At 48.0% G+C, this 144,179-nt stretch overlaps 2 protein-coding genes across 4 annotated transcripts; one reads left to right on the top strand and one right to left on the bottom strand.

Moving 5' to 3' along the window:
- Positions 1-35,975: 35,975 nt before the first annotated feature.
- Positions 35,976-136,752, bottom strand: THOC3 (THO complex subunit 3). Of its 3 annotated transcripts, none has more exons than XM_045900913.2 (6): positions 136,425-136,752; positions 135,498-135,654; positions 133,852-134,056; positions 130,016-130,177; positions 129,796-129,896; positions 35,976-36,128 (listed from the first exon to the last, which is right to left on the bottom strand). In XM_045900913.2, exons 1-6 carry the CDS (start codon positions 136,689-136,691, stop codon positions 36,055-36,057), a joined length of 966 nt encoding a protein of 321 aa, XP_045756869.1. In that variant the 5' UTR covers positions 136,692-136,752; the 3' UTR covers positions 35,976-36,054. The 3 variants fall into 3 exon arrangements, with proteins under 3 accessions (XP_045756869.1, XP_045756861.1, XP_064452619.1); XM_045900905.2 differs by lacking the exon at positions 35,976-36,128 and adding an exon at positions 116,585-117,190; XM_064596549.1 differs by lacking the exon at positions 35,976-36,128 and adding an exon at positions 120,840-120,871.
- Positions 59,714-61,254, top strand: CPLX2 (complexin 2). Its single transcript, XM_045900926.1, has 3 exons — positions 59,714-59,744; positions 59,880-60,055; positions 61,057-61,254. The coding sequence occupies exons 1-3, from the start codon at positions 59,714-59,716 to the stop codon at positions 61,252-61,254; spliced, it is 405 nt and encodes a 134-aa protein (XP_045756882.1).
- Positions 136,753-144,179: the final 7,427 nt, after the last annotated feature.

Raw genomic sequence — 144,179 nt, 5'->3', positions numbered from 1 at the left:
ATGTCTACCATGAGGAGCCAAGGGAGGATCAGGCAACGTGGGCCCCTGGGCCTGGCTCTTCGGAGCCATCACTGTCCTCATCTGGGGCCAGTAGTCAGTCATAGTCAAGACAGGAGCCCCTCAGACTTCCAGCGAGGGGCTCCTGGATCCTCTAATGAGCTGAGGGAGGGAGAAAGCTGGATAAGGCTCTTCCTTGGCCCCAGAGCTGAAAAGGCTCTCTGGGTTGAGGAAGTCTCATTAGGATTACTAACTCAAGGGCTGCAGCCCCAGCAGTCTGCAGGGCTGGCAGGAAGCAAGCACATGAAAGGAACTACGGTGATCTGGAACATGCATGCCTGTCGAAGGGGGCAGCTCTGCTAGCTCCAGACAATTGTTGCTACACAGACTCATGGCCTCAGTGTTGATCGATACCCTGATTTTTTTAAGTAAATCCTCACATCCAGATTTTTTGTGAGACTCCTCCATTTTAAGTATTGTTAACTACCAGAAAAACAGTTTAAATATTGTGCTGAGCAAACAATACAAACCACCAGTTTGTGACCACTGAACTAATTTCTCTTCATCCACTACAACCCAGCTAAGAAGTCACTTCCTCCGGGAAGCCTTCTGTGACTTGCCCCTCCGTCGGCCTTGCCACCCTTTCTTTGGATTCCCACAGACCCTCTATTTCCTCCCATCACAGCACTGACATGCTGCATTATAAAAACTCAGCTGTTCCCATCTGCTGCTCTTTAACGGTGCTTCCTAGAGGGTGAGGGTGACCACCACACCTTCCACTGATGCCCTGCCGAGTGCCTGACACATTTGAGCCACTGCGGCATCGATGGAAGGGGAGCTGAAGGGACTGCCGTGGTCAAGATGGACACGAATTAATCCAGGAAACTCTGTGACTTAATACAGCAAGGACGTGTGTCTCCCTCACATGACGTCCGCTGTGGAGCCAAGCAGTTCTCCAGGTAGCTTCCTTCTAAGCGGTGACTCGGAGACCCAGGCTGGCTGCACTGTTAGGTGGCAGGGGAGGAGAGTGAGCGGAGACCCCCACCCACGCCAATACCTCAGCCTGCAAGGGGCATTTGTCGGCTCCCTTCAGGGCACCTTGGCCAGAACTGGTCCCGTGAGCTGTGTCATTACAAGGGGCTGGGAACATGGGTGGAGCCCATGGGTTGACTGAGTCCATGTCTCCGCAGCACAGACCCTGGGCTGCAGCTGGCCGTGCGCAGGAGCCCCGGGTCCAACAGGTAGGCTCAGCTGCTGGCGGGCAGAGGCACCCAGGGCCCGTCGCGCACGGGAAGCCACAGGGCTCTTCACCCTCTTCACCGTCAGCGCGTGGAAGCGCCTTTTAATTTGTCCGTTTAACACAAGACATCTGGAAAAATGGGAAGAGAGGGAGGAGAGAATTTCATTCACTTTGAGCTTTCCACCTCTCCTTATTTTTCCAATCAGTAAACATTAGGAAATGAAAATCAAGTTGATGGAAAATGGAGGTCAAAGGCCAATGAGCAAACCATTTAGAGTGAAATCGCCACCTGGCCCCTTAGCATCTCATGTGAGGTCCGTGATGACCTGGGAGTGCCTGCAGCTGTTCACAGGGCCTCTCTCCTCTGTGATCAAATGCCAGTGCACTCAGGGATCCTGACCCCTGCCATCAGCCTTGCCCAGAGCCTCGGCCAATGGCCGGGGGGATGGAGGGACTCCGGGGCATTTGCCAGGCCTTCATCACGCGGGGCGCGATACAATAGCAGATGTTGCCTTGGAATGGAATCACAGACTCTTAGAGATGCTCTAGAAACAGGGCCAGCTTGGGAGCCAGGAAGACCTGGATTCAAATTTCAACTCTTCCCTGCTAACTCAAATTCCTAGCAAGACCCTGCACTTCTCTGAGCCCCAGTTTCATCATCTTTAAAAAAGGCACAGTGATAACACCTTCCTCCCAGACTAACTGTACAGGGTCTAAGAGATTACGTATGTAAAGGTCCTGCTGCACAGAACCTCAGTTGATGCCCTTTCCCTTCCTTTTCCCCATTGGGCTGGAGGGACTAAGTCTAACCTCCCACCAAGAGCACCCCCAACTTCAGTCAGCCAGTTTCCATTTGCATGCTTCTGGTGACAAGAAGCTCACCACCGCATGCTCACCCCCCAAGTGTCCCACTCCACTTCCAGACCACTCCCATGGTGCTTGCGGTGAGAGGATCTGATGTCCCTAGGGTTTGAGGGAAAGCTGCCTGGCCCAATTCTTCCCTTTGGCTGACCAATCACTGCCTTGGCCCCCAGGAGTTGTCTGGGGAACTGTGTGTGGTAAGAATGAAGGAGGTGAGGCATTCAGGGTAGGGGAATATGTATCCATTTCTGGTTCCCAGAGAGAAGACAGAGAAATCCATCACAAGAGAGACAGGATCACAACTGGAGACATTTATCCTGGAGAATAGAAACCTCTGAGAGACTGTCACAAGACAATGATGGAGGTCCAGCCTGATTAAATGAGGGGAGCACCAGAGGGGCACATAAGATCCCTTCTGTTCCTTCATTCATTCTGCAAGCATTCAGTTTGTCTACATACCAGGCCCCATGCTGAGCACTGGGGACAGAGGGACTAATGAGCCATAGGCCCTCATCTTGCTGGAGTGGTCAGGCATGTAATAATAATAATATGAAAACCATATGGGGATTGCTGAGATAAAAGGAAGTGTGGGATGAGGACCATGGGAGATCAGAGGAGGGGTACCTGGCCCACCCGGGGATGGGGTGTTCAGGAAAGGATGAGGAGGCAGACAAAATGGGGAGAAAGGGAGGCCTGGCCAAGGGGCAACATGGGCAAAGGCCCAGAGGTGAGAAATAGCCTGGCATGTGGAAAGACCTACTCACTGTCCCATTACTTAAGGTAGGAAGTGATGACAAGAGGGCCGGAGCAGGCAGCAGAGGGCCTTGATGACACCGTGGAGCTGAGACCCGGTCCGAGGCTAGGAGGGAGCCATGGCAGGGTGGAGGTTTTGCAGGAAACTGTTCATAGTCTACATTCATAAAAGTGCTCATATCATACATCTACAGCTCAATGAATTTTCACAAAGTGAACATGCCCATGTCACGAGCCCCAGAGCTAGAAACAAACTTAGCAGCTTCCCTGAAAGCCCCTTGTGCTCCTTTTTCATTACCGCCCCCTAGGAAAGGACCCACCATTCTGACTTCTAACCTCATTGATTAGTTGGCTTATTTTTGACTGTCACATAAATGAAATCATGCATTCTTTAGTATTTGACTTCCTTCACTCATTATGTTTGCGATTCTTTCATAATGTTGCATTATGTTGGGGCACTCTCATGTTATTCGTTCTCATTGCTAAATTATATTCCCAATATAATTATATTGGGAATTACATATAGTATATTATAATGTTAATACACAATATATTTGACTATACCAAAATGTATTCATCCATTCTAGTGGTGATGGACATTTGAATTGTGTCCAGCTTTGGACTCATGAAAAATGCTATTATTAAGATTCTTGTACGTGCCACTGGATGAACATAAATACAGATTTCTGGTGGGTTTATGCAAAGGAGTAGAAACAGTGCCTTATAGGGGATGTGGGTTCATCTTTAGGAGATACTGTCAAATGTTTTGTTTCCAAAATGGGAGTCCTGATTTACACTCTCTCTGGTACTGTATGAAAGTTCTAGTATTTCCACGGCCTCACCAATATTTGACATTTTCTGTCCTTTCCATTTTAGCCATTCTGGTGACTACATAGTGGTTACAGTTATAATTTGCATCTCCCTGATGACTAGTGAAGTTGACCACATTTTCAAATGCTTACTGGCCATTTGGACATCCTCTTTCCTGAAGTGCTTGTTCATGTCCCTGGAATTTGAGGAACAAGGTCTACATTTCATTTTAGAAAGTCATCTCAGGCAGCCAAGTAGGGTGACTGGGAGTATAGAAGCAGATTCTCCGGAACCTCTGGCTAACACCCATGGCATCTCACTTAGGCACAGAGCTTCAGCTACTCCCTCTTTAAATTCTTACAGCCTCCTTGAGAGGTCAGAATTGTTATCAACATCTCAAAGATGAGTGAGGGAAATGACTTGCCCAAGGTCTCATAGTTGGAGCTAAGTGTAGAGCTCCAGCATGGAACTAGGTTCATTTCCTCATCAATCTCGGGCAGGAGCAGGAAGCCTGGGAAGGAATAGAAAAGAAAGGAACAGAAAGAAAAGTAGAGGGGTGCCTGCGTGGCTCAGTCAGTTAAGCGTCTGACTTGATTTTCGCTCGGGTCACCATCTCAGGGTCGTGAGACTAGCCCCACATCAGGCTCCACACTCAGTGCAGAGTCTGCTCGAGGTTCTCTCTCCCCCTTCCTCTCCCTCTACCCCTCCCCCTGCTCACACACTCTCTCTCTCAAATAAAATAAATCTTAAAAAAAAAAAAGAAAGAAAGGTAAAGAAACAGTTCTAAGAACATCTATCTCACTATTTTATACAAGAGGAAAATTTCCCTCCTTTTCCTCCCTTCCCTCCCCTCTCCCTGCATCTCACCAAAAGCCCCAGCCGAGGTGAGCAGCCACCAGAAGCCTAGTGACTGACCCCCAACCCCATTATCGTATTGGATGTCCGGTGACGTGAAGGGAGGAATTGGGCCAACCTGAGTTGCCTGGCCTTGCCACCACTCACTCTGTGGCCCAGAACCAGTCACTTTACCTCCCTGGGCCTCAGACTCTTCATCTGCCTCAACAGCCCCCTCCTTAGAGCTTTATGGAGAGAAGCCCATGAGCCAGCATGGCACCTGGCACAAAGCAGCCCCTGGTTCGGCGGGCACGTGCTCCTTCCTTCCCTGGCCACTTCCAGGACTGGTGTGGCTCCATGTCCTGCCTCCAGCCCGGTCCTTCGGCTGTCTCCTCCCTGAGTCGCAGGGGCAGCATCCTCTTGTCTCACGCAGCTACAGGGCAGGCCCCTCGCGGCTTCCTCCCCGCCGGACAGCAGGTGCGTGGCAGGGGCAGGAAGAGCGCCCCTCCCCTAGGACCTCCCCGCAGCTGCCTGCACGCTGGCTGCCAGCCGGGCAATTAGCCCCAGAAGGGCCTTTCTCTTCTCAAGGGCTCTCATCTCAGAGCCCAGACACCTTTATTTTGGGAGCCTTGCCTGGTAAAGTGCTTCATCAAGGCTACCGCCAAGCAACAGCCCCACCCCCATCGCACACACCCCACGCACGGCCATCCTGTCTGCTCTTCCATGCACGAGCCCACGCAGCCTTTGGGGAGCCTTCCAGGCACCCTGGTAGGCGCTAGGAGACCCACCAGGTCCCTGTCCTCTTGGCGATCCCCCCGCAGGGGGAGAGATGGATGTGAAACCAGCAGATGGATACAATAGATCGGATCACTTCTGGATGGTGCTCTGGGCCATGGATGGTGAAGGCCAGAGCTGTGAGGGAGAGAGGGGCAGCTGGGGGACCACCCAGGCCCAGAACAGAGTGGAGCAACTCACAGGCCTGCTACCTGCAGGGCTTGGTCCTTCTCTGGTTTGGGGTCCAAAGGCAGCTCCTGGAGGGAAGGGTCACAGCATCGCCACCACTGGTGGGGAGGTCCCAGGAGGCCGCACGAGAAGGTTCTAGGTGCCACTGACCCCCAGCTATCTTGTTCCCCCTTTCCCTCACAGTGGAGCCCTACCAGCTCCTTCAGGTGGAGTAGCTCACAACTGGCTCGGCTCTCCCGGCCCCTGTGGCAGTGGGAGGGGGTCACAGGGACTCTTCCTTAACTCAGCAGCGACTCTCCATCCATCCCATAGGGTTTTTCTCTCCAACCCTCCTGGGTTCTGGGCCAACCAAGTCCTTTCCAGATGGTTCCCTTACAACACACCAGGAGTAAGGTCATATGCACCCCAGTCAAGGCTAGCAGGCCCTCCCAGATCTCCACACCCAGAACACTCTCTCCGATTCTCCTTCTCAGGCCTGCCCCGTCCCTCTGTCTTTCACTTCCTCACTGACTCATTCTCCTTTTCTCTGGGTGTCTCTCTCTGTCTCTGGGTCTCAGCTCAACTTTCCTCTCTCTGGCTCCCTGTCACTCTGATTCACATCCCAAATGTACTTCTTATCTGGACATTAATTTACTTCAAATACTTATTTTAAAAAAATGCATTGAACCCCCTACTGGGTACCAGGCATGGGGCAAGGAGCTTGGGTCTAATCAAAGATGAGTAAAGCACAGACCTCCCTGAAAGGGAGATGAGTCATGCACTGACATAAGTGAAATGGGGAGGCTGAAAGTGACCGACGCTATAAAAGAGACCTCGACCGCGGCTGAAGAGCATCAAGGAGGGGCGTTCCTGGGGGCTTCATGGAGGAGGTGACATTTCAGTCAGACCTTGAAACATGGTCATGTAATGGAACGTGGGCTGACTGTGAGGAGGAAGGTCCTCTCCTGTGGACCAGTTCTTCAGTGCCCAATCCGCTCAAAGCTAAATCCTACTCTCTAGCATCCTTCTTGTTTAATCTCCAAAGTATCCTTAATAAAACATGGGCTTTGGTGTCTGACAGACCTGGGCTGCGTCCCACTGACTCAACTCTCTGAGCTTTCATGTCACCATCTGTAAACAGACTTCTAGGGCTGTTGTGAAAATCAAATAAGACAAAGGATGTGAAAATGCTTTCCTACTGTTAATGAGACTCTTTACTGTTAATGAGAGCTCTTTCAACTGCAAGTGACAGAAACCTAACACAAAAATGACTTAAAATAAAAAGAAAATTCTGATGTTGCTGGCATCGGGCACACCTGGATCCAGGGGTTCCAATGATGGCCTCAAGACTCCCTACGTCTCTCGACTCTGCTCTCCTTGACATTGGCATTGCTCTCCGGCACGATCTCCCCCTCAGGAGGGCAACACAGCAACTACCCTTCCACAAGCTGGGCAAGTCCAGGGGAAATAGGATGCCCCAAACCCAAGGGTTCCAGCAAAGTTCTGGGGTTGAATTTCAGTGGAAGGATCCCTAATCCATCCCTATAGCCAGGCCTGGGTCACACACCCACCCCTGGAGCTGGTAATAACATGACCCTCCCACCCAATCCATAAGGACCATGAGTAGGAAAGGGGTAGGTGCTCCCGGAGAGGTGCTGTTCCACTGTTACAAGAAGAAGGAATGGGTGCTGGGTGTCAATCCCCTTGGGTAGTGAAGACAGGAACACAGAGGAAAAGAAGGTTCACTCTTTTTTTACCTTTCAGGTCCAAAAACATCTCCAACTTCTCGTCCAAAAAAGTCTCTATTCCCCCAAGGCTATGTTGGGTACCCCCTTCTGTGCTCCTGCAGTAGCTTACACTTCCCTTATCATCATCTATCATCATCCTCATCACCTTTAATAGCATCTTCTGTTTACCTGTCTGTCTCCTTCACAACAAAGTATTGGGAGGGCAAACACAGTGCCTGTCTTGTGTGTTGCTGTGCTCCCAATGTCGACAAATGCCAGACACTTAGGAAATGGTGGATGGATGGGTGGATGAGTGGTTGAATGGATGGATGATGGATGGATGATTAGATAGATGGCTAAACGGATGGATGGATGAATGAGTGGATAGATGGATGGATGAATAGATAATGGATGGATGGGTGGATGGATGGACGGATTGGGAGAAAACTGGTGAGATCAGTTTGAGACAAGCTAAGCCTAGGCTGTCTGTGAACACACAAACAGAGCTAAGCCGTTGACAAGTGGACCTGGAGTTCAGGAGCGAGGTCTGGGCTGGAAACAGAGGTTTGGGAGCTATTAGTATAGAGACTGTAATGGAGGGCAGGGGAGTGGATCAAGATCACCGGGGAGGGGGCAAAGTTGTGTACCCAAGGTCACACATCATGAAAGTGACCCTTGAACCCAGGGCTGAGCAGTGTCCAAGTCTGATCTCATTCCTTCATTCCAAGGCAAGCTGGCCACTACCTGAGTTGGGAGTACACGGTTAATGTCTCTCCCTTCTCCCCACCCTCTCCCTCCTCAAACCACTCAGCCAGAAGGGAGCAGCTGCCTGGGACGACAGAGAGACAGATTATGTAAACTGTGATTGCCACCCACAGGAGGAGGAGGAGAGTGAATAGGTATTGAAATGCGCTTTCAATAATGCATGTCCTCCCCCGCAGAGGCCTGGGGCTTGGTTGCAGGGAGAAGAGCCTTAAAGGGACCGAGCCTCCCATCCCTAGTGGCAACATCCACAGGCCCCTGGCCACACAGGTCTTTTGTCCACAATTGGAGAGCTCCAAGGACATTCACCACAGGGGTCTCCAACCTCTCTCCATCAAGGACATCTTTTTTTTCCCTTCCTGGCCCCAGTGGATTTGAGTTTTTAAAGATTCTGTTTCCCAAACACACTGCATTTAAGTCATGATTAATTCATTTTCCCCATTTTTTATTAATCAAGGACACTTAACTGCCAGTCAGAGCTTTGATCAGCAAGAGGTAAGCCATGAGGTAATACCACTCCAACCCAAAGCTAAGAAATACGACAACACCGTTAGCCAGGCCCATCTTGCTCCTGGAAAACGCCCTCTCTCCCTATCACCCACCCACTACTGTCTTTGGAAGACCCCAGGTTGGGGAAGAGGGATCCTGCCCAGCACTCTCATTTCACAGAGAAGAAAACTGAGCCCCAGAAAGGTGAATGGACTTGCCTGGAGTCACAGGATCAGTGGGATCTGAAGGCTGAGATCTGACCCCTCCGGTTTCAACTGACTTAAAACTTGACAATGTGATAAGTCATCCAAGGGATCTGAAAGTCCAGAGCAGGGCAGGGAAAAAGTCATCGTGGCCAGTGTACCTTCCCTGCACCCCTACTATGAGCCAGACGCAGTAGACATGTTCTCCCACTTTGTTGTCACACAAGGGCCATGGACTGTCATTCCCACAGAGCATATGAGGAAACTGAGCCTCAGAGAGGCTTTGTGGTTTACATAATCCACTGGGCCAAAAAGTGGAGGATCCGGATTCCAGTGGGTTCTCATAGACTGACTGTTTCCCTGCCCTGGTCTGGCTGGAATGAAGGGGAGGTGGCCATTTAGACCAGATTCGAAGTTCTGCTCACCTCTTACCAGCTGTGCGAATTTGGCTAATGATCTCACCTCCCAGAGCCTCCAGTCCCTCAGCTGGGGAATGGGGATAGCCCCTTGTTACTTGAGTGGCTGTCGAGTGTAAGAAGAGATGATGGGGTTGAAGCCCCCAGCCCAGAGCATGGCGATGGCATCCTCTCCCTCCCTTTGCCCCCTTCCTCGTTAAAAAGCTGACAGAAGCCAGGGTAAGAGATTTGATTGCTTATGTCTTTGGGGATGTCCTGGGCTGGGGATTAGGAAAACATTGCCCTGTTCTCCCTCTGTTATTAATTAAAGGGACTGTCCTCTTCTGGTCTGGTAATTCTAAGACAAGAGCCAAGAGTGGGATGAGTCTCTCTCTCTCCGCCAGGAAAGCGCTCTTGGTCATCACCATCTGCTTCCACATCTGTTTTTGTTGGCATTGGGACCAGGATACCTTGAAAATTCTCACCACCCTCCTGGAAACCCCACTGATTTCCTCAAGGCAGCCTATGAAGGTGGAGTAGAAATCTCAGCTCCCAGTAGCTAGAGACGGTAACCACCTGGACTTGCCACAAGGTGGAGGTTGAATAACTAACTGACTCTGGGCCCCTGGACACGATGCATGATGTATCAGAGGTCTGTGAGGCACCTCCCTGTGCCAGGCGCCGGGGACTCAGAATGCATGGGCCCTGGCTCTGCCCTCAAGAGCTCCCAGCAACGATGGGTAGAAATGGACGCAAAGACAGCCTAGGACCACTGGGCAAGGTGGAGGCTGTGACGGAGGGATGTGCAGGGTGCTGCGGGGCCGCAGGGGCGGGTGGGACTGATTGAGTGGGGAGAGAAGCATGAGGTAGCTTCAGAGTTGAACCTGGTGAGAAAAGATCATTTCTGACAGTGGGACAGATGGAAAGACGGGCCCTTGTGATAGCGTTTTCACGAAGGTGAATGGATTGAATTTGGTGGCTGATCGGATGTGTGGATGCAAGACAGGAAGGACTCTCCCAGGATGGCACCATGCTTTTTGCGCCCTGCTGGCCCCTCTACTCTGCGTGCGTGGGAAGAGAGAAGGCACTGGTGTGCAACCCCAGCCAGGTTCCAGGGAAGCTTGGAGAGGAAGGGCTTCCTATTAGCTCTCTCTCTCAAAACTGAAAAGGAACTTTGCCTCTTGTACGCTCCTACCGGTCAACATATTCTCAGTTGAAAGTGAAAGAAACTCCACTCAAAGTGTCCAGAGCAAAAGGGGCAATTTATTGGCCTACGTGATGAGCGTGACTCAAGCATGACTGGTTTCCACCACAGCTCAAGGGATGAGAGCAGATCTCAGTTTCTCTCCGTGTCCTAGCTTTGCTTTCCCGTGTTGGTTTCACGTTCAGGCAAGTTCTCTTCTCACGGCTGGCCCCGAGGTGTCAGACTTAGATCCCACTCGCTTAGCAACCCGCCACGAAAGGAGGCCTCCCCACAGCTCCCGCACAAGTTCTCATTGGCCTCTCTTGGGTCACATGCCCGTCCCTGAGCCAATCACTGTAGCCAGAGGGATGGACTGCACTGATTGGTAAAAACCCTGGTCACGTGCCCTCTGTTGGGGGCCCCGGGCTGGGGGTTCAGTACCACCTAAACCCCATGGAAGGAGGCAGGGGGAGGAGCAGTTCTCCTAAAGGAAATTGGGTGCCATTGTTAAAAGAAAGGAAAATGGATGCTTGGAATGCAAACCCACGAGCTATCCTCTCAACTTCCTTTCCACGGTAGCCTGGGGCTGTCCAGAGTGGCTGCCATTCCTTCCAGCGTTAGGCATCCCTGTCATGGTCTTAAACCCAGGACTGCTCAATGCACCTCTAAGGTCCAGAAGATGAATGAGCTGGGAGAAGCACTTGACCTTTTGCACATTAAAAATAACAACCGACTGAACCAATTCATTTCTGCACTCATTCGCCTCCTCTGTGTCCTGGCCAGCTCTGGCTGCTGTGGGTGATAGAAAGACCCAGGCTCTGACCCAAGGGGTTCACAGTCAGTAGAATCTATTTTCGGTATAATTCTCTGATAATTTAGTAGAGTCAGACTTACTCTCCAAAAAAAAAAGAAAAAAAATACATTTCACTGCACTTTTTTTCTGGCACTCAGACGCTTTTATTTGCTTTTAGATTAACTGCCTCACATGAAAATCACAAATTGAAAAGGCCTTTAAAATTCCCCTTTTACCTCTGAGTCAATTTTGTCTTCACTAATAAAAATTCCTAATTGTTATTGCAGTTATTGAACATCCTCAATGAGGCAGCCTCTGGTATTTTCATGGTTTATTCTTTGGAAATCTGGATCCGAGTCCTGAGAAGGTATGGCAGTCCCTTCACCAACCAAGAGGGTGAGGGTCTGGAACCTTTCCTGTTAGCACAGGGAGCTGCAAAATTGCAAGTCCTGACAAAGGAAGACTCAGGGCATATGATCTCTATTGATGACTAGCTACCTGGGGAAGAAATGCATATTGATCCTGAGGGCCAAGGTTGGAGTGATTGGGAACAGATGTGCAGCTCAAGGTGAAAAAGAAATATCCAAGGACCAGAGCTATTATAAATGAATAAGCTGCCACATTAGGTGGTGAGCTCCTTGTCCCTGCAGATGTGTAAGCAGGCGCTCCTGGGTGGGAGGTTGGGCCAAATGATTTCAGCCTCTTCTATCCAAGAGATACCTGAACTATGCGTTGTAGTTTTGGCTCAGTCGCTATCTTGCTGTGTGAACAAGTCATTATCTTGCTTGGGTAAGCCCTGTCCCTCTCTGAGCCTCAGTGACTTAGATAACCCCAGAGCTCCCACCTTTTCTAAATGCCTCTCCTCAGGCATTCATGCCCGCCTCTGCATACTCAGACGATTTCTGTCCCGTGCGCATTTCGAGGCTCCCATGCCTGAGTATAGCAGCCCAGCAAACCCTGAGGTGTGAGGCACCTTCTGTTCCTAGAGACACTGTGATTCACAGCCATGGGGATGCCTCCCCCATCTGACAGGTGGAGACAGTGAGTTCTAGGGAAAGAAACCAGCCACGAAGACAAGATGCACCCACACGCACCTGATGGGGCCTCTCAAACTGCATCATCTCCCAGCCCTGGGATTGGCCCTTGGTTCACAGATGATCTTGGGAACTGCCTCGCCTCACTGGGTCAGGCGAAGTGCAGCAAAGGCAGATGGAGATACCAACATCAAGGAGGTGGAAAGTTTGCTTCCCACAGGTCTTTTCAGGAGTGGCCTTAAGACTTCTCTCATTTGATTTCTACAACAGCCCTGCAAGGGAAGCATTACCATCCCCAGCTTGTCAGAGATCTGAAGCTCAGAGAGGCGGGTGATGGCCTGAGGCCAGCCAGCAAACAAACAGCGGAGAGGGCATTGGACCAGGCCCATCTGCCCACACCATGGTCCCTTCCCACGACGCTCAGAAGCCTACCTTCTGCAAAGAGGCATCAACTCCTTCCAGGAAGGTGCCCTATTTCCAGGACAGTTGGCCAGAGCCAAAACAGACCCTCAAGTCCCTCTGTCAGTGTTTGCCAAAGGACAAAGAGGATGAGGTGGGCCTAGAGCTCCACCTGCCCTCTGAACCCTGCTGGGGCTTTTGGAGAGACCACGGGCACCACCAGGTTTCATCTGGGTGGGGATAATGCCTTCGGGCCATACACAGGCTGACAAAGCATCTCCCACCATCTGTCGCCCCCGAGACATGAACAACAGAGGTCCAATTCTACAGTTGAAGAAACGAGAGGCCACATCTTGTGCCCAAAGGTACACTGTCAGAAGGTCACAGAGCCAGGGATGAGGCCCAGACCCTTAACATCCTGAGGGGGACTGCCCAGAACTCCCAGAGACTTAGCCCAGGGCCTGTAGCCACAGACTGCACAGATGTAAGGTTTAGCCAGTGATGTGCTTATCAGCGCTGGACCCCACCAGCTACCAGCTCCCCCATCCCAGAGCTGTCCTGAAGCCTGATTTCTGCACCGTCAAAGCTGCTATGCCAATCCCATGTCACTGCCTGGTGGTCCCTATGACCTCCCTTCTGCCACACACACACACATACACACACACACCGCACACGCACACGCACACGCACACAGCTGCATCCTGCACTGTGCTCTCTGGGGTTCCGAATGCAGAAACACACGGTTCCTGGTTATCCAGAAGAGAGGCAACTTGGGCAGAGGAGGCCAGAAAAGAAGGACAATGAGGCAGAGCCGGCCTGGAGATGCCTCCATGAACCAGGCCCCTCCTTACTTAGGGGGCGGGTGGAGGCCCACAGCCGAGCAGGAGAGAGATGTCTGCACCTACCTTCTGTGGCTTAATTTTCACAACTCAAGAGAGAGAGGTGATTAGCCCCATTCTTCAACTGAAAACACTGATGCTCAGAGACATTAAGCAACTTTTCCCAGGTTCCAAAGCCAGGGAGTGGCACAGCGCATATATAAACCACTAAGTAGGTCGTGCTGCCTCCAGGAGGTGCGTGAGGCCCCCACCCAGGATGGCCAAGCCAGCAGCCTTCCTCTGGGACGGGAAGGGTCAGCCATGAAGCAACCCCTGCCCGCCACCACCTCCACCACCCAGCCACCTTAGGTACCGTCCCCCTAGCCGCAGGTGATATGGCACAACCAGGGAGTCAGGGCGGCTCCGGTGGTCTCTTGGGGGGACCCATGCACACAGCTCCACGGGCAGGCAAGGAACAAGTAAAACCCAGTCTCTGGAGTCCTCATTCCCCAGAGCTTTCCTGGAAGCAGCAGGAAGCTATTTTTAAAAAGCAGCATCTGTGGGCAGTAAGCTGGAAGATGAGTCCCCAGCCCCATCCTCACCCCTGCAGACCCAGGGTGGGCTTCACCCTGCTCACCTGTCAGCCAAGAGGCCAAGCAGCTACTCTGCCCAGCCCCAGCCTGGGAGAGAGGCCAGGGAGACAGGTCAGCTGCCAGAGCAGAGATCTAGGTCTGCTTCACATCCTCCCCCCGACGGCGGCAGCTCCGATGCCCAAAGGGAATGCGTGTGCTTGTGCTCACATGCCTGCAAGCACCCGTGAACTGTGGATCCACACGAGTACTGAGAAGTCTGGTCTTGTGTATCTGCGGGCATGTGTGTACTCAGGAGCCTGAGGGTCTCCTATCCCGGGCAGGTGCGACATGTAGGCACGTGTGTGTCTCTGTGTCTCGGAAAGTCCGTATGTTGATGTGAATCTGTGTGTATGTATGTGTGTGTGTGTGTGTGTGTCTGTACATATCGAGTTTACGTGTGTCTATCAGTCTCTAAGAAACCCGGGAAATAAAGGAATAGAACTTTAGAAGTAGCAGGAGCACCAGCTCTCTCTAGAGGACAGTCTCTTCTCCCCAATCCTCGAGTCACAGAGGAGAAATCAAAGCTCAGAGAAGGGAACGGACTTCCCCAAGGTCAGGCAGCGGCAGAGGGAACTGGAAGCTAGTGTGCGTCTTGGCTGTTAGAGTCCCCGTCTACCCAGTCACCCCACACCAGCTCCGCTTCCAAGGTCAGCAGCTACGGCCCCCCTGCACGCCGCAAGGAAGGCCAACTGGACCCATCATCTCTGGTGGGCTTTGAATTGGCTGCTGAGAAGGAGGAAGTATCCAGACATAAGTACATCTGTTCTGGGCTCTGAGCAGAACATTCACTAGTTCGACAAACCTTTGCTGTGGGGAAGAGCAGGAGCCGGGCCTACTAGTTGCAGAGTCCCAGAGCCGTGGAGATCTCAAGAGAGGCCAGACATGGTCCCTGCCCCCAGGGAACCCACAGTCTGGCAGGAGGTCAGTCAGGTAAACCAAAAATTGTGACATGGGTTAAAGGTGCACAACGGAGGCATGAACAGAATCCTGAAGGGCACCCGCTTCTGCCCAGAGGGTCGAACAAAGCTAGTGAGAAGGTGACATTTGAATTGAGATTTAAGAGACAAGTATGTCAGACATCGAAGAGAAAGGGAATTCCAAGCTGGGGGCATGGCTCAATCGTAAGGCATCTTATCCACTTCCTGATACTTTGTTCTAGAGAAATTCAGCTCCTCCCTGGTCTTCCCGTAACACTCTGCTTAGTCTGCCTTTTGTACCTGTTGTCTGTGCTCCTGTTCTTGCCACCGTCTGAAATTTACTCATTCCTTCAGCAAATGTGTCCTGGAGGCCGAAATGGTACCCGGCCCCAAAAGTAGTTCAGGAGGTCCAGATGGCAATCAGGCACAGCCTCTATCTGAGGGCAGGGGAGGGTAGTGGGTAATAGGCAGCCACCCACGGCTCCCGATGTTCTGTGGGCCCGGCCCTGTGCTCTGTGCAGTGAGGGATGACAAGACTGTGGGGAAGAGGAGGGAGCTCTTCAGCGCCTTGCTGGGCAGGCACAGGTCCTCACGATACGGAAAGGTAGGTCCTGATGGCCCCATTTCCAGAAAAGAAAGTTGAGGCTCAGACAGATGAACTAACTTATTCCGAGTTGAGCCAGGTGTGTAGGACTCCAGAGTCTGGGTTCTTACTGCTGGGCCTGGCTGCCGACCTGCACGATCAGAAACATGGACTTTGGAAACTGCCATTTTTGCTGTTCTTTTGCCCGTAGCTGTGTATTTACTGGGATCCCAAGCTTTCGGTTATGCTCCTTCTGGAACTGTCAGCTAAGCTGGGGGGCCCTAGGCAGCAGAAAGGCTCAAAGAAAGCAGGTCCAACCTCCCCTCTCTGAAGAGCCAGGGTGGACCCAGCAGGTTTGAGTCTGAGTGTGGGGGGATTATGGGGACATGGCTGGACCCCTCAGTCTTCCACACCTCCCAGGTAAGCCTCTCTGCCCAGAACTCCTCACCGCTCAGAAGAACAGAAGGAAGTGTGTACTGAGAGGATCCAACGAGGTCACACACAGGAAACCTTTAGCACTCCTTAACGTTAGCTACAAGAAAAAAATGACTAGGCTACATTGCACGTCAGCTGTAACATTTTAGAGGTTTTTGAAATCTCACTTACGATTGAATCTTCACAATCCACCCCGTGATTAGAATTGCCACATCCAGTTTACAGATGAGAAGCATTGCCTACTACAGATGTGGAGATGAGTAAAACGGTCCTAGCTCTCAAAGAGTCAGAGTCAAGAAATATGAACACGCAGTCAGCCTCTAGGGCATTCCAGTCTGCGCTAAAAGGAAGCATGGACGGGAAGGTGGGACTCCTTTTCCGACAGAATCAGGGAAGGCTTCCTGGAGGAGGGGACATCTAAGCTGAGACCTGAGAATGAGTCAAAGTTAGGCAGGCAAATGGACAGAGGAAGGAATGGAAAGCAACAGAACAAAGCTTTGAGCCCAAAGCCCAAATCGCATTCAGTGGGTTCTTAGAAGCCTTGGTTTAACACATGCATTAGATCGGTGTGGTCGGGAAAGGTTTGGCAACAAGGGTTTGGGGTGGGGGTGGGAGGGCTGGAGAGGGAAGAGCTGAACCCACATCCAAAGTCAGTTGGCCCCCAGACTGGAGGGCCTCTGTCGACCCCTGCCTGCCATAGTCAGCTCCTGCTTTGGAAACCCCACCCAGACCTCAGGCGGGGCTCTTGTCTGCCTTCTGCTGCCCAGTCCAGTTCCCCTGCCTCCCGTCTCCTTTCCTGGTAGGCTGTGGACCCAACTAAACTGGAAGCCCCGGCTTCTGCAGGGCGCTTGGCTCCAGCCCCCGGCATGGCTGGCCAACACGCCTCCTTGGAGCACCATTTCGGCACCAGATTTCACTGAGGGGTAAATCCTAAAACATTTTTCAGGTAGCATCCTGCCATGTAACTGGGCGGGAGGGGGTCGCTGGATTGGGAGTCAGGAAGACCCGCCTCTGCGTGTCAGCTCTGCCATTTACACAGCTTGGCAAGTCACTATGCTCCTCTGGGCCTCAGTGTCCACACAAATAGATAATCAGGTGGTGACACCAACTACACAGAATTGTTGTGAAGGCTCAGATGAGACGAAGCATGTGACAATGCTTGTAAACTGTTCAGAGGTGTGTGTGTACACGTAGGTGGTTATTGTTGCTATGGTTGTGGGCACGAACAGCAATAGATGTTCATTCACTCAACGAGGGTTTGTCAAGGGCCCACGTGCCAGGCTCTGTGCTCAGAGCTGGGAATCTAACAATGAATGGAGTAGATGCGGGGTCCGCCCTCAAGAACTCCACAGTCTGGGACAGAAGCAAACACAGACAAGTTCACTATAAGATGACTCGAGGGGGAAGCCCAGGGAGTGGGCAGAGCCAGGGAAGTCACCTAGGCCAGCCTGGGAAGCCAGGGAAGTTTAGTAGAAGTGGTATCCCAGTGGAGTAAGCCAGGGCAGGGCCAGGGAAGAGAGCTCTGGGTAGAGCAAAAGCATGGACAAGCCTGGGAGGCGGGATCGAGGGGTCAATTTGAGAGAGGAAGCTGAAAATTAAACAGGGCCCATCAACTTGAAGATTAGATAAATATTAACTGTATTGTGTCCATTTTTTAAAAAGATTGCAAATAATTTGCTGATTTTTTTAGAAAGTAAAAACCACAAAACCATGACACATAAGTTTAGATCAGATGACAGTTATCAGAGGCTGGAGCAGCTCAAAACAAGAATTCAGGTCACAAAATGTTGGGAAATAGTCCAATCAACACAAAAGACAGAAATTGTGAACAAAACAAATCCTCGGTTTTTTAAGGTAATTTATGGCAGCACAAATCTGTGTCATGCTTCCCTGGTGAATGCCACCAAACATTTAAGGAAGAAATAACACAAACTCTGTACAAAATCTTCCCCAAAACAGGAAGGAACCTTCCCAAGTCATTTTACAAGGCCAGCATTAGCTTGATCCCCAAACCAGAAAAGGCATCACAAGACCAATATGCCTCATGAAAACACAGAAATTTTCACAAAATATTAGCAAATTAAATCTAAATAAACATCTTCACCTTATTCCCAGATGCTCAAGTCTGTGATATCCCCATTGTCAAAATCAAAGGTTCTGTTAGAATCAAATCATTTATTGTAGGTGAGTCAGAAAAAAAAAAAAAAGAAAAAAAAAGCCTGTCAGTGGTTTCTGAACTGACCTTAGGTAAAAAGAAAAAGGTAAAGTAGTGGTTCACGCCACCGAAAGCGCATGCGCCACTGGGTCCAGGTTCTTCATAACATCATCAGGAAGCTAGTTCTCTCCCCCTCTCTCAGCCCTGCCCTCCTCTGGGTCGTCCCATTCTCAGGCTGGCTCTCCCCACGGGGTGGCAAGATGTTGCCATTAACACCACTTGTTTGTCCAACTGCTCCAAGTCACCTGGAAAGGCAGGACCTCTCTCCTGGGAGCACCGCAAAGGTCCTACGTTTCTCTCTGATTGGTTTGGTTTAGGTCACGTGGCCTCCCTAAACTAGAGGAGGGCGGTGATCTGCCCCCCCACCCCTCCGCCCCTGGGAAGCAGAGTGACAGTAGTTCCCCAAACAATAGAATGAGGGGCTGTTACCAAGAGACAGGAAAGAGAAAATGGAAGGTAAAGATAATGAGAGGTCTAGATGATCCACCAAATGGGTAGTCCTTTCCCTTTCTACTCTCCTTTGAGAAAGTTCAAAGTCATCTCAGGAGGCCTAGGCGCCTTATGGCATTGAGTTCAATCTTTTCTCTCATTTAATTTGATCTTTGCTATGGCCCTTCTAGAAGAGTATTATCATTCCCATTTTACAGATGAAAAAACTGAGGCTTAGAGAGGTAAAGCCCTGTGCCCAGGGTCCCAGAGATAAAAAGGGGCAGATTCCAGATCTGAGCCCAGGTCAGCCTGACTCCAAAGCGCATTCTCTGCACGTCACCCTCCTGTCCCATTGGTCCCTCTGCTCCCCCAGTATTTGGGACATATGAGCCTTTTCCCAGTCCTGGGGGGAGTTTGAGTGGTACAGCCTTGTTGGCTGCACTGCTCTTTCCTGCTCAGGGTAGCTCCTCTGTTTCTTAGAATCCAGAGCCCACTTGTGAATGTTTGTGTTCTGGGTTCTGGTCCCCTAACTGAATGGGGGCAGGAGGAGAGGCATGGATGGAGCCCAGAACTGGGGTACAGCTAGACTGGGTTACACGTGGGTTTTGTCCCAGCATCCTCCTTTCTCCATACAACTCCCCGTCCACAGCCCGAAAGACAGACCATGGGGGCAGAAAAAGGAAGGAATCAGAAGCAGTCATTCCCATGTGTACCGCCCTCTACAGTTTCCAAAGCCATCACCTCAGCTGATCCCCACCCCGCAAGGCGGACTGAGCAGGCGCCACTGTCATGCCCATTTTGCAGATAAGGAACATGAGGAATGAAGGAGATCACGCAAGTGGTGGAGCCATGGCTAGTGTTCGGATCTGCCAAAGTCCACCTCCCAGGGTGTTTTCAATTCTCAGAAGCCCTCTCCTGGGGAAGCCAGCCCTAAGCTTGGGTGTCCGAAAGGAGTCCGGGAGGAGTCACGTTCATTGAGCACTGACCATGGCCAAGGCACCGGGGTCGGTGCTTTCTCGGTTGGGTCTCGTGTCCTCCCCACTCCAACCCTGCAGGGCAGATAGCCTTGATCTGAGACTGAGAGGAGCCATGATCTGCTCAAGGTCACGCAGCTAGGAAGGGGAATTCAGCCCCCAAGCCGTGCTTTCCTCTGACCTTCACTTGGCTTTTAGGAGAAAGACCTCTCTCCACAGCCCCACAGCGCCTGGCCCTGGGCTCCCGCATCAGGCAGGGGCTAACTGGAAGCCCGAGCGCTGAAAACTTCCTGCTGGTGCTGAGGGGCCCCGCCCTCCCCTTCTCCACCTGGAGCTAGGGCCATCTGTTCCCTTTTGTTGGGATGCAGGGGAAGATGAAACTAAATTTAAATACTAATAATACTTAACATTTGTCTGGAAAGTGTTTTGCACACTAATTGCTGATTAATCCTCCCCAGGCCCCAGAGAGATCCTGTCTTTGTGTCCCCATTCTGCAGACAGACGGATGGGACCTGGATGGGGAGGCTGGAGAGTGGATTTGGGGCTTCCTGGGCAAGAGTCTGGTCCATCTCCATCTCTACTCAGCAGGATAGGGGCGGGTGAATAAAATGCATCCAATTCATTGCTGCTCCACAGCTAACAATAAAGCCAGAAGCTGGATCTGATTTGTGGCTTGGCTGTCTACCAGCCACTTAATAGTGCTCAGCCTTATGTCTGTGAGCCTTGGTTTCCTGATCTGTAAAATGGGAATGATGTTCCCTTTTGTTCTGGTCAGTCATTCACCAGTGCATACTGCACACCCACCTTGTGCCTGCCGCTGGGCCAAGCCTTGGGAGCCCACGTTGAATATGACAGTCAAGATTCCTGCTCCCTCATGGCCCACAGTCTAGTTGGGGAGACAGATCAGACAAGATAATTGTCGCTGGTGATCGTGAGGTTGTTGGCAAACAATTTGTAAACAAAATATTAAAATATTTTTTTAAGATTTTATTTATTTATTTGAGAGAGAGAGAGAGCAAGAGAGGGGAGAGGGTCAGAGGGAGAAGCAGACTGCCCGCTGAGCAGGAAGCCCTATGCGGGGCTCGATCCTGGGACTCCGGGATCATGACCTGAGCCAAAGGCAGTCAGTCGCTCAACCCACTGAGTCACCCCAGCGCCCTAAACATATTTTTTTAAACCACAATACCCCTGAAAAATACTTCTGGGTAATAGAGTGACTCTTAACTTTCTCACAATGTTCATCTAGAAATCAGAGATATGTTCCCAAAGTGGAGGGAATGGCTGCAGCCCACAGAATCCCAGGCCCAGGAATTTTGTTGGGGAGGGGGCAGCCTCCCACTCCCACTCCCACGCAGAAGTGAGCTATTTCTCGCTCCTTTCACATCCCCCTCTTGTCAGTCGCCTGGCCTCTCCTGTGCGGTCGGAGGCTGGGGCCGCATGGTTTTCCAGCCGTGCACCGTGAAGCCCTGAGATGCCACAACAAGCCCCCAGGACCACCTCAGGGGTGAGAGGGGCCCCAATCAGGGGTCTCCAGGCCCAGCACCCTTACCCCAGCCAGCACAGCTTCGTTCCAACCTTCTTAGATTCCATTTCTTTAAAAGGTGGAAAACTAGCTGTCTTGGTGGAGGTGACCTGAGGTTAGAAGGCCAAGACTCAAATCCGCCTCTCTTGCTTAATAGCGAGTGGTCCTGAGCGGGCTGGGCGCCTAGCCTGTAATGTGGGGCTGCCGTCTGACCAGAGGAAGTGAGTCCACACGGGGACAAACCCAGTGCCACTCTTGACTGGCTGGGGGCCCCAGGGCATTTTTTAATCTGAATCTTCTCCCGGGTATTCAACAAAATAGAGCTGGGTTGCAATGTCCAACTTCACCACCAGGTGGACCCTGCCGAGGAAGACCGTAAGATCTGCAAAACACACTCAGCACCTTCCTTTATAAAGCCTACAGCTTCAAAAATTCTGTGCCTTCCATTCATTTTAAAATAGGAGATGCCTCCCTTTTAAGTTTAAGAGCTTAATGTCTAGCTTTCCACAGAGGGTGAAAAATCAGCACAATTCATCTCAAGGCAAAGTCTAGAAAGCCCACACAAGCCATGCTGTCCCAATGCCAAGGTGTGCAGTTATTCTGAGTCATGCAGCAGGTCTAAGAGGATCTCGCCTCTTCTGCATTATTTGGTGCCAGAGAAGAGGATACACATGGCCAGAAAGGAAGGAGACAGCCTTGCAATGATGTCAAGGAGATATCCCCTGCTTCCATCTATGGTTTGACAAGACGTCGTTCTGCAGCAAGCTCAGCTCAAAGAACCAACCTCCCGTGCGCTGGGCACACAGGTGTCATCTCCGGCCATTACAACAGTCTGACAGAGGAACCCTGGGCCCGGGAAAGTGGGTAACTCACCAGCCTCCCGCACAGCAGATGGTGGAGCTAGGATTTGAGCTGAGAACTCTCTTAACTACAAAGTCTGTGCCAGAAATGTTTTAAGGTAGAGGCAAGGAAAGCATCAAATTTCATTACATGAATGATTCTGGAAGCAGAGATCTCGAGGGGGACGGTGAGGCTCAGTGGCTGCTGGAGGCCCCTGTCCCCATATGTCCCCTCTGGCAGCTTCTCACCTTACACCCCAGCCCCCCCTCCCCGCACAGCCACACACATTCCCCCCAAACTGCAAACTTGTACCTGGATACAAACATTCAGATGCACAGCCAGGACTCATGGCTGCACAGGTGTGCGCTATGTGAAACTCCCAGCAGGTGCACACGTAGGCTTACCCACGTGCCTAAGTGGGTACACACACCGTGACGCACAGAGGCCCCCCCAGGGAGCAGTTACACGTAGGGCACCTGCACGCTCCCAATGCAGCAGGAGCATACAAGCGGAGCCTACTGTGGTCCTGCTCCGTGCTCCAGGCTCCTCAGGCCCGGGCTCCCGCTGCTGACAAAAATCCCACTTCTGATCCCTAGATTCCAGGGCCCCCCCAGCCTCCTCCACCCTGCAGGCTCTGGAGGATCAAGGTCCCACCCCGTAGGGACACATGGGCACCTCCACGCAGAGGTGTCCTGTGAAGTGGCTCTCAGACACGTGGGGGCACCTTGGTGCCCCCACGGGGGGGGAGGAGGGGGGGGGCGGGCTCCCTTCTTTGCCTCAAACCAGAATGGAACAGTGACTAGAAACACAGCCTGGGTGGGACTCCTGCCCGGCTGTGAGTGAGCGCGAACTAGTCCCTCTTCTCTCTGAGCCTCAATTTTCTCATCAGCAAAACGGGGGTATGATGCCTACCTTGCAAGGTTTTAGTGAGACCTGAGATAAAGTATGTAGAACATCTTGTAAGAGCTGAATGAATGTTATGTATCTTCCCTTAACCTTGCCCTTCCAGTGCTCACGGCTCAGTGCAGCAGACAGACAGACCGATACCATTCAATCAGCCACGAGCATTCCTCCCCAGGTCCCTCCCCTCCAGGAACTCTGAGAATCATGGAGAAGACAGAAGTAGGGACAGATAATGATTGTCCAGCAGACTGCACTGTGAAAGAGGGGGGCATGGACACTGTGGGAGCCCAGGGAAGGAAGGGGCAGGGCGGGCTGCTCGGGCAGGGGGGCTGGAGCTGGCCTTGAAGGATGGGGCCACAAGGCCAGATTTCCATCAAGAACAGTGGTCTTGTCGTGCCCTTTGTAATCGCTTCCTCAACCACTCCCAATGTTGACGCTCACTGAACACCCACTATGTGCCAGACACTTCACATACACGTCCTTGTCTGATGAATCACTGCTCCCAACAACACAGCCAAGAAGTTAGTACTAGCTCATCTTACAGGAAAGGAAGCTCAGAGAAGGGGCGTGACCTACTCAAGGTCACAGAGATCAGAGTCAAGCCAGATTCCAAACTCCATGCTCTTCCCCCATGTTCCCCTCTCTCGGCCGCGGCAACATAGGGCCCCCCACGACCTGACTGTGCTTCCTCCCCCAGTTCACCGAAAGCCACACTGTATCCCCCCAACGGACAGCTCTTCAGACGCTTAGTGCCTGGGGAAGGGGGCCTGGGGTCAGTGTTCTCCAGCTCCCCAGCCCTCCTCCTCTGGCCCTGCCTGGCCTCAGGGGCCCTGCTTGCCCCCCTACAACTGCAAGATGGCTCTCTGGCGGCCACAGGCTTGCGTCTCCGGGTGCGGAAGCAGCCCTTCCAGAGCCCGAGCATCTGCTGGCCCTGCCCTTCTTAAACTCGCACTATGCATCCACCCCGTGACAACCATTTCATGGAGGGACCGAGAAAGTAAGACCAGAGGCCCCCGAGAGAAGGGCCAGAGGCTCTGAGGAAGCAGTGAGTCTGAAGGCCTAAAGATCCTTCTCACTGCACCCAAGGAATCAGGAGTCATGGCTCCAAGCAGCTAGTAGCCCCCGGGCTGAGCTAGGATTTAGGCAGGCTTTCCAGAGAACGGGTTGCCGAGAGAGAGGTGAGTCACCCAGCCTCGTGGGGTCCGCCGGCCAGGGGCGGGGAGGGTCAGCCAGCCAGGCAGACCTCATCAGCCACCCAGAGTCCAGCGGGCAGCCTGAGTCAGCCACGCAGGGTCAGTTGGTCAGACTACAGCAAGCTGGCCCTGCTCACACCCTCCTCCAGGTCTCTCTCTCCCCCCACCCCCATCTCTGCCTCCCTGGGAGCCTTGGGGGAACACACCCAGCTCAGAGGCATCACTGTGATGGCCTGAGCTTCCTCAACACAGAAGCAGCCAGAAAGCCCCAAGATGTAAACCGTGAAAGAGCAGCCCCTGGGAGAACACATAGCGTTTTCCCTCTCTCTCTCTTTAAAGCTCTCTCTCACGCACACACACATACACAAACACATGTGTGCTTATTGCGTAATGTCGCACGTAGGCACATACTCGGACTCGTGCACACCCACACATGCACACACCCATCACATACACACGTGCGTGTGTTGTATGCACGTACTCAGGGTGGTGCATGTCCACACGTGCACACAGGCAGATACATACACACACATACGCACACGCTTACTGCCTCCTTCCTGCTCACATTTTGTAATGAAGGCACTCAGGTTTTCCCCTGGGTGGGGGGAGATGGCTCCTGAGCAACGGATCACCCCAATCCCTGCCTAATCTGTCACCTAAAGGGCTGAGGAAGGCTTCAGGGGACAGAAGGTGATTCCTCACCAGCAAGGGGATAACGAGGGAGTAGGTGGCTGGCTCTTTGGGGCCCAGGGTCACGCTCTATGTGAGCTAAGCAGTGACCCTTCAAAATCAGGCATATTGCTCCTCTCGTGTGGGCCTGGCAGACCAGCGATGAGGAGGGCTTTCTGGAAGCAGAGCTGTGGGGATCCCCGCAGCCTCGGAGAGCTCTTCTACCTCTGAGGCCTCCCCTCACCATTCCCGGCACAGGAGTCCCTGTTCTACTGTGTCTCTTCTACTCTGAGGCCTTCCCTGTGTGGCACAGATTTGAGGGCAGAAGACCTGTGTGGCTACCCTAGAAATGACCCTCACCAGCCTCCTGAGCTCAGGCACACTCAGCATCTCTCTTGACCTTGGTTTCCTCGTCTACGGGACAAGGTTAATGAGTCTTGTTAAAAGGAGGTGCGGGGTTATATGCAAAGCTGTCTGGGGAGCAGTTTGCAGGTTTCTCACGAAGTCACCGGCCAGGTAAAGAAAAAGAACAGCCCAGGCATAGCAAATGCAAAGGCCCTGATGCAGGAATGAACTTGTCATCCCCAGAAGAACAGAACGAAACCCCTCAGAGCTGAAAGAACATGAACGAATTAAAAAGAAGGGGGAAGTAGAAAAGTACCTTTGCAGAGGGAAAAAGGAACCAGATTATGTAGGACATTTAAAGACGACCGAGTGGGATGTCTGTCAACCACAGGGGCTGGGAAGATAAGCCTCTGTTTGGGGGCTGGATTGTTCTTTAGGAAAGCACGTTTCAATCTGGAGCCCCTAGGAGAGAAGGAAGAAACAGAACCCCAGGGACACATGGTGGGCTTCCAGCCACTACTCTGCCCAGAGCATCCCCTGACAAGGATCAGCTCTTAGAGAGGGATGCCCTGGCAGACCCGAACAGCACCTCCAGGGTATGTCTGCATACCCAGCTCCCCTGACAGTGCATGTCTGCAGTTCCACAGCCAGCAGCCCACTCTCCTGTAGGTTTGCTCACTTGATCCTCACAACCATCCTGTGTGAGAGTCCACGGCGGACCCCTTTTCCAGAACACAGAGCTTAAGCTCCAAGATGTTAAGAGGCCAAACACTTCTTGACGTCGCTACTGTCTGGTCCACACCATCACCTCTCATGGGGGAGCAGCTACAGCCTTCTAGCCCATTCCCTGCTTTCAGCCCTCTCCCCTAATCTGTCCTCCACACAGCAGCCGGAGGGGTCTTCTTAAAAGGCAATCGAACTTGCTCCTCAGCTGCTTACAGAGATCTACTATTCTCACACTAAAATCCAGAGTCCACTCTAGGAACCTCAAGGCCCTGGGTGACCTGGCCCCTGCTAGCCTCTCCCAGCTCATTTCCCCAACTCTCCCCCTGCTTCCCTGGCTCCAGCCATGTAGGCCTTCTCTCTACTGCTCCAACGCACCAAGCTCATTCCTGCCCCAGGGCCTTTGCACCTGCCTCTCCCGCTCCTCAGCAGATTATACCATCATGCAAACCCTACCTCCCTGTGGGGGCTGCTCCCTCTGGAGTAATCCCTCCCCTCACCTTGTATTATTTTCTTCAGCATATTTACTGACATCTGAAATTATTTTGTCTTCTGTTTGCTTAAGTATAGTCTGTAGCCCATTCTAGACTGTAAGCCTCCTAAGGGCAGGGATCTCATTAACACTGGTCCCTAGGGCCCAGCACACGGCCTGGCACAGAGTAAGAGCCCAGGGGTATTTGTGGAATGAAAGGATGGGTGATGTGCCCAAGGTCACATGACTGTTAGATAGCAGAGGCACGATTTCCACCCAGGCCTTCGGCCTCCTAGAGCTGGAGACCTCAGGACTCCAGTCCTGCAAGGGAACCCAGGGTAGTCCTGGTATCAGGAGAAGGGAATCACTTGTGAGCTCATCCTCAGCCGTTGGACTGGTGGGATGGCCTGTCTCCTCACCCACCCCTCCCTCTCTTAAAATCAGGGGGCCAGACCTGAGACAATCACTCCTGCCACGTGGCCCTCATGGCTCTTTCCTTCCCTCATCCTGAGGCTCGCCTTGTAGCCGTTTGCTACTGACCATGCACACGCACACACACACACACACACACACCTGGACTGGTGTCTGGCCAGTCCTCCTTGGGGGTAGGCACAGGGCCACTGGAGTCCCAACCCGCGACTCCTCAGGACAGCACGACACACCAGTTGGCCATGCCTGTTGGTTCCTAGGAGCTCAAGGGCACACACGCGTGGTCAGTGGGCCTGCAGCAGGGTTAAGACCCCGAGGGCAGGATGAGGAAGCTGGAGACACAGGCCCCAGGCCTCTCCACCTGCCTCTAGCTGTGTGACCTTGGGCACCGCACTCCCCCTCTAAGGCTCGGTTCCCTCATCTGCAAAAGGAAAGCAGGGTGGACTTAATGATCTCTGAGGACTCTTCCAGCTCTGAAGAGAAAGAAAAAGACTTTTTCGATGCTAGGCATTTATTAAACACCTGCTATATATCACCATCATGTTTTATTCTCACACAAACTGACGGCTACACTCGGGGACGCAGGGGGCCAGAGGCCTGCCCTCACGGCCCGTGGGTGGCGCAGCTGGGACTTTGGGCCCACATTCCCCTTCACCAGCTGCTCTAAGAGCCTTCGGGGCCTCGGGTCCCCCTCAGTGCCTGTAAGCTGGGCCTTCTGCCTTCTCCTGGTTCGCTTCTGAGCTGAATCCCCCCAGGGCTGCCGGGGGTCCTCAGAGCAGCAAGACTAGCTCCACCCTGCAGGCCTAGCTGAGCTCAGAGCCCCCAAAGTTCAGGGGTCTCTGGGTGCAGTTAGACCCCACCTGGGTGACCTTGGGCAAGTCGGTCAACCTCTCTGAGCCTCGTCTTCATCATATATAACACACGAAGCCTACTTCTTATCTTTGGGTGACACTCAGATGACTCAGTGAGGTGCTGGCACCAACAAGACAAAAGGGACGCTCTGGACTGGACCCTGAGCACGTGAACAGACAGATGTGGGGCTGAGGCGGGGGGCTTGGGGTGCCAGCGAAGGAGCCAGGCTCAGCCCAGGCAATGTGAGGTCACTGCAGGAAGTTTCTGAGCAGGGGAGTGATATGATGTGGGGAGTATTTTAGGAAGATTCTTCTGGCAATGCAGTACAGGTTGGCTGGGAGGAGTGTGGGGTGGAGGAGTGCGGGGCGGGGGAGCGCGGGGCGGGGGAGCGCGCGGCGGGGGGGGGGGGGGGGGCGGGGGAGTGTGGGCAGCATTTGTGCCCGGAAAACACTTGCAGATGAGGCCCCCTCTCCCAGCCCCCCAGCATCTGAGGCACTCTGAGAAGTGGCAGCTGCGTCGGGAGGTCCGTCTCACCCCACGCACATCGCATCCACGACCCCAGGGCCATCAGCACGCTCCAGAGCAGCACAAGCTTGCTTCCTCCCCCGAGCTGCAGAGCACCTTTGCCGCTAGAAAGTGCTCGCTTGCATGTCCCATTTTGTCACACCCATCCAGCTCAGCGTGGCAGCGAGAACAGGAAGCTGGGACTTGAACCAGGTCTGCAGGGACGCCAAGTCCAGTACCCCTCCACTCGGAGTCAGAGATACTCCAGGAGGAAACAGGCTGTCCCAGGAACCCTGTCTGAGCCTCAGACGGGCACCCTCTCCCCCACCTCAGTCCAGGGCAGGATCAGAGAGAGGCTCAGCCTTGCTCCGCCTGAGCCCTCTACCCCGAGAGGCGCCTGAGAGGCAGCTGCAGAACTTCCCAGACACAGACAGGGCCCGGTACCTGGTACCAGTCACAGAGGAGTCAAGCCCAGCTTCACCAGGCCCCACGAGACAGCAAAGGGAAGAGAAGGCCACAGGCAACCACCCTGGAGGAGAGGATGCCCCCCGGGCCCACCTGGTCCCTGCTCCCTGTGGTTGCCCTGCGAGGCTCACTGGCAGAGGGCTTTCTGGCCATGGGTACAGGCAGCATCACCCTAGTCCCCACCTGGCGGTTGCCTCGCAGGGTTGATCATCACTTCCCCTTCCTTCAACAAATCCTCTTCCATACTTGCTTTTTGCCAGGCCCTGGGCATTCAGACGTGGCCCTGTCCTCAAACAGCCCACAGGCTGGTGGTGGCGGCCGGGAGCGTGCAGGGCAGTAAGTGCTGCGTGGGATACAAGCAAACACAGCCAGATGCAGGAGACGGAGGGGGTGGGGGTGCTCAGCCAGGTACAGCGGCAGGCAGGGACGAGACAATAACAGCTGAACAGATTGTCACCAATGGGGCCAACATACCTGCTGGGGTCAGGACATGCATGAACCAAGTGGCGCTGAACTGAGTCTTGCAGGGGATGTAAGAGTTAGCCAGGTGACAAGAGGAAGTCAAGGTGCTCTAGGCCAAGGGAGGGGCAGGCACACAGGCACAGAGGCAGGAAATAAGGAGCTACTTCCGGAAAATTGCAGGTAGTTCAGTATGCCTGAAGGAGAGGGCTGGAAGGCGGCTTGGAGGCGGTAACAGAGATCCTTGTCCACTGTGTTGAGGAGGTAGGGTTTGTGAGTGCTTTGTGTGCCCTTGGGTGACCTTGCGCAGGTTCCTAAACCTCCTGGTGCCTCAGTTTCCTCCTCTGTAAAGGGGGGATGTCATCCACCAAGAAGTGGAAGGGCTGGGATCTGAACCCTGGCCATCAGCCCGAGTCTGCATTCTAAAGCACCTCCTTGTCTTCCTACTCAGAGAGCAAGTCTCCTGATTGTCCTCTTTGTGCCACAGTGGGTGTTATAGCAAGCAGGACACGGCAGTAAACAGGGGAGATGAGGTTCTTCTCCTCATGGAGATTTTCTTCTAGTCGGAGAGACAAGCAATAAACACATAAGCAAATATATTTAAACAAATAAGATAATTTCAGACAGTGCAAGTGTTATGAAGGCCATTAAACAGAGTAATGAGATAGGCGGTGACATCCTCATTTAAATAGAATTTGGATAAAAGAGGGACAATCTCTTCAAGGAGGGGACATTCAAGCCCACAAGTAAACACCAAGAAGGAACCAGCCAAGTAAGGATGTGGGGGTCGTGGGGGAGGAGTGTTCTAGATGGAGGCAACAGCAAGTGCAAAAGTCCTGAGGCAGGAAGAAGGTTGGCAGCTTGAGAAAAAAGACCAAGAGTCCTTGTGGCTGGAGTGGAGCAAGGAAGGGGAGAAAGGAGGGCAAAGGAAAAAGAGGGTTCAGCTCATGTGGAGCCTTGGAGACCCAGGAAATGACTTTGGATTTCATTCTAAGTGTGGTGGTTTTATTCTAAGCTAATAGAGGGTTTTGAACAGAGGTGTGACATGATCTACTTTGCATTTTTTCAGGATTCCTCTGCATACTGCAGGGAGACTGTGTTGGTGTGTGTTTTAACGCCAACTTGTATTGCCGTGCAGCTGTAATGATGCACACATTTCAACATTTAGTCAGCTGGCTGGTTTGGGTAGTGCTGGCCCGTCCATTGTCACCAGCCACCTCCTGTTGGGTGTTTGTGGCTCAAAATGATGCTTAGTCATCTAACAGGCCATTCACCCTTGAACGAGAAGAGAAGAGGACTTACTGATTCCATAGGAATGCATGATGGTGGGTTTCAAAGTACTGGATCTCAGTCCGTATCTTCTTAGGGCTGTTCCCAGAAAGACCTAGAATCTTCCTCATGCCAAGAAACATCTATGCCTCACTTCATACACACAACCTCATGCATGCAGCCAAACTCCATACTAGATATTGGAGGTGCAAAGACAAGTAAGACTTGACCTTGAGGGGCTCCCAGCCTGATGGGGATGATAACTCACAAGCAGAGGCTCTGCCCCAGCATGGGAGTGCCTCGCTGGGTGGGGGCAACGCCCCGGCATGGGTAGCCCTGTGCAGAGGTGAGGGAGACTCCCGGAGGAGGGGTCCTCTGACCTGAGTCCTGATTGGGGTCCAATAGGAGAGGCAGGTTTTGGCCCCGCACTCAGCTGAGTTCCTGTCTTGGTGTTACCTTTCCTGCTATGTGAGTTCAAGCAGGTCCCTCAAGCCCTCCAAGACTCCAGCTCCTCCCAGGGGCTCCCATCTGGCAGGGCTCTGGCCATCAGGTGACATGAGATGTGTAAAGCATCAGATACAGTGCCCTGCACCTAGTGGGTGCTCAGGAAACATGAGTCCCCTCCTGCAAATGAATGGAGTTGTCCCTTTGCGGGCAACAAACACGTGACTGAACATGTTCATCTATTTCAGCTTCGGGTACTGTCCATTTGCCACTGACTGGGGGGCCCCTTGGGGGATGCGCAGTCCATGTAGCAGGCTCAACCACTGCATCAAGGTATGTCAGTGCTAAGATGCCTCATGAAGGAGGGCCATGCACTGATGCTGATTAAGATACTCAAGTTTACAAATGACTTTTTTTTTTTTAGCGAATTAGAGTGGATCCAAAGATTTCTCTATAATAATGTCACATTCCGATCGACCTAACATTGGCCAGACTGGGACTCAAGGGGCAAGAAGAAGGCAAGAGGTCTCCCAGGCTGCTATCACTTGGGGAGGCTTGAGGAGGGGTTACATTTGGGCTGGGCCTGAAAGGAAAAGGTGGCTTTGGATGGAGGGAAAGAGTGAGTCTGGCAGGAGGATGAGTGGGCGGCAGACAGAGGCAGGAAACCCACAGCAGGCACAGGGAGCATCCAGAGGTTCTTTTTGGCTGGAACTTTCTGGATATTAGTGGACTGGCCAGAGCAGCCATTGGAAAGGTAGGCTGGGCCATGCTGTAGAGGACCTTGTCCAACAAGGTAAGGACTTCAGGCTCTGGCAACATGCCAGCATTTCCCAAAGTGCATTCTTCAGAACACCCCTTTCCTTGATTGAAAGGTTCCCTGATCAGATAAGTTCTAGGAACGCCACACGCTGTGTCACCTCTCTGAGAATCATCATCCACAATAGCACATCAAAGGCCCTGAAAATTCCTGAAGAGAAAAATCCGTTTGACCTCATTTAGCCCAGCAATCCCCACTCACCTGACCAAGGGCCCCCTATTCACAGAGCCCCCGTTCTAGCTACAGAATCCACTTCGAACAAGGCCAGCAAAGAAAGGGGTGAGCTGCCCACTGTTCTGAGCAGGGTCAGAGCCACGTGGTCAGAGCTGAGCTCACAAAGGATCTATGAGTCAGCCCCATACAAGGCACGTGAATGGAGATGGGGCCCAGGGCACCAGGTGGAGGCTGGGCCGTGGTGCAGGGGGAGCTGGGAAGGCCTGAGGAACCCACAGGCAGCAGGGGGGAGGCAGGAGATGGCTCGGGGCAAGCAGTCTGAACTCGGACCTGCACATCCACGCTGACCAGGGCTTTGGACTTGAGGAACCAGGGAGATGGCAGAGCCCACCTGTGACAGCTCTGGTGGGAGATGAGTAAGTCGGCTCCAGGGCATCTTGTATGAAAGAAGCCTGGGAGCAGGTGGCCGTACCACTCTAGAGCCACGAGCCTGTTTTCCGGTCTCCCTGGAGCTGCCCTCCAGTCAGGGAGCCTGAAAGAGGTCCTATATCCTCTCTTCCCTGACTGAGCGCTGAATCAATCCCTGTGGTTTGAGCTGGGGAGCCCCTCCATGAAACACTCCAACGCCATTCACTCCTTCAGTAAACATTTGTCAGGTCCGCGCCGGGCAGGCCCACACTTGACCCTGCACCAAGAGATGACTCTGCCCTCTCTGACCAGCAGCTGTGCCAAGTTACTGGGCAGGCAAATAAGGGCCATCACGAAGCCCGCACAAAGTCCTGAGGAGGCAGGAACCGACTCTGCTGAGAGGAAGAAACGTGTGTCTGGGGTTGGGAATGATTATAAGAGGGAGGAAGAGCGTCCTAGGCAGAGGCCACAGCAGCTCAAAGATGCAGAAGAGGGCTCTGAGAAGAGGACCATGTGGCTGGGATGAGATCTCATCACCAGAAGTCACTTCATGGACTAGGCCTCAGCTTTCCCACCTGTGAAATGGGTATAATAACCCCCACTGCAGCCTCCTCTGCAAGTTCCACAGAGGAAGGGCTGTGGATACTCCCCCTTCCACTTGCCAGACCCTGCCAGGCCCTGGGCCAGCCATGGGGACCACCGGGATGAATAAGCCTGGAGACCAAGCGGGGCTCCTTCGTGCCACTGACATAGGACATCTAGTTTTTGCCCTCTAGTGCTTGGAAGGTGGTTATTGTTGGAATCCAAGTCAGGGCTGTCCTCAGCTCCCAGGGGCCGGGCTCCAGATGTGCTCGTCTGGCAGCCGTCCTCTGGTCCTGGCGGGAGTCTGAGGATCGTGGGCCGCTCAAGAAGAGGCAGATGTATTTTGACAAGGCTGCCACAGCTTCTGCAGCATCCTGAGTCAAAATAAGCCGTTCTCTTGGGCAGCCCCTGGGACGGGCTATTTCTGCACCACGTTCCTTTTTTCCACATGGGGGGCTGAGCCGCAATGATTCCAGCTAAAAACAGAAGCTGCCTCATCTGGAGCCCACAACATTCCCCTCAACGACAGATACATCAGCACACAACCTGTCGCGAACTCAGGAAGCCTTTCTTGGGGACTCAAACTCAGATAATTTCCCCTGAGGGCGTAGGCAGTCCAACCCAAGGAACACTCCCATAACCCTCCCATCCCAGAGGATTACAAATCATAAAAATACGTCCTTACGTGTGTACAAAACTTTACCAGTAACGAAGTATTTCCTTGTCCATATAGGAACTTGAGGAGGTGGCTGCTATTGTTCCCATTTTTTTTTTAGGATTTATTTATTTAATTAATTAATTTATTTATTTTTATTTTTTTAAGATTTTATTTATTTTTTAGAGAGCGAGAGAGAAACAGCATGAGAGGGGAGAGGGTCAGAGGGAGAAGCAGGCTCCCCGCTGAGCTGGGAGCCCGATGTGGGACTCGATCCCAGGACCCTGGGATCATGACCTGAGCCGAAGGCAGACGCTTAACCATCTGAGCCACCCAGGCGCCTTATTTATTTATTTGACAGAGAGAAAGCATGAGCAGGGGGAGTGGGAGAGGGAGAAGCAGGCCTCCCCACCAAGGAGGGAGTCTGATGTGGGACTCGATCCCAGGACTCTGGGATCATGACCTGAGCCGAAGGCAGACGCTTAATCATCTGAGCCACCCAGGTGCCCTGTTCCAATTTTTAAAATGAGCAAACTGAGGCTCAGAGACGTGATCTGACCCTGGAGGAGATGGAGGAGAGAAGATTTGAGTCCAAGGCTGTCAGAATCTCTAGGTGAAAAGAAAGAGCCTGCAAGAGAGGACCTGAGGTGAATGTGGCTGCGAGCAGAATTTCTAAATTTGAGCAGATCAAGATCAAAGGGCAGGAAGGCTCACTGCCCAAGTCCCTGCTCCCTGTACCAGACACCACACAAAGTCCCTTTGACACATAGCATCTCATTCTAATCTTCCAAACAGCCCTGGCAAGAGGACTCATTATCCCTGTTTTCTAGATGGGGAAACTGAGGATCAGAGAGATGAAGGCCTTGTTTCCTTGGTGCTGGGGGAGCTGAGGCCAAGGAGAGCTCAGGTGGGAGGGGAAGTGAGGCTGGCCCCATAGAGGGGTGGGGTGGGGTTGGGGAGCAGGCCAGGTGTCTGCCGGCATTTTCCAGAGCATGGAAGCCTCGGTACCTCAGCTGCTTTCAACAGCAAGTCAAACACGGACACACGTAGATCTCTTTCCCAGTCCTTTTCCAGCGCTTCAGGGGCTGGTGCCAGGTGGCCCTTCCCCCTTCTCTAATAGTAGCCCCCTCCCTTTCAACGACCAGAGGGCTAGCCTTGGACTCAGGGCGGGAACCAGGACCCCAGAGCACTGAGCTGCACATCACCACGCGTTTCCTTTTCACCACGTTTATGTGCATTATCACCCTCCATTCTAGCAAGTGACACTGGTTTTCTGGTATGAAGTGGCAGGATGAGGTTTCCTTTTTAAGTAAACGCAATGAAGGGTTTTATTTTTGCAAGTGAGTGAAATTAGAGGGCAATGTTAAGTAAATAGCAGAGGTGGTGTGTAGATGTGGCGAAAACCGCAGAGGAGCGACTTCTGTGCGCGAGGCAGAAGTGCGGGCTCCTACCCTCTGGCCCAGGCCTGGCGCTGGCCCCGCACTGCAGCCCCACCACGGTGAAACCTGGTGCCCACGCCCCTGCTCCTGTCTCCTGCTGGGCAGGCTGCGCCCCACTGCCAGCCCGGGGCCACCACAGGCTTGCTGACAAATGTCTGTCCACTGCCCCCTGAGATATGCTGGGGCAAAGGGGAATTGTCCCTCGAAGGTAAAACCATGAGTACAGAGACTTGCCAAAAGAGGCAAGAGCACAAAGTGAGCAACTGCCTCCCCCAGCCCCTTCTCTCACTGAGATCCAAGTTCAATCCTTGAGAAGACCCAAATGATAAGGCGGAAGTTCTGGAACCACCCAGCCAGAACTCAGATCCAGCTGCCTTGCACGTGCTGAGTGACCCTGAGCAAATGGCTGCCCTGCCCTACCCAGTCTCCTCCTCTGCAGAAGGGGATCATCAAGGGGCCCTCATCCTCGGGTAGTCGAGAGGATGAGCCAAGTTCATGCAGATGAAGCATGGCAGCAGCCTCCACCACATACACAGGACCTGTTACTCTTTGTCAGGCACTGGCTAGGCAGTTGCCAGGTGCTATGTCACGGCTGGCCTCAGTACCGCAGTGGGCTCAGAGAGGTACAGTGCCTTGCCGCAGGTCACACAGCCAGGAAGTGCTAAGCCAGGGTAGGAGCCCGGACCCTCCAGCTTCATGCCTGGTGCCCTTTGTCCAACACCCCTGAGCTCTCCTTTCCCCCCACCCCTGCTCCCTCACTCTGAGGGTTACCCTCTCTCCTGAATGCTTGTCCCTCCTTTGACCCTCGCAACAAAGACTCTCCTCCTTTCAGCAGGGCACAGCCAGGCCTCCACCAGCTGGGTCAACCTTTTGGCTCCCCTTCAGCCTTTATGCTATTCTTACTGGCCGTCCTCCATTAAAGTCACTGGAAAAACAAGTTCTCTTTTGATTGCATGAGGCAGCCCTCCTTTTGAAGCAAAAGAAGCCACATAACTTCTCTGAGCCTTAGTTTGCCCGTAAGTGTAATGGGGTCATAACAGTACATTCGCATACAGTTGAGATCAAGATTCACTAAGGTAATGCATGTAAAGCCCTCAGGGCCGTGCCTGGCAGATGGTAAGTGCTCCTAATTAGTATTATTCCTTGTATCATTGTTGTTTGTATTATTACTACTATCAAGGGATGATTGTCGGAGACTCTGCTTTAGTCTTCAAAGAACTCACTGCCTAGTCGGCAAAACCATCTGTCCGTATTTCCACAAAGATAAGGAAGCATCCAAGATCACAGGGACCCTACAATACAGCAGAGCACAAGCGAATTCTGCAGTGTCAGAATGATACAACACTGCAGTCAAACAGGTGTACAATGATGCAGGGCCGCAGTGGGAGTGAGAAAAGCTGCACACTTCATTTATTCAGCAAACATTTACCAGGTGCCCACCACGGTCCAGGCACTATGCCAGGCTTCAACGCTGCAACACTGGGCAAACAGACGTCATCTTTGCCCCTGTGGGACTCCCATCCAGTGGAAGAGACAAACCTGGAACAAATCATTATTGAAGTTCAGTTGAGCTAAGATGAAAAGTACCTTGTGCCATAAAAATGTCTACCAGGAAACAGAGCTTAGTCTGAGGGTGTAGCCAGGGAAGGCTTCTGAGGAAGGGGGGATTAAAGGGGATGAGAGTAGAAGCAGGGGGAGCAGTCTGATGTGACCTGGAGAGGAGACATTATAAGAGGTACTTGAGGAGTGGGGAGTGGTAAAACCAACCTCCTACCATACAGCAGAGTGATCCAGCTGCAGTCTAGAGTCAAAATGCCTGGGGTCTAATCCTTGCTCTGTCATGTACTAGCTGTGACACCTTAACCAATAAAAGTCTCTCTGAACCTCAGTTCCCTCATCTGCCTAATGGGCACCGTATCAACTACCTTGTTGGATTAAATGTAATAACATAGATGGAGTAATTAGCACGATGCCAGCCAACCCAATCTTAGGATTGATAGAGGTGATAGAAAAAGGCAATCAAAATGCCTTAAGGGCAAAAAAAGGGTTGTATTAGTTAGTGTAACTAAAAAAGTCAAGGGCAGATTCTGGATTTCAGGAAGAGCTTGATCCAGGAGTCATGCAATATCCTCAGGGCTCAGTCTCTCTCTCTCTCTATCAGTTCTGTTTCAATCTGGATTGGCTTCCCCCTTACACAGGCTCCTTTCACCCCATGACCTTGCAGCTCCAAGCTCACACTTTCTTAGCTCAGTAACTCCAACAGAAGAAGAATTTTTCTAACATTTCCAGAACAATTTCCATGACTGAGTCTTACAGGACCATGTCAAGCCATATGTCCATACCTTCATCCTAGGCTTGGATTATGCACCAGTTCCAAGAGCTTGAATGAAAGAGGATTGGAGGACTCCATCCAAACCACATGGCCAGAGAATAAGGGAAGGGTAGATCACCAAAGGAATATTAAGCTGCTGTACAGAAGAGAGGCTATAGGGCAACCTAAGACAACCTATGTCCACCACAGCAAGTACACAGAGACACAGGGTGCCATGCGCAGCAGTCGGTGACACACTGAGATTGCTGAATGACCACTTAGGGTCTCCTCACCCTACACCCAACCGAGGAGTGAGTCCCATCTCCCATTCTGACTTTCTAGTCCCAGAAGAGCAGAGAGGTGAGTGCAGACCCCAGGACCAGACAGCCTGGATGCAAATCCTCAATGGCACCTTCTAGCTGTGTGATCTTGACAAGGTTCCTTGTCCTCTCTCTGCCTCTTTCCTCATCTGTGAAATGGGCATAATACTAATTCTTCACCTCATAAGGTTGTTGGGCAGCTTAAACAAGGTAGGATATAGAGAGCACATAGCACAAAGTAGCTCGATGAAGGGAGCTCCTGTTATTATCATCATTCCACAGGTTCTGGACATCAAGGGTCACGTTGATTCACCCCACCCCACAGGTAAAGCCCCTTCCCATTCCTTCCAGAAGATCTACCAAAAGCCAGGGAAAGGCCACATTTGACTTCTCCCTTCCACTTGGTGAAATGAAATGTAAATATGAAAGTCTCGTTCTTGAAATCTAAGTAAATGAATCCTGCAATCTGGGGGAGCTCCAGGAGGAGGCATCAGAGACCCCTGGACAACCCAGGCCACATCATCCCTGGGACTGGCCTCCCCCAGGTTACAGGCTCTGTGCAGGTCTGCTCCAGAAGCTGGCTTCTTCCCCTGCCCTTACCAAGGAGTCCAGCAGCGACCCCTCTCTGTCACCTGCCTGACCCTGCAGGCATCCCAGTGTATGGACCCGGACCTCCCCCCAAAACATCTAGGAGGCAGAACGGATTAGGGAAGGAAAAAAAGGAAAGGAGAACGAGAGAAGGATGAAAAGAGGAAACATTTTCATTAGGCACCCGCGTGTGTTCCACACTCAGCCAGGAACCTGTGTACAAGTCCTCATCTAATCTCCATCACGGAAGTGAGCCACTATCCCCCCCGCGCTTCCGGTGAGGAAACTGAGGCTCAGAGAGGTGAAGTGACCTCCCTAAGGTCACCCAGCTAGTGAACGAAAGCGCCCGCCCGCCCAGGTCTTCAGATGCACGTTGCCGCCAGGCTCCGCACTGAGCCAAGCGGGGAATCTCACAGCCCTGCAGCCGGAGTCCAAAGAGAAAGCAGGTTTCCAAGGAGAAGGAGGAGAGGTGTTGGGAACATGCAGTTATTTACAGGGTGCCGTGTGGGCTGCTGCGGGAGGAGGGAGCCACGTCCTGAGGTGAGCAGGGAGTGGGAGATGCTGGGTCCTCAGTTTCCTCATCTACAGAACCAAAGAGATGGTAACAGCAGCCTACGGGGAGATGGGGCCCAGGAAAGGAGATAGCGCATGCGCAGGGCCCGTGACGCCTGAAACACAATAGGCTCTCAGGGCTGGGGGGAGGGTGGCTGTGGTCACCCTCAGGTGGATCAGGGCGGGACCCCTGGGGTGGTGGGCCCCGGTTTCCCTAGAATTGAGGAAGGGACCTGCTTGGATCTTTGACAGAGGCTCTTAGCTCTCTAAAAATGGCAATTTGTTAAAGAAATTGTTGGGGCGCCTGGGTGGCTCAGTCGGTTAAGTGCCCGACTCTTGATCTCAGCTCTGGTCATGATCTCAGGATGGTGAGTTCAGGCCCCATGTTGGGCTCCAGCGTGGAGCCTACTCAAAGAAAAAAAAGAAAGAGAAAGAGGAAAGGAGAGGAAAGGAAAGACGAGGAAAGGAAAGAAAAAATTGTCTAGGCAAATGAGGTCAGAGGAAGAGGACTTGGGACTGGAGACAGGAGAATTCAACCAGAGACTCGCTGCAGGTTGCACCTGCTCCTTAAAACCTCCTGATGGAAGGCCCCATTCCAGTTCGATAACATCCAGGCCCCTCCCCCTGTCTGACAAGGACCCACAGGACCTGGACAGCCCACCTCTCTGTTCTCGGGTACTACCACTACGACTCTCCCCCTCATTCCCCACACTCCCCCTTCCTGGGCTCCATTCTGTCCCAGGAACGGGCCAAGTTCTCACCCAGCTTGGGGGAACCTCCTTGAGGCCAAACCTTCTGCCCCAGATCTTCACACAGGCCTCTTCCACTCTTTCATATCAAGCTCAAATGTCATCTCCAGGAAGCTTTCCCAGACACCCTGCTCCATCTTTCTTTCTCACATCACCCAGTTTTATTTCTTCAGAGCACTCACCACTCTCTGAATTATCTATTTATTTGTTCATTGCCTGTCCACTCCCACCAGAAACACCATGCAAGGCAGGACCTCCTCCGCCTGGTTCACTCTGTCTTCCAGCACGGAGACATGCCCAGCCCAGAGCAGGTGCTCAGGGAACAGTGTTAAATGAGTGTATAGACGCTGATCTGTCCAAGGCATGGATGTGATGGTTAATTCTAGCTGCCATTTCCTGCAAGCCTCATGTGCCAGGGCCTGTGTCTGCACTGTCTAAGCCCTGCAGGGTGCCTGCCACAGAAGTACAATATCCTTTTGCAGATGAGTGAAACGTAGGCCTGGAGAGGGAGGCTGGCTTGCCCAAAGTCACACGGTGAAAACCCAGCCAAGTCAGTGCAGGAGCTCCTTGCATTCTGCTATGCCCCGGGAGAGAAGCTCTGAAGAGCAGTATGCCATAGGAGGTGCGGGAACTCAGCAGGCCCCCAGAGTGCTCCGAGCTGATGACTGGGAGCTGTCTGCCTGTGATGGAGATGGCCGGGGCACGCCCACACCTGTCCTAACTCTCTCCCTGAGCACAAGCAGCTCCGCACGCCCCAGCCCCTTGCAATCGGCTGGCCCAAGGCTCTAGCTCTGGCCAGTGAATGGTGAGCAGAAGTGTCAAGACCAGTGAGAATCCTGGCTGGAAACATGGAACGTTCCATGTGGGCCATTTGAGCAGAGCTTCATGAAGGGGTGGGCAGAGCAGACAGATTTCACAAGGGATAGAACAGTTCCCCAGGGCCAGGCTTAGTGCAGAGCCATTACCACCTCTAAGCCTGAAGGACAAGGAGGGAGTGGTTGCCAAGCCTGCAGAGGGGACCTGTGTAGGAAGGACCGCTGCCAGGAGCAGTGGCCTTCAGCCGAGGGACACTCTGATCTTGTTGTCCTCCTGCCTCCAAACCCTGCCAGGACCTCCTGTTGATAGAAGCCAACCAGAGGACAAAGGGAACCTGTTGACTGGTCCACACAGGCCAGCCTCCGGGGCACAGATATGGTAGGGGGAGTGGATCTGGAGGAGCAAACAGAAGCAAGCCTGCAAGATCACCTCCCAGCTGGGCTGCAGGGAACTCTGTGACACTCCAGCTATCCCTTCCTACCACAGTGACCATAGAATCTCCATGTTGAGATGGTGGCATCCCAAGATAGCACATAACCTCCTCCCTCCAACCTCACAACAAGCTAAGGAGAGGCTATTGCAAAGAGAGAGGAATCTTTTGGGAAATGTTTAAAAACTGATGACTTAGAATCAGAAAGCCTACCTGGAGCCATGGGGCCTTGAAAGGATGCATTCCAAAGACACCCCAAAAGTCATCTTGAGATGGACCATAGGGCCCAGGATCAGAGGTCTTTCAAATCCATCAGATGGAAAGCAGGTCAGATAAAGGACCGGTGAGATGTTTGATGATCGTAGCTCTGGGAGAGAGCTCTGAGATGAAAAAAAGATATCCGGAACATCTGAGAGCCTCAGCCTCAGCCATGACTGAGGAGGACCTCAGAGCAATTCCTGCTCCCAAACTGTCTTTTGGAAGTAGGAGCGCCAAAGCACTGCTCTGGCAGTCAAATGTTCCAACTCCAATTGACAAACAAGATGCAGACAAATTGCCAGGAACGGATGGCACCCGCCCAAGAACACTGATGCCACTCAAGGGTGAAATTGCAGAGCTGTTGGCAAAAAAAAAAAAAAAAAAAAAAAAAAAAGTGTGCATTTTTGAGGGGCTAGGGATACATCAACTGGGATCTGTGGATATGAAATTTGAACCTGGGCAAAGCTTTGAGTAGGGACCCACAGTGTGAGCCCCTTCTCTCCCTTAAATCAGCACGACGTGGGACTGTTCTGTGCAAATGAGGAGGCGGCTTCGAGACAGAGAACTGGGACCAGGGTGATCAGCTCCTTCTTGGAACATGAGAATGTTAAATGAAGGGTCCTTCCGGAGTCAGGTCCTGCTTGATCAGAAGTTTTCTGCAGGAAGGGACACACAGTCCCAAGTTACAGATTCCAGCAGGTTTCTCCTAGGTGGCAGAGACAGAAACCTCATTCAAAACAACTCAAATAGAAAGGCAAGCTTGATTGATCACACAACGGAAAAGTACAGGAGAAGATGAGGCTTAAAGCCACATCAGGAACTGGGCACTCACACACTGTCATCAGAAATTTGTCTCCTCTCCTCCCCTTGGCTCTGTTCTTCTCTGTGTTGGCATCACCTTCTGGCATGCTGTCCCTGGGTGATGGCAACACAGCCCAGCTGCTCAGGCCCACATTCTGCCAGCTCTGCAAATCCTATAGAGATAGAAAGTGTCTTTCCCACTGGTTCTAGCTAAAGTCCCAGGGCTGGCTCTCATTGGCTTAGATGTATCACTTGCCATCCCTGAGTCAAGCACTGTGGCCACAGCTAATACCGTTCTAATTGGCTGCTATGGGTCTAATGCTCACCCTTGGAAGTGGGGCATGGAGTTAGCTCCACCCAGACCATAAAGCCTAAGAGTAGGGAAGGACAGGGACTCCAAAGAGATAGCAAACAGGCCAAAAATGTATGTCAACACAGCAAATGACACCAAAAACATCCCAGTGACAAAATGCCACAGTGATGAGGCGAAAGCACAGAAGGAAATCATGGGGCTATGTGTATGGATTAAGAATGCAAAAAAAAGGAGTGGGGGACAAGTACAAGATTTAAACAAGGATGCCAGAATTACTATTGTGGTCTCTAGCCCAATAAGGAGACTAAGTCTGCCCCTGAGAGGGGGACCTCAAGACTCATGGGCCAGGACAAGCCATTTCAACTGCCAGCAGGTAGGGCCATGCCATGTACAGATTTCACCTCTGGCAAGATTGGCGGAGCGTTCATAATGGAGAAGGCTTTGGGTTTGATGTTGGTGACTCGGGGATGAGCAAGACATGATCTTTGCCCTCAAACAGTTTACGATCCAGTGCAAGGAGACAACCACGGATGTGTAAATTGATAGAGGAATAAAATGAACATCAGAGGTGCTGAGTGCTCTGTAGCAATGAGCACTATGTAGGAGAGCAGTGGTGGTAAACAGGTTGCCAAGGAGGCGGAAGTCAGATCAAGGGAAGCCCTCATGGGTCTGGACTTGATGCCGTAGGCAATAGTGAGTCATCGAAAGCTTTTGAGCATGGGAGTGACACAAGCAGGATTAAGCTTCATCATCTTAATGGAGCCAGATAAAGCCCAGAAGAGAGTCACAGAGATGATCAAAGGGCTGGCAACAGGCCTGTGGAGGAGACAGACAAGGAGCCTTGATCAAAGTCAGGCAAAGGAGCATACAGCTTTCCAATGCTGGACCAAGGCAGGGATGGAGCCGCACCATAAAGTCAAAGAGAACGTGGCTCTTGTTCAACTCCCATCAGGAAAGGTGAGTGTCGTACACATTTAAAAAATGTCATTTATATAACTATACCCCAAGAGGGGGTGTAGGCTGCAAACAGGCAATAAATGACTATCAAAGAGGTTCTGATAGAGTCCAGAGTTGCTGGTAGAGTCATAAAGAAAGGCTGAGGGGTACCAGGGGTGTCTGGGGATGTTACTTATTCATTCATTAAATGGTCACTTCCTGAGGGCCTGTTTTGAGCCTGGCCCTCCTCAAGGCTCCAGGCCCAGAGACAGGAAGCAGGCATCCCCTTGTCTAATTATGTCATAGGCCTACCACTCTCTGAAATGACCCGGACCCCATGTGGGTTCCTCAATCAGCCTCTGCTTCCCCTGCCAGACAAGAGATGGAAATTTGTATATTTTTTTCACTGTTGTTTCCCCAGCACCTAGAGGGGTCTCTGGCATGTAGTAGGTGCTCACTACGTATTTGCTGAGTGAATGCATCCCTCATCCTCAAGGAGTCTCCATCCTCAAAGAGTCCATAATCTAGGGAGGAAGTCAGACAAGGAAACCAACCTTAAGTGCCAAATTGAGTTTCATTGGTGCTACAAGGTAAAGGTCCACGTGGGAGCACACAGGAAGCCTCTGTTTCAATCCTGTGTCCCAGGAGGGATTTCTTTATGCATTGGCTGAGCCATGATAGTCAACATAGAGGCTTGCCAAGTGAACACAGCAGACAAGGCCATTCCTCTAGGAGCAAACAGCATGCGCAAATGCTCAGAAACACCAGGTGACAGCATGTCCAGGAGCAACATGGAACACAGGTGGCTGGAGACAGAGGTCAGGGTCGGATCATGGAGGACTCTAAAAGCCAATCTATTTAAGCATCTACTTAAAAGCCAATTTAAAGGATTTGAACTTTCTCCTGAAAGCAACAGGAAGACATCAAAGGATTTTTGCATCAAAAGTAATTAAGATCCTTTTGGTTGCTTTAACAAGAACAAAGGGGAAGGGGTAGTTATTGGCTCATAAAAATGACCAGACCTAGGAGAGCTGCAGGCACAGCTTGATCCAAGGTGTAAACGATGCCACCAGGCTAATAAGGTTCCCCGCTCTCTTTTCTGGACTCTGCTGGCTCTAAGCTGGTCCCCATTCTGAGGCTCCATGCGGTGGCTCCTGAGAACCTCAGTTCACATCACAGTGGACCTCAAAGGAGAGTCCATTTCCCTTAGCTCAAGCAAAGTTCCAGAATCGAGTGTCTCTGGCCGGGACTGATCTGACTTTGGCCCTGTGCCTATTGCCGAACTGATGTGCTGATTGGCTCAGTCCAGGTCATGTGATCAGCCCCTAGGTTCAAATGAAATACACACCTTGGCTCTTCCAAAGCTGGTGCCACATGAGGGAGGAGTGGGTGCTAGGTGGCAAAATAAGCTGTGACCATCACGTGTTTTAAGCATGGGAATGATATAGTCAGACCCAGGTTTTAGACAGCTATGATTCTCCTTCAGATCTGGAATTCCAATTAGAAAGTCAGTCTGAAGGCAGGAGCAGTGGTTACACAGCTGGTGTTAAGAGCTAGACTGCACCAAACTGAGCAGAGTGAGCAAAGGGCTGCCACAGAAGGAGACTTCTTATACAAATCCACAGGGCATAATCTAGGGGCCCTGAGCTACAGCCTCAGTCCATTAAGGACCAGTCTGTGGCAAGGTCCCCATACAGGTGTCCTAGCAGGGTCACCCAAACTCTGGGACCAGTTGCCCGGAAGCTACACACCCAGGCTCAGCTCCCAGAAACCCATTTAATCTCCCTCTGGAAATGTGGCCAGCTGCAGAGACACCACGCTCAAATGCTGATGCCATTACTTCTGGGCTGTGTTACCTCGAACAAAGTGTTTAACCTCTCTGAGTCTGAATATCCCTATATGAATACGAAGTGGAGGTGATGACATTTAAGGTAATGGAGGCGCTGGTGTGGGGATTAAATCAGATAAAGATTATGGATCACCTACTTCGGTGAGAGGCGTGGTGAATGAAAATGTCTTCCTTTTCAGCCCTTTCCACTTTTCCCTGGCTTCATCTGCCCAAGACGTCTCCAACCCTTTGTTTGTTTGTCAAATAAAAAGGTGGTTTGGTTTTATTTTGTTTTCCTGCCAGAAAGAAACAACTGGAGGTTGAGTGGCACAGAGCGGCTGTTTTTAGATTTGTAGGTGGAAAATTCCTCCCGTTCTTAAGCCTGAAGCCTAAGCACCCTCTGGACTTCCCTCAGGCGGTTCCCATTTGGGAACACCATATCCCGGTCCCTGGTGTGCCGCACAGGAGGGGAAGAAGCCCAGAGAAGGGGTGAAGAGGTAGAAGAAACAGCTCCCCTATTTCCCTCTAAGCTTCAAATTCTATTCTTCCTCATTCCAACTTAAACAAACTCAAGGAAATCGTGAAGCAGAGTTCTCTGACCAAGATCAGGAAAGGGAGGTCTTGTCTAATGGTCCCATTGCCCCAAACGCCAGATGAAACTCCCACATTACTAGGGTGCTGGAGAGAAAGAGAATCAATGATACCTGAGGCTCGGCAGCTGTTTCCTAATCGGTGTCTTTATGTGAGCCTCACAATCGCCCTGGGAGGATGGGATCATCCCCCCACTTTCACTGAGGAGGAAACTGAGTCTCAAAGAAAAGTCACACCGTCTGGCTTGGGGGGTGGGGGCAGGACAGAGGGCTGCTGAGCTTGAACCCCATCTCTAGGTGGCTGGAGCCTGAGATGACGTGGCCCCCCCAGGAGGCAGCCACCCTGTCCTTTCCCTGCTTTGGGCTTCCAGTCCCATCTGGCTTGCAAGCTGTGTGTATTTCATTCTGCTCCCCAGAGCTGCCTCTTCACTTAGACAGCACTTAGCATGTTGTATTATTGTCAACTGTTTGCGGCCATGTCTCCCCCGCCTGCTTCTGAGTGCTTCACATCGGAGGCTCCAATCTGAAAGGATCTTGAGTGCGTGAACCGGTCCACGCGCTATCACTCTACGGAGTATATGCATCTCTCACTGTGGACTAACGAGGGGAAGAGAAACTCTGAAACTTCCTATACATCTTTGTCTGCCTAGGAAAGTGCCTGGCGTGGCGTGGGCTCTCCACACATGTTTGATGAATGAATGAATGAGTGAAAAATACCTGCCACACAGGGCTGTCGTGCAGCTGAGAGGGCTGACGTCCGTAATATCCCTACAACAATGCTTGGCATGCCGCACATGTTTTAAGAAGTGTGGAGCTATATGCTGAGTTGTGACTAAGAAGGAATTCTTACCTTGGAGTTAGGAGTTTCCTTAACCAGCTGCGTGGTATTAAAAAAAGACCCCTCCCTTTTCTGGGCCTCTGTTTCCCCACTTGTAAACTGGGAACGCTGCGTTAGATGACCAGAAAGTTACATTTCATTGCTGATTTCTTATGCATGTTTCATCTCCTCCCTTCACCCCACTTCCCTCCAAACACACACACACACACACGCCCATCAATCTCCAAAATAGCATTCTGCTATTCCTCGGCGGGCGTTCTCTCGCTCTTTCATTTCCTTGACCAGAAGCTCCAGGAGCTTATTAACCTCTGTTGTCTTGTCCACGTTCCTCAAATATTCCCTCAGATTCATTTTATCAAAGAGCAAGATCTGTTCTGTGGGCCAGGGTGTGCTGGTCCTAAATGGAAAGCAGAAGTCATTTCCAACTCATTCGCCCCAAAAATGCAGGGGTTCTACCAGCTGCCTTTGCACCAAGACAGAAAGAACATTTATCTTCACAAATGTAGGCGACACCGTGGAGGCAGTCCTGCAAGGGACAGGGGAAAAAGCCTTCCATTCCAAAAGGAGTGATGAGGCTGAAAAGGAAAAGTTCCTCCTAGAACAGGAACAAAATCGCACTCCAGGGTCACTTCCAACTCCCTAATCCTAGGTGTTAAGATTCATGGAATTTAAGATCCTAGAGTTGTGAGTGAATGTGTGTAATTAGTTGAATCTAAGCTTCTGTGAATCCTAAAATATTCTATGATTTCATGATTCAGTACTTTTTTTCTATAAGAACACGGCCCAGAATCACATGAGTGTCAGATTTCAGTGGCCCAAGGCAAGGGTTTTTCAACTAGTGGGTGTATCCAAACCACCTGGGGGCTTGATACCGATGCAAATTCCTGGGATCCCATCTCAGAGATTTTGGTTTGGTCCACATGGGAAGAGGCCCCAAAATCTTTTTTAACAAGTCTCCCACCCTGGAGGTTCTGAGGAAGAGTGGGCCACTCTTGGACATACAACGTTTAGAGAGCCTGTCATTCTAGATTCTGTGATTCTAAATGTTATCCTAAAAAGGTCTTTGCTTATGATTCTAGTATTCTGGAACTCTGTTATTCTGTTTCCATGTGCCTAAGGAGAGGATTCTAAGATGTAAAAACTGTCTTTCTGAGCATGAGCTTCACATGGGGGAGGGAAAGGGGACCAAGTGTGACGAGGATGGAGGGACATTCTGGAAAGGGGACCTCTTCAGGACACGGGGCAAACTCTGATGCTCCACCCATTGTGTCTGAGCAAGTCCAGGGCTAGGACTCAGATGAGGAGGCTTGGTGGGATGCAGTGTCTGGCTCTGGGCTGACATGAGCATCTAGGGTCACCAGAAGAATTCCTGATGGAAAGGGTGGTCCAACCACATCCTGGAGAGTCAGAAGGGCTTACATTGGAGAAGGGGAGGCAGAAGCCCCAGCAGAGAGCTCGAAAAAGAACCAGGCAAGGGAGGAAGGATTTATCACCAAAACATCCTCCCTATGCCGGATGGTAGGGGAACTACAGACTGGCGTGGCAGACATGAAAATGTAAGGTTTCAGGAAAGCTCAAGATGAGAGGGAGCTAACAGTGTGGGGATATCCCAGGGTACACTGCGTGGGCTGCAAGAGGACTGCTTTGACATGCTAATGAGTGCCTGGATCTGGGAGGGTGGGGATGGGATGAAGGGTAGCAGAGGACCTCTGAGGAGCTGGTAGGAGGATGCTGGGCTGGGGAGGGGCTCTGAGTTGGGGGCAGGGCTCTGGGATAGAGAGGGGCTCCTCAGGGGATTCCCACACACACTCTCTGTGCCACACCAATGAGTCAGGGTTCAGATGCGGAGCCTGGAACCCTCTTTCTGGGAAACAAAAGTGGATAACGGAGAATCCAAAGGTTTATACAGCTTCCCGGGGGGGCAGAAGCTAGTAGGTTGGGCTGCCAAGGGCCGCCGTGGTGGGGGGAAAAAATAGAAAAGGAGGAATCAGTCACACTCAGTGACACATTTATGCCTGCACAGTGGTGATGACACACTCCTGGCTGCACATACACATCCTTTCTGTCCCACAATGACAGTGACACGTGTGCCAGTCCGCTGTGACACACTTACACCTTCACCCTTGCCACCGATGATGGCCCCGTGTCAAACTGATGGTAGCACCCTATCCCCTGTGTCATCTCTCGTTGACAGTGACACTTAGACATACACCATTACACAGAAATGGTGACATGTCCAGAGCCTTTGCAGCTGCCACAGTCAGTGGCACCCTCTGTGCTTGTACCCTGCACAACCTGCCCAGCTGCAGGTGGTAACTTTGCCTTACACCCAACCCATCGCACAATGCCATTAACATATTCCACTGTAACAACAGCCCACTTGCCTTTACACCTGGTGGTGCACTCACAGCGGAGACCCTCCCCAACAGGAGGGAGACACCACCACACGCTGTGAATCACAAGGCGACAGACCTACACCTGTCTGGCTAGCACCTGTGTCCCTCCACGTGGATGCTGCCCACTGCCCACCGGCATGGCCCCACACTGGCCGGCACACACACATATGCACCACTGCACACCAATGGGTTTACCTTCACACTGCCATTCCATGTTGAAGGAGACAGACCAGGCCCTTGGCCTCACATCCTGACCATGGCACCCTAGCCATTATCAGTGACAAGGAGGGAGGCGCTCATCAGATGAGCAAGGTGGCCTGGAGCCCTTCCCTGTGCACCACCCCCACAGTTCTGTTTCTGCATCTGGCACACGGGCAACCCCCTCAAACCAAGACCAACTCTGCCCCTCCAGGCTCAAGTTAGAATGGCAGGTTGTGGAGTCAGCATCTGGAGCATTCAGATGCCTCCCTGCACCCACCAGCTCAACTCCCAGCTGAGGCCAGCCCGGCCAGCAGGCTCTTCTTCACATCCCGCATTGCATCCAGAGTGCCCTCTGGACTGAGACAACTGCAGTAAAGAAATGGGCTGACCTTTGGACAAACGCCATTCTCACTGATCACCGCATTTATGGGCTCTGACAGTTGTCATTCTTCACACACTGTTCCTCAATCCGCACACAAAGTACTGACATTAGCTCTCTTGATTGCTTTCCTAGTGAACATTCAAGGCATGTATGTATAATTTTAAAAATCTGTTCAAATCTGGCCCCCTGCCCCAGACCACAGGGCTTATAAATAGAAGTGGAGATTCAGTATGAGCCAGGGTAAGACACCTTTAGCAGAGCCACATCCATATTTTACCAGGCGACTCTTAGAAGCTGTCTACAGAGCAGGCTCAGCAAGGACCTGAGGCTGGCTGGGGGAGGGGGGACTCACAGCGGGCTGGATTAGAGATGCAGGAGATAAAGGAGATGCTGACAACCCACATGACATGAGGACCCCAATCTGGGTGTGAATTCAAGACAGGTTTGGGTTTTTTTGTTTTTGGGGGGGTTTTTTTGGTGAGAAACTGGAGAACAGGGAAGATGATAAATGTCAATGTAAAAAAAAAATCTGCAGAGCAAAAGTTACATTTCCATAGGCTGTGGGATGTGTCAGAAGAGAAACAGCCCAGGGGGGTGAAAGGACCCTGGAGCTCAGCGTCAAGCAGGCCTGGGCTGGAATTCTGGCTATGCCAAATACTCACTGTATCTCCCAGGGGATCGACTTCCCTGTCTTGGAAATAGAGATTTGTATGAACTAAAGGAGAGAATGTAATTTATGCAAAGCACCAAACTAAGCACCTGAGACATAATGGGGGCCTGATGGTTGCTATGATTAGTAGGATTATAATCATTAGGAAATGGCTAAAATATTTAGTGACTTTTCTACATGGACAGTATTTAGGAACTATGTCTAGGCTGGCAAGAGTGAACAGGGAACAAGTACTCAGCTCTCCATCATCTTTCTTCAATGGAAAGCATCAGTGGCTACAGTGCCCTGATTTACCCCCAATCATTCAACAGGATGAAGCCAACAAGGCTTGACTGAGCTGTCCTTTTATCCACCAGTAAGATTTTCTGCAGCTAGACATATTTCATGTCAGCTCATACAATTTTTTATAGACTCACAGAAGCTTGAGTTCAAAGGGGGCATTAGTTGTCACCTGCCACCCAACTGTCATTTTCCAGGGAATGGGGAACTCACTACCTAATATGAGGCAGTCCATGCTATGGCTGGACAGCTCCAATTGACAGAAGATTCTTTCTCGTAGAGCTTCTGACTGCCTCTCTTTACCTTTCCGCCTTTGCCCTAATTCTGTCTTCAGGACTGGTAAAAACAATAGTACTCCTCTTTCCCTGCAGTGGTCATTCATTCATACAACAAGCATTTCCTTAGCACCAACTCTGCCAGGCACCATGCTAAGTATTGGAATGACAAACTGAGCAAGACTTGCCCTTTAGCATCTTCTCCTCCAGGTGAAACATCTTCAAATCCTTCAACTCTCCCTCATTTGATCTGATTTCCAGACCCCCACCACCAAACCATCCTTTCTCTCCTAAACATACACAAGTTTATTAAGTCCATCTTAAAGTACAGTGTCCAGAAATGAGCTCAGTTTTTTTCTGAAGGAGAGTTGGATTTTTAGCCCAGCTGGGTTGATGTCTACGTTAAAGATAAAGCCCATTGTGGAAAAACCCCAATTGTAACTAGAGTGCTGCCAGCCAGGTCCCATTCACTGAGCTTCTGTTCTAGAAGAACAGGGAGAAAGGAGGGAGAAGGAGAGAGAGGAGGAGGACTATGAGTCTTGAAATGGCATGATGTCAGATCTCCCTGCCCAGAACTCCCCTCAGGCATTAGTGGCAAGTCTAAGTCACTCTAATCAAACAGCCTCCCCTCTGCCCCTCCTCCATTAGTGTCTGCCTCAGGAAAGGAAAGAAAAATTAAAAATAAGCATGCTGATGGACCAACACAGTGTTAAACAGAACTCAGCCATAAATGAAGGGTCTTCCTTATACCAAACCCCATAGCCTGTAAGGGGAGAACAGAGATGAGCCGCAGAAGAGGACTCTACAGGCAAGGAGGGTGGTTCTACCAAAGGCCTCTGACCTGTGGAGGTCCCTCGCTTTAAGGTTTCTGCTGTGAATTTGTGCAAAGGAACAGTCCCCTCCTTTTGGAACAAAATCATACCTCCTTCCTCCCCCAAATCCTGTACCTCTGCAGCTCTTGCTGCCCCCTCCTTGGAAGGAAGCCATCCCCTTACAGAGGCAGAAGTCATCTCCACTCTGACATAACCCTGATTGATGCATAAACTCCTGCAAATCTTTCAAAGGCCTGATGCAAGGCCCCTCCTCTCCTAAGCCATTTTCTTACACATTGGTCTGGATTAAAGGAAGCATTTTAGAGCCAAAAGATGGCAGGCAGGATGGAGAGGCTCATTAGGAGCCAGTAATAAAATGAGAAATGAGTGTGAGAGGAGGAGGAAAGTCCTGGGGGATGGGGGCAGATGTTGCCCTGCCTTTTGGAGGTCCCTTTTCTTCCCTGGGCATACAAGAGAAAGAAATAGGCTTCTAGAATAAAGTTTGCCAAAGGATTCCTTATTCTTCACAGGATATCAGCTCTACAAGGCATTGGCAAGTGAATTTTACACTGAATTTTGCAGCAGTTTTCTTCCTCAGGGTCCACATGAAGGATTCCTTACCCCCTGTTGGGACCTTACCCACATGATCCATCAGTGTTTCTTGAGTAATCCTGTGCCAGGACATGATGCTGAGGGGCTGTAAAGATGATCTGATGGTGGTCTGTCCTATAGGAGCTCACAGGCAAGAGACAAGCAAATAAAGGAACCAGAGCCTCTGAAACGGGTGTGTCTAGGGGTGGCAGAAATCCCGAGAAGAGTGTGACCAATTCTTCCTGGAGGAAGCAGAAGGGCTTTCCTGAACGGGTGATCTTTGAGTTTTGCTTTAAAGAGCCCTCCATCCTCCCCTCAGTGCAGTGAGGCAACAAGCTTGTGGTCTTAAGAGCTCTGGCCAGAACAGGTGGCTGCAGGGGGGGATTGGCGGGAGGGGGGGTGGAGGCGGAGGGGGGATGTCTTGTGGGGAGGGGACAGCGAAAGATGGAGGAGGAAGGGGACTGGAGAGAGAAAAGAGAGGGGATTAGGAGGAAGAATGGGAAAGGGAGAGGAAGGGGGAGGAGGAAGAGAGAGGAGAGAGGGAGGAGATGGGGGGAGAGGAAAAGAAGAGGGAGAGGCACAGGGGGAGAGAGAGAGAGAGAGAGGGAGAGAGAGAGAGAGAGAGGGAGGGAGAGGGAGAGAGGGAGGGAGAGAGAGAGAGAGAGAGATTTGAATTTCCCATCTGGAAGGGGAGCGGTAGCACGTCAGGGCCTGGCTGAGGGGCGTGATTGGAGGGCGCCTCCGGCAGCCGCCCGCGGCAGCAGCCACGGCCCCAGCTCGCCTGGTGGAGTTGCACGAGGCGGCGGCGGAAGCTGGAATAGCAGAAGGAACCGCCTCGCTGAGTACGCCCGGAGCCCTGCAGTGGCTCAGACGGTTTCGTGGACCGCCAGGTCGGTGCTGACCACGGGCCGGGAGGGCGGAGTCGGGCTGTGGACAACAGGGTCCCGGCTCTCGCTGTGAGGCTGCAGGGCAGCCTGGGAGGCTGGGGAGTACGGCTTTCGAGGGGACAGCTCCCCAAGACTGGCCGGGAGCCGGAAAGGGCGGCTGCGCGGCAGCAGCTGGGACTTTCCTGGGCGCGCTCGCCGTGGTGCTGAAAGGACAGCTCCCCGCGAGGGTGAAAACGAGCGGGCGGAGGGAAGGGAGTGAAGCCGGAGCAAACTGGGAAGGGGGAGTGGGACCCCCTGACCCGGAGACCTCCGGGCAGAAGCCCGAAACAAGCCGGCTCCCAGGGAGCCAGGACCGCCTCGAGGGCGGCGGGAGACTCAAGTCTGAACCTAGAGAACAACTTCGAGCTCACGGGGTTGGGGATGAGGGGGGACGTCGATCTAAGCTACTTCAGGCTGTGGTTAACCTGGAACCCTCCAGAGCCCTCTTCGCGCGGGAGGAGGGAGCCGCCCCCGAAGGGTTTCCGGCTCCCGGAGTGAGTCAGAGGGCGCCGGGAGGGGGGAGGACCGGCCGAAGGTGGAGGGGAGGAAAGCCTAAAACGTCTATTGGAGGTGAGGGTCCAAGGGGACTATTTGTCCTCGGAGGAGGAGCAGCCAAGGTTTGGTCAGCGCACGTTCTCTGCCTAGGGTCATTAGTTACCATCCCATCTAAGGCCCTCGCGGGCCCCACTCTGCCCCCTCCCCCATCAAAGTTTGATACCTGGCTCTGTCTTGGGGTTGGAGCTTTGTGTGTTGGGGGAGGGGCGCTCTCAGTGGCCAACCGGGAGCTCCGGGGCAGAGCTGCTGGCTGTGCTGGTCTCCGAAGGGAACTGGGAGAGGGTCCCCAGGATTCTTATCCTCTACTGCGGGGGAACCGCGAAGCCCCCGCCACTTTCGCTTTTCGGAGGGAGCCGGTTCCCTACCCCCTCCCATCTTCCACTGCCCCTTCCCCTCCCCCAGTGCTTCTCCTTTCCAGGGGCATAGAGTGGGGGTGGGGCGGGGGATAAAGGGACATCCCCTGTCTCTGCCACCGCCATTAGCCTTAGGGTCCCCTGTGAAAAGCAGATGAGTGTTGGATTGAGTTGCGGTGAATATAGCCTGGACTTGAGCCATAAGAACAGAAAAACAGCCACAAGGACAAACACTGCAGGTGCCCGAATCTGCTTGTCGGATGGCGGGGCCCAGTCCCGAAACCGCTTGGGGCTCAGAAGGCCAAGCCTGAAGAGATACCTCCGCTGCCTTCGGGAGGAAGCCGGGAGGGGAAAGCTGAAGATGTGTCCTAGGTCCTGGATGCTCTAAAGGCACGGAAACGTGCTGCAGCAGCACCCCTCCCTCTCCCCCTTTTTGTCTCCCCTCCCCCAGCCCAGCATCACAACCACCACCACCACCACCACCACCCCACAACCACCACCACCACCACCACCCTTCCCGCGCAGGGATAAACCAAGGTTTCCCGCAGAACCGCTGAGGAGCGCCTCCTGGCGGTCGGTCCAAAATTCTCAACTGCATGCAACCTGCCCGACCTCAGCACTCCTACAGGCATATGGCAAAATATCTACACACACGCCTGCACACACGCTCACGCAGACTCACACGACGCCTAAGTTCAGAGTTAGACACGCAGGATCATACTCTGAATGCGTATACTCACATACTTGCTGATACACATTAAATTCAACCCAACAAATATGTCATGAGGCTCTACCATGAACCAGGAGATGTTACAGGCTCTGGGATAAGGGAAATGAACAAGATATAGGCCCTTCCCTGAAAGGAGCTCAGAGTGATCAGGAAGGGAAAGACACATAGCTGGACAGAGCACCTGAGCTGGAGGCAGGCAAGGGTGCCCTAGAAAGTACCATGGGTCTCAGAAGAGGAAGACACCACCACATCTCACCCAGGAGATCCGGGATATTTCATAGAGGGAGTGATGTTTGAGAGGGAGCTTTGAAAATTAATATTGCTGCTGCTGCTGCTGACAGTGATGATGACGACAGCTAATATGTACTGAGCACCTACTACGTGCCAAACACTAGGCTGAGCACTTTATTTGTATTATCTCATTTAATGCTCACCTCATGCCTTGGACATAGGTATTATTGTCTCCATTTTACAGATGAGAAAAGATTAAACCACTTGGTCAAGGTCACTTGGTAAGTAGTGAAGCTAGGATCTGAACTGGCAGAGAGGAGGTGAAGAGGCTCTCAGCCTGTAAAAACAGCATGAACAAATGCCCAGTGGTTTTCGAATAGAATATGTGTTGGGGGATAGCTGAAGCAGAGCCACATGCGAGGGATGGGGAAGGAATGGCAAGGCAGGCAGGTGCTAGACTGTGCAGGACGTGAAGGTCAGCACAAGGACTGTGGTCAGTTTAACAAGGCCATGGGGAGCCATTTCAGGGTGTGTGTGATGAGCAGATCTGCCCGTTAGGAAGATTAATTGGACAGCCACGTGGAGGATGGATGAGAGCTGAGGGAGGGACAGAGGTAGAGGTTATGCACAAATCCAGAACCTCGAGGCCCTGAACCAGGACATTAGCAGCCATAGGAGAAGAGGGTGTGGATGCAGGATGCACCATGAAGCTATAGCCTCCGGACTTCTCTCTCAGCACCCCATCTCAGTTTTAACTCACCAATTCCTTGTGTGGTCTTTTGTCCAATGTCTATCTTCCCAGCTAATTGAATGCTGTGAGAGCAAATGTGACTCCCTTGTTCCCTGCCACAGCCCAGCATCCAGAACAGTACCTGGCAGAGTAGATGCTCAAAGAATATTGGTAGTGTGAGTGAGTGAGTGAGTGAGTGAGTGAGTGAATAAAGAAATCACTGACTCCAGAGTTTTCAGCTGAGGCGATTGGAACAAGGCACACTAGAAGAAAAGACGGTTGGGTGAGGGAAACAAGGGTAAGATTGATCGTTGGGCAGATTGAATCTGAGATTATCCATGTGACAATATCCAGCAGAGTTAAATGTGCAAGTTGGGGTGGGGGTGTCTGTGAATAAAAAAGGGCATAAATCAATAGGGTTAGGTGATATTCCCAAGCGAGGCAGTGGGGGAAGGAGGGACAGCAGGAGGGGCAAGAGGGAGAGAGATTGCTTGGGGAACATCTACATTTTAAAGGAAAGAAGTCAGCAAAGGAGAGACAGAAGATTTGTCTGAGAAGGAATCTGAAGACCACAGGAGTACTCTCTCACAGGATTCAGGAAATCCAGGAAGAGGGATGAAAAATAGAGGCATGGGAAGAGAATAGGGCCATCATCAACATCTGAGGCTACAGAAGGATGGGAGAGCTGTAGAGCTGTGAAAACACTCCAGTGTCTGGCATCTGGGAGGCCTCTGGTGACTCTGATGAGGGCAATTTTGGTGGCAGTGCAGAGGCAGCAGATCTCTGCCTCACAGAGCCGCAGGGCTGACCCAGCGGTGAAGGAGTGGAGACACCAACTGGAGACCCCTTCATCACCAAGGTAGAGGGCAGAGATGAAGGGAAAGGTGGTTCAGAGCAGGAGCTAGAGAAGAAAGGGGATAAAGAGACCTATAGAGAAGAGACTGAGGATGTGAGGAAGAGGGAGCATGAAAGGCTCTAGGAGGAGGTGTAAGGAGAGAAGATCTGCAGCACAGGCAGATAGATTAACTTCAGGAGGAAGGAGGGGGACCTTGTCTTCAGACGCTAGGAAGGAAAGTTGCAGGAGCTCATACCAGCTGGCATCAATCATTTTGATAATGATAATAGTCACCATTTACTGAGCCCCCCCATGTGCCAAATACATTGCATACAGTATTTCTAACCTTTCAAAGTGGTATTGTAATCCTCACTGTACAAGGGAGAGAGGTTAAGTCAATTACTCACCATCACAGAGCTAAAAAGTAGCAGATTCAGGATCAGAGTTAGGTATGCCTGACTCAGAGCCCACAAGCCTTCCAATGCACCACATGAACTGGGAGGAAAGTCACCTGTTGAAGGAGATAGGGTAGGATGACACTGGGCCTTGAGAAATTGGTTAGGGAAGCCTCAACGGGATGAACAAGAAATTACTGGGGAGCTGAGAGAGCCACACTGGGAGTGGGCAGTAAGACTCTGGGGTGAACCCAAGAAGCTGCTAAAAAATCCCAGCAGGCTTCAACAAGGGGGGCACCTACAGTGACAAGGATATAAGTATCCAGAAGACTCAGCCCTCAACTGAGTAGATGTACTTTGCAGATTGGGGGGTGGGGAGGGGTACTAATCAGTGTTTGCTGAATGAATGCTTAGAAGCAGAAGAGTCCAGAGAAGGAGATGGTGTGGTGATAGAGAGATGGCATGTTGATTTTGAATGGTGCCATGGGATACCCAGAGGGAGGTGCTCAAGAGGAAGGCAAGCGTATTTCTTGACTCATTTATTGCCTATTTCCCTACACATACACACACACACACACACACTCACACCACACACACTCACACCACACACACTCCAGAATATAATCTGCATGAGGGCAGGATTTTGTCTGTCTTGTTCACTGTTATACCCCAGTGCCTAACACATTGCCTGGTACATAGTAGGTGCTCAATTGAAACTTGTTGGGTAAATGAATATAGGGGTCTGAGAGCCCACAGAAGATGTCTAGGTATCATTAAAGCCCAAGAAAGGATGAGTTCCCCAGGGAAACATTAGAGAGGAAAAAGAGGCACAGGCTAAAGTCAGAGTCCTAGGGAACACACTTACTGAAGAAAGGAAAGGAACAAGAGGAGGCAGCAAAACTGGGGGGGGGAGGGAGCAGTAGGAGAGGAGAGAGTACGGTAGGAGATGGGGGAGAGGAAAGAACTGAGTCACAGAACCAAGACAGGAGAAGGATTTGAGGATACAAGGGGGTGGCCAGCAGTTCAAATGGTGCAGAACTGCTCCAACAGAACCGCTGGGAAGAGGACCCAGAAGATCATCTGGTCCAGGAGAGAGACTTGCCAGAGCAGCAAGTTAGGGATGATGCTGGACCTAAAGCCCAGGTGCCCTGTGGACCAATTTGAGACATCTCAAATTAGAGTCCTGCATCCTCCAGCACCACCTGGCAATTCCTTGAGCTGCATAGAAACACAGAGGAGGAACCCAATAGTTCCTGAAATCATTTGACCATTAAATTGTTCATTTCCTGTTCTTAGAAATGTAGTTCTCTTCGCAATGTGTTGAGTCAAGTGAAAACATCTTAATTGACTGAGCTGAGCTGCCTTCAAACTCAGAATTCTGGGTCAGGGTGGGTTCTCTTGCATTTCCTGGAAATCCTGCTCCTTTTTTGCATGTCCTTACAAATACGCAGTCAGCAATGGCCAACATTAACTAGCAGCTGCTACACACCAGGCACTGGACCAGTACCTCCTCTTCTTCGAGCATCAGTACAAGGGTAGGCTTAATACTCCTCTCACTGGCAAGGAGCACACTGCTTTCCCAGGGGCCACAGGCAGGGAGTATTGGAGCCTGGACTTCTAACCAGGTGTGTCTGATGCTAAAGCCCCTGGCGATGTTTTTCTGCTCCATTATGATTTGCCCTCCTCCAAACAACCTGTCAGGTGGTATGATCACATAGAAGTCCTCAAATAAACTCTTGGGCCCCATTTGATAGAAAGATCTCAGTCTGCTGATATGTTTTCTCATTTTGAAAGAAATGAGGAAAATCCATCATCAACCAAAAGCCAGTGACCTTGAACTCAACCTGGTTGTGATATCCAGCCTGCTTCTCTGCCGCCATTTCCCTTTTTCCTCCTAGCAAATCATAAAAACCCCAAGGCTGCGTGGGCTGACGGGCCCAGTGGGGGGGCGGGGGGAGGCCTGGCCCCAGGTGACTACATCACACTTTCGATAGCTCATGCATGTTCCCATCCACACCCAAAAGGGGATTTGTAAAGGATTTGTCTATGAGAAAAACCAGTGAAACTGAATGGTGAAAGCAGAAAGGAAATCTAAGAGTTATATCAGGGTTCAAATTCTCAGGGATGTGGGGGGAACAAGGTAGAAGGAGGTCAACAGTGGATGGAAGCTCCAAGCTCTCTACCCCTCCCCACTAACACTGGAATACTTCCACTTCTACGTATTTTGCATATTGAGATTCCCATTAAGATTTTATTTGGAGAGGGCGCCTGGGTGGCTCAGTTGGTTAAGCGACTGCCTTCGGCTCAGGTCATGATCCTGGAGTCCCGGGATCGAGTCCCACATCGGGCTCCCTGCTCAGCAGGGAGTCTGCTTCTCCCTCTGACCCTCTTCCCTCTCACGCTCCCTGTCTCTCATTCTCTCTCTCGCAAATAAATAAAATCTTAAAAAAAAAAAAAAAAAAAACAGATTTGATTTGGAGAAAACCTTCTGAGGCAAAAAAAAAAAAAAAAAAAAAAAAAACAATAAAAAAATATAATAAAAACTGAAGGTAATTGAGAGAGAAGGGGAGGACTAACATAAGCTGAGTGCTTACAAGGCCCATGCTTGGTGCTTTAAAGGCCCTAAGCCCCAAGAAGATTATCATGTCTCCAAACCCCCCCTCCATGTGTAATTCGAAATAAAAACCAATATGAAGCTATAAAACACAAAAACTTACATGTTTGTTGCAATAAAAATAACTTATTTCTACATTGGTCTAATTTCAGAAGTCTGGATATGTTCATCCAAGCTGACTGTTTTTTTTTTTAATGGGCCTCTGATTGGCTGGGCCCCTAAGTGTGCTCATCCCATCTCGGGGTTGACCGAGTGGGGCCCAGGCTGAAATTGTGCCCAGTGTCCACAGTAGCCTTGGGAAAAGAGGCACTGCCACTCTTTCATATAGTCGAGGAAACTGGGGCTCAAGGGGGTTCAGTAATGGGCCGAATGTCACATGGCAAATAAGGAATGAGGGAGGCATGAGAACCCAGTTCTGTCTGCCTGACTCCAAATTCCAGGTTCTTTCTAGCATGCCTGAGTTCTTTCTAGCACCCTTGGCTTCAACCAAATTAAAGCAATATGGTCAAGATGAAGGTTTTACAATCGGAATCTGGAGATATATGACCACACATATGTGCCTGGCCTACAACAAGCCCTGAGGAAATGACCCCTTTCCACCTCCTCTCCATGGGCGCCCGGGTATTGGGTCTTGACTTTAGCTGACGGGGCCTGGGGCCTGAACCAGGGCGAGGCTGCCATCTATCTGTGCAGAAGCCTCTCGCGTCTGATCCCCGACTCCATTTTGCAGGTTGACACATCTCTCTGAGCCAGGCCTTGCCAGGAGCCCTGCATGCAAACTCGGCTGCGGGCTAGGGCACGCTAACTGGAGCTGGCATCATGGACTTCGTCATGAAGCAGGCCCTTGGAGGTGAGGCCCGAGCCCAGCACCCCTCACTCCCCAACCTGGGTCCCAACCCAGGTGGGAGGGGTCCGCAGAGCACCAGGCCCCTGTATCCCTAGCCCTGACCCCCCTGACCCCCCCTCCCCAACCCATCCACTGTAGGGGCCACCAAGGATATGGGGAAGATGCTGGGGGGAGAGGAGGAGAAGGACCCAGACGCGCAGAAGAAGGAGGAGGAGCGACAGGAGGCTCTGCGGCAGCAGGAGGAGGAGCGTAAGGCCAAGCATGCGCGCATGGAGGCTGAGCGCGAGAAGGTCCGGCAGCAGATCCGAGACAAGGTCAGCACCTCCCAACTGCCCAGAGAGTAGAAGGCACCGAGGTCAAGCCGGTACCCCCCAAAACCCGGCCTCGGGCTCCCCTGAATCCCTCCTCTCGCTTTAGACCTAGCTCTCTCTGAGCACCACTCTCCTCATAGGGTACAGCGAGTGTCACTGGAACAGCTCCCTCAAAAGAGCGTTATGGGAATTAAATAAGATAATGCACATGAGAAGTGCTCCCTAAGGTTTGCTGCTATGGTCCACAATCTTGTACCTGAGACAGTGGAGACCACATGTTTGCAATCCAGAATTTGGGACTTTTAGGCAAGTACCGTAGTGCCCTGAGCACCTGTTATGGTTACAGGTCACTCTCAATGGATCTGAAGCTGCCACCCTAGGCCAAACAGTTCAGTACATGTCTAGTCTCACCACTGCAAAAAATCAAGGCTATTAAGTAGCCTCCCATTAACTCAAATCAAGTTTTGTCATCCAAACATAGGGGAGGACTTTCAGATGTCAAATCTTGGGGGATTTCAGAAGAGCAGAGAAGTTATTACGGGCAGGTATTAATTTTAAAAGAAACCCCATGGGGCGCCTGGGTGGCTCAGTTGGTTAAGCGACTGCCTTCGGCTCAGGTCGTGATCCCGGAGTCCCGGGATCGAGTCCCGCATCGGGCTCCCTGCTCGGCGGGGGGTCTGCTTCTCCCTCTGACCCTCTTCCCTCTCGTGCTCTGTCTCTCATTCTCTCTCTCTCAAATAAATAAATAAAATATTTAAAATAAATAAATAAATAAATAAATAAATAAATAAATAAAAGAAACCCCATGCACAGACTCTTATGGAGCACCTGTTAAGGACAGGCACAATCCCATAAGGAAGGCATCCTTATCCCTATTTTATAGATGAGAGGACTGAGGCTTGGGGAGTTTCCATGAGTGCCCCAGCTGAGCCTGCATGACCTTGAGACCCACCCAGCTCTCTCCTTGCCCCATTCGTGCTCATTTCTGCTCTCCTCCTCCCCAGTACGGGCTGAAGAAGAAGGAAGAGAAGGAGGCAGAGGAGAAGGCAGCCCTGGAGCAGCCGTGCGAGGGGAGCCTGACCCGGCCCAAGAAGGCCATCCCTGCAGGCTGCGGGGACGAGGAGGAGGAAGAGGAGGAGAGCATCCTGGACACGGTGCTCAAATACCTCCCGGGGCCACTGCAGGACATGTTCAAGAAGTAACCGGCCCTCCTGCCCTGTTCCCACTCCACTTGTTCCTTTTATTTTATTTTATTTTATTTTATTTTATTTTATTTTATTTTATTTTATTTTATTTTATTTTTTGGTTCTTTTCCTTTTATTCAGTTAAGTCTCAGTTCTGAAGGGGAAAACCTCAGTTGACCTCTACCCCCCTTCCCCTGGCCAGGGACTCCTCCCTCTCAGCACTCCCTCACACCCCCTTCTTCCCAGGGTATCCAGCCCCCACCTCACTTCAAGTTGCTTGAAAAAGGGAAGGCAGCTTCCCCCCAGAAGGGGGCATTGAACCCAGTGCCAGAGGCACTGAGGGCCCCCTCCAGAAGCCTAAGTTCTATGCTAGTGTGGTAACCCCCATACATTCCTTCATGCACCCCACTGCCAGGAGGACCATTGTCCCCAGCCAGCCAAAGTAATGACACATTCCAGCCCTGCCCAGCATGTCGACCTTTGGCCCCTGACCCACAGTGGGCCTCCAGGTCAGGGCAGGGGCATTGAGGGGCCTGGCTCTGAGGAAGGGAGTCAGGGTAAGCCTGCCCTGTGAGGGCCCCGCCTGAGAGGCCCCCGCTGTATTCTGGTCAGGCCTAGGTCTGGGCAGGAGGCTGGGGCTCTTCTTCTTCCCTCGCCCTGAGATGGCAGCCAGCCCAGGAGCACTCCTCTCCCAACCCCCACCTGAAGAGGCATAGGCCCTGCCAAGCCAGTCCCTCCGAATGGATCCACTTTGGACTTTAATCTGGGGAGAGGCCCCAGGGTAGAGCAGCCCCTTATTTCCCCCTCCTCCACTTGGGTCCTGGGGCCCCACTGCCAGGCTGGGCCCAGTTTGCCCAGCCAAGGGGCTCCCCAGGCCTCCCCAGAAAACACTTGGAGCCATTGGGCAGTGATGGCCTGTGCATGGGACCACCATTGGTACAGCCAAGCTGCCCCCATTCTATCCACCCCTCTTTCCTACCCCATCATGTCCATGTGCTTCCAGGACCCCATGGTCCCCAGGAGGACCCTTCCTGGCCAAAGCCCCAAGGCTTTGGGAAGAAGCCAGTTCCCACTTGACAGAAGGCATCTGTCCATTCATCTCATTGGCCAAGAACAAACTCTCCTCTGGGATGTGTGAAAATGACATTTGCTCCCCCCCCAACCCCAAACTGTCAAGGCCTCCTGCTCAGTCAGTTGTGTAGAACTGGGGGGCCATGGAGCAAATGAGAGAGGAAAGTGTGTGTCCATGCACACAAGAGTGTGTGGCAAGGACTGCATCAGCAACTGTGTGTCCGAAGACTGTACCTATAGGTGTGTCGTTGGAGTGTAAGTATGTCTTGAGATTGTGTGTGTATGTTAATCACACCCCTGTGTTAGGTAGAGATCAGGTATGGTAGGCAGCCTTGTGTATGTGTGCTTGTTTGAGGGGGTGCGTATGAATTGAGGTTGTGTCATATCTGTTTTCTAGCCATCTTGTACGTGTGGTAGAGTTGGCACATGCAGCTTGTGTTTTCAAAATGGCATGTGTGTCTGGAGAGAAGGCTGTGTTAGATGTGGTGGAAGTGTGTATGTGAGAGAGTGTCAGAGGTGCTGAGACTGTTGTGTGCATGTGCGTGGCTCTGAATAGGCAGCTGTGTGCAGGATGTGTGCTTGGGGAGAACAAACATGGGTGAGATGCCCCCGTCGGCCCCAAAACCATTGGTCCCGGGTGGCCACATCCAACAGGAGACCTTGGCCTTGGCCTAGAGTCCTCCCGCCCTTGGGGGGTTCCTGCCTGAGGTCCTCAGAAGCCCACTGTGACTGACCCTGGCAGTGCCCCGAGAAGCCATGTTGGGCCCCCACCAGGGCCTACCCCAAAAGCAGGGCCCAGGGAGGGGCGACTTGCCTGCCCCCGAAGCTCCTGCCCCATTGACCCCAGTTTGCATTCTGCAGGTTTTCCATTTTAGTGGATTTATGCTTTTATTTCAGAGAGAGACATGTGTCTTCTCTGCCCGTTTCCAATAGTTAAAGCCATATCAGTTAGACTGCAATACTTTAAAGACGAGACAAAACAATCCATATGTTTAGGGAACCAGAAAAATCCCCTGGTCTGTCCCTTCTCTAGGGAGCAGGGCTTCAGCAGCTCCAGCTCCCTGGATTTGCCCTTCTCCCCCGCCCCCGCCCCCTCCCCTATGCCCCTGTGTCCTGCCCCCCACCCAGGGGGCCTGTGTCTGTGATGGGGAGCCACCTCGCACCCCTATTGTCTGCTTGTCTGTGTCTCTTTTCCTGGGCAGGATGGTCATTCTCTAAAGCCCTGGGGTCCTGGGATAGAGACAGGCAGGGCCCAGTCCAGGGGCCCCAGGCCTCCCCAGACCCTGTGTGTGAGCCCCACCCAGACACAGATGTGGATCCCAAGTGTTCAAAAAGGTCTCCCCCTTGACAGGGGCCCACAGATCTCAAAGGTAGTGCCCGGGCACAGAGAGTGCCAGATGGTCAGGAGAGACCAAGGCTCAGGAAGCTTCAGATGAGCAGAGGAACCCAGCCATGCAAGATATCCCGGGGCCCTCAGAGGATGTCCCTGGTGGTCTCCACAGCCCCTCTGCACCCCCAGAGCAGGCTCAGGGTTTTCCCCATATGAGAGTACCCTCCAGGCTGGCTGGATTAGTCTGGTGCATGGCCTAGACTCCTCCAGACTCTTCAGGCCTACTCCTGAGAAGCAGGACTAGAGGTATTCCTGGAGGTGGGAGCAAGGGAGAATTTCAGCATGGGGCATACCGGCCTCCCACCGCTGCCAGGTGATCACTGTCAGGTCCAGGGGGACATGATGACTGTCATTCCTGATACAGACCTGACTGTGGAAAGCAGCTAACCTGTGACCCAGGGAAGATGCTGTGTGCAACACACTCGTGTGGAGGGAGAGGGGCAACAAAATATGTGTGCGGTGTGCTCTAGCAGGGAAGGGATGTTCACATGAGGTACCTGGGGTGGGAGGTGTGTGTGGCCCACTGGATGGGAGGGGGATGGGTGTGCCACACATAAATGGGGCAGTGTGCGTGTGATACACTTAGGAGGCTGGGACGGGGAAGGAGCAGTCCCAGAATTCAGCACACACTTACAACGTATCAGGGAGACACTCTCCAGCTAGGGAAATAAGAAGGAGCAATCATTTGTACATGGTGAGAACAATGAGATGCAAGAGAGTGGGCACCACCTGATGTGGGCATGCGTGGTTGCCAGGGAAGGCCACGGCCAGACTTGCATGCCTGGGAGCTCACCAGCAGAGAAGAGGGAGAAGGCTTCTCTGGATCACCCATGCTGGGTGCTGGCAGTGAGCCAGGACTTGCACACATGGACAGCCTCAGCTCCTGGAAGGTGTCCTTACTGGCAAAACTGTGTGGGGTCTCCTCCAAAGGCAAGCAGGAAGTCAAGAGACCCTCTTAAGTAGGGGTTTGTGTGTATGTGAGAGAGAGAGACAGAGGGAGAGAGATTGGGAGGGAAGTAGCAGGGAGAGAGAGAACAGATATATTTTAGCAGCCCAGGCTCCTCTCAGGTGGGACAGCTGGTGGGCAAAGAAGCTGCCCTATAGGATCTGGCTAGAGTAGAATGGGCAGAACCCCAGCCATGAGAGCCCCCAGCACCTGGCTGGCAGAGCTGCTCCATCCTAGGGTCCTGCAGACCCTTGACTGGACGACAGGCAGCTAGGGATCAGATGGCTCAGGTGACATATGTCTCCCAGGCCTGAGGACATGCCTCCCCCCACATATCCCCTATTCCCCTCCCTGCTCTTGCTGCCCCCCTTCTTCCCTGGGGAGAGATTGGGAGGTGCTTGTGCTGGCCCTGGGGTGGGGGTCCTAGTGAGACCCAGGTGAGGACGACCATCCTGCTCTCGCGGGGGAATCCCTTTCCCACAACTGTGCTGTGTCCTTGTTGCTCTGCTTTCTTTAAATGTGTCAGTGCCTGGGGGGAAGAGAGGGGCACCCCCTCATGCCCCCTGAACCTGACCAAAAGCCATGGCTGTCGCTCCCCCCTTTGTATGACGCAGATGCTAAGATGTATCAAACCAACCATGACAACAAAGAAAAGACCTTGTACAGCCAACTCTTGGTCTGTCTGTCCTCTTCTGTCTGTTGGCATCACCAGGGTGACATGGGGTACCAGCTGAGGTGAGAGGGAGCTGAGCTGCAATGCTCAAGAGGCCCCAGAAAGTCTTCCATTTTACCCTCACTGCTGGCCGGGACACTAGAAATGACCCCAGAAATCAACTGAGGCCGGAGTCAGGGCTGGCCCCAGAGATTCAGGGCCACTCCCCTCCTGCCCTTCGAAGTCAGCTGTGCAAGAAACCCCTGGAGCTGGTGTCCCAGCCTGGTTGCAGTACCCCACACCCCTGGCCATCCTTCTCCAAAAGCTCCTCGGGATGTGGCATACCAACAGGGAGCCAACTCCCATGGGTGGGCCAAGGTCTGCCACTGGCCATCCCACCAACACTGAGGGAGTTCCTAATGTCTGCCAAGCCATGTGTGGGACAGGATGCCACTCAGCATTGCTCCTGGACACAGATACTTCCCAGGCCTTGTTGAGTCAAGACAAAACCAGAACCCCCCTTTCACCCTTGGCTGCCTCCACCATTGTCCTGCCTCAAGCTGGGCCTCATTTTTTCTCTACTTGACTAGGCAACTCCCATTCCTCACACACTGGTCTCCCAACTTCCACATCTTCCCTCTCTCCATCCTCTCTCCACTCCACCCAGAAGACTCATCAAAACACAAACTTAACCATGTCACTCCCTTGCCCAACACCCTTCAATGGTCTGTAGGAAAGCACTTGCCTATAGGATAACATCAAAATCATCAAAATGTATGATATGACCCCAACCTGCCAGGTCAGACCCACACCCAACTCTGAGCCAAGCCCCCCCACCCTCACACGTACCATGCTGTGTCGTGTTTATAGATTCTTCCCCTCTGCCTGAAATGAATTGTACCCTCCCCCTCCCTGGTATACTTCTTGAACTTCTCAAGATCCAGCTAAGATGTCACCTCCTGTGTGAAGCCCACCCTGACACAGCCCCCACCCCCCTGCCCATAGCAGAGTTTGTTGCTGTGCTCACAACATGGAGCATCACAGCCGCGTGCTCAGACAGCACTGGGTTTGCTGGTGGGTTCTATCACCCAGCAGAGTGATCTTGAACAAGCCACTTAACCCCTCTGAGTGTTTGCTCGCAAGTAAAATGGAATAATAATTGTTCTGACCTCCACAGTTGTGAGGAGTAAATGGGGTCACGCACTCACACTCTTAGCACTGCGTGCCAAGCATTCAATGAATGTAAATTCTACTGTAATTTATGTCGCTGCAATGTCTCCCTCTAACTTGGGACCTCTATAGGTGCCGTGCTGGCTGGTGCCCCAACACCTCCCAGCACCCACTGCAGAGTCTAGCCTGCAGTGGGTCCTCAGGAACCCCAATGCTGACTCAGGGTCCAAGTGATCAATCTCTCTCTTCTACTTGGTGGCCAGAGTCACTTTTCCTTTAGCTCTCTGCACCTACTGGATAGTAGGGGAAGAGGAGGCAGAACCTGACCCCTCTCTCTCCTATTCCCTAACATCACCCATCCTGCCTTTCTCCCAGATCTGCCCATCACTCTGGGCTAGTGCACTAAGGGTAGTCTCCTAGACTCTTAGAGTGAGGGGAGTTCAGTGTGCAATGGGAGGCTGCATTAGTTATCCACTGCTGCATAACAAATTACCACAAACTTGGTGGCTTAAAGCAACACATGTTTATTATTTCACAGTTTCTCATGGGAGGCCATGCACAGCTGAGCTGGCCCCTCTGCATCAGGGTCTCTCGCCAAGCTGCAGTCAAGGTGCAGGCCAGGGTTGGGGTCTCAACTGACAGTAAGGACCACTTCCAAGGTCATGGGATTGTTGCCAAGATTTAGTTCCTGTTGAATTGAGGGTCTCAGCCCCTGGCTGTCTATTGGCCAGAGGCTGTCCTTTGTTTCTCACCATGTGGGACCCTCCATTAGGGCAGCCCACAACACGGCAGCTTTCTTCATCAAAGTGTGCAAGCCACGAAGGCAACAGAGAGCTCCAGCTGGTAAGACGGAAGCCTTAATGTTATGTAACCTGATTGCGGAAGTGACATCCCATCACTTTTGCCATATTCTATTGGTTAGAAGTCATAGGCCCGCCCATGCCTACAGGGAGAGGGTTACACATGGATGTGAACAGCAGGGCAGGGATCACTGGGGGACATCTTAGGGTCTGCTCCCACAGAGGCTGAGGCAACTCCCCCCTTCCCTACAAAGAAGCAGGAGTTGAGCAGAGGAGCCAGAACAAAACCTCATCTACCACAGTGTCCCAAGTGGTGGAGGAAGTGTGTCGGAGCAGAATTAGGGCCAACAGTGGGCTCCCCTCAGGCTTCTGCAAGACAGAGGCTATTCCCAGAGCCAGGAGTTGGGCTCGTGGGCCTTCCAAGGCTGGAGATTGGAGAGAAATGGAACATGAGGGATTTGGGCTTCCCTGGAAGTCCATGTGTGTTCTTTCAGCAGGCCAGGAACTGTCTTCCCAAGACCCAGGTCCCTCCCTAGTAAATAATCCAGTCCCAGACACTCAGATGCTTCTCCTCTGTCTGCCTTGCCCCTCCTTTCCACTCAGTGGCACCCCTCCCCCCAGGGCCCTGTGCCCTAGTCGGGAAATGCCAGCATCTTCTCACTTTCAATCCTGAAGGTCTTCTCCTCAGAGTCCTAACCCTCTCTTAAATAACACTTACTGAGCTCCCACCACTTGCTAGGCACTGTACTAGGCACCAAGAACACCAATCACACAGCCCCTTCCACCAGGAATCTACCTGCTAATGGAAGAAACAGGCAGATACATAGTCCAGTTAGCTGCCATAACATGTGCAGTGATACAGGCAAATCGGGGTGCTTGGGGAATGCTCCCTGGAGGAGGCAACATTTAAAATGAGTCTTAAATGAGAAATCAACCTGGTGGGAAAGGAGGGTACTCTAGGCAGAGGGGCTGGCACGAGCAAAGGCATGGAGGAGACAAAAGTAGTCCAACATGGTTGGTGGGTGTCAGGGAGGGAGAAGCAGGGGACGTCTGCAGGAGCTTATTACATTCTTGGTGAAAAGTTGAAAGCCTGAGAACATCAACCAGGGTGCCAGGAGATAGAGCTTGGGCTCTCCCTGCAGGCCATGGGGGAGCCACTGAAGGGTCTTAAGCAGAGGTGTGATTTGATCAGATGTGCAGATTGAGGAAGATCATTAGGGCCATGAGAAGGAGGAACTGGGCTCCAGGAAGGAGCTGGTACAATGTCAAGGTTGGAGATGGTGAGGCCTGGCCTTAGGCAATGGCAAAGGGCCTGGGAAAAGCAAACTGGGGGCTACACAGGATGACAATTTGGCAGGACTTGAGGATTGGATGTGTGAGGCATGGAGGAGGAAGGGGTCGAGGTCAAAGCCTGTGTCTCCATCTTGGGAGGCTCCATTCTCCAAGATCTAGAAAGCTGGTGGAGACCAGTTTGGGGGAAGATAACGAGTTTGCTTTGGAGCTTCTGGATTTGAGGTACCTGGGGACAGTCTAGCGGCTAGTCTGTGTCCACGCCAGAGAAAGACAGGAAAAGCATAAACTGTACTTTGCACGGGCTGGCCCCCAAATGGAGCAATGTCTTGACCATTTACTTCCTTTACCACAAGGATCAAAGCAGAAAAGTCAAGAATCCATCCTGCTACGCAACCCAGGAGTCCCTCTTGTGCCATCTTTGGTAGAGGGCACTCTCTGCCTGCATTCCCCCACAGTGTGGGAGAGCTCATTACAGTCGGACATGGGCCTTCTTTCTCCTAAACCAAAAGTTGCCAGGAGGCAGGGGTTAATGAAGCTTCCTCTAGCATCCCTTTAATTGACTGCAAAACTCTGCTTCCAGACCACTCCCTTAGCACTTGTAATTAATTGGGACTTCTTGCCTTATCTAAGAGATGTTTCGATACCCCTCACCACCCCCAGACAATGTTTTCTCAGCTGGGATTCTCCAGCTGGAGCCATCTCTGCAAAACAGGCACTGACCTGGGTTTGAATGCAGGTTCCAGCCCTTCATCTCTGCGTGAGCTGGAGCAAGCACTTCTCTGCCCCAGGCACAGGGCTAGCACAAGGTAAGGCTCAGTGGGTAGGGCCAGAGCTGCTGGTGCTACCATCTCCTTGGACTCCAAGTGCTGGCATCCACCCCATCCTGGGTGGGGCAGGCCCACTGGTCTCATCAACTCCCTGCTGTTCTTACAGTGACAGACAATGACCAGGACCCTGTCTACACGAAGGTTAAAGGTAGCCCATCTTAAAATACATAAGGGGGGAAGGAAGAAAGGGGAAGAAGAGCAAGGAAGCCTCCACTTACTAAGCCCCGTGCCATGCCATAACAGGGTTGTTGCTCTACAAGTATCACATCTGCTCATCCTGACAGGAATCTGTGAGGTCAGGATTATGCCCATTTTACATAAGACAACACTGGGGCTCAGAAGTAGAGGCATATAATGGACATGAGTATAGGCTTTGGTTTTCAGATGAATCTGGCTTGGAATCTTGATTCTTTCTGTCTGGTCTTGGACGTATGACTCTCTGGACCTTGGTTTCCTTATCTATTTAAAACAAATGAGTATATACTGTATGTTATCTATACTGGAATAAAAATAAAAATAAAATAAAAGATTATAATAATACCTAACCCCCCCCCCCCATCATCACCAGAAGCATTAAGGGAACTAAGTAAAATAATGTCTGTAGATCTCCTAGCACAGTGCCTGGCACATAACAGGTACTTAAACAATGATAGCCATTGCTACAAAATGCTACTATTACTATGGCAAGACTGATGAAGACAAATAAGAAGAGGAGAATAGGAAAGGAGAGAGAAGGACTGAAAAGGATAAGGAGAAGAATTAATTTCAATAAAAATCCTCAAGTCATCCAGGGTGACTGGGTGGCTCAGTCCATTGAGCGTCCAACTCTTGATTTCAGCTCAGGTCATGATCTCAGGGTCATAAGATCCAGTCCCCTGTTGGGCTCCATGCTCAGTGGGGAGTCCACTTGAGATTCGAGAGAATCTCCCTCTCCCTCTGCCCCACCCCTGCTCTCTCTCTCTCTAAAATAAGTCTTTTTAAAAAAGTCTTCAAGTCATTCAAATAGTAAACTGGTAACCTGGATTTAAAAACAAATCTCATGTCTTTTCACATAATACATACAAAACAAGCTGAGAGGCAGGGGTCGCAAGTGAGAAGCTGGGACAGGAGGGAGCAACTGTCTCTTCTAAGAAGCTCTCATCATCTCAAAAGAGACTTAGCAATGTGTATTAGTTATCTGTTGCTGCATAACAAATTATCCCAAAACTCAGTGGCTCGGAACAATAAACATTTATTTTTCTCTCCCAGTTTCTGAGAGTCAAAAATTCTGAGTGACTTCACTGGGTAGTTCTGGATTGGGGTCTCTCATGAAGTTGCAATTAAGATGTCAGCCAGGGCTGTGGTCTCATCTGAAGGCTTAACTGAGGCTGGAAGATCCACCCCCAAGATGGCTCAGTCACATTGCTGGCAAACTGGTACCAGCTGTTTGGCAGAAGTCTCCCTCCCCAAAGGGCTTCTTAAGGGTCCTCACAATACAGTAGCTAGTCTTCTCCCAGGGTGAGTAATCCAAGAGAACAAAGTGGAAGATGCAATGTCTTTTATGACCTAGCCCTAAAAGTCACATCACTTTTGCAGTAATCTGTTGGTCATACAGACCAGCTCTGATTCAATGTGGGAGGATACTACACAGGGCATGAACAGCAGGAGGGAAGATCATTGGGGGCTGGGGACCATCTTGGAGGCTGCCTGCCTCACAGTGCATACCTCAGCTCACCTTCAGCCCCTAGTCAGCAAATACTCCTTCATTCATCCATCCACTCGGCAAACATGTCCTCATTCCTTTCTGCCTTCACCAAACTCTTCCCAGGGGACTCCCCACAGCCAAACACTGGGCTAGGTGCTGCCTTGTAAACCTGAAATCTGATATCGTCATGGGAACTCAGAGTCCAGACACATACACCAATACACAACAGAGCATTATGGGAAAACATTGGGGTTTTTCCCAAACAGACCTGGCTACAAGCCTGACTTGTTATGTTGAAGCCATTTGATCTTGAGCACATTATTTTACCCCTCAGGGCCTCCATACAAAGGGATAATAATACTTGCACTTCCCAGCTTTGCAACAAATGCATTAAAGCACCCGGCACATAGCAAATTCTCAATAAATGATGACTAATACTATTACATTAATATTGCTGCCCTAATAAATGGAGATTGTGCTTCCAAACTGGACAGCAGCCCCATCTAGGTTTCCTGTGCCCCCCAAGAGAAGGCTGGGCTCTTGGACCCCAAGGCTGGCCCCCAGCTCCTGCCTGCCAAGTCCTCTCAAAGGCCTGGCTGAGTCTTGCTGTGGCTCTGACAGCCAGAGGGCTCCCTGGATGCCAGCCCTAATCAGCAGCTCCAGCCGAGACCTCAAATTGATTTGCCATCGTTTAGCTGGGAAGCTAGAGCTCTTCTTGACTCGTGGCCAAAATCCATTTGAGAGCAAAGTAATCACCTCCATGGCGGGTGTCCGGAGAATGTGATAGAGATCTAGGACAAAAAGTCTCCATCCTACCACCCAGAACCACTGTGTGTGTCCTCACGAGGCAGCATGCCTCCTGCATCCCATGCTTCACGTGGTCTAATACAAGGAGTGCCTCTCAAACTTTGCAGCAAGTAGGACAATCTAGAGATTTTTTAGGAATACCGGTGCCTGGCTTGGGCCCCCAGACATTCTGACTCAATTGGTAAGGGCTGTACCCTGGGCATCAGGATTCTTACAAGCTCTCCAAGGTGGTTTGAATGGGAAGCAAGGTTGGCGAACTGGTAATCCAATCCACACACCATCGGCCTCACCTGCATGCACATATCTCTGCATCAGTCAGACCATTGTTGTTGTTGTTGTTTTTTAAGATTTTATTTATTTATTTGAGAGAGAGAGAATGAGAGACAGAGACCACGAGAGGGAAGAGGGCAGAGGGAGAAGCAGACCCCCTGCTGAGCAGGGAGCCCGATGCGGGACTCGATCCCGGGACTCCAGGATCATGACCTGAGCCGAAGGCAGTCGCTTAACCAACTGAGCCACCCAGGCGCCCCAGACCATTGTTTATTGAGCACCTACGATGTGCCAGGCACTGTTCTAGGAACTAAAGATAACACAGAGGACAAAGCAGTTGTCCTCATGGAATTGACATTCTAGTCAAAGGAAGCAGACAAGAAACAAAAGAATATGTGAAATACATAATATGTTAGACGAGAATAATTGAGAAGTCATATGCAGCCAGTCCCTCATACACCAGCTGACAGCATCTGCCCTGTCTACTGCTGACCAGCTTCTGATCCCCAGCCTCGACCCAGACTGAGTCTTCACCACAGCCACCTCACACAACCACCCCAACTGTGGCCACACGCTAAGCCCGACACAAGCAGAGTGAGGCTTGACCCTGGTGAGAGACAAGCCCTAAATCTCGATAGTCCCTGGCCATTTGCTCAGGCCCCCAATTCTCCCATGAAGCCAACACTTCATGTGCTCTCACCCACCTCCCTGGCTCTGCCTCAGATCCCAAACTTGGCTTTACTCTGTGCAACTTCCCCTACAGAAAAACCACCGGGTTTTTAAGGATCTTTACTACTAGTATCGAGACGCACAAGAAAACAGATGGGCTAAACAAATGGGAAAGGCCTCTGAGTGGTAAGGACCCTTGGAGGGCATTCCACTTCACCCCCTCATTCCCCAGTCAGGCCCGGAGAGGTCAGTAAGTAACTCGCCTCAAAGTCACACAGCAGCACGTTAGCAGTGGAACAGAATCGGGACCCAGGTCTCTCCTTAACCCAGCACTCTCTCCGCTACCCCATCCTGCCTCCTTCGGAGAACATAGGGAGCATCACCCATCTGGGAAAATAGCCCCCAGAATTTCCTCTAGGAACCCACTCTTCCTCTGTTCTCTACCCATGATGTGGGTGAAACCGATCCCCTGGCCCCACGACTGGTTGGGGGCTAGACACAAAGCAAGGCAAGATGGGGCAGGGAGGCCTGCTGAGATGTGGCAGGTGCTCTGGTTCACTTAACCTGGGGACCGGGGCTGGCAGTGGCTGTTGCCATGTTGCCTTCTCATGTGGGCTGAGGATGAAGTCAAGCCAGGATGGAGAGGAGATTTAAGAGGTGGAGGGAAATGGAGCTGACCCTCAACCCAGCCGTACCTGGAGGCATTCTCACCTGTGACATTTTAGTCTCATGGGTCAGTAAATCACCTGGTGCTCAAAGCCAGTTTTGTTGGGTTTCTGTCACTTGCAGGCCTGACCGTTACAGATAGGAATCCCTTTCTGGCTCTCCCCGAAACTCTCTTACCTGCATCAAATCATCCTCCTCTCTGACCCCGACTGTACTTTTGCCCTTGGTCCTCCTCCATTCTTAGAGTCTCACAGAGGGGTGCCGCTCCCCACATGGCACTGGCTTCTCCAGCTTCTTCCTTATTGTGCTGGGCAGGACAGTGGCCATCCAAAGGTGTCCATGTCCTAATCCCTGGAACCTATGAATGTGTTGTTACCTTACACAGCAATGGGGAATTAAGACTGCAGATGAAATTAAGGTTGCTAATCAGCTGACCTTAAAATAGGGAAATTATTCTGGATTTTCCAGGTGGGCTCAATGTAATCACCAGGGTCCTTAAAAGTGCAAGAGGGAGGCAGAAGAGAGAACCAGAATGATGGCAGCATGAGAAGGACTCAGCCCAACACTGCTGGCTTCAAAGATGGAGAAAGTGCCCAAAGCCAAAGAAAGTAATAAGGCCCCGGGAACTGGAAAAGGCAAGGAACAGATTTTCCTCTAGAGCCTCCAGAAGGAATGCAGACCTGACCACACTTTGATGATAGCCCAGTGAGACAGCCCCATCAGATTCTGATCTTTAGAAGTATAGGAAACTAAATTTGCACTGTTACTGAGTTTGTAGCAATTTGTTACAGCACAGATAGGAAATTAATACACACATCAAAAGACCCTGATGTAGGCATTTGAGAGACTGGCTGACATTTCATTTCTTCTGCAGCCCTGCTTAAGCATTTACCATATTCCTGACTGGCCTGGATGCCAGAAAGAGCAAAACCAACAAGACACCCATCCCTGGCCCTCCAGGCTCCCACAGCTAGCTGAGGGCAGGAAACAGATCTGCAGTCAACTCTGATGGAGAGTGCTAAGCACTATGATGCAGAAGCATGTGGGATGCTATAAGAGCCCACGGTAGAGATACCTAGACCTGCTGAAGGCAGGAAATGGGCACGTGTTCAGAAAGCATCTCCTTGAGGAATCAAAAGCTGAGCTTACAACCAAAAGTGGGGAGAGGCATTCCTGGGAGAGGGAACAGCATGAGCAAAGGCTCAGAGAGGGAGGAAACATGACACATTGTGGGAACTGGAGCATGCAAAGGGTTGGAGGGGGTGTGGAAGCAGAGGCTGCAGTAGGGGCCAGGCCACATGGAGCCCAGAATGCCAACACAAGGAACACAGACTTCATCCACAGGTGCTGGGGAGCTACTGAGAATTTTAAGCTGAAAGAGATATGAACAGGCAGTATGGAGGGTCAACCAAGGGCTCAGAGACCAACGAGGAGACTCCAGGAAAGAAGGAAAGCTGTGTGAGCCAGAGCAAAGCCATGAGAAGGGAATGGAAGGAAACAATGGAAAGCTAGCAAAGGTTTGGCTTGCCTGTGGCAAGTTAGGGGAGGAATGCGGTTGGGAATGACTCTGTGCTCTGCTCTGCACCAGTGGACAGACAGTGGAGCCCTTCTCCAAGATGGGAAGCCACAGAGGCAGAACAGGACAGGGAGATGAGAAGAGGTGGAGTCCGTGGAGCCTGGGAGCCCCCCTGGGAGATGTCCAGGAGGCAGCTGCTCAGCAGGGAGTCTGGAGTCAGAGGTAGGGTTTGGGTCATCCCTGCTGACCTTCAAGGCCCTACAAGCTGATGGCCCAAGGGGCTGGTGGAAAAGGAGAAGAGAAGTCTGGGGGAAACTTTACAGATTTCTCTCTACACGAGAAAAGGGAAAATATGGGAGATGGGTGTACAGTATGGGAATAGCAGTATGCATCCTCAAGACTACAAGTAGAACTAGCGGGATTCTCAGAAACAGGACAGGGGGTGAGGGTCCCATAGACACCATAGCCCCAGCCCAGCCACCATAGTAGCCAAGAAGCCCCCAGGGTGGGGGTGCACATTTGAGGGGCCCTAGAGACCAGCGCTGGGGTCAATCCAGCTCCCTGCCTGCATCCAAGGATGCCCATGACGCTATCCTTGCTGCCAAGGAGGGGCTTGCACAATGGTGACAGGTTTAGGCCCTGGAGAACCCCCAACTTCAGCCCTCCCCTCATACGATGAAAGGAAGGGGTCCCCTGGTCCAGAAGAGGCAGAACCAACCCCAGCCCACCCCCCACAACTCCCACGGTTGTTTTCTTCCCTCACCCGCCAAACTCACCATCCTAGGGACTGCCTAATAACTGGCTGCCAAGTCCCCTAGGGACAGACTAATGAAGCTGCCTCCCTGCCTCCCGCCTCCTCTGAGGCCTTGGCTCTGAGCCCCACCCCTCTCCACCTACTCCCGCCCCTCCTGTCCTTCTCTGAAACCTCCCATCCTCCCCACTGAAGCACTCAGGCCTAAGGGTCTCCATCTGGGCCCCAAATTGCCTGGCTTTAAGTGAGAAAGGGAGCTCTGGGCTCTGGGAGAGGCCACAAGGGAACTGTCTAGGGCAGGAGACTCTGGGGCCAGAAAGAGAAGCCCCTTCCTGTGCCTCATTTTTGAGCATCCTCAGAACATCTGCTGCATGGCTCAGCCCACCCGCCATGTTTCTGAGGGTGTCAGGCTGCAACTGGGTCTCTGGCCCCCAGCAACAAAGGAGCCCCAGCTCAGAAGAACCAGGGCTTGGAGGCCAAATGGGTATCACCCCCTCCTAGTATGTGACCTTGGGAGAAGTTTCCTAACTTCTTGGAGCCTTGGTTCCTTCGTCTGTAAAATGGGGACAATGATTACTACCATATCACGCAGGGAAGATGAAAGGAGATCATATATGCAAAGCACTTGACCCAGGGCCTGGGCCACAGAATGTTTGCAATAAATTATATGCCAGAATGTTTCAAATTGCCCTCCTTGGCAAGGTGAGGTGTCCAACCAGGATGTGGTGGTTGCCCTGGAAACAGAGGCTTCTCTGTACAAAGGGTCAGTGGCTGTTGTGGGGACTGGACTCCCTTCTCTGGGTTCCTCTGGGCTGGTTCTGTCCCTCCAGGAGCTGGTTGCTACTAATTTGTAAAACTCTTTCCCTCCTCTTGTTTAACCACTGAGAATCCCTGGAGGGCCCTGTCAGGCGGAGTTGATGGCTGCCCCATGAATCATGGAGGCTCAGATGCTTCCATCGCAACTCCTTACCCCAAACAGCAATGAGGACAGGGTAAGGAGGCCATAGCACGCTGCCCACCCCACCCAAGGAGATGACCATGAGCAAACGAGTTCACTGGCATAGCTCCTCCACCATCAGAAACTCTCCTACTGTCACGCGTGCTGATGCCTAGGGCCAGATGCCTTTCCCTAAAAGGCTCCAGAAAGGCTTTCCTGACCCTCGGCTCAGGTGCCCCAGGCTTCCCTTAGCCCCAGGTCATAAGAGACAAAGGGACGGGTCTGTCTCCATACCCCAGGCTGTGGGGATCCTCTCAGACTCTGTGAGGAACACCCACGGAGTTTGCCAGTCAGCCATCTCCCCTTTTTCTGGGTGCAACCCCTATATCACTTTGGGGGACCATCCTTCCTCCACTCTAGGCCCCTGTAGCTCTGGCTCCCCTGGCTGCAGTTGTGGCCATGTGAGACGCCTGATCTGCGAGAAGACCACATTCCCCTAGCCACTCAATTGTGCATGGATGGTCATGTGACCCAGGTGTGACCAAGGGGAGGGCCACATCCTCCTAGCCACTTGATTGGTTCAGAGATGGTCACATAACACAGGTGAGATTGGTGAGAAGACCACATTCTCCTAACCATCGATTGGCTTGGTGATGGCCTTGTGACCCAAGCTTGACCAGTGAGAACCCTCCCGAGACTTTAGCTGGAACCACTGGGAAAGAGACTCCCTTTCTCCTTTGCAATGGCTCTCCTGGCCCAGTGAGGGTGTGGAGCTGCCGGCGGCTATCTTGCCACCTCACTGGGAAAACCCACCTGGGAGGGGAGCTCACAGAGGAAAGCAGAGCTGAGCGAATGTACCCGTTTGTGCCCCTGAGTACCAAGCAATTTTTTTTCCTTCAGATGGCAACGCTGCCCCACATGCCACAGCAACCCAGCTTATCAGCCCTGAGCTGCAACACAAATGGGTCTTGAGAGGGCTAGCACTCACATCCTGAGTGAGCATTAACCACCGGGCTCAGAGTCAGACAGAACTGGGTATGGCGCTCTGCAGTCTGACATGCTTGATTTTGGGCAGGCCACATCTTCTGTGTGAGATTCCATTACATCCTCCTTGAAACGGAGTTCACACTTGAAGGCAAGCTGGGGGACTCCATGCCATTTCCTGTGTTAGAATGTATTACTCTCACTTTCTATCTTGGGAACTCCTACTTATTAGCCTTCAACGCCCCACTCACCATCTCCTCCAAGCAGTCTTATTCCTTCCACTATGCCTCTGCAGAGAAAATACATATTGGGTGTTTACTATATGCCAGGCATGGCATATAATCCTAAAAGACAGGAACTAAAATACACTTTTTTGCATATGAGGTATCAGAAACCCAAAAAGTTTAATCTACCCAACAACCAAGATCATACCCTCCACTCTGGTCTTATAATTATCCATTTGCTTCATTTTGATCTCCTGCTGCCACCAATAAGACTCTGGACTCCTGGACCTTGTTCATCCCTGCATCCCTATTCACTCACCTGAGAGCTTTTAAGCCAGACCAAAGCATCCATGCACATGCTGACCACCAAACCCACAAGTACTACCTCCTACTCATCTCACCCCAACCTGCTTGCCCCTCATCTTAGGCCTTGACATTTGCTGAGTGTCTGCAGAATAGATAAGGAAGACTGAAGTCTAATGCCTCCAGCGGCCCACTAGGTATGCAAGTAAGAAAGCTGGTATAGGGAGACTTCAGTTAATGGGGAACCTGTCCCCTCTGGAGCACCAACATCTCTCTGAAGATTTGGAAATATCTGCTAGGCACATCGTTAAGTGATCAAAACAAAGGCAGAACCTATTATAAATGAAAGAGAGTTGAAGGTATATCTATTCATATTTGTTTGCATCTGCATTTTTAAAAAATGGAAGGGGACAGAAGAATCTAATGCATGGCTTTATTTGTGGTGAGGGGCTGAGAACAGAGTGGATGATGACAGGTGTGGGAGTCGGACTTTTTTTTTTTTAAGATTTATTTATTTATTTGAGAGAGAGAATGAGAGACAGAGAACACATGAGGGGGGAGGGTCAGAGGGAGAAGCAGACTCCCCGCCGAGCAGGGAGCCCGATGTGGGACTCGATCCCGGGACTCCAGGATCATGACCTGAGCCGAAGGCAGTCGCTTAACCAACTGAGCCACCCAGGCGCCCCCGGACTTTTTGTTCTATACTGTCTTGTATTGTTTTGATTTTTTAACCCTAAGAATGTATTGTTATCTATTTAAAACAGATAAAAAATGTAAATCACAAAAGGGGAAAGTCCCACTCATCTCCAGCTGACTATTGCTATGCAAAGGTGCAGGTCCTAGGTTGTGGGAATTTGCAGTTATTCAGAAGAAACCAGAATATAGGAGTCTAATGTGAAACAGCCCCATTTTTAATGTTGGCAATTACCATATTTCATCATCACTCAGCACATTTTTTTCATATGTTAACATCATTAAAGTTTTGGGGTTCATCTTACAATCATTGGCATGTCAGAGTTTGCGAACATTTTTCCCTTAATGGTACATAAAATGGAGGCATACTTTGCAATAAGTCTCATAGTAGAACTGATGAGACAATACAGTAATGGTAATATAAATAAATGTTTTAAAACATTTGTCAGCCAAAGAAAACATAGTTGAGGGTCTGATAGGTTCGGGGGTTGCTGGACCTGGCCCCCCTCAGCCATCTAGCTCCCTGCTACCATGTCCCATGGCACACACTGTGGCCGGGTCCTCAGCCACCCCGGGTCCTCACTGGGAAGAGGCTGTCAGACCCTACCACCAGGACCCAGGCCTGGGGCTGGCAAAAGTAAATGCTAACAAATGTGTATTGAGTGGATGCAAGACTGGCAGAGAGAGGGATCTAGAAGACAAACTGGAGTTGGAAGTTGCCTCTCAATCCACCTGGACTCAATCTCAGTCCCTGGACCCAGCAGGTGCTCCTCAAAATCATGGCTAGGGGGCCATGCAGCATTTCCAGGCAGCTACATGTAGAAATGTGAGACATATTCTTGAACTTGGCACATGCCCCCATATAGGCAAGATCAGTCTGATGCCCTTACATCCTCTAGATGGAATAAAAGAAGTCTTCCAAGGTGGAGAGGGTATGGATATCTCTTTTTTTCCCAGCATCTGCTGCTTTTTATTTTGCTCACAGCATCTCAGTTTTCCTTTGAGACACCTCCTATCCCCAACTTTCCATCAAGAGGGGCTGACTTCATCCTCCCAGTTCTCAAGATGGCCATATGACCCAGGCCTGGCCAGTAAGTGTCAGCCCTGGAATTTATCCTAACTAGTCATCATTGCAGGGGTTTGGCCCCCTCTTTCTGCCAGTGTTCCTGAGCTCGCAGGATGCGGGCCTGGAGCTGTTGGGCTCCATCTTTAGCTCCACAAGGGCAGACTGCCTGAGAATGAAGCCAACACAGAGTAATTCAGGACTTAGAGATGGAAAGATAGATGTGTGTGTGTGTGTGTGTGTGTAAAGAGAGACTGAGACCCATCCTGATGAAATCCTTTGAGCCCCTGCATCCATCCATTCCTGAAGTCAATTGCATGTTGCCAGTTATGTGAACATGTAAATTCCTTTCATTACTTGAATTATTTTGAGTTGAAGTTTTATCACTTATAAATATCCTCAAATAACTACCTATAAAGTATGCAAGAGCTACCATTTATGGAGTCCTTATCAATTAGCCAGGCAGTAGCTAGGACTTTTTTATCCCTGTCTTACAGACAAGTGAACTCACAGGTTTTGGGGTAGATATTATGATAGGAATAAAGACCCTATCACGCCCACAGCAGAAAGTACAGATATCAGCCAGCCAGCCCTCAGCCATCAGTACCTTCAGGGACTACCTCAGCAGCAGGCCTCACTCGAGGTGACACCCTGTTCACAGGGCTTCCAGGGCCTTCTGCCCCAACCCAGAACAGCTCTAAAAGATCACACCCACCTTCAGGACTCACTGCAGGGTGGAAGCTGAGGCTTCAATTGGCAGGATGTGGCAACCTGACTTCTCTCTCTCTGCTCAATCCTGTTTCTGTCTCTTCTCCTCCACAGGTGTTGATCCTAAGAATAATTCTTAATAAATATCCCACACGCTGAATTCTGTCACAGAGTCTGCTCTCTGAGAACCCAACCTGTTACGTACAGTTGGTACCAAAAGTGGGTCAGGAAAGCAGATACCAGGATGGGAGTTTGGAGCTGAATCACCTGGTGCCCAGCTGGTTGAGTGATGAACTAATATGGAAGAATGGAGACAGGGAATCCATTAACTGGTATGATGTACTTAAGAAATATGAAGGAATCAATAACTATAAGGACAACCGAATTGGGTAGCTATTGCTAAACCTTACTGAACCAGAAAAAGATAACAAAGAGCTGAGTGTGGTTAATCAGCAACTGAAAGCTAAATGTGAAAGCCCTTCTGCTGGTATTTAGAGAGGTTGTCATCTCTGGAAGGGCAGAAAACATGAAAACTTGTCCCAGGCTCACCTCCAGCCAAGACATGTCTGCTATGCCAAGGGGGCTAGCACTGTCTCCTCACCTGAGGACTACACAGGCCTCCCCCTGCCAAGACATGTCCATGCTCAGGAACTGTCCCCACTTCTCCTGATGCCATCGGGCCAATAACTAGGCTGAAGTCACAACATAAACTAGCTGTGGGCATGTTGGGCCCAATGTAGACAGATGGGGGTGATACCCCCAAGGGGCTGCAGCACCTAGTCAACACGGGACTGGATTGGGACAAAGGGTGAGTGATCAACAGGGCCAGAGCATAAAGCCGGATAAAGGGAGTGTTTATCAGTATGGGAGCACCCACTCACGACACAGAATTTAATACCCCCCCAAGTACTCCAGGAGACAGTGCAAATTCACTTCTGCAATGACCCTCAGAAGCGTGGAGAAAGAAGTGGCCCACATGGAGTGAAAAGTGCCCCCGCAAATGTTGGAAGAAGGGACTGAAAGGCTTGGAGAAGCGGGCCCAGCAGAGGAGATGTCCTATACTATGTAAGGCCAGAACCCCTCCAGAGGCCTATGTTGCACACAGGGCCCAGAGGACATACCACTTACAGGGCTGTCAGGAGCGTACTGGTGAATGGTCCCAGCATCACTTGGGGGTTCAAGGATGGCTCTTCTCTCTAGGATGGGGCTGGCGGTAGGAGATGCCATTGCAAACCAGCTCACTCATAGCAGTGGGGATGATAGGGCCCTGAAAACATGGGAGCCACCTGAAGGCAGGAAGATGCAGTTTCGTGATGAGCGGTCAGGTGGAGGGACAGTCAGGAGAGCCCGACCTGCAGAGGGTCATGGAGTTACTAGAACATGGCATCCCTAGGAGCAACACAGATGGGCAGTCAACCAGGGTGCTGAAAAACAGGTTGTGGCATGCTCCTGGCTCTGGAAGAGACAGAGTGCCCAGTCATAAGACACCAAGTGATCATGTGCCCAGAACTGCCCATCATGAGTTGGGTCTGGCAGACCCACGAAGTCAGAAAGTGGGTACATCCTGAACTGAACATGAGCAGGACTTAAGCTCACCAGCAAGCTGTAGAGCAGAGAGAAAGACCCGTGTCATCCACCACTGTTGTACTGACCCCCTCAGCTCACACAAATGGCCCCACCAGGGATCCTGTACCACCAGCTGCAGAGGGAGACAAAACCTTAAACTGGTTTGGGTTATTATGTGGCAGATGACTACCTTGGACCCTTCCACCCTGGAAAGACCAGGAATAGAGACATGTTCCAGACAGATTGTGCTTCCTTGCCCACAGCTTTCAACTCAAGGGCATACAAAGAGTTGGATCCACAAGCACTTGATCCCATATAACATCACGTCACACCAAACAACCCATCTTAAGGCAATAACCCAGGAGGTGGGGGAGTGGGCTGGCTGCCATCGCGCACCCCATTACCCAAAAGCTGCTGGCTGGCTGGAGCAGTGTAACAGCCTACTTAGACACAGCTGAAAAGCCACCTCAGAAACAATATGTCATGAGGTTTGCCTATCATCCTCCAAGATGCAGTATCACTTTAAATCAAATAACCTTATATGGCACCGTGTCCCCAGTAGGTGGGATACATGGGCCTAAGAAACAAGGGGAGGAAGCTGATGTGGTCCAGCTTACCATCACTCCCACTGACCCACGTAGGAATTCGTGCTCTCCATCCCTCAACTCTGGGTTCTGTGCGTGCCTTGTTCCCAAAGGGAGGGTACTTTTGCCAGTGGACAAAGGGAAAGTCCCTTAAACTCTAGGCTACAGCTGCCTCCTCGGCACTTGGGGATCCTTGTGTCAGGGAACCAGCGAACAAGAGGAGTTGCCATCTTGGTCAGAGCAATTAACCCTGGTCATCAGGAGGAAGTCACACTTGGGGACAGGGAAGAGTACGGTGACACACAGGTGATTCCCTTGGGTGCCTCCTGGTGTTCCCCTGCTCATTTTGGTGATAAATTGACAAGTGCAGAAACCGGGCCTGAAATGGGCACAGTGACCAGAGTCTCTCAGTCCCCACAGAAAGTGATAGGGCTCTCTTATGGCTAATAGAGGAGGAAGCTGAAGAATGTTGGTCGTAGCCCTGATACCACAAAACCTTCAGCAGGAAGGGTGAGGGGTGCTATGGTTCATTCACTAGCCTTCTTTTTCAAGTTCCCCCCAAGAGGAGCCTCTCCCAGAAGCAGCCCAAGGAGTAGCCCGTGGTGGGCTCTGTGAGGCACCCCTCAGGTCCCTCTGCAGAATAAAGAACTTATTCCCCCCACTGCTGGGTGTGCTGCTGGCAGATGGTTGCCAGCCCCTCACACTCCATTCCCAGAGTGGCCTACATACAATGACGGATCAACACAGGGTGCAAAGGTCCAGCCCTTTTGCCTCGACTCAAAACAGCCCTGAAGCGCCATCCCATCCTCAGAACTCCGTGCAGGGCCAGCTGAGCTTCCATGAAGACAGCATTGTAGGTCGGCTTCCTCCTCTGCCCAATCCTGTATCTGTCCCCTCCGTTCCAAAGATATTGATCTTACGATCATTCCCTAATAAACTCCCTACATGTAGTATCGCAGAGACCAGCCCAAGATCATACATTGCCCTTGAGTGGCAAAGGCAAGCTGAAAACCCACTGCTGTCTTCATCCAAAGCCCAGCCATGCTCTTTCCTCTAGAGCTTCTCTGGCCCCTTTACCGAGAGGTCCCAAAAGTCAGCACCCAGAACGGGAGACACAGAGCAAGCCTCCTGATGGAATTCCCAGCACTAGTCCAATTACCTAAGCTGTTCCAGAGTGACTGGTGGCATTGCCGAGTCCCCACTCCCAGGATGGGGGAGGGCAGATGTGCAGCCTCAGTTTCCCCAACTCTGAAATGGGACCAATAAAGGTGCACCTGTGCCAGGACAACAGTGGTGGATGACAGGGGTTTTTCGACCTGCCATGCAGCTTCAAAGTGTGCACTGTTTGCAAGGCTCCTGGCGCGCAGACACCTCTCCGTGAATGCGGCCATTATTATTCAGGAGCAGCAGAGCTAATTAGCCTCGCTGCTGATGCAACAGGAATTCACAGCCGGCAACTGGCCTGCGAGGGGAGGATGAGGCTAGAACATCTCATTTTGACAAATGGCTTTTGTTTACCCACGACTGGCAAACAAACGCTCCTCGACGTGCGGCTAATCACCTAAAAATAACAGCACATATGTTCCCTCTAAGGAGTGTTCCTTGCTAACAAGCACAGCGGCAGTGGGGTGCTGGGGGGTGGGGGGAGCAGGCTCTGCACTCCTTTCCCTGCCCCCACAGCCCTGTGAGAGCCCAAAGGCTCTGGACATACATCTTCTGACTCCCCATATCCAGCCTGTCACCCAGCCCCATCACAAGCCCGCCCTCTCTTCTGGGGCCCTGGCTCCGGCCTCCAGCTGCCATTCTGGGGTCAGGCCTCCCTACTTCTTGCCAAGACTGGCACCCCAGTGTCCTCACTGCCCTCCCAGCTCCGCCCTGCCCCAGATTTAATTCACAGACCTGGCACAGAACTCCCCTGCTTAGAACCCTCCGTGGCCTCCGGTCCTCAAGGCTGGGCCAACCTCATTTTCCACACTAACTTGGCTTAGCCATCGGCACTCAACCATCCTAGCACCCTGAGCATACCCTGAACTCTCAAGCCTCAGGCCTTTGCAGATGCCTGGATTAGGGCCATTTCCATCTATACCCCACCTCGGTACTCTCAGCCAGGCGCACAGCTTTCAATGACATCTAGACTAGTGACAAACCAGGGTCTTCTCCCAGTAGCCCAGGCCCATGTGTCCAACCACATACTGGATGTCTCCTACTGGTTGCAGAGTAGGTATCTTAACAATGTGTCCAAACACACACACACACACACACACATGGACACACACATGCACACACATGCACACACATACACATGCATGGACAAACGCGCTCACACATGCACATGCATGGACACACACACACATGCAGGCACACATACACATGCAGGCACACACATCTCCTGCCATTGTCTCAGTATCTCCAGTTGCTCAGGTCAAAAGCCATTGAGTCTTCTTCGACTCCTCTCTTTCTCTGCCACCCCGCAACCAACCTATTAGCAAATGGGGTCCCCTCCATCTTCCAAACATGTCTGGTGCACACTCAGCACTTCCACACTGGCCCCCATCTCTCACCTCCCATGGGTCCCCCAGCTTCTGCCCCTGCCTACTGCAGACTGATCACAACACAGCACCCAGAGGATCCCTTTAAAACTGGTCACATCCTGTTCCTCCTCTGCTCCAAATCCCCCATGGCTTCTATCTCAGAGTCAAGCCAAAGTCTTACAGAGAGAGCCCAACACTAGGGTGGCTAAATTTAGCAAATGAAAATACAGGACACCCAGTTAAATTTGAATTTCAGAGGAAGGCAGTTTTGCATGGTTCATACTTCTACTAAAAAAATTATTTGTTTATATGAAATTCAAATTTAACTGGGCGTTCTGCATTTGTCCAGCAGCCAAACCCACAGGCCCGCCCCTGCTCCCCCCTACCTGCACTCCCACCACCCTCCCAGCAGCTCTGGTCTCCTGGCTTCTCCCGGGGCCCGGCAAGGTTCTTCCATCTCAGGGACTGTGCGCTGTGTTCCCTCTGCCTACAGTTTCTCCCAAACCTCCATCTGCTCACTCCCTTGCCTCCTCCAGGCTTCTACTCAAGTGGCACCCATCACAATCCCTAGCCTGAGCACCCGATACAAAACAGCAAACACCGTCCCTGCTCTGCTTTGCCTTTCCCAACAGCACTGTCACCCCCCACCAGAAAGTCCTTTCCTTGAAAGCAGAGATGGGTCTGTTTTGTTCACAACTGTATCCCCACACTTAGAACACTGCCTGGCACTTAGTAGGTGTCAATAAATATTTTTTAAATTAATGACATCCCCGCTGTCCCACCTCCAGGCTACCTGGCAACTTCTCCTCTAACTGCAGGGACAGCTCCATGTCCCCTCCTCTGAAAGGTTCTCCTTGATGACACACATGTGGCCCAGGCAGAGGATGTCACCCCTCACTGGAGCTCCCAGGGGTTGGGTTGCCTATCGCCACAGGATAACCTAGACTGTCCCAGCTGATACCACTCCCACAGCACCAAAGAACTGAAGGTGTATTGCCACATTTCCTAAATAAAAAGAATATTTTTAATTAAAAAAAAAAAAACAGTGATGGAGATTAGCGATGTGTTAATGAGGACCGTGAGACAGTAGATTCGCAATCAGAATGTCTGGACAAAATCCAGGCTGCAGAGTCCCTGAAATCAACAGCCCTCCTTACCCAAATTCATGGCAATGGTCTCTCCCTTTACTGGCATCCCCACTCAGCCGGGAGCCCCTCCTCCCCCCGCCAAGGTGGGAATCATGTCCCATTCACCCTTTTATTCCCAGTGCCTAGTCAATAGCGGCCCATGGGAAATGCTCGGTAAATGTGTGAGTGGGTGAATGAATGGAGTGAATATTTGAGTGAAGAAATGAATAACTTAGGAAACACGGTTCTATTTCTAAGGCTCCCTGTAGAGGCTGGTTTGATTTCCATTGTCCCCACAGGGCACAGGGTATTGCTGTTTAGCATTGCTAAAGAACAATCTCAAAAGAGAAGCAAAAGGAGATGAATATGCCATCCCTTCCCTCTGGTTCACACTCCACAAAGCACATCCACATCCACGAGCCTCTAACCAGACCTGAAGGACTGTTATTACTACCCCTGGTCCAGATGAGGAGACAGGCCCAAAAAGATGGTGCGATTTACAGAAGGCCACACCATGAGAGGTGAGAGATGCATCTGGGACCCAGCCACCACACAGTGCTGCCTCTCCAACTGGCCTTCGGTTACGATGGCCCAATGGGGAAGAGGCATTATATTCCCTGGATTCTTTGTTGGACAGTCCAGGGAAGAAGGAGTCAGACTGCACCAGAGGACAGACCAGGCATCTTGGGGACCTGGCCTGGCTCTCCTCCTGCCACATGGGCACTGTTCCCTCTCTGCCTCTGACCACGTTTCCCTTGCCCACACCAACTTCTGAGCCATCCTTACACAGGCGCCTGCCCTGAATCATTGCATTTGTCTCAAAATTTTTTGGATATTAATGTCATTCTGCGCTAATGAGTGCAGCCCACTTGGTCCCAGCTGGAGCCTCGGATGTCTGCTGATTAATTGGTACAGAGCTCTTGGAGGGAGGGAGGGGAGTGGGGGGGGAAGGGAGAGAAGAGTGGTTTCCAGTGTAGAAACAAGTTTCCTCAGCTTACCAGTGATTCCTCCCCTCACCTTCACCCCACCCTTAAGTTTTCAGCTGGTTATGGGACAGAAATACTCCATCAGTCACTTGGTCCCCAGTTCAGGAGGAATGAGACACATGGACACTGCCCCAGGGTACATAGGGGTGGGCTGGAGAACACAGGTCAGGAATTGGAAGACCTGGCTTCTATCTCACCCCAACTCTGCCCAGGGCTGCCCAGGGCAAGTTGCTGACCTCCCTGAGAGTCACTTTCCTCGTCTGTAAAATGGGGACAAAAACCCCACTAGAGCATGAGAGTTTAAAGTTCTCAATTGGCTTCCAATTCGGACTCCACTTAGAGGCTATGTGGCCTTGGGCAAGCCACTTAACCTCATCTGCAAAACAGGAGCGTGAACACACCTACCTGCAGCAGTAAGGATTGAATGAGCTAATGAAGATGCACTGCTTGGCCTGGCACCCAGCAGGATGAAGCACTCAATAAATGGTAAATACTATCACCATGTCCAGCAACAGTCAACTGGTTAAGCCTGTGGAATACCACAGAGCCTCCAAAAAGGATGCCCGTAAGACGGTGTGGCCCAGGAAATGCCTGTGTTAAAAAGCCTCTGCGGGCGCCTGGGTGGCTCAGTCGTTAAGCGTCTGCCTTCGGCTCAGGTCATGATCCCAGGGTCCTGGGATCGAGTCCCACATCGGGCTCCCTGCTTCGCAGGAGGTCTGCTTCTCCCTCTCCCACTCCCACTGCTTGTGTTCCTGCTCTCGCTATGTCTCTCTCTGTCAAATAAATAAATAAAATCTTTAAAAAAATAAAAAATAAATAAATAAATAAAAAGCCTCTGCACCATACCTCGTTGAGGGAATCTTATCTCCAATTTAGAGAAGGGGTGGCCAAGCCTCAGAGAAGGGGCTGGATTTGTCCCAGGTCACAGAGGAAGTAAATAGCCATGCTGGGAACTGAATACAAGGAAGAACTGCCTCAGAATGCAGACTCTTTCCTCTTTGCTACAATTCCTGCACATCGAATTTAAAAAATTGATTTATTCAAGTCTTGAGTCTGCAGGCATTTCACTCTGATTTCTGTCCATGTGATCATGATGTTCTTCTGCCACAGATAATCACTTTTTAAGGCAGATATAATGCCTGTCCTGTGCTCCCCACGTGCTGATGGGCTGATCAAAGGAACTAATCGCTGCATGAGGGCTTTGGGAACAGGAAAGGGCTGGCCCATGGGAGCATTAAGGGACTTTGGGTGGCTTGGCTTAACATTAAACAGTCATTCATTCATTCATTCATTCATTCACTCACTCAGCATTCCTAGAGCCTAAAGGTACAAGTTCTAGGCTTAGAAGACACAGAGGTGAACAAAAGAGATAATACCCTGCCTTCCTGCAGCTGACATCACCATGGAGGAAACAGACAGTAGGCAAACAGAAACAAGCCTTGCAGGCCATTGTAAGAACCTCAGAATTTATACTGTTCAACCAGAAGAGTCTAGCATATCACTTTCTCACTTGTATTATTTGCATGTCCTTTACCTTCCAACAATTTCCCACTTCTGACTAGATAAGACCAAACTCCTTGGCATGGCATTCAAGGCCTTTCAGAGTCCCAGCCCCCACATAACTTTCCAGCCTCTGGTCTCTTCATTCCCTGCCCCACCTCTCAACCCTCTCTCACACCTCTGTGCCTTTTCCCATGGAGTTCCCCCCAACCCCGGCTTCACTCAGGCCAACACTTAAATATTCGATAAGCACCTACCAGGTGCCTGGCACTATGGAGGTGCTGGGAAAACCGTGGGGATCAAAACTGTCTCTGTCCCTGCTCTTCCAGCATCTAGCAGAGAAGACAAACACTAACCAGGAAAGTGTGGGGACATGAGTAGGTGATTTCCATGAGCTGTGGGGCCATGGCTATAGCTAACAGGGCACCTACCCAGCCTGGAGGAGGAGGTGGTCAGGGAGACCCAAGAATGACCAGGAGCCAGCCCAGGGCAGAGGTGTGGAAAAGAAAGATCCACCCCCCGGTCCCCCAGTGAGCAGCACATGGGAAGTCTGCAAGAGGACAGAGGAAGAAGCAGGTCTCACACGACCCTGGGGGCCCAGTTAGGACTTTATACTGAGGCCTGTGCAGGGCTTGGCTTCCAAGGAGGCACTCCTGACTCCCCACCTACCACGTCGTCTGCTGCCCCAGCTTCCTCTGGGGCACCTGAGCCAGGCCAGGAATAGAGCTCAGCAAACAGGCAGTGCCTGCCTGGCTCAGTGCTGGGTAAACAGGACTCTGCCCAGCACTGGCGGCCTCCACTCAGCCCGCAGCTGCACAGGGATAAATATTTGCCAACAGCCCCATCTCGCCTAATGAGTGTTTGGGCATACACTAGGCAGGCCTGGCCCAAGGGGACCTGGCAGGGAGGGGGCCAGCCCTGGGAGACCCCAGCACCTCATTCCCTCGGGCCCTGCAGGGCAGGACCCAGACCTGGAAGGCCCACAGCCAAGGCATCCCTAAAGGTCTTCACCAGCTTGTCAGTGGGATTTCTGGTGGGCCTGATGCCTGGAAGCCAAAGACAGTGAGTGACCGTGAGAAAGACAGCCCTAGACCTGGCCACAGGGTAGCAGCCAATGCCCTCCACCCTTCTTACTCATCCCCTTCCCCCTCCTCCGTCCAAATATAATAAATACATGCTAAGAATACATTACTTCTCTAACAGGTAGCTGGAGAGGGTAACTGTATACCTCCCCCTGTGCCTTTTGAATGTTTTTACCTCGTGCATTTTTTTTTAAAGATTTTTATTTATTTATTTATTTAACAGAGATAGCAAGAGAGCACAGGTAGGCAGAGCGGCAGGCAGAGGGAGAGGGAGAAGCAGACTCTCCGCTGAGCAGGGAGCCCGATGTGGGGCTCGATCCCAGGGCCCTGGGATCATGACCTGAGCTGAAGGCAGCTGCTTAACCGACTGAGCCACCCAGGTGCCCCACTTCGTGCATTATTATTAATGGTAATCAAATTAAAGGTAGCCAAATAAGTAAACAAAATTGTGAAGTAATATATGTTCATAATTTTTAAAAATCTAATTGTAAAGAAGAGTTAATACATTGAAAATAAAAGTCCCCTGATCCTTTATTCCTACTTTCCAACTGAACTTCATCTTAATTTTGGTAAGATTTCATTTTTGTTTCAACACAAACAGCATCGTGCCACACATCCTGTTCTCCCCTACCAATATGGTCTACCCCAGACACCTTTCCACACCCACACACCCAGGGCCACCTCATTTCTTCTTAGCAGCAGCTGAAATTTATTCCATAGTTTGGATGTACTGTGATTCATTTAGACAGTCCCCCTTTTTTTAAGATTTTATTTATTTATGTAGAGAAAGAGAGAGAGTGCGTGCTAGCGGGGAAGGGGCAGAAGGAGAGGGAGACAGAGAATCTCAAGCACACTCTGTGCTGAGCACAGAGCCTGATGTGGGGCTCAATCCCACAACACTGAGAACATGACCTGAGTGGAAACCAAGAGTCAGATGCTTAACCGACTGAGCCACCCAGGTGCCCCTAGACAGTCCCCTTTTTAATGGGTATTTGATTTCAGTTTCTGCTGTTAGAATACTGTACTGGACAGTTTTTTATTTGCATCTTTGCACATTTGTTGATGTTTACCTGGAGAATAAATTTCAAGCAGGAAGCATGTGCATTTTCACATTCAACAGACATTGCCAAATGACCCTCCAAAGAGGCATGTGCCAGCTCATGAAACTGTCTGTTTCCCAATCCCCAGGTGTTAGGCAACATTTAGCTCTTCGACAAACTCATGAGTGTAAAACAGATCTCATTTTTATTTGTGTTTCTTAATTATTAGTGAGGTTGGACATCTTTCAGGTGTGCATTTGTTGTCTGGATTTCTTTTTCTGTGAACTGCCTCTTCATACACTTTGTACACTTTTTTGTAGGGGTGTTCTTTCTTTGCTTCATTTCAACAATGTTTGAGCACCTACTCTGTGGTGGATACTGTGTTCAATAACCCTTCGTGAAACTTAGGATAAAGTCTGTCCACACTCAAGTGGGCACTGGAGGCAATGAAGAGTTCCCATATGGGTCATTCCCAAGACAAAAGACAGTCACCAAGCCTTGAATATTCCTTACCAGTAAAATAGAGAGATACAGTAATTCCTGTCTGTTAATGAAAAAAAGCACAAAACAGTTTGTATAAGTCAGAGTAATTTCAGGTGCAAGTGACAGAAAATCAATGAAAAGTGGCATAAACAGAAAAAAGGAAATGTATTGGCTCATGTGACTAAAAGCTCAGGCTTCAGGTATGGCCGGATCCAGGTGCTCAAACAACATTATCAAATATCATCTGTCTCTCTCCATCTTTTAACTCAGCTTTCCCCTGTGTTAGGTTCATTCTCAACCTAGATGTACTAAGATGTTCCTCAGCAACCTGAGACATAACCTATTGGTTCAACAACCCATGAAGAATGACTATTTTCTAGTAGCTCCAGCAAAAATCCAGGGATTAGTTTTGATTGATCCCAACTGGGTCATATGTCCATCATCAAGCTAATCAATGAGGCCTGAGTCGATTACATAGATTAGCCCTGATGAGAGATGAGGATGAGTCCCACATGAAGCATATGGCCTGAGTATGATGGGGAAATTCAACAGCCATTACTAAAAGGGCAGGCTAAAATTACAGATATCCCTACACTGGATTCTAGCCCTACCTCATCTATGTGATGTTGGACAAGTCACTGTGCCTTTCTGACTCATCTGTAAGATTCAGACATCAAACTCAATCACCGACTTTTATATCTATTATAGCAGCAGAAATTTTTACTTTTCAATTGATAATATATGGAACACAATATAGAAGAGATAAGAGCTATGTTTTCTTAGAAACTTTATTTGTTTAATCCTGTATTAGGGTAGACCAGGATTTGTTGTAATAACAACCCCCAACATATCAGTGGCTTAACACACAAAGGCTTGCTTCTTACTCATGTCACAGTTCCATGAAGTTCAGGAAGCTCTTTGTGGCAGATCCCCAGCTCCCCCAGTCAGTGACCCACCATCCCACTATCTTGTGATTCTGCAGTGATAAAGCCCTCACCTCTATAGAAGGAAAAAAGAGCATACACCACTTCTGCCCACATCCTGGTGGCCCTCAGCACCCAGTCACGTGCCTCCATTCAAATGCAAGGTAATCTGGGAAATGCAGTCTTCCTCTGCCAGTAAAAGACGCCAAGCTTTGGTATCTCTGCCACAAACTATAACATTTACTTATTAGAAGGTCAGTCACTGAGAACAGTAAGATTTTTTTAATGGATCAAAAAGAAAAGGAAGTTTAAAAAAAAAAAAGTAGGAAATTAGGTATTATGCTGATAGATGCAGTCATGTTTCAACCTCAGCAATGACTTTTCAGAGCTCTACTCTTTTTAAAATGGTGAATATGAAGATAATCCCTGGTTGCAATGCAAAGGAGTTGGACATGTTAGTGGTATTTAAAAGTTTGCTTTGCAATTTCAGTATTCTTTTCAATTACACAAATAGAAATAAAAGGAGAAACTTGAGGGTCAAGCCTACACATACCTGAGTTAACAGATAGCTTAAGAAACTGTGCTGGTCATCTCCAAAATGTTAATATTTAGCATGCCACATATCTGAGGTTCTTGTTGTATTTATTACAATGTTTAAACAGTTAAACATATTTAAAATGTGAAGTTCAAGTGTATTTGTAGGGGGCCTCTGCTTTGGAGAGCACAGTGATGGGTGACCTCTGAGCTTTTCAGTCAGTCTGCCTGAGTGGTGCACTGCTGGGTGTCCTCAGGCAAGATGCTTTACTTCATTAGGTGTTGGTCTTCTCATCTGTCATAGGGATGGCTTAGCAAACTCAAGGGACCTGACCAGAGAAATAAAAATTTTTAAAAAGGACAGGGACGCCTGGGTGGCTCAGTCGGTTAAGTGTCTGCCTTCGGCACAGGTCACGATCTCAGGGTCCTGGGATCAAGTCCCACATCAGGTTCCCCGTTCAGTGGGGAGTCTGCTTCTCCCTGTCCCTCTGCCTCTCTCCTCAGCTTGTGCTCTCTCTCTCACTCACTCTCTCTCACTCAAATAAACAAAATCTTTTAAAAAAAGGACAGACCAAGGTGTGCCACTGTACCACAAAGACATCTGGGACTCAGTTGGTTGCCTATAATTTAGCAATGTGCAAAGAGCATTCAGTTGAAACATATGAAATTCCTGCTTTAACAGATCAAAAACAGCCAAATATAAGCATCTATTTGCAATACAATTTTGCATATAATATAAACTAATGTATGAACACTGGTAGCCTGTGGTCCTTTTCTAGCCCATAGACATGTTTTATTTTACAAACACAAACTGAGATTTTTCACATGAAAAACAGAGTTCTTGTCCCTCTTTAGAAAAAAATATCTCTATGAGCAAACATAGGAGAAAATCTCTACGATCATGGATTAGGCAAAGATTTCTTAGATATAACACTAAAACAATGAGTTGAGTAAAGGTGATAAATTAGACATCATGAAAATTAAGAATTTCTGCTCTTCAAAAGACATTGCTAAGAGAATATAAAGATCACATACTTGGGAGAGTATGTTTGCAAATCATATATCTGACTTAGAACAATTTGTATTCAGACCATATAGAGAACCCTCAAGTCTTTAAGGCCACATATTATATGATTCCATTTATAGGAAATGTCCTGAATAGGCAAATCCATAGAGTCAGAAAGTAAATTAGTGGTTGCTTAGGCCAGGGAGAAGGTGGACGTTATGGGGAGTTGTGAGGTGAAAGCTTAAGAGTATATAGAGTTTGGGGCACCTGGGTGGCTCAGATGGTTAAGCGTCTGCCTTCGGCTCAGGTCGTGATCCCAGAGTCCTGGGATCGAGTCCCGCATCGGGCTCCCTGCTCCTTGGGAGCCTGCTTCTCCCTCTGCCTCTCTCTCTCTGTCTCTCATGAATAAATAAATAAAAATCTTAAAAAAAAAAAAAAGAGTATATAGAGTTTGAGGTGATGAAAATGTTTTAAAATTAACTGTGGACATGGTTGTATAACTCTTTGGATATACTAAAAATCACTGAATGGTGTACTTTAAATGAGTGAATTTATGGCATACACTTTTTCTCCCTTCTCCTGGAAGGCTCTCCCTCCTGATGGCCATGTGATGCTCCGCATTCAGGTCAGGGCTAAATGGTCATCAGAGGAGCTTCCCTGAACCTCCTATATAAAACAGTAGCTCCACCCCGCCCCCCAGCACACTGCCCCATACCCCACTTCGTTTTTCTCCATAGCACTTACCACCTCCTCCCAATTTATTTGTTCACTACAATAGATCAGTGACAGCAGGGACATTGTATCTTACTCACTATTGTGTCCCTGATGCCCATAATAATATCTGAGTCAAAGCAAGGGCTTGATAAAATATTTGTTGAATAGGGCGCCTGGGTGGCTCAGATGGTTAAGCGTCTGCCTTCGGCTTGGGTCGTGATCCCAGAGCCCCAGGATCGAGTCCCGCATCGGGATCCCTGCTAGGTGGGGAGCCTGCTTCTCCCTCTGCCTCTGCCTCTCTCTCTCTCTCTCTCTCTCTGACTTTCATGAATAAATAAATAAAACATTTAAAAAAAATAAAAAAAAATTGTTGAATAAATGAATCCCAATTTTACAAACAAGGAAATGAAGTCCCACAAGTAGCAGGTGGCAGATCCAGGATGTAGTCCCAAAACTCATCAGTTTGACTTTAAAGGATCTACTTTTCACCAGGATCGAGTGGAGGGAGCCTCAGAGCACAGGTTTTGGAATCAGAAAGACCTCAGGTTAAGTTAGTGTTTCTTTACCATTTTGGAATCACTGACCTTTGAGAATCTGTTGAAAGTTTTAGGCCCTTCACCCTGAAAAAGGGACAGAAGTGCAAATGTAAACCATTTTGCAGAGGACCACAAGGAGCTCTTGGGTACTCTTTGGTAGCTTTCCTGAGCTTCCTGGCTTGTGTCTCTGGACAAGTCCTCTCCGCCCTCTGAGCCTCAGTCACTGTACTGAGGTGGGGATAGTGAGACTGACCTCACGGGGTTGATGGCAGGCCCGAGGACATCAGCATGATCATCTGGTGATCAAGTACTCTCCGTGTGCACTGCCCCTAACTACCTGAGCAGGGGAAACGGACTAGACTCAAGAGACTTTGTCCCAGCCTGTGTAACTCTAAGATCCTTATTTTCTATGAGCCTTGGTTGCGCCCACCAGGAGAATGAGATTATTGCTCATTTAACAGACTGGATCAAATGAAATAGGGAAAGCCCTCAGGAAACGCTAAAGTCCTGGAAACATTTCCCAAGACATCCCCACCGAGTGCCACAAATTGTTTTACTGTTTCAATTTCAGCTACAAAAAGCATTCTACAGACCCAGGCCTGAGGAGTTCAAGGATAATTCGGGTCAAATCCCATTATGCCAAATCCTCTCATAGTGCCACTTTCCTGTGTAGAAAGCTCCTCTCGCCATGGGATTACAGCCAGGCGGACCCACTGGCCTAGCACGGAGCCGGGCACACTGTAGGCACTCCATTACCAAAAACTTTCATCCACAATCCCAAGAGAAAGATTTGGAGAAAGAGGCATCCACAAGGGAAGTCCTGAGTTGGTATCAGCCTGCACGTGCGGAGGGGTGGCCCGTAGGCCAGACGCCTGCACACGGCCGTGTGAGGACCAGGATGCTCCGGAAGTGCTATAGCTGTTATAACGTGCTTGTCCGAGGGACGGCGCAGAGCACACGGTGACAAAGAGGGGGACACATGGCTGCTGTGGCGGGCTGGCCTCCGCTGCAGGCAGTTCGGCCGGCCGCTGATCCCCAGCTAGAGGCTGAAGCTCCAGTTAGAAAGTGGGCAGAAAAGCTGGATTCGAGAAAGGCACGCAGCGTCCACTCCTCCACTAGCTGCAGGTCACGGAGGTACTTGGTGCCTTTAATCCCAGAGCCTCTCTGGAGATGTATGGTGCTAACTGGCCAGCTTCTGGGTTTCCCCCACAGATGGCCTAGCTTTCTGTTCCTTCTGGTCTGCTAAGACAGTTATCATCCAACAGTTTCTTTCCGGCACCCATAATTTTGTTGCTGTTATATCCTCTCCCATTCTCTCAGTCATTGTGAGTGAATACCCCTTAAAGCTCTCTTTGTCACTACAGGGGCCCTTGGTGAGGGAGCACAGGAATGTGCACCTGCTCAACCCACCATGTCGGACCAGAAGTTCATCTTTGCTCAAGCTTGGTAGTTCAGGATTTTGTCACTTGTAACTAGAGTTGTGACCAATACAATTACTATTTCCCTTTGTAAAAGATGAAGAATCTGAGACCCAGAGAGGGCAATTTATAGGCCCAAAGTCACACATTCGGACTAGCATTGGGAGTGATGTCAAGAGTGGATCTCTGCCTGACTCCACAGCCAGTGTTCTTCCCCAAGACCTTTTCATTCCCTTCACCCAGTCCTACTGTGTCTAGTAATAAGACCTTCTAGTAGATCAAAAGTTAATAAAATTTGGAGGAAGTGAATCCTGGTGGCCAAACATTTACACAGAAGTCTGGCAAAAATCAGAAGTCAATACATTTTGTCCAACAGCGGTGGAAAGTAGTAGCCCTCTACACGGACTGGAAGGCTGACGTCTGAATCTGAGGCCTCCCCTTTCCTAGAATTACACAGTAAATAAGCCATGGAGAATCATTATGAAGTGTTTTAGAGAGTATTGAAAAATTCCATCGGGGAGGTTGCTTCACGCTGAATGTGACCTCCCAAAATTCATATGTTGAAGCCTTAACCCTCAGGACCTCGAAATGGGACTGTATTTGGAGACAGGGCCTTTAAAGAGGTGATTAAGGTAAGATGACTGGACAAGCTTTTGTACTGCCCGTCTCTGACAATTTCTGTGGTTGGGGAGGGGAATGTGCTGTGCAGAAGGGCAAGTGGCCCTTCTGGAGTCAGAGGGCTGAGTGGAGTCAGTGTGTTCAGAGCCACATCCCCCTCTAGGCAGAAATCAGGCTTTCAGAAGGGGGAAAGAGAAATGTCATTAGAACTTCCTATCTCCCTTTGCTTCTATCTACATGTCTGCTTAATTCTTTCAAGTCAGTGTCTCCACAGGGTAAAGAACGTGTCTGTCAAATGATAGCTGTGCTGTGCTAAGGGAGTAAACAACAGGGTTGTCAGCGCTACTTAAAAAAAAAAAAACCCTACGAAAGGATGTGATTGGCCTGGTTTAGGTCACATGCTCCCCCATGGCCCAGTCACTACGGCCAGGGAGACGGAATACCAGCTGGCCACAGCGAGGGCCAAACAGGTGCCCCCCACCCCACCCCGGCTAGTGGCAGGTGCTGGGGTGTGTAGACAAAATAAAAGGAATCCTCTCGATCATATCTATAAGGCAGGGTTGATGCAAGAATGTACCTGAAGTTTCCTTCTTTCTTTGGCAGCCAATATGTCTTCAGTTCCTTTTTTTCCCCCCCAACCCATTCTCACCCTCACCCAGCCTTCCAGCTCGAAATTTGCCAAGCTGAAGAGCAGGTCCTGGGAAAACAAAACAACAAAAAACCCACAGCTGAGTTCTGTCTAAGCAGACTCTGGCTCCCCTGTGCACAGCTCTCTCATTTAAAATAAGTAAACCAAAGCAGGAGGTGCTTGAGTGAGCCACCATGTCCCTGAGACTCAGATTCTTCAGCTGTCAGGTGGAGTTAGTAACAGTCCCTACCTCAGAAAGTCCTTGTGCTATGAACTGAATTGACACATGTGAAATGGGCTCTGAACATACAGTAGCTACGTAGTGAATGGTAACTATTATGTTCCATTCCATTCTATACTTTTAAAAGCCCAGTCAAAAGGCAATTGCACTAAAAATAATTGTCCAAGAACATTTCAAAGCCTTCCCAACAGCCAAGAAAAGACCCCATCACCTTCTTCCCAGGGAGCACCTGTCCCTTGGTATCACCCTCCAGTACCCCCACCTGCAATTCTGCACACCCAGGCTGAGTCCCCTCCACCCCAGTTTCTGAGAGTTCAGATCTGCACGATCCGCTCCCACACCTCCCTCCCCACCCTCCAGTCATCTGTGCTGCCCAACCCGGCAAGCTGTCTGTCTCTCTAGCACCTCACCTACCTCATTATTTTATTTCCCCACTTTTCACACTCAGAGAAAGGTGGGAGCAGGGAGAATCACACAAGGCAGGAGACCCTGACAGCCAGGTGGACGCAGCCCCTGCCCCCTGGTGCCATGCCCCCACCCACAGCTCCCACAAGCCCATCTCTGGCCTTCTGGTGCCCCTCTTTGTCTCCCCACCCCTCTCCCATCACTCCCACACTGAGCAACCTGTGCTTCCTAGTCCCCACCTCTTTCCCCTCCCCCTCTGCCCAAGATGGTTCACAAAACCAGGCCAAGTTCCAGAGCCCCAGGTCCACAGCTCTGGCAAAAAGCCCCATTTTCCTGTCTGGCAGGAGTCGTTAGCTAGAAAACACTCTGAAGTGGGTTGAGGGAAGGTGTAGTAGGAAGACCACCCACTGAGATTCCTGACCCTCTGCAAGCTCCAGGCTCACTAGCCCTGTGACCTTGGAAATATTACTCTCTGAGCCCACCTATTTAGCCTCCCCCAGTAAATACTTCTAAAAATACAATAATGCCAACTCTTACTTCACATGACTCTGTTCCCCTCCTGGGAAATACGAGGGCAGCACAGTGAGTGGGGACGAGACTTAATCCTTCTAGACTGTGTGATGTTGGACAAGTCCCTTTGCCTTTCTGTGGCTAGATGCCTTCATCTGTAAAATGGAATGATCTGGCACCTGCCTCACAGGCTTGCTTTGAGAAGCAAAAAATCACAGGAAGATAGGAACACACTTTGTCAAGCTGTCAGTTGTCACAGAGGAAGGTTTCTTCTAAGATGGATTTTGAAAACAAAATAATGGAATAAAAAGGTAATGAACACCTCTGCTTCCAGCAAGTTGGAATAATGGAACAGATTTAACCTCCCATCTGACAACAACAACAAAACAGTGAAAATATGAAACAACCATTTTCAAGACAGTGGACATAAGGCAACAAAGGATAATGACCCCTGTGAGCGAGAAAACCAATGAAGTGAGCCCTACAGTTGCCTCACCTCACTGCCTGAAGAGAGGGTCCAGGCTGTGGTTCAGGGAGCAGGGAGACATAGGCCGGCAGAAAATTTGAGTCGAGGAGACAAAGCTGAGAGCTGGGAGACACTAGGTGTCCACAGGAGGAAGTGCAGAATGCCAGGGAGGAGTGAGCACGCAGGGAAAACCCTGGGGGCCCTGGAGCCTTTAGCAGAGCACTGAGCAGTGCATGGGAGTGTGTGAGGAACCTAGCTGAGGCCGGGAAAGACCGGTCCTCTGACAGCGTTAGAGGGACAGCTGTGGGTCCCGGCATGGGCTGGGAACAGTGGCTGTTCCTACCATCCAGTCTGTAAAGCCTCAAGATTCACAGAGTTTGGGTAGAACACTCACAGTCCTGCCTTCATAACGAGGCACGATTAGCCCTGCACTAATATGTGCTCTGGTCCCATGTCGTAATCTTGAAAGCAAGATACAAAAAATAAACTGTTTTCAAGTAATTAAACTGCTTTCCAAAGTAAAGCTCAAGAGTTTCTGTAGAAACCAGCAAACAACAAAGTAAAACTCATAATGTTTGGCATCCCATAAAAGATTTATAGGCATGGAAAGAAGCAGGAAAATATGACCCACAACGAGGAGAAAAATCAAAGTCAACCTAGAACTGACACAAATGTCAGAGTAAGCAAAGAAGGACAGTAAAACAATTATTATATTTTAATTTATTATAACACTATGTATATTATATTAATGCTTTATAATATTCAATAATTATGTTAAAATATAATGTGTTAAAATATATTATCCTTATAATTTACTTATATATTTATATGTAATATAATAATTGTAAAATATATATAACATATTATAATGTATTTGATATAATATATAACATTTTTAATATTCCATATTTTCAAAAAGTTAACTAGAGACATAGAAAATATATTTTTAAAAGACCCTAATTTTTAAAAATGGAAATTACAATATCTAATGAAAAATATAGTGAATGGGATTAACAGCAAATCAGTCATTACAGAAGCAAATATTAGTGAACTTAAGGACATAGCAATAGAAACTATCCAAAATAAAATATACAAAGAAAAAATTTTCTTAAGGATTTTGTTTTTAAGTAATATCTACACCCAACATGGCACTCGAACTCACAACATCAAGATCAGGAGTCACATGCTCCTCTGACTGAGCCAGCCAGGCACCCCAAAGAACCAATTTTAAATAGTGAAAAGAGTGTCAGTAAACTATGGAACAACTTTAAATGACTATATATTTATATACATGTGTATATTTATGTGTGTATATATATATATACATATTTATATTTATATGTGCAACTGGAATTCCTGAAGAAGACAGGGATGAACAGAAAACTATTTGAAGAAATGACAACCAAAATATTCTAAATTTGATGAAAACACACAGATTCAAGAAGCTCAACAAACTCCAAGTACAAGAAACATCAAAAAAACTATACCAGGACATCATAATAAAATTGTTCAAAACCAGTAAGTGAGGGGTGCCTGGGTGGCTCAGTGGGTTAAGTGTCTGCCTTCGACTCAACTAAGTAATAATCCCAAGGTCCTGGGATCGAGCTTCACACGGGGAGCCCGCTTCTCCTCTCCCCCTGATTGTGCTCTCTCTCTCTCTCTGTGTCAAATAAATAAATAAAATCTTTAAAAAAAAAAAAAACAGTAAGTGAGAAAATCTGAAAACAGAGAAAAAAGCACATCACATAGAGGAAAACAAAGATAAGAAGAACACAGACTTTATCAGAGACAATGCAATCAAGAAGACAGACAATGGATAACATATTTAAAGTACTAAAGGAAAAAAATGTAAACCTAGGGATATACTACTGAGTTGGAATACTCAATATTATTAACTGTCAATTCTCCCCAAATGGATGTATATAGTCAACACAGTCCAAATCAAAATATCAGGAAGGTTTTTTTTATAAATTGACAAGGTAATTCCAAAATTCATCTGGAATTGCAAAGGAGCTAGAATACACACACACACACACACACACGCATGCACACACACAACTCTGAAAAAGAAGAAAGTTGAAGGGCTAAGACCACCTGATTTCAAGAATTATTACATTAATCAAGATAGCATGGTATTGGCATCAAAGTAGCCACATAGATGAGTGGAACAGAAAAGAGTCAAGAAATAGGCCCACACATATATGGGTTTTTGACAAAGGTACAAAGGGAATGCAGTAAAGAAAAGATAGCCTTCTCAACAAATGATACTGGAACAACTGGATATCCATACACAAAAACACAATTGTCAATCCATACCTGTTACCATCTACAAAAATACCTCATAAATGGATCACACAGAGAAAAACAAACACTGTATGATCTCGCTTGTATGTGGAATCTCAAAACAAAACAAAGAAACAGGGGCACCTGGGTGGCTCAGTCGGTTAAGTGTCTGCCTTTAGCTCAGGTCATGATCCCAGGGTCCTGGGATCTAGTCCCACGTCAGGCTCCCTGCTCAGTGGGGAGCCTGCTTCTCCCTCTCCCTCTACCCCTCCCCCCTGCTTGTGCTCTCTCTCTCTCTCTCCCTAATAAATAAATAAAAATCTTTTTTAAAAAATTAAACACATACACACAAGCTCATAGATACAGAGAACAGATTGGTGGTTGCCAGAAACAGGGTGGGGTGGGCAAAATGGGCAAAGGGAGTCAAAAGACACAAACTTCCAGTTATAAGATACATAAGTCATGGGAATGTAATGTAGAGCATGGTGACCATACTTAATAATTTTGTATTGCATATGTGAAAGTTGCTAAGAGAGTAAATCTTAAAAGTTTTCATCACAAGAAAAAAATTTTGTAACTATGTCTGGTGAGGGATGTTAACTAGACTTATTGTGAACATTTCACAATGCATACAGATATCAAGTCATTATGTTGTACACATGGGGTTAATGTAATGTTGTATGTCAGTTATATCTCAATTTTTTAAAAATGGATCATTTTTTAATCTAAATGTGAAACCTAAAACTACACAGCATCTAGAAGAAAACATAGAAAAACATAGGAAAAAATCTTCATGGCCTTGGGTAACATAGCATATCAAAGAGTTCTTACATCTAACACCAGAAGCATGATCATTAAGATCAAGTAGATAAATTGGACTCCATCAAAATTAAACACTTCTGTTCTTTGAAAGACACTTTTAAGAAAACAAGCCACACACCGGGAGAAAATACTTGTGAAGCATATGTCTGTTATCCAGAATAAATAAAGAACTCTCAAAACTCAACAGTAAGAAAACAAACAACTCAATCTTTAAAAATATGAGCAAAACATTTGAACAGACTCTTAACTAAAGAAGATATACAGATGGCAAATAAGCACTTGAAGAGATGCTCTACATCATTAGTCATTAGAGAAATGCTAATTAAAATCACAATGAGATATCATTACATGCCCATTAGAATGGCTTAAATTAAAAAGACTGACCATGGCAACTGTTGGTGGCGAGGTGAAGGAACCGGAACTCTCGTGGTGGTAAAGTTAAACATATACTGACCATATAATCCAGTTGCTCTACCCTTAAGTGTTTACCTGAGAGAAAAGGAAATATATATCCATACAAAGAGTTATACACAAATGTTCATAGCAGCTTTGCTTGTAATAGCCAAAAACTGGAAACAAAGCAAATGGCCATCAATAAGTGAATGGATAAGCAAAGTGTGCTACATGTATCCAATGGAATACTATTTAGCAACAAAAAAGAATGTTGTTTATACAAAGAACACCATGGCTAAATCTCAAAGTAACTATGCTGCTTGAATGAAGCAAAACAAAAGAGCTATATAATGCTACTTACATACAAATTTAGAAAATGCAAACTATGGGGCACCTGGGTGGCTCAGTCAGTTAAGTGTCTGACTTCAGCTCAGGTCATGATCCCAGGTTCCTGGGATCAAGCCCTGTGTTGGGCTCCCTGGGAGTTGGCCTCTCACTCTCCTCTGCCCCTCCCCCCTGCTCATGCACTCTGTCTCTCTCTCTCAAATAAATAAATATCTTCAAAAAAAAAAAAAAGAAAGAAAGAAAAAGAAAATGCAAATTAATCTCTAATGCCACAAAGTTGATCAGTGGTTACTTGGTAGGGAGTTGGAGAAAAGAGATAGTCATGAAGAACTGTTTGTGGGTGAGGAGTATGTTCACTACTTTGATTGTGGTGATGGGTTTCATGAGAGAATGCATAGGCCAAAATTTAGCAAACTACACACTTCAAATATGTGTAGCTTATTGTATGGTAATATGTACATCAAAAAAGCTGTGAAAATAAGATAATGCATATATAAAGGATCACTGCTACACCCAGTACAATTCACTTCAGGTCTTTTTTATTTTAATTTTAATTTTCAAATAATTTTACACTTACATAGGGTTGCAAAGACGGCACAGATAGTTTCCAAATATCATTCACCAGCCCCCCTGATGTTAACAACTTACATAAGCATGGTACAGTTATCAAAATGCACACAATTTCACCACTCCCTCTTCCTCTCTGGGCAGCATGCTGCAGTCCAACAGACGAGTCTTCCCGGTAAGAAGGTCTAGGCCCTGGCCTCCAGCTTTATCCTGTTCTGTATGCAATCAACACTCCACATTCCGGACAGCTCACCATGTCCACCCACAGCCCCATCTCTCATTAGCTCCGGATCCTACAGCTAACTGCATCCGACATGTCTCCCCAGCTATCTCACAGATGCCTCGAAAGCAGCATGACTAAAAATGAATGCATAATTGTCCATGCACCCCCCAAAAAAATCCTCTTCTTCCTGTGGTCTTGAACTTAGCAAATGGCATTGTCACCCATCACGCATCAGACATCTCAGAGTCTTCTCTGACTCCTCTCTCTCTTAGGGTCCACAAACAGTAAGAGACCATTCAAGTTCTGCTAACTCTTCCTCCTTGTGTCATTCAAACCCCACCCCTCAGGCTCCATCTCCACTGTCCACATCTTTATTCAGGCCCTGATGTCAACTCTCCTAGGGCTGTCAGAACAGACCTTAAACACTCCTGTACTTCCAGTCTCTCCCCCTGACCCTACTGCCTAGGATGATCTTTCTAAACTGCCCAGTGCCCTAAGTTACTTCCTCCTTCCTAAAAACTACAGTGGTTCCCAAATGCCCACAGGCTATTAGCCAGCCAGTTCATTCCTTGAAGGAGCCATCAAATGAAGTCCTCCCCGTCCAAAACCCACCAGGCATCCCTCATGCTTTTGCCCCTGTTGTTTCCTCAGCCTAGAAGGTTTTTTCCCATCTTCCCCACTAGGAAACTCCTACCCAAGGTGCAGCCCCATTTTTAGCCTCAGAATGAGCCTTCTCGGAAGTAACAGGAAGAACTGCAAATCCCCTTTTGTATATAACCAGAGCCCATCACACATACTTTAGAGGCAGCTTTCTGTGTCCTCCTCCACAATATGTGAAAGCCCACAGATTTTTACTTATCTGATTTCTACTTATCTCAATCCCTAGCAAAGCACAGGACTGGGGATTTTGTACAGACACATTGATGGCCACACGAATGGATAAAGAGATAAGCAGATGTATTATTCATGGATGGGTTGAGAGAAAAGGAGACTGACAGAAAGATGAACAGATAATGGATGGCTGGATGGCTGGATAGATGAAGAGATCATAACATTTCAAGGGTAGAAATTGTTTCTTATTCAACTCATTTGCACAGTGCCTAGAATAGGGCCAGATGTTCAACTTATGTTGCTGTAGGAGTGGGTGAATGATTGAAGCACCAGGTTATTGTGGTAAAGTTTTGGACTAAGAGTCAAAAGACCTGATCTCTAGGTCTATCTGTATCAAGATATCTGTATGAACATGAGCGACTTAACTGAACACCTTCAATCTACTCTTCCGTAAAATGGGTAGACTGGATTAAATGATTTCCACGGTCTTTTCCAATCACTCTGTGTTCCCTGATTTGAAGCTGCCCAAATCGAAGACAGGGCTATGGGATAGGAGGAGGAGTCACAGTGAAGCAAATGTGTGTTTATTTACAACTCGTCCTAATGCAGAGCCGATTCCAGATCCCTGCCAACGATGGGGGAGAAAAGCTAACACACTCCAGATTAGATTCTGTGCAAACTGTCTGGCTGGGAGCCTTGTGGTGGAAATGAAAGACTGGCTGATAGTAGAGCCTGAGGGGTAATTAAGAGGGAAACATGAGGGGTGCCTGGGTGGCTCAGTCAGTTAAGCGTCTGCCTTCAGCTTGGGTCATGATCCCAGGGTCCTGGGATTGAGCCCCACGTTGGGCTCCTTGCTCTGTGGGGAGCCTGCTTCTCCCTCTCCTCCCCACTTGTACTGTTTCACTGTCTCTCCTTCTCTCTCTCTCAAATAAATAAATAAAATCTTAAAAAAAAAAAAAAGAAAAGAAAAAAGGGGGAAACATTAACCTCTGTGAGGGTGTACCCTCCACAAGTTGAAAGGAAGGAGGGAAGGGCCAGACCTCACAACGCCTCCCAGGGCCCTTGGCTGATGGCCAAATGCACTCTATCCAGAAGGATGGTTGTTTGTTCACAGAGCACGTGGCCTGTCCTGCCAGAGTCACACCTGGACTCCTAACATGCTCTGGAGTACTAATTGTGCCAAGAGCACATCCATCATTAGTTACAGACTGCTATGTACCAGGCACTGTCTATGTATCACCTCATCACTTCTCCCAACAACCCGGGGAGGCAAGAGCGATGATCCTCACTTCATGGAGGAGGACAGCGTGGCCAGTAAGTGGCAGGTGGAGAACCTGAACCCAGAGGACGTTGGCTGCCTGTCTGGACAGCCGTCCTGGAACTGGTCAGGTAACAATGCAGAGACTTCAGGCTTCATGCCACACCCGCTGCAGTGACACCTGCTGGAGTTTGCCTGATGCCTCTGCAGGGTGCTTTCACACTCATTCAAGCTACCGTGTGATCCATCACTCCCATTGTGTAGGTGGGGACCCTGAGACTCAGACTGACAGGTGAGTGAGCCAGCCACGGTCACACAACTTGTAAAGGGTGAATCAGGGATTCCCTCTGGGAGAACTGGAGTTGAGGGCCAGGGCTCCTAACTAGTGGATTCATCTATTCCCATGTGGTAGCTGGAATGGACATCTGTGGATTTTGCCTAAACATCCGTTCTACCTACCTCTGGTAACAGCATCTGAATTTCTTTGGAGATTCACACCCACACCCCACCAGCTACCAACTCAATCCATGTCATTTGGGCAGAACTATATGCCCTGTACTTTCCCAACCCCATGCAGGGTAGGCAGATGATCCCCTTGGTCCCAATGAATGCATGTGACCAAAGATGTCCAATGAGACTAAGTCCCATGACATTAGAGCAAACCATTGAGAAAGTGGCACCCTCTTTCTACTGGAATTTCTGAGCTGGTAAAAGGGAAGCCAGAAGCGGCCAAGGGCCACCTGAGACATTGCAAAGGGACAGCCCACCAGAGAGTGAAGCCAACACAGACAAAAACAGGGACAAGAGATGGGGAGACACAATTTTCTAAGGACCTACTTTGAGACCTGGATCCAGCCACACCTTGATATATCCCAGCTACATGAGCCAATGAATTGCCTTTCTACTTAAACCAGTTGGAGTCAAGTATCTCTCACACACACCTAAGAGGCCCTGAGTCAATACAGCCCCTTCACCACACTGAATTATCATCACTTGTGTCCTTGGCTGTTGACCAGTTAGACCCAGGTCACTTAAGGGCAGAGACTGTGTCAAGGCCACCACTGTGTCTCAGTGCCTGACTCCAAGCATGCCTGATGAATTTTTGTTGAATGAATAAAAACCCAGCTTGACCTGACGATCCTTTGTGAAGCTGGAGGCATTCTGGGCCCAAGAAGACTGACTTCTCTGGCCTGGCCCAATCTTCCCTCCTCCTCCACCCATCTTTTAAGGCCTAATTCAAAGGTTGTTTCCTCTGAAACTGGCCCACAGCCCTATCCCACTCCAAAAGTACTCTTACCCACATCAGGAACTCCACGGAATGCTTCTGCCTTATGCAGTAATGAGTGCCCATGACTGACCTCTCCACCCAACTGAGAAGTCCTGAGTACAGAGTCTAAAATGGAATCATTTATATATCAAGCTAGTACTTGGCACCCTCCACAGCTCAGAAAATATTTCCTCAATCCAAGGGCTCATCTCATTCAATAAGCATATACCAACCTCTAGTGTATGCCAGGCACTGAGAATACAGAGGTGAATACAGAATGATGGTTAAAAATAATGACAATAATAAGAGCTAACATTTACTGAGTTATTTATTACTTTGTGCCAGGCACTGGTCTAAGCATTTTGCATGTATTAACTCATTTAACCCTCAGAGCACACTAGCGAGTTAGCTACTATTATTATTCCCCATTTTACAAGTGAGAAATGTAAGGCTCAGATGTCAAAGAATTTGCCCAAGGTCACAGAGATAGTAAGTGGCAGAGCCAGGATTTGACCCAGGTAATTTGGTTCCAAATCCCTACTTTTGCTGGTCCACTATGCTGTGGGATCATGAGTACTTAGTAGACTGTTTTGTCATAAGCCTGGCCTTCCCCTTCCTAATGCCTATATAACCCACTTCTGGAAAGAGCTAAAAGTAGAACTGACCATACCCAACAATGCTGACAGAAAGACTTGGATTCTGGAGTGAGACAGTCTGAATTTCTAATAGCACCATTCTTTGGCCCAGTGTATCCCACTGTAACATCTCTAAGTCTCAGTTTCTTCAGGATTAACAATACCTCATGGGCTGTTCTGAGGGTTAAGAGAGCAAATATGTGAATATCACTTAGCACAATCAGTAAGAGCAGATTGCTGTCACTGGTACCTTTTATTATTCTTGTAGAACAAAGCAACTCATCAATGTACAGGGCTTGGCACAAGGTATACCATCAAATATTATAAATGTGCTTCTAATTTTTTTTCTTCCCTCACCACACACTATGACCTTGAAAGAGCACCCACACTTCTCTGAATTGATTCAACCAGTGCTGTTTACCAGGGCGCTAGAAAGCCCTGCTTCCAGCCAGCCTTCAAAATGGATTAAGGATTTGGAATTCCCTTTATTTCTCCACCCACAGGATCAAAGGGTGCAGGCAAGGGCTGGGGAGCGGGGGAGGAATGCAAAATGGAATAGTCCCCCTATTTTGAACTGGCAGAAGAACAACTGTGGTTCACCCTAGGCTCTCCTGAGCTGCAGGGCCCAGGCCCCCATGTTCTGCTCTGCCTGTGCCCTTGAGAAATAAACACAGCTGCCAGAAAACAGGACACTTAGCTATGGCTAATCCTCAGGCACAAGACAAGCAGGAACTCAGAGGTGCCCTGCGATGCAAAGTGTTTTCCAAAAACGTCAGCAAATACACAGAGCAAGGAGGGAGGGGAGAGCACAATGCAAATACACAATCAGGCTTCAGAGCACGAATAAAGGCTGAACACACAGACCAGCGCCAACCTTCTGGACGCCCACCGCCCCCTTCCCTGCGGCCTTGCCTCCACTGCCCTCTAGTGGCCAGACAGGGACACGCCCGCGGCTTTAAACCGAGTTCCCAGGGCGGGAAGGAGGTAAAGGGGGGCTCCAGTGAGGGAGGATCACAGGGCTTGGAGCCTCTCAAAGAAACCAGATCCCCTCCTCTCCATCCCTCAGCCACTGGCCTCGTTCAGCCTCTCCTTCACCTCCCCTGGCACCTCCCTGGCACCCAACAACCTCTCCTCACTGGTTTCAATAAAAATCATCAACAGCCTAGTGAATGCTGTGCTGAGCGCTTACACACATTATCTCTGAATTCTTACAACGCCCTCTGGAGGTGGGCAGTGTCCCGCCTAGAGATGAGGAAACACACAGAGGCTCCCACGAGTTTGAGGACTTGGCCCAGGCCGTATGGCTAACTACAAAGGGGAAGATCTGGGCTTCAAACCCAGCAGCACCCCGGGTTGGGCCCAGCTAACTTATGTTTCACCAGCAGTAGCAGCAGGCCCCAGGAATCTTAGAGCTTCAAGTTCTCATGCCCCCAACCCCACTGCAGGGAACTAAAACTCTGGAGGCGGGGCCTAGCAACATTTGCTTTAACAGGCCCTGCAGGGGACTCCTCTGCATTACACCATGCTGCTTTAAGGAACTCTCCCCGAATCAAGTCTCCACGACACCCCAGGAGGTCTTCCTAAAACACAGCTCTCAGCTGCTTGAAGCCCTTGCAGGCCTTAGGTCTCTCCTTACACGGTAGTTAGGCCCCTTCACAGCTGGCCCCAATCTACCTCTCTAACCCCATTCTTGTCACCCTTTCCTTAAATACAGAGAAGGGGAGAGGGGGAGAGGGCCTAACTCTGATCAAGCACCCTCTGCGTTGTGTGCAAGCTATCCCCTAGTACTGAGCATATAGGATGATACTTACTCTTCACCTGTAGGAAAATCAAAGTGCCCCAAACGGGGAAGCTGACGCTCAGAGAAGTGTCAAGGCATGCCTTTGTTCATGCAGCCAGCAAGTGGCAAGGCCCAGATAAGAGCCTGAGACTATCTGACACCACAGACCCAGCACTTCCAAGCCAGATGGGACCAAAGTGGTTAGGAAACTGGGCTGCGGCCCCATGCTGGAGGCTCTGACATCTGAATGGGTATAGGCTTCTCATACACATTCTGGTCTTTATTTAATGGAGCTACCGGGCCAAAGTCCACTCATTCTACCCAAAAACCCTTCATGGGCAAATCCCAGTCTTGACCTCCTTCTCTGTGACTCTAGTAATAGTGGGACAGGAGCTTGGAGAGGCCAAAGCCCTGATAGGACCCTCACGTAACCAGACCCGGAGGAGATGAGTTAGATCATGACGAAGCACAACAGTCCAAAGGTTAGGTGAACCCTTTCTCCTCGGCACAAGGACTGTTAAAGGAAAGCCCAGCCCACCACGGTCCCCCACTGCTGCCCAGGCTCCTTGTCAGCCACACCAGGCCAGAATGGCCCATGTCTCCATGCCTTTGCCTATACAGGCCCGCTGCCTCAGACCTTGTCCAAGGGCTGCCTGGCCAGTGCTACCCACTCCTCTAGGACCAAACTCAAGTACCTTTTTCAGGAAGCCTTCTTCCTCCACACTTCCAGGCACTCCTGTGCCATTCCTGTGACACCACCTACCTTTCTATAGTCCCCCAAACCTGCAGGGCCTAGGGCATTGTTGTTGTCAACCAAGCAGGATGTTGAGTTCCCTGCGGAGTCTGGTTGGGGGTGTGGCCTAAACATCAGCTGGTTCTAGAGTATAGCCAAGGACCAGAAACACTGACCTACTGGGAAGGACCCGAACTTTGGAGTTTCACACAGAGGTTTTAATCCTGCTCCTCCACCTGAGAGCTATACCATTTGAGCAAGGAAACCAACTCTTCCAAACCTGTTTCATATGCTGTGAATTGGGGATCATACCACCCACCTCTCTGGGTCACTGTGACGGTTAGATGAGGACTTAACTTTCTTAGCTCCCCAAGAGCCTGGTCCTTTCCCTCCTCTGCTTTCCCCACAGACCCCACCCTTCACAAAAGCAAGTATTAACAGCCTGGTTGTCATTCTGCCCAAACTACTTTCATATTAGTTGTTTATTTAATAAAAATTTACTGAGCACCTGCTTGGTAGTAGCAGCACCATGCCAGAGACTGAGGTTACAGCACCTGTGAATGTGTCCGAAAAGGTCCCAAGACAATGACAGTTTAGCTGAGGAGACAGTCACAAAACAAGCAAATGAATGACTTCTGATGATCAGGAGTACTCTGAATGAATGTATAACAAGTGAGAAGAGATTGAGCAATGGGACAAAGCAAGGCCACCTTAAAGAAGAGGTAAATTAAGACCTAGATACAGAAGGGAACACAGCCTGAAATGATTGGATCCGGGTAAAGTTCAAAGGGAAGCCGCTGCAGCATTTTCAGCAAGGGAAAGACAAGATCTGACTTACTCTTCTACAAAACCACTGTCACACTGAATTGTCACCATCACCACACCAGGCTGTGGGTTCCCGAGGGCAGAGACTGGCTGATCTTCACATCTGTACCCTCAGCACTCAGCCCAGGCCTGCCAGAGGTTTAGGTGCTGAGTGGCTGGTTGAATGAAATTCCTTGCCCCTCATATGTTATTCCCCTTAGGTTCACCAAGCCAAACTTTCATCTAGTTTCTACCCATCAGCATCATGGCAGCTTTGCCACAAAGAACCACATGAAATCCAATGTTGATAGTGGACAATCTTCTAAGACTCCCAAGCCTTTCTATCTGTGTGGTTGGTAAGCAACATCTAGATTGGACTGAATCTAAACAGTTGGAATTTTGGACCCATGTGCAGGGCTTCAAAAGAATGTACTGACCAGGTGACCCCGGGCAAGTTCCCCAACCTCCCTGAATGTGTCTGAGCTTTCATCTGTAAAATGGGTCCGAAGTATAGTAGTCTGATTTTCCCCCCTCTCTCTCTTGTACTATGCCCAGCACTCACAGGAAGCTCAGACGTTTGGTCAATCCAACAAAGATTCCTTTCTACAAATAGGGTAAGAGGGCAGGAACTCTACCATGTGTTGAACAAAGCACTTCAGCCACCATCATGGAGATGCAGTCCATCATCAATGTTCAATAAATAAGCATAGGCCTGATCACCTTCAACCTGAACTCCATGGTGCTATCTCGTTTAAGGAGAGAAACTTTTCTCCAAGTTAGCTTTAATCCCCAATCTGGGTACAGGTGATGACCAGGTACGAATGGGCTTGTGCCCAGCCCATATCTCCTTTGGTCCTCAAGGACATCCTGAGATGTTTTGACAGATCCCTTGCCCTACCTGCACCATTGCCTGACCTGTATCCTAGCAGCCTTACCAAAAAGGTAAAAGGAAACAAGGTCAGTTTAGTGACTTGTTCTTGGCAAATCCATGGTGGCCCCTGTGGTCCCCAATGACATCCCAGCCATTCCAAGTTACACCCAGTGTGCTAGGACACTGCTGGTTGGACAGGCATGTTTTCATACTCTGCCTGCTTTGCCAGAGGGAGATGCTGGATGCCTTGAAGTTCATCAGCTCACGGCTCTGTGTAGCAACAATTTCAAACATGTAAACTGCCAGTAAATTTGCAATTATTGGCTGAATAGTTCTCAATTTAATATCCCTAAATGCCACAGGTCCTTAGCTCTGTGAATGGGTATTTAAAAATAACTATTAAGGGGTGCCTGGGTGGCTCAGTCAGTTAAGCATCCAACTCTTGATCTTAGCTCAGGTGTGTATCTCAGGGTCGTGAGTTCAAGGCCCACACTGGGCTATACACTGGGTGTGGAGCCTGCTTAAAAAATAATAATAAATAGCTCTTAAAGATCCATCTTCTCTAAACCCCACCCCATCCCACTCCCCACCTTTTAATGCACAAAATGCGACGAGCTTAGGAGACAGCAAAGCTTCATAAGGTAAGAAGGTTTATATTGCACAGAGATTTGATGTTAACACCTACATAACAATAATAGCGTTTTATTCAACATCCATGATGCGCCAGGCATGACATGTAGCAAGTCATTTGACCCTCATAAGGTTATTGTTACTATGGACATTATAAACAAACTGCAGCTCATGGAAGGGAAGTAATTTAGCCTAAGTCTCCCAGTTAGTGACAGCAGAACAAGGATCTGAACCCAGGTCTATCCAAGTCTGTCCTACTCAGCAGGCCGCACTACTAACCAGTACAAACTGACATCACCAGAGCCTGACACCCTCTCCTTTTCTTTCCAACCCCACCTCACATTCCACCTGACCACCTTCCCCACAGCCCAGAACATGGCCACCACCTCCGCTTTGTTCCAAGCTGCAGCACCCCTTCCCACAGGTCCTCCCCCCACAATCACACCCTCTGTATTCAAGACTTGCGCTGAGTCCACCTCCTCTCCCTTCAATCCTTCCCCAGGCTTCTCCGCTAACAGGAGCTTTACCCTCCTCCTACTCTTACTTCCCCCGCTGGTGTGCACGGCTCTGACTGAGGCTCCACGTGCCCACATGCACACATACCCATCACGGCCCCGAACGGACTGTAACAGAAAGCAGATGCAGTATTTCTCCTCTGAACCCCCCACCACACCCGAGTGTGACAGAGAAGTCTCCTCTCTTCCTTCCCATCATTGCAGAGTCCATGATGAACGGGGCTCGCTCACCTCCAGCATTTAGAGCCAAGAAAGCTGACAGACCACTGCCACGTCTCCGCGGCCAGCCCGTGTTCTCCTCAGAAGCTGCTCCTCCTCGAGGAGAAGCGATGTGCTAAGTATCTCCCGTGCGCCAGGGGCTGTGCTGGACCCTTTACCAACATGTTATGTCCTTGGATTCTCCAAACAACCCAAGGAGAGGAGGATTTGTCATCCGCATTTTATGGATGAGGAAAGTGGGCTCTGAGCCATCACTGCTGGAGCCGGATTCAAAGCCCATTCCGCTCACCCACGAAGCCAGCCTTCTTTTCATGCTATTGCAGGGTCAGAGGGAGCAAAGAAGGCAATACTTACCCACACATAGGTGTTTCTGAGTGTGCAAAGCACTTCCAGGTGTGCCATCTCTACTCCCCTTCTGAAAGACAGGACCTACCTTTTAACCCTGTGCATGGGCTTTTTCCCTTCCAAAGAAGGAAGACATTTCGTGGTCCCTTTTGTGATTAAAACCCTTAGGGAATAAAATACATCTTTGAAACAGAAAAGGGAGTAAGGGCTTATATACCCCATTCCTGGTCATTCTAAAATAAAAGGCCACTGACACATCACACCCAACCAGTTCATAATACACACACACACATTCACACACACACACAGTTTTCACTCTGGACCTCACAGAATGGGCCTCTTCCTGACTCCCTTTTTTGGATCTAATTGCCCCTGGTCAAAACTCCCTGCACTAGCCTCCCAATCCACTCTATCAGGACACCACCTCCCACAGTTTAGGGGCGGGGGTGGGGTGGGGTGGGGGGGAATAATCCTCAAGGCACACACATACACCTTACACGAGCTTAACATCTGGCAGGTTTCATCCTTCCCTAGATCTCATGCCATAGAGAAACCAGAATCCTAGCACAAAACATACTATAATCTTCACTACCCATTTCTTAGCCTGTCTTGTAACTACACAGCGATGGGTCATTGGCATAGCAAATCCCAAACTCTTTACCAACTACAGCCTAGCTCAGAGCAGAATTCCCCACCCTCTTTTGACTTGCTAGTTTGGAGCAGTAACTGTATGACATGGCTGGACTGATTGAATACATCAACTGCTGGGTGACTATGAATGGTTCCCTTCCTGCTCTGAATTAGACAACTCACTCAAACCACAGGCGCATCAGGTCTGGGACAAATTATGCATTTCTCCAAGAGGGACCCAACTTCTAAGCCTCCCCAGGACTCTGAAGTCAAAGCACAGAAATGTCAGCAAGGCCCTGACAGTCAGCAAAAGCTGCCACAAGCTTGAGCTCTTTCCTCACAGATAATAAGGGTTCTCCTGTTGCTAAAAGTGAAAAAGCTAGCTGAAAGCAACAAATCTCTTAGTGAAAAGTTGCGTGGATCACTACTTTATACAAACCCAGAGGGAAAAAATCCACATGGATCAAAGAGGCGGGAATTGATCAAATACTAAGATCTAGACTAAACTTTGATGTCTGATTCCAATGCTAAGGGGGATATATATAGATGGCAGACAACCATAAAAATAAATATCAGTGTGCCACAGTTTATTCCCGGTGACATAACAACACTGAACTGACATAATGAGGTGGCATGCTGGTTTGCAACTAAGAGACCATCTTCAGGGAAGGATGCAGGCAGAGGCTATTCTGGAGGCTGAAGGAAACACTACTGAGACTGAATACTAGACTCAACCAATCACTCATTAACTTGGGCCAAGAGTCAACTTCTCAGGGCCAAGGTTTACTCATCTGTAAAATGGGAATGGCAAGTGGGGATAGAATAGCCACTGCAAATAGAAGGCATACGGACCTTTAAGCAAATCTAGATCTGAATACTGTCACTTAATGAATAACACTGAGTTAAATTCCCTCAAGTAGTAAAATGATGGTAACACCCAACTGCAAAAGGCTGTGGCAAAAACTGAGTAAAGTGCTCATTACTGTACCAAGCCTAAGGAATGTCTAATTACTAAAAATTTCTATTAAGACTTACTGAATGTTTATAATACTGCCTGACATGGTGTTGAGCACTTTGCATGCTTTACCTTGTCATACCTGTTTTGTCTACTCTGCAAGATTTGTATAAACATGTTTCTATACATAAATATGAGCATAGGAAAACTAAAAGGACACACACAAAAATGGTAATAGTGAGTATCTCTTGGGAGGAGAAATACGATTTTTTTCTCTTTGCTTACTTGCTTTTTCCAAAATTTTCTACAAATATCATTTATTGAGGTATATTTCTATATTTTTAATGCCAAAATACATTAAAATACAATGAAAATCAAGACATTGCTCACAGGTAATCTCCTACGCGAGCCACTTCTTTCGGAGGGAAGAGCTAACAAAAGTTCTGCTTTCCCTGAGAACTGGCACGTGCTCTGCTTTTCATTAAGATTAACTGACTTCTACCGTCTTCACTTTGCCACCAGGGGGCACAGCCAAAATTTTAGTTCAATCATTCAGTCAGGTCCTCGTTCTTTGCATATTTCTATTTTAATTTCCCCAGTTTCAACTTTCTATTCTAATCTATATGTCTTATACTGATTTTGGATTTGTTTATATTTTACTGCTTTTCTCAATGTTTATCATAAATTTATTGTCTACAAATCCTTTGTAGATTAAGGCAAGGTATACATACACTTAAGCTGAAGACTTTAAGGATTGCTACTGCCCATACACTTCATGCTGGGTCCCTGCATTTCACAGAATTCTTGGTTAGGACATTAAATGATAGAATTACCACCTCTAAATACAATCTGAGATTTTTTTTTAAATGCAAAACTGCAAAATCTCCCAATACCTGCAACAACAACAAAAATACCACAACTTTTAAAGTCTTAGAAGTCCCATAATTAAAGTCAGTTTTATTAAATGCTCAATTCTCAAAATTATATACATTTCTTTTTACTATAAAAAATCTTCATCCCCATCTCACCCATCTTCACTCACCACCACCCCCAAGGTAGGTACTGTCCAAACAGAAGCAAACCCAACAAAGTCTACCATACACCCAAAAGCAGGGAAGACAGGAGGTCCCCAGAGGACAAGATATGCGGGTGTTATCGTGCAGAACCCTCCTGCAAGGGGGAGAAAGAATGGGAAGAGCTCACATAACAAGAAGGGAACTGGAATAGGCAGACTGACAAAGACTTGTATAATTTATACCAATTTACAAATGCTTGAGGTGCCCACCAACTCCAAGAGAAGAGACCAGACTAATATACAAAGGAAGGCCTCTGCCAGCGTCTCATCTCCCTGAGGGCCTCCCTTCAGGAGTCATTAGGAAGCCCAAACAGCTTCACAGTTCCTGCTTCCCGACTGCTGTCATATTTGCCATCTTTGTCATCACAGGCAAATGCCAGCAGAGGCCTTTTGGGGTGCCAAGCCACGGTGAAAGTCGGGGACTCACACTGCACCTCCCATAGCTTGTCTCCTATAAAAATCAATATAGAGAAACCAATCAATACATTAATAATAAGAAACCACATTCATTAAGTACTTGCCTACGTTAACTCATTTAATCCACTTTTTAAAAAAGATTCTGTTTATTTATTTGAGAGAGCACGAGCCTAAGGGGGGGGGGGGCGGGGAGGGGCAGAGGGAGAGGGTGAAGCAGACTCCCCACTGAGCAGGGAACCCAACATGGGGCTCAATCCCAGGACCCTGAGATCATGACCTGAGCTGAAGGCAGACGCTTAACCGACTGAGCCATCCAGGCGCCCCTCATTTAATCCACTTATTAACCCTACAGGACAGGTACAATCATTACCCCATTTTACAGAGAACACCAAGGCATAGGGAAAGCACAAGCCAGTAGGTGGCAGAGCAAGATCTGAATGCAGAGCCTATGACCTAAACCTATTCTGTACTCCCTAGGAAAACAGTAACAGCAGTTAATATTTATTGAGCACCCCTTAGGAATCAGATGGATTATACTTTAGTTTAATAAAGTATAATGACAATGCAGCAAGGCAAGTAATGATTTTAAACCCCTTTTTATAAAGGAACAGGTGACTGAACAGTTAAGTCATACCTCAAGGAAGCAGCAGAGTCAGCACATGAAGTGAGTCTGTTTCCAAAGTCACAGGTCTTTCTGCTAAATCACAATGCTTTGCAAATAGATTTTTTTCCCCAAAAAATGTCATTCTTCCTACTTGAAATTAAACATGATTTTTCTAAAGCCATTATTCCTTTAGTCCCACTTTACTTTTTTTCAAGCTTAGGGTTAAGATTAATGTTATAAAACATAAACAATGTGGTGTTATTTTAAAGTTGCAGGATACATTAAATTATATGCTTCAAACTGGTCAACTATACGGTAAGTAAATTATATTTCAATAAAGCTGTTTAAAATATATATTTTTTATACACACATGAACACAATGTGTGTGTAGAGAGAGAGAAAGAGATTCTTTTTGTTAAGTAATCCTATTTCAGGGACAGTTAACCACTCTTCATGATGCTAGTATCTGGCAGTCTAGCTATACATTTGAGCAAATTTCTGTATTACACAAACATAAAGAATAGTTTCAGGGGCTGCTACCCCCGTTTTACTTCTCTTTAGGCCTCTACTCCATCATTTGTCAGTCATTTGGGATTGGTTAGGATAAAGAAATTTATACAGATCAAGAAAACCAGAGTAGACATGAAAAGGCCTTCTAAAACGTTTCCTAAATAACCATGTGGCTTCATAAACTTTAACATCTTGACAGTTTTATTGGAAAGTTTCATCTCTGAATGATAAATAAGGTGCTATCTGGGTGAGACTGACATTACTACTCCAGGCCGCTGAAGTTCTAAAAACACCAGTGCAATATGTATGGTGTATCTAAAAAGCTGAAAGTAAGTGGACTGTTAAAATACATGCTATCAGAAATAAAATTCCTTATTTTACATTTAACCATTAAAAATATGTAAAATACAAAATCTTATTTAATATGACTCCAACTATAGGGGCGCCTGGGTGACTCAGTCATTAAGCATCTGCCTTCGGCTCGGGTCATGATCCCAGGGTTCTGGGATCGAGCCCCGCATCGGGCTCCCTGCTAGCGGGAAGCCTGCTTCTCCCTCTCCCACTCCTCCTGCTTGTGTTCCCTCTCTCGCTGTGTCTCTCTCTGTCAAATAAATAAATAAAATATTTTTTAAAAAATAAATTAAATAAATAAATAAATAAAATCTTTAAGACAAAAGAAAAATAAAACAAGAAACCAGTATCTGTTATATAGATGCAAAAATCGTCAACAAAATACTAACAAACCAAACCCAGTATTATATAAAAAGAATTATATACCATGACTAAGATGTATCAAGAGAAGGAAAGGTTGGTTTAAGATCTGAAACTCAATGTATTATACCATATCAATAGAATAAAGGAGGGGCACCTGGGTGGCTCAGTCGTTAAGCGTCTGCCTTCAGCTCAGGTCATGATCCCAGAGTCCTGGGATCGAGCCCTGCATCGGGCTCCCTGCTCCGCGGGAAGCCTGCTTCTCCCTCTCCCACTCCCCCTACTTGTGTTCCCTCTCTTGCTGTCTCTCTGTCAAATAAATAAATAAAATCTTTAAAAAAAAGAATATGACTCCAACTATACATAGTATAGTATGTGTATATACACACACACAGATGTATAGATGTCTATGTATAAAATATCTATAAATATAAATATCTACATATGAAAAAAAGATTGGAAAGAAATATACTAATACGTTAGGAATTCGCTACCTCCAAATTATGGACCTATGTGTGACTGTTAATTTCTTCTTTCTATTTGTCAGCATTTTCCAAATATTCTATACTGAGCATATATTACTCTTATTTTACAAACTAACATACAAAGACATGCTTACTGCATAAAATTCCAACAGTACTAGGGTATAGAGCAGCACTGGGAAACAAAAACTTCTGTGATTGGAACATTCTACATCTGCACTATCCAATACAGAAACCACCAGCCACATGTGGCTACTGAAGTCCTTTAAATGCGCCTAGGGTAAGTGAGGAACTGAATTTTTCATTTTATTTAATTGGTTTCAGTAATACTTAAATTATAATTTAAAGTAAATTTTATATTCTCCCAATCTTCTAAGTCTGAAACAAATTCTTTCAAAAGTCCTTCTATTAATTTAGCTTTAGTTTCTTTACCTAAATAGGAACACATCATATGCACTGATTGGCTACTTGCTTTGCTCATTCAGTAAAATGCCTTGCCAATCTTGCAATTCAGCACATATAGAGCTATGTTTTTCTCTTGGCACACTGTAATATGGATGTATCACAACTTACTTAATTATTCCTTCATAATGAAAATTCAGACTATTTCCCTTTTATGTATAAAACAATGCTATAAATATAATTGTGCTTCCCTTTGATAATCATCTGACTTTTAATTTTTAGCCTAGGTTATAGAGAAAATTAAAAAAAATGTTAAAAGTATTTGTCTGAACTACTTAGAAAAATTAATACAGTCATATTTGATATATTCCTGAAAGATCATATGTGAACTATATCAAAGTTTAGCGGCACCGGGGTGGCTCCGACGGTTAAGCAGCCGGCTCTTGATTTCAGCTCAGGTCATGATCTCAGGATCCTGGGATCAAGCCCCATGGTGAGCTCTGCACTCAGCAGGGAGTCTGCCTGAGTATTCTCTCTCCCCCACCCCTCTGCCCCTCCTCACGCTTGTGCACTCTCTCTCTAAAGTGCCTGGGTGGCTCAGTTGGTAAAGCATCTGCCTTTGGCTCAGGTCATGATCCTGCGGTGCTGGGATTGAACCCCATGTCAGGCTCCTTGCTCAGCAGGAAATCTGCTTCCCCCTCTGCCTCTGCTGCTCCCCACCCTTCACTCATGCTCTCTCTCACTCACACTCTCTCTAATAAATAAATAAAATCATTTAAAAAATAAAAATTAAATAAATAAATAATAAAATCAATCATATTTCATACATATTAGGTGAGGCAGACAAACTTGCACAAAGATGACACGGGAAAAACATGCACATGCATGCACTGTTAAGAACAAACACTGCAATAACCTTTCTGTAAGTGGTTTGGTCCTTCACAAAATGTGAATACCTTGGACTCAGTCAGCAATCCCACTTCACTGGTTTACCCAAAAGGATGACCTAAAATGAAGTCCATAAGGAATATTTCTCACAAGCATTACTTATAATGGTGCAAAGACGAGAAACAACCAGAGCTGGGCAACTGAAGTACCTACAGGCATGTATAAGTATATACTGGCAGTTTAAGAATATACGGACATATTCAATGGAATTCTAGACTGCATGAAAAGCGGCAGCAGAGCTCAGTAGCCATCGCCATGTTAAGAAGCTGTAACATCCTGAGGTGAGGCAGGCACAGCCTGGAGCAGGAGAATACCCAGACATCACACAAACAAGGGTGACACAAAGGAGCTGCGTATGGCTGCTGAATGGCTGGACAACACTTACCACACTGTTATCAACAGTGGCATTTTTACATTGTGGAATTCCAATTTTTTAACTTTACTCTTTGAAGTCTTCTATATAGTTTAAATTCTTTTACTAAAGTATCATGTATTCCCCAAAACAATAAAGCTCCATTACAAAATAAATCTGAGGAAATGACAGAAGACGGCAGAGTTCAGGAGGCTCCTGAGCTCAGCCCCTCCCACAGACACACTGAGGCAACAAGTGTATCTACTGCAATTAACTCTGAAAATGATCTGAGGACCGGCAGAAGAGATCTTCCACAGCTAATCCTAGAGAGAAGCCCACATTGAAAGGGTAGGAGGGGTGGAGACAGGGCCAGGAACCAAACCCCTGGTGCATATAACCACAAACAGGAGAGCCATCACAAGCATGGAGGAGTGAAGGGATCAGATCCCACACAGGGCAATCCTGGCCGTAAGGACCTACACTGGGAAGACAAGTGCCCATAATGTCTGGCTTTGAAAATCAGCAGAGCTTAACTCCAGTTGAACTGGAGGGCAAAAGAGCCAGCACACTACTAAGTATCTCAGGCGGAGACAGCACTGAAGCAGCAGCTTGAAAAGCGCCTAGGGTACACATGAAGGAGATATAGGAAGGGCAAACGTCTGCAGATTTCTCCAGGAATAAAAAAGTGCTGGCGGGTGCCATTTTTCTTGTTGTCCGTGAGCCTAGACAGCTAGATGCTTGCAGAAGCCAATTCTAACACGCTCCATCTACCTTGTTAACAACACATGCCCTGCCCCAGCATTACCCTACCACCCACCCTACCCAACCCACTGGCCTCCACAGGGACCCCTCCAAAGCAGCTCCTCCTCTGCCATATCCAGCAGGCAGCCCCACATGGGACCAGCATCCCTCCAAAGTGACTCCTGCCCTGGGGGACAGGGAGATAACCCTACACACCGGCTTGCCCACAGTTCCTGCAGCTGGGCCTCTCAGCTGGCTGCACAAAGAACAAGCCCTGCCCTTCTGTGTACCTGCAGCTGTCGCACAGGCTAATTCCACACAGCTAGACTGAGTGCCAGCCCCACCCACCATTGAGTCCATGGCAGCTGCAGCCGGGCCTCTCAACAGCATGGGAAGCAAACCCTGCCCAGTGCACCTGCAGCAGGCAAAGAGGGTCACTGCAGCCAGGTGGGCTGAGAGCCAGCCCCACCCATCAGCATGCCCACAGCAATCACAGCTCAACCACAGCAGGAGGGTGCACACAGCCCACACAGGGGACAGCCCTAGTGTGCCTGGTTCCGGTGACCAGGGCAGATAGCATACAGGGCACCACAGGACCTCTTCTACGTAAAAGTCACTACTTTCAAGGCCAGGAGATGTAGCTGACATAGCTAACACATAGAAACAAACACGGACAGTTAGACAAAATGAGGAGACTAAGGGATATGTCCCAAATGAAAAAAGACAAAATCACAGAGACAGGACTAAACAAAATGAAGATACGTGATATGCCTGATAAAGAGTTCAAAGTAACGGTCCTAAAGATACTCAGCTGGACTTGAGAAAACAGTGGATGAACTCTGTGAGAATTTCAACAGAGACAGAAAATGTAAAAAAGAGCCAGTCAGAGCTGAATACAGTAACTGAAATGAAAAATACACTAGAGGAAATCAACAGCAGACTACGAGATGCAGAAGAACGGATCGGAGATCTTGAAGACAGGGTAATAGAAAGCAACTAAGATGAACAGCAAAAAGACAAAAGAATAATAAACATGAGACTAGGTAAAGAAACCTCTGCAAAATCATCAAGCATGATAGCATTTGCATTATAGGAGTCCAAGAAGGAGAAGAGAGAGGAAGGGGGCAGAAAATTTATTTGAAGAGATAATAGCTGAAAAATTCCTGAATCTGAGGCAGGAAACACACATCCAGATCCAGGAAACAAAGAAAGCTCCAAACAAGATGAACCCAAAAAGGTTCACACCAAGACACATAATCATTAAAATGGCAAAAATTAAAGATAAAGAGAGAATCTTAAAAGCAGCAAGAGAAAAGTAGTCACATACAAGGGAAAACACATAAGGCTATAGGCTGATCTCAGCAAAAATTTTGCAGGCCACAAGGGAGTGGCATGATATATTCCAAGGGCTGGAAGAAAAAAACCTACAACCAAGAATACTCTACCTGGCAAGGCTATCATTCAGAATTGAAGGAGATAAAGAGTTTCCCAAACAAAAGGGAGTTCATCACCACCAAACCAGCCTTACAAGAAGTATTTAAGGGAATTCTTTAAGTGAAAAGAAGAGGCCAGAATTAGAAGAAAATTATGAAAGGAAAAAATTTCACTGGCAAAAGCAAACATATGATTAAAGGTAGCGGACTAATCACTTATAAAGCCATTACGAAGGTTAAAACACAAAAGCAGTAAAATCAATTACATCTACAAAAATTACTCAAGGGATACACAAAATAAAAAGATATATGACATAGACATAAAATGTAGAAGGGTAGTAAAAATTCGGTGCTTTTTAGAATGTGTTCAAGCTTAAGCAACTAACAATATAGACTGTTACACACATAGGATGTTATTTATGAACCCCATGGTAACCACAAATCAAAAACCTATAACAGATACAAAAAACAAAGAGAAAGTAATCCAAACACAACATTAAAAAAAGCCATCAAGGGTGGCTGGGTAATAGACATTGGGGAGGGTATGCGCTATGGTGAGCGCTGTGAGTTGTGTAAGACTGATGAAATACAGACCTGTACCTCTGAAACAAATAATACATTATATGTTAAAAAAAAAAAAAAAAAGAGGAAGATAGCAGGAAGGGAAGAATAAAGGGGGGGGAAATCAGAGGGGGAGACGAACCATGAGAGACTATGGACTCTGAGAAACAAACTGAGGGTTCTGGAGGGGAAGGGGGTGGGGAATGGGTTAGCCTGGTGATGGGTATTAAAGAGGGCACGAACTGCATGGAGCACTGAGTGTTATATGCAAACAATGAATCATGGAACACTACATCAAAAACTAATGATGTAATGTATGGTGATTAACATAACATAAAAAAAAAAAAGCCATCAAACCACAAGGGAAGAGAGGAAGAGAAGAAAGGAACAAAGAAGAACTACAAAAACAACAGAAAACAATGAACAAAATGGCAATAAATACATACCTATGAATAATTACTTAAATGTAAATTGACTAAACGGTCCAATCAAGAGACACAGGGTGACTGAATGGCTGAAAAAACAAGACCCAACTATATGCTGCCTACAAGACTCACTTCAAACCTGAAGACACATACAGACTGAAAATGAGGGGGGGTAAAAGATATTCCATGCAGATGGAAATGAAAAAAAAAAGCTGGGGTAGCAATATTTTTATCAGACAAAGGCAACCCTCTCGGGTCCCCTCTCTCCTCAGGAACTTTGTACTATCACTTTGCTATCACTCAATAAACTTTGCTTTGCTGCCCACCGGGGGGAAAAAAAATTATCACACAAAATACACTTAGCAACAAAGACTGTAGCAAGAGACAAAGAAAAGCATTAAATAATGATAAACGAATCAATCCAACAAGAGGATGTAACAATTTTAAGTATCTGTGTACCTAACATAGGAGATAGGAGCACCTAAATACATAAAGTAAATATTAACAAACATAAAAGGAGAAATTGACAGTAATACAACAATAGCAGGGGACTTTAACACCACACTTACATCAATGGATAGATCATCCAGACAGAAAATCAACAAAAAAACAGTAGCTTTGAATGACACATTAGACCAGATGGACTTTACAGAGATACACAGAACATTCCATCCAAAAACAACAAAATACACATTATTTTCAAGTGCACATGGAATATTCTCCAGGATGGATCATATATGGTAGGCCAAAAAACAAGTTACAATGAATTTAAGAAGACTGAAATTTTATCAAGCATCTTTTCTGACCCACAACGATATGAAACTAGAAATCAATTACAAGAAAAAGAAAAAAACTGGAAAAAACACAAACATACAGAAGTTAAACAACATGCCACTAAACAACCAATGCGTCAATGAATAAATCAAAGAGGAAATTAAAAAATACATGGAGACAAATGAAAATGGAAACACAACAATCCAAAATCTTTGGGATGCAGCAAAAGCAGTTCTAACAGGAAAGTTTATAGCAATACAGGCCTACCTCAAGAAACAAAAATCCCAAATAAACAAATTAACCTTATATCTAAAGGAGCTACAAAATGAACAAAGCCCGAAGTTAGTAGAAGGAAGGAAATAAAAAAGATAAGAGCAGAAATAAATGAAATAGATACTAAAAAACATCAGAAAAGATCCATGAAACCAAGAGCTGGTTCTTCAAAAACATAAACAAATTTGATAAACCTTTACCAGACTCATCAAGAAGAGAGAACTCAAATAAATGAATTCAGAAATGAAAAAGAAGAAATAGTAACTGACACAAAAATATAAAGGGTTTTATGAGAATACTATGAAAAATTATATGCCAACAAATTGGACAACCTAAAAAAATGGATAAATTTGCCAAAACTGAATCAAGAAGAGAAAATTTGAACAGACCAATTACTAGTAATGAAATTGAACTGATAATCAAAAAACTCCCAATAAACAAAAGTCCAGGACCTGATGGATTCACAGGTGCATTCTATCAAACATTTAAAGAAGAGTTAATACCTATTCTTCTCAAACTATTCCAAAAAATAGGCAAGGAAGAAAAACTTCCAAATTCATTCTATGAGGCCAGCCTTACCCTGATACCAAAAACCAGGCAAAGACACTACCAAAAAAAAAAAAAGAAAAAAAAAATCCAAAAACAAAAAACAAAAAACTGCAGGCCAATATCCCTGATGAACATAGATGCAAGACTCCTCAACAAACTATATTAGCAAACCAAATTCAACAATACATTAGAAAGATCATACACCATGATCAAGTGGGATTTATTCCAGAGATGCAAGTATGGTTCAATATTTCCAAATAAATCAATGTGATACATCATATCAATAAAAGGATAAAAATCATATGATCATCTCAATAGACACACTAAAAGCATTTGACAAAATAAACATCCATTCTTGATAAAAACTCAACAAAATGGATTTAGAAGAAACATACTTCAACATAATAAAGACCATATATGAAAAACCCATAGATAACATCATACTTAATGCTGAAAAACTAAAAGCTTTTCCCCTAAGATCAGGAACAAGACAAGGATATCCACTCTACCATTTTTATTCAACACAGTCCTGAAAGTCCTGGCCACAGCAATCAGACAAGAAAAAGAAAAAGAAAAAGAAAAAGGAAAAAAAAAAAAAGGCACCCAAATTGGTAAGAAAGAAGTAAAACTGTCAGTATTTGCAGATGACATGATACTATATACAGAAAACTGTAAAGACTCCACAAAAAACTATTAGAATAAATGAATTCAGTAAAGTTGCAGGAAACAAAATTATTATACAGAAATCTGTTGCATTTCTATACACTAGTGATGATGTAGTAGAAAGAAAAAATTAAGAAAACGATCCCATTTACAACTGCACCTAAAAGAATAAAATACCTGGGAATACATTTAACCATGGAGGGAAAAGACCTATACTCTAAAAACTATCAGTAATTGAAGAAAGAAATTGGAGATGACACAAATAGAAAAATATACCATGCTCAGGGACTGGAAGAATTAATATTGTTAAAATGTCCACACCACCCTAAGCAATTCTCAGATTCAATGCAATCCCTATCAAAATACCAACAACATTTTTCACAGAACTAAACAAATATCCTAACATTTGTATGAAACCACAAAAGACTCTGAATAGCCAAAGCAATCTTAAGAAAGAAGAACAAAGCTGAAGGTATCACAATCCCAGATTTCAAGATATATTACAAAGCTATAGTTAATCAAAACAGTATGGCACTGGCACAAAAATAGACAAATGAGAGATCAATGGAACAGGATAGAGAGCCCAAAAATAAACCCACACTTATATGATCAATTAAACTACAACAAAGGAGGCAAGAATATGCAATGGAAAAAAGACAGTCTCTTCAACAAATGGTGCTGGGAAAACAGGACAGCTACATGCAAAAAAAATGAAATTGGATGACTTTCTTACACCAGACACAAAAATAAACCCAAAATGGATTGAAGACCTAAGTGTGAGATATGAAACCATAAAACTCCCAAAAGAAAACATAGGCAGCAATCTCTTGGACATCAGCCTTAGCAACATATTTATGGATATGTCTCCTCAAGCAAAGAGAAACAAAAGCAAAAATAAACTACTGGGACTACACCAAAATAAAAAGCTTTTGCATAGCAAAGGAAACCATCAACAAAACAAAAAGGCAACCTACTGAATGGGAGAAGATACCTCCAAATAATAAATCCAATAAGGGGTTAATATCCAAAATATATAAGACACTTATACGCTCAACACCAAGGAAAAAAAAAAGTAAGCTGATTAAAGAATGGGGTGCCTGGATGGCTTAGTCAGTTGAGCATCCAACTCCTAGATTTCGGCTCAGGTCATGATCTCAGGGTCCCGAGACTGAGCCCCACGGAAGGTTCCACACTCAGCAGGGAGTCTGCTTGAGATTCTTTCCCTCTGCCCCTTCCCCCACACTTGCTCGTGCGCTCTCTCTCAAATGGGTGAATGAATCTTTAAAAAAAAAAAAAAGGGGTGGGGACAGAAAACCTGAATTGGCATTTTTCCAAAGAAGACATAGATGACCAACAAAATGAAAAGGTGTTCACATCACTGATCATCAGGGAAATGGACATACAATGAGATATCACCTCACACCCATCAGAATAGCTAGTATCAAAAAGAACAAAAAACAAATGTTGGTGAGGATGTTAAGAAGAAGGAATCCTCGGGGCGCCTGGGTGGCTCAGTTGGTTAAGCGACTGCCTTCGGCTCAGGTCATGATCCTGGAGTCCCGGGATCGAGTCCCGCATCGGGCTCCCTGCTCGGCAGGGAGTCTGCTTCTCCCTCTGACCCTCCCGACCCTCCCCCCTCTCATGCTCTCTCTCGCTCAGTCTCTCTCTCTCAAATAAATAAATAAAATCTTAAAAAAAAAAAAGAAGGAATCCTCATACACTGTTGGTGGGAATGTAAATTGGTGTAGCCACTGTAGAAAACAGTATGGAGCTTTCTAAAGAAATTAGAAATAGAAATACTATATGATCCAGTAATTCCACTATTGGGTAATTACCCAAAGAAAACAAAAACACTAGTTCAAAAAGATACGTGCACCGCTATGTTTACTGCACCATTATTTACAATAGCCAAGATATGAAAGCAACCGAAGTGTCCATGGATAGATGAATGGATAAAGAAGATATGATATATATATATACACAATGGAATATTAATCAGTCATAAAAAAAGAATTGAGATCTTGCCATTTGTGAGAACATGGGTGGACCTAAGGGGTATTAAGCTAAGTGAAATAAATCAGAAAAGACAAATACCATATGACTTCACTTCTACATGAAATCTAAAAAATGAAACAAGTAAATAAATAAACAACAGAAACAGATTCATAAATAAAGAAAACTGCTGGGCGCCAGAGAGGAGAAGGTTGGGGTGATGGGTGAAATAGGTGAAGTGATTAAGAGGTACAAACTTCCAATTATAAAATACGTCATGAAGATATAAAGTACAGCAACGGGAATATAGTCAATAATATTGTAATAATGTTGTATGGTGACAAATGGGGACTACATTTATTGTGATCAATGACTAATGCATATCTGTCAAATCACTGTCATACATGAAACTAATATACATTATATGTCAACTATACTTTGATAATAAAAAAATTATTCATTAAAAATAAATAAGTAAAGCTGAGGAAATTCTTTCGTAAAATGAATACTCTCCTCCCACTTTTCTATTTTCAAATTCTATTGGTTGTTTTTATTTTTATTTTTATTTTTTTTAAGATTTTATTTATTTATTTGACAGAGAGAGACACAGCGAGAGAGGAAACACAAGCAGGGGGAACGGGAGAGGGAGAAGCAGGCTTCCCGCAAAGCAGGGAGCCTGATCCAGGGCTCGACCCCAGGACCCTGGGATCATGACCTGAGCCGAAGGCAGACGCTTAATGACTGAGCCACCCAGGTGCTCTCTATTGGTTGTTTTTAAAGCAAATCACATGTATTTTGATAATTCCTAAGATTATAAAAAAATATGCATTTTTTAAGTTCACATACAGGCAAAATATAGAAAAAAAAGTATACCACAACACTAAGAGATTGTATTTAGAGGTGGGACCACAGGTAACACTTTTTTCTTTCTCCTATTTTCCATATTTTAAAAATTTCATCATGATAGAAGAACTAAAAGTTAATAATGATGCAAAATATTTTCCTAAATCACTTTCTTTCAGACCTGCCCCTTTCTGAACTCTTTGCTCCCTCATGACCTGACTGTAATGGTCATAATAAAGCTGTCTTAAGAAGAAAATTCATTTATGCTAATGAAGGTGAAGTAGTAATGTGAAGATGAAAACATGTGACAGGAAAAGTCCTGATGGCCACAGGTGACAGACAGAAGACTCATTACGGTAGTGAGGGTTTCCGTTACCTGTCTCTACTTCAGCAATGTCAATAAAATGATCTTCCGAGGCTGATGCCAGCATTTTCCCATCGTGGCTAAAACTGAGGGTCCTCACAGGCCAATCCAGCCTATAACAGAGTGGACAGAGGACACGTTAGAATAACCCAGTAAGAGTAGGGCACAATTTCACCCAAAATAAAATTAAATTAATATATCCAACAAGGAAAGTGCTGGCAGAGCTGCTTACCTGGAAAAGCACCGAACACAAACCAACTCATCCACATCCCAGAGGCTGACCAAAGCATCTGCACTTCCTGTGGCAAAGTACTTCCCCATGGGGTCAAACTTGATACAGATGCAGTTGGAAGGATGGGCATTGATGGACTGCACAGGCTTCAGCTCTGGGTAGCTGAGAAACAAGACAGAAAGCAATTAAACTACGGGAAGAGTACTATGGTACTAAGACGACAACAGGACACACTGAAGAAGAAAATCAAAGACAACAGAATAAACATCAGACTGTAATACAAACAAACTTTCCTGAACTTACAAAAAAAAAAAACAAAAACAAAATTAGATGATCATCAGACCTTTCTGACAGTAAGACTTTATGCCAAAAGAAAATGGGGTAATATATTTAAGATATACAAGCAAGAAAGGGGGCGCCTGGGTGGCTCAGTTGGTTAAGCGACTGCCTTCGGCTCAGGTCATGATCCTGGAGTCCCGGGATCGAGTCCCGCATCGGGCTCCCTGCTCGGCAGGGAGTCTGCTTCTCCCTCTGACCCTCCTCCCTCTCATGCTCTCTGTCTCTCATTCTCTCTGTCTCAAATAAATAAATAAAATCTTTAAAAAAAAAAAAAAAAGATATACAAGCAAGAAAATAGGAATCAAGGATTTTTATATCTAGAAAAATTGACTATCAATTATAAAGAGCTCAAATACTAAGCACAATTAAATATCTGTAAGTTTTATTAGTATGTAAGTTATAATAAGTATGAACTTAGAGAATACTGTTCCATGAACCCTTCCTGAGGAATCTAAAGAATGAACTTTGACAATCAAAATGACTAGAGATTTATCAGCATGGGACTGGTGATGGGCATTACATACACAGCTTCTGGTAGAAATTGTAGATGTAAAAGAAAGGCATAGTACATAGCAGCTCTACACTCTGATAATATATAGTATTAATTTTTTTAATGGAAGAAAAATGAGGAAAGCAATGCAAAAAGCAAATTTTACTATTTTAAGTAATCTCATTAGTGGTGGCAGTGGTAATACTGTTATTCTGAGATATCTCCATGGGTAACATGGAAAAAGGTATTAAGTAACTGTGGGATATTCTAATTCTATAATCCCTTGTGTCTTTGAGAACCAGAATACTCAAATACTCAGTTTTGAAGGAAAGAGTTATTTATAATATAGAAGATGTTTAGAAAATTCCACTAGTCCTGAATTTTAATTGGAAGTTATCAATATAAATTCACAATTCACATATTTTATCTTTAAAAATATACACATATACATCCTTCCTCTGTCCACTGGAAAGGTCTAGAAATAATGACCAAACAAGCAATATGGACATCCGTAGCTCCAATATCATTTCTCAGAAAAAGAACCCAGGGATTCTTAGAGAAGCTTCTGATTAAAGGTCTGAGGCAGGAAACATACAAGATGAACTTGGGATATCTGTCATACCAGAGAGCAACAAACTGAAGACTACTAGGATTATGTCAAAAAAAATGACTCAGGAACAACTTGAAGAGGCTCCCATTAGCTAAAGATGGGATAATTTGAGATTCCATAAGGATAATTACTCCAATAGACTGAAATATATCTACCATGCTTAAACACATGAGTTTATATTAAGTCTTAAAAATAAAACCTAGCTGATCATCTTTGGAGGCGACAGAGAACTAATTCATTATCTAATGAAAAAGGGAAAGAAGCATATATCCTTCCTTTTCTAAGCGAACTATATTCTTAAGTAACCAAACAGTAAATGAGAGGAAGTATCTTATATTCCAACAAATAAATAAGCATACAAAATCAGCAAAATCCAGACTAGGAGAATCTCTGCAGGTTAACAGTCTAGTTTTCCAACAGCTATATTATAAGTAAAAGAAGGATGAAGAGCAACCTGGTAGTTTAACACACTTAAAAGATACCAAGTTTTTTTAAGTACACAAAATTAGAGTATCTAGAAATGCATACTTGGTAGCTAAAACTATAAAGAAATACTATAAAAATCAAGATAGTGTTTCATTTTGAGGAGAGGGATTTAGGACTAGGACAAAAAGTACATGGATGGACTTCTGGGATGGCCAGCAAATTACTATTTCTTGACCTGGGTGGGGTTACACAGATAATAGTTCATCAAGCTATATGTTGTTTTAAGCAGTTTTCTGTGTATGTGTTTTATTTATTTATTTTATTTATTTATTTATTTATTTTAAGATTTTATTTGACAGAGAGAGACACAGTGAGAGAGGGAACACAAGCAGGAGGAGTGGGAGAGGGAGAAGCAGGCCTCCCGCCAAGCAAGGAGCCCGATGCGGGGCTCGATCCCAGGACCCTGGGATCATGACCTGAGCCAAAGGCAGACGCTTAACGCCTGAGCCACCCAGACGCCCCTGTGTTTTATTTTCTAATAAAAAGTCTTTAAAAAAAAAAAAAAGCGGGCGCCTGGGTGGCTCAGTTGGTTAAGCAACTGCCTTCGGCTCAGGTCATGATCCTGGAGTCCCGGGATCGAGTCCCACATCAGGCTCCCTGCTCAGCAGGGAGTCTGCTTCTCCCTCTGACCCTCCTCCCTCTCATGCTCTCTGTCTCTCATTCTCTCTCTCGCAAATAAAATCTTAAAAAAAAAAAAAAAAGCTATAGAACCCCAACTTGAATAAAATTCAAGCTGCGAAGCACAGATTTCCAGCTTTTTATATAATCTGGTCCCAGATTATATTTCAACTTTATCTTCCCTCTCTTCAGATACCTTATCTGCCACCATTCCCAGCAACTCTGACCTACCAACTACTCTCCATATAGGCCATGCTCATTGACACCTATTTTGTCCATTGTATGGTTCCCTTTTGCTGATTCTTAAAATTCTACTCAGCTTTCAAGGTCAAGCTCCAAAGCTGCATCCTTCAATCCCCAACTCCCACAGTCAATGTTTCCTTCCCTGGGATTCCAAACTCTGAGCCTCTCTAAAAGAACCTATTTCACACTGCCTTGCACTGCCCACCCAGAATAGCAGAAAGAATAGAGTGGACACACCTGAATTTCAATTCCAACATTTCATTCATTTACAGAATAAATATTTACGGAGATCCTAACTCTGTGTAGCAAGTATTAAGGTAGGCACTAGGAATTCAACAGTAAACAAGTTACACATGGTCCCTACCTTCATGGAATTTATAGTCTAATGGAAGATATAGATAGTAAACATTTATTATAGGGGCACCTGGGTGGCTCAGTCGGTTAAGCGTCTGCCTTTGTCTCAGGTCATGATCCCAGGTCCTGGGATCAAGCCCCACATCGGGGTCCCTGCTCAGTGGGGAGCCTGCTTCTCCCTCTCCCTCTGCTGTTCCCCCTGCTTGTACTCTCTCTGTCAAATAAATAAGTAAAATCTTTAAAAAAACAAACAAACATGTAATTATAATATAGAATGAGAAATGCTTCCAACAGGAAGTACATAAAACAAGCTTCTAACCTAGGGAGGTAGGAAAGTAATGAAGATGGCTTCCCTGGAGGGAAAGTGGTATTTAAGCACAGACTTTACGGGTACAAATTTGCCATAATTCAAGGTGCATCTAGTTCTAGTGCTCACCAGCTGACTAGTGATTTAAACTCTCTGAATCCCAGATCCTCATCTGTCAAATAAGACTCAAATAACAATCCCACAGAATTTCTGTGAGGACTCAGTAAATATAAGGTGCCTGGTTCAAAGGTGCTCAACAGAGGTTAGGATTCTTTATTACCATTTGTCCTTTAAGCTCCTTCAGGACAGACTTGCATCTAATTCATCTCTGTATCCACCACAGCACCCAGAGCAAAGATATGACAGTCTCTAAGCTAGAACCCCCTCACCTGAGGATGTTGATACAACCATTGCCATTTGTCAGGAAGAACATGTTGTTGTCATTATTCCAGGAGATTTCATTGACTTCAAACTTGAACTGCTCCTCTGCTTTGGAACGGTGTGTCTTGGCATCAATAAAGGTTACCACATCATCCTTGTTGCCTACAGCAATGGTCTGCCCATCAGGACTCCAGCAGATATTAATGTTCTCCCCTGGAAACCCAGATATAATCAGCAAGATACTGTTTGCCCATAATCTTGCAGAAGTTTATTTTTTTTTTTAATTCTACAAAGACCAGAGCTATCTCCAAACCTCATTCACTAACGTCCTAGTCGATAGAAGGGAATGACTACTTACTCACCAATTATGAGTCCAGCACTTTCATCTACAAATTTCCCCCATGGGTCCTCACAATAATTCTCTAAGGAACACTTTATTATCCCCATTTTACATATGAAGGTATGGAAGATATGAGAGATGAGCCAAAGTGTCAAAGCCATGAAGTAATAGAGCCAAGATCTAAACCAGATGACTCCAAAGCCTCTTAGTCTTACACCAGTACTTCCCAAACTCCAGTCATTCACATGCCACTCTCACAATTTTTGTCCTATCCATGTTAACGGCTATATTTCTTTATTCAAAATTTTTCCTAAAATTGACTCAAAACAATTTTAGTTAAATAAGTTTAGCTTCCATTTAGCAATAAATTCTATGGGCTAGTTCTTTTTTTCTGGTAGGCATTAAAATATATACACAGCTGGTTTTTAATGTTCATTCATGTACCACCTAAATCACTCACACATCACTCGGCTGTCTACTTGGAGAAAGCACTACAGCATTCCACCTCCAGGAACAAGTCTTGTCAACAAAGTCCAGTGGGCCACAGTGAACACATCAATTAAAAATTTCATCAACTTTATCAATTCTATGCTGCATATATTTTCACACTTTATTCTCTACAATGTATCTTAAAATGCATCAGGATGCATCTCAAAATTTTTGGTTTATCATGGTTATCTAGAAACTTTCTTTTCTTTCCTAACAACATATAAAATATTGGTACATCTTATAATCAATGACATGTTAGTCAATAAAATATAATAAATGGCCTCAAGGTTTATAGGACAATACCTGGTGAAGAATAGATTCTATAAATGTACTGCACAACTTCCAGGTCATTTTCTCCCAGACCACCAAGACCATTCATTCCCAAGATCAGCCATTCCAGCCTATCAGCAATTTCCCAAATTCTCCATACACCTGCACATGCAGCTCCCTCCTAGAGCTTCCCCTCACCCCTCATCCACCCACTGTACCATGACCACTAAATCCCTATTAACTATTTTGCTAAAATTCTGTGAGGTCTTACCTGCCCTAACAGACAGACTTAAGCATTTCCATTACAGGTATCCATCTTGTAGACCTCTCCAGTATAAGATGAACCATATCATATTATGTTGGTTTTTTTTTAACACACATGTCTCTCTCCCTGCACTAAAACTAGTACAGGTCCTGAGAGCTGGGGATTGTCTTATTCAGCCCAGGATGTCCCATACCTAACACAAGGCCACACTTAGAGAAGATATTCAGGAAATGCTTATTGAATGACTATAAATAGCTCATCTTCCTATTGCCCTCTCTCCAAAAAGTCACCTTTAGTGTTCACAGTGGCAATGCATTTTGTAGTCCTCACATCCCAGATGCGAATGGTTTTGTCTCCAGATGCTGTGACAAAGAGGTCAGGATTACTTGGATGCCAACAAAGCTGGTCCACACTATCCCCATGTCCCCGATAATTGTTTTCTTTTACCTGCAAGAACAGAATCCAAATGTCACTTCACACATAAGTACCTGCCTCCACATGCAACTTCTTAACCTTATTCAAACCAAGGTACCTTGTGGCCAACAAAGATCCAGACAATTTAAAAGAAACCAGTCCTTCCACACCCCTTCCCCAAAACTCTTCCCAATACCCTCCTCCCTTCCTCTCCAATCACTCTGAATTGTTCTGAGGTTTGGATTCCCACACCAATGCCCTTACTCTTTCGCTTTCCCTGGCCTTCCTCCTTATTTCTGGTTCTCCACACTTAACTCTACCACCAAGGTTCCCAATCTTCTTGCTCACTCCCACAGGAAGCCCTATTATTTTCAAAGAGGCCCTCCTTACCACCATAGGGACCCCACCACCACCACAGCCCCTAGCCATTCCTCACCACCACATAACTCCTTCCTACCACTCTCATACACCCTCACCTCACTCCAGTCCCATCTACCCTCCTCACCACCAGTCTTCATCCTCTCCCCGCCTCCACTCCCCGCTCATCTTTACACCGTACTGCTACACTCCCTCGCACCCCCACCTCCCTCTTATCACCACCATCTTCCTCTCCACCACACCCCCTCCAGATCCCTAACTACCAGCCTTGTCACTCCCACACTCCTCTAGCACAACCCCCTTATCCCCACACCCCTCTCTTTTCCTTGCCTCCACCCGCTTTCCACCCCCATTCTATCCCTCAATACCACACCTCGCTTTACCACAGCCCCTCTCTCTGGCCTGGGCCGGTCCCGCCAGCTTACCAACCGGTCCTTCTCCAGCAGGAATACGCTGGCCGTCTTGTCGAAAGACCCTGAAGCCAGGCGACGCCCGTCGCAGCTCCAGGCCACCGAGTGCACCTTGGCGCTGTGTGCAGGGAACTCGCGCGTCTTGCTGTGGCCGCGGAACAGCTCCTGCATTCCCAGCACGTAGCGTGTGGGGCCGCTGGTCACTGAGCACCAGGGAGCCATTGAACCAGGACCGCTCTGGCCCAGCGCCGAGGGCCCCATGGCCGCGGCAGCCACCGCCATGGCGAGCTCCCAGCCACTCGCGTTGCCACCGCCTTTTTAGCGCCGTCAGTCCTGCCGCCGCCGCCGCACGCATGCGCCTGGAAGAGCAGCTGCTCCCTGCACAGCCGCAATGCAGGCCATCCGGGAGGGGACTACAAATCCCGGCATGCAGCGCGCGCGCGCGGGGGCTCTCTTTTCAAATAGGAATGATTACGATTTAAGTTTCCTTCACAGTTAGTGATTCTGAGGTTTTTAGGGCCTATTTCCCCCTTACCTACCGCCTGGTAGATATATTTGTATCCCAGTTTAATTAAAAAAGAAAGCCAACGCTATCCTTCCAAACCTCAGTTCCCCATCAACAGAAAGACTTTTTTTCCCCAGGGTGGATCCCCACCTTTCAGTCCCCTCCCTTAGAACTGAAGGCCCTCGACTCTCCGACTCTCCGGCTGGAGAAGGCCCAGCTGGTGAACTAGAGGTGTGTGGGGGTCCAGAGTGGGGACGGGAGAGATAGAGAAGGGGTCTGGGGATGTCTTTAAATAAACAAATTCTCCGGAGAGGGACAGAGGCAGAAAAATGTTCACCTTTAGTCCAGAAGGCTGATCTATAGCCTGCATAGTTCCAGTAAGGATGAAAAGCGTACTGGTTGCTACATTCTTTTTTTTTTAAGATTTTATTTATTTATTTGACAGAGAGATAGCATAAGTAGGCAGAGGGAGAGGGAGAAGCAGGCTCCCCGCTGAGCAGGGATTCCCCACGGAGGTGGGGCTCAGTCCGAGGACCCTGGGATCATGATCTGAGCGGAAAGCAGCCGCTTAACCGACTGAGCCACCCAGGTGCCCCCTGGTAGCTACATTCTTAAAGGGTCTCATGACTGCCTGTATATCTTACCAATAATTAATATGAAACTGAATGATAAGCACCAGAGAAATCTTTCAGAAAGTTTTATGAGTAGAAATTTGAAGAAAACATTTATGATCTAATACTCCCTGCACACCCTGACCCCCTTGAGCAGTAACCATATAACCACCAGCTTCATACAGCAAAAGTGCAGCTCTTTCTACCCACAGGCCCTATCCCCCATGCCACTTAAATAAACTTACTAAGTTGCACTGTAAAAAATCTCAAGAATTCTTTCTTGACCATCATGTTCAATGATCCAACACTACATGCACATGATTAGATATGCAAAAACATAAAAGATACAGGGTAAAAAGTAAATGTCCACCTATGTCACTCCCCAATAATAACTGGATTATTCCCACCTTTCTCACACCTACCTTACACCACAAGTCCAGCAGTTTCTTGCTGAAGAAACCACCGATGAGCTGCCAGCGCCAACCAAGGCCCTAGAGAAGGACTGTGGGCTGGGGGAGGGTTTTGGTGGTAAGCAGGTGGCTGGAAATTTGTTTAAAAACAAATTTTGGGGGGAGCACCTGGGTGGCTCAGTCAGTTAAGCATCCAACTCTTGATCTCAGCTCAGGTAGTGATCTTAGGGTCTTGAGTTCAAGCCCCTCACTGGGATCCATGCTGGGTGTGAAGCATACTTAAAAAAAAATTTTTTTTTTAAGGTAATATGAGCACTTGGGTAACAAGTGTAAAAAATACAAAAGGGGGGGCGCCTGGTTGGCTCAGTTGGTTAAGCAACTGCCTTCGGCTCAGGTCATGATCCTGGAGTCCCGGGATCGAGTCCCACATCAGGCTCCCTGCTCGGCAGGGAGTCTGCTTCTCCCTCTGACCCTCCTCCCTCTCATGCTCTCTGTCTCTCATTCTCTCTGTCTCAAATAAATAAATAAAATCTTTAAAAAAAAAATACAAAAGGGAATAGAATAAAAAGTAAGTTTACCACCTGTGCCCCCAAAATTCCCTTCTGAAAAATATTAACTTTTTTCTGTGGTCTTGCAGAGATAGTTTAAGTGTAAATAGCACCTTTGGAGAGGTAGATAGATCTGTGTATATCCTTCCTACACCACCACCCCCTCCCTGAAAAAAATGGTAGCCTTCCTTACATAACTTGTTTTCTATAGTAAACACACATAAATAATTTATCAGTATATGCAAACGTCTCATTCTTCTTAATGGATGTAGTCTTTAATGACATGCATGTATAATAGTTTATTCAACTGATCCCCTTAATGGATATTTAGTGTCCATGAATTTGCTTTTAGAACAATACTGCAGTAAATAAGCCTATATAAATTTTATTGTGCACATATGCACTTTTTTATTTAAACAGATATTGCCAAAATACGTATGAAGACATTATAACAATCTCCATTTCCTTCAGCAACATAGGAGAGTGTCTTAAGATCCTAAATACTAAATGAGGCCACATGTAAAGCACATAGCTCTGAGAAAGGCCTTAGTAAATGAGGCCCTTCTCTTTCCCCATTTCCCTTCTTTACCCCACTACAACCACAAATTCTTCAAAGCATTTTAGACTTCAAAGAATATCAATGAAGCTCACTAAAATCTTAGGGTAGGAGACTATTTGGTGTCTAGTTTTCTCTCCTTAAAGTTTTATTTTCAGGTATTGTCTTCATATGCTGGCTTTTTTTTTTTTTTTTTTTTTTGCCTACATACACAGAGGATTTCTATCTCCAGGTTCCAGATAAGGAAACTAAAGAACAAAGAGGCAAAATGTCCTGCTCCAGATCACATGGCTGCTATTGGAAAGAGAAAAGATTAGAACTCAGCTGTTACTGACTCCAAAACCTACACTCTGATTCTCAGTACCTGAAATCTCTGTGTTATAAACATAATTCTTTGTATTTCTATATTAATTTTGTATTTTTGTATATTATGTGTGGTTTCTATTTCACTTTCCCTTGTGTTCTTTTTCTATGTTCTGTAAACATCAATGTTAGAACCTCAGTTGTGATAAATATATCCTGCTGCTCTTCACTGAGACAGAACCTAATACAACTGTTTTGAAGTTGGAATAGCATATGTGTGGGGGCTATGTGATTGAAGCCAGAGAATCTCAAAGGAGAGATAAAATTCAGGGGATCAGAGGCATGGGCCATTTTTTTAAACTTGTATTTAGAAAAAATCAGATTTACAGAAAAGTTGCAAAAATAGTAAGAATGCTGCTAGTCCTACAGCCCAGATTCACCTAGTTTTGGCATTTTATTCTACTTGCTGTCTCTATACATATACATATCTTTGGCCTAAATGTTTGGGAATAAGTTGCATATATCATTATACCTTACCCCTAAATTTTTCAGTGAATATTACCTAAGAACAACATAGTTATCAACTTTGGTAACTTGAACAGTAACATAGAACTTAATCTACTGTCTGTATTTCAATGATGTCAATTAGCCAGTAATATCCTTTAGAGCATTTCTCCAGTTCAGGATCTAGTCTAGGATCTGATATTGTATTAATTTGTCATGTCTTCTTAGTCTCCTTCAATCTATAAAAATCTCCCAGCATTCTGTAACTATTATGATATTCACATTTTTTGAAGAAAATAGTTGATGGACTATTATTATAGTCCCTTTGTCACCAGAATTCTCTTGCAGGAGCTGATCTTTGCTCAAACTCCAAAAAATATTTTTACATATGGGAGTCTTTAGATTTTTATGGTCACTCAGGGCAGAATCAGGACATAAATAATAAAACTAGAGATGATAGGATGTATAGAGGGACTATTCAAGGGGTGAGGGAGACATTCTGCAGTGAAGGAAGAGTAGAAAAGAAAGAGGGAGGCTGGAAGTATAAGTCCTTTGATAGTGGGGGACCTTGGAGAACTGTTGTTACAAAAGGAAACAGGAAGGATCCTGTCACTCCAAGCAAAGCCTCAACATGTAGGTGTGTATCAGTCAGGATTCAACCAGAGAAGAAAACTAGTAGAAGATATATATTAAGAGACTTATTGCAAGGAATTGGCTTATAAAACTGTGGATGTTAGCCAGGCAGGTCTAAAATCCACAGAGCATGCCATCAAAATGGGCAGGTTGGAACTCCTGGACATGCACTTGGAAGGTACTGTCCACAGGAAGAATTTCTTCTCTTAGGGGAGTCTCAGTCCTAGCTTAAAGGCCTTTCAGCTTATTGAATCAGGTCTGCCCAGATAATATAAATACTCTCCTTTACTTAAAGGCAACTGATTATGGACTTTGATCACATCTATAAAATACCTTCACAGAAACATCTAGATTAGTATTTGATTGAATAACTGGGACTGTAGCCTAGCCAAACTGTCACATCAAAAAGACCATCACAGAGTAGGAGAGGGCAAAATAGACTCATTACAATACTCCTGGGCAAAATAGACTCATTAAAATTTTCAGATAACTGAGGAAATCAAACTACAGAAAGGATACAGAGCTTGAGTTCAGAAGCTTAAAATTTTACTTATGAAGCTGATAGTATTGTAACTCTATCATATACTTAGCTAATATTGGGAACTAAAGCAGATTTTTACAAAAAAAAAATGACCTCATTACTTACTGTAAGAATTGTTTACAGAAGATTCTGGGAAGATGGTAGAGTAAGAAGAACCAGGAATCTGTCTCCCCACCTAGACAACAATTGCACTAGAAGAATCTGTCTAATGTAACTATTGTGGAACTTTGGAGATTATTGAAGGCTTGCAACTTCCAGAAGAAGATTTGGACAGTAAATTACAGTTAATTTAAGTCAATTTCAGCTCTTAGAACAGGAACAGCTACCTGTCTCCCATCTCTAGCACCATGGCAGGCAGCTGCACACATGTTCCTGGAAAAACCTGCACACAGCTTGCTGGAGCCAGGGTGGGCAACAAGGACCCTGTCCTCCAGATATCAGGGATCTGTGCTCTGATTGCTGATGTCTATTTCTGATCACAGAGGTGCCAAGAGGCAGGCGGCCACTGTTATACCTCCCTCCCCCTTGCTGCAAGGCTCTCTTCTGGCTGAAGTGACATCCAAGGGATTTAAAGGTCAGTGCCTTTTTACTCCCTCCTTTTGTTTTTCTCTCTTTCTCCTTTTAGAAGCCAGGCATTAAAGACCAGGAAATTCCAAAACAACTGCATATATGGGGAAAATTAGAAAGTGAACACATGCCCAGGGAAAGGCTCAGAAAAGACCTGAGAAAACTTAAGTTTATACTTCGGGCTGATCCTCACAGAGGGAGAACCTACAACAATCAAAAACAGGAAGAATAAACAAAAACAGTAACAACAACAACAACAACAAAAACAGCTAACCCTGGGAAACTGGGAGAATTTTATTTCCAGAGTTACCACATTTAAATGTCCAGTTAAAAAAAAAAAAATCAGAAGCCATACAGAAAAACAGAAAAGTATGTCCCATTCAAAGAAAATAAATGATAAACAGAAAATTTCCATGAAAAAAGACCTGATGTCAGATACACTACACAAAGCCTTCAAACAACTGAGCAAACAACTTGCTCAAAGAATTAAAGGAAGATATGGAGAAAGTCAAGAAAAAGAGATGTGTGAACAAAATGGAAATACAAATAAATAGAAAACTTAAAAAGAAACCAAGAAGGTATTCTGGAGATGTAAAGTAAAATAACTGCAATGAAAAATTCCCTACAGGTGTTCAAAGGCAGATTTGAGCAGGCAGAAGAAGGAAACATTGAACCTGAAGATAAGATCATGGCCATTATTGAATCCAAGAAACAGGAAAAGGAAAAGATTGAAGAAAAGTGAACAGAGTGTAAGGAACCTGTGGGATACTGTCAAGTAAACCAGCATACATATTATAGGGGTCCAAGAGGGAGAAGAGAGATAAAGGGGCTGAGAAAGCACTTGAAGAAATAGTGGCTTAAAACTTCCCAGGTTTGATGAAAGACAAATATAAACATCCAAGAAGCTCAACAAACTCCAAGTAAGATGAACTCAAAAAGAACCACACCAAGACAGATTATAATTAAACTTTCAAAAGCCAGAATGGATACAAACAAACAGAGACTCATGAAACAGCAAGAGAGAAACAACTTATCACATACAAAGGATCCTCAATAAGATCATGAGCAGATTTCTCATCAGAAGTTTTACAGGCTGGGGTGCCTGGGTGGCTCAGTTGTTAAGCATCCACCTTTGGCTCCGGTCATGATCCCAGGGTCCTGGGATCGAGCCCCGCACTGGGCTCCCTGCTCCGCGGGAAGCCTGCTCTCCCACTCCCCAGCTTGTGTTCCTGCTCTTGCTCTCTCTCTCTCTGTCAAATGAATAAATAAAATCTTTAAAAAAAAAGAAGAAGAAGAAGAAGTTTTACAGGCCAAGAATCCTACATCAAACAAAACTGTCCTTGAAAATTGAGAGCATAGGGACACCTGGGTGGCTCAGTCAGTTAAGCATCTGCCTTCGGCTTGTGTCATGATCTCAGGGTCCTGGGATCGAGTCCCATATCAGCTCCCTGTTCAGTGGGGAGCCTGCTTCTCCCTCTGCCTACTCTCCCCTTGCTTGTGCTCTTTCTCTCTCTGACAAATAAATAAATAAAATCTTAAAAAAAAAAAAAGATTCTTTAAAAAAATAAAAAGAAAATTGAGAGCATAATTAAGACATTCCTAGATAAACAAAAGCTAAGGGAGTTTGTTACCACTACAGCTTCCCTGTAAGAAATGCTCACGAATCCTACAGGATGAAAAGAAGAAACAATAAAAAATAACTCAAAACAGGGATGCCTGGGTGGCTCAGTCAGTTAAGCAGCTGTCTTCGGCCCTGGTCATGATCCCAGGGTCCTGGGATTGAGTCTCACATCGGGCTCCTTGCTCAGCAGGGAGCCTGCTTCTCCCTCTCTCTCCCTCTGCTTGTGCTCTCTCTGTCAAATAAATAAAATCTTAAAAATAAATATAAAAAAATAATAAGTCAAAACAATATGAAGAAATAAAGATCTCAATAAAGGTAAGTATATGGGCAATTATAAAAGCTAGTATTTTTGTAACAATGGTTTGTAACTCCATGTTTTGTTTTCTACATAAGAAACTAATGCATTTTTAAAAGTTATGAGTCTAAAAACTAGTGTTATTGTAACTTTTTTTTACCTCCACATTTAGTTTCCTACATAAATTAAGAAAATAAAGCACTTAAAAGAATTACTAGTTGGGCGCCTGGGTGGCTCAGTTGGTTAAGCGACTGCCTTCGGCTCAGGTCATGATCCTGGAGTCCCTGGATCGAGTCCTGCATCGGGCTTCCTGCTCGGCAGGGAGTCTGCTTCTCCCTCTGATCCTCCCCTCTCTCATGTGCTCTCTCTCATTCTCTCTCTCTCAAATAAATAAATAAAATCTTAAAAAAAAAAAAAAAGAAAAAAAAAGAATTACTAGTTTATGTTTGCGGACACACAATTCCGTAACATCAACCACTAAAAATGACAAAGACAGAGCTATTAATGGAGCAGAGTGTTACATGTTGTTGAAATTAAGCTACAGTGTTACAACTTTGGGATGTTAACTGTAATGCCCGGAGTAACTACAATGAAAATAGCTATAGAATATATACAAAAGGAATTAGAAAGGAATTTAGATATTTGGAGATAAAAATCAAACACAAAAGAAGACAGT

This window comes from Mirounga angustirostris, unplaced genomic scaffold, assembly GCF_029215605.1.
Source record: "Mirounga angustirostris isolate CCGP_5_RB_7025 unplaced genomic scaffold, mMirAng1.0.hap1 SCAF_7, whole genome shotgun sequence".
Lineage (NCBI taxonomy): Eukaryota > Metazoa > Chordata > Mammalia > Carnivora > Phocidae > Mirounga > Mirounga angustirostris.
The sequence above is the reverse complement of the archived record's forward strand: the minus strand, read 5'-3'. Positions and strand labels throughout refer to the sequence as shown.

Coding starts and splice junctions, on each gene's coding strand:
- CPLX2 (XM_045900926.1), top strand. CDS start 59,714: ATGGACTTCGTCATGAAGCAGGCCCTTGGAG. Junction 59,745..59,879: donor CATGAAGCAGGCCCTTGGAG/GTGAGGCCCGAG, acceptor CATCCACTGTAG/GGGCCACCAAGGATATGGGG. Junction 60,056..61,056: donor GGCAGCAGATCCGAGACAAG/GTCAGCACCTCC, acceptor CCTCCTCCCCAG/TACGGGCTGAAGAAGAAGGA.
- THOC3 (XM_045900905.2), bottom strand. CDS start 136,691: ATGGCGGTGGCTGCCGCGGCCATGGGGCCCTCGGCGCTGGGCCAGAGC. Junction 135,655..136,424: donor TGCTGGAGAAGGACCGGTTG/GTAAGCTGGCGG, acceptor CTGTTCTTGCAG/GTAAAAGAAAACAATTATCG. Junction 130,178..133,851: donor GGTTGTATCAACATCCTCAG/GTGAGGGGGTTC, acceptor CTTGTTTCTCAG/CTACCCAGAGCTGAAGCCTG.